Raw genomic sequence first — 144,179 nt, 5'->3', positions numbered from 1 at the left:
TGCGTCTCGCCCTCCCCTTCCTCTGTTCTTGGCGAGTTTGCTAATCCGCGACACACAACCAATCCCATTACGTCTACACAAGACGTAGAGAGAAGGGAAAAAGGCACATTAATTTACTTGAAGAGCACGTGCCTCTCAGCAGCTCATGTAGCCTGGGATCCAGTGCGCCCCTCATACATGCACTCTCCCTATTTTGTTACCAGCCAATGGAAACTTGAAAGCCCCTGCCAGGCGAGCGCAGAGGAAGTCCACCTGCCTTCCCTCCAGACAATGTGAGAACACCACATTTCACTGAGCGAATGCCTGGCCTGGGAAGACCGCCACCGACACACACCCTCCCCAAAGGCATGACCATCTCCATGTAAAGCTACTCTCTGGTTGACAGGGAGAGGCACTGTGTGGATGGGTGATTGCTTGTTCTAGCCTGCCTGGTCTGGGAAGGGGGTTGTACAGAGAACGCCTCCAGTCAGCACCAGTAGTCTGTTTTGAAGCAAATGTAGGCTAACAAAAAAAGTAGTCTACAAAAAAGGTCACTGTTCAAAAGAATACCTAAACTGAAACCAGGCAAAATGTGGATGCAAATAATAGCCTATGTAGGCTGCACAATATTAAATTCATAGAATTGAATCATACTGTGCACATTTCCAAAGGTATATTTCCACATTTTGGACAATAAATTCTCGATCCTAACCCTTCAGTAGCCAATCAGAGCATTTATACACACTAGCTTCAAATCTAGACAATGCAAATCCTTCTAGGATGTTCTTATAGGCAATTTAGTATTGCCAGTGTAACAGTATAGCTTCCGTCCCTTTCCTCGCTCCTACCTGGGCTCAAACCAGGAACACATCGACAACAGCCACCCTCGAAGCAGCGTTACACATGCAGAGCAAGGGGAACAACTACTCCAAGTCTCAGAGCGAGTGACATTTGAAACGCTATTAGCGCGCACCCGGCTAACTAGCTAGCCATTTCACATCGGTTACACCAGCCTAATCTTAGGAGTTGATAGGCTTGAAGTCATAAACAGCACAATGCTTGAAGAATTGCGAAGGGCTGCTGGCAAAACGCACGAAAGTGCTGTTTGAATGAATGCTTACGAACCTGCTGGTGCCTACCACTGCTCAGTCAGACTGCTCTATCAAATATCAAATCATAGACTTAATTATAATATAATAAAACACACAGAAATACGAGCCTTAGGTCGTTAATACGGTCGAATCCGGAAACTATCATCTCGAAAACAAAACGTTTATTTTTTCAGTGAAATACGGAACCGTTCCGTATTTTATCTAACGGGTGGCATCCCTAAGTCTAAATATTCCTGTTACATTGCACAACCTTCAATGTTATGTCATAATTACGTAAAATTCTGCCAAATTAGTTCGCAACGAGCCAGGAGGCCCAAACTGTTTCATATACCCTGACTCGGCATGCAATGAACGCAAGAGAACTGACACAATTTCACCTGGTTAATATTGCCTGCTAACCTGGATTTCTTTTAGCTAAATATGCAGGTGTAAAAATATATACTTCTGTGTATTGATTTTAAGAAAGGCATCGAGTGCTTTTTTCGCAAATGCGCTTTTGTTAAATCATCCCCCGTTTGGCGAAGTTGGCTGTCTTTGTTAGGAAGAAATAGTATTCACACAGTTCGCAACGAGCCAGGCGGCCCAAACTGCTGCATATACCCTGACTCTGTTGCAGAGGTGACACATTTTCCCTAGTTGAAAGAAATTCATATTAGCAGGCAATATTAACTAAATATGCAGGTTTAAAAATATATACTTCTGTATTGATTTTAAGAAAGACATTGATGTTTATGGTTAAGTACACGTTGGAGCAACGACAGTCCTTTTTCACGAATGCGTACCGCATCGATTATATGCAATGCAGGACAGGCTAGATAAACTAGTAATATCATCAACCATGTGTAGTTAACTAGTGATTATGATTGATTGATTGTTTTTTATAAGATAAGTTTAATGCTAGCCAGCAACTTACCTTGGCTTCTTACTGCATTTGCGTAACAGCAATGTAAAGCAGGTGGTTAGAGCATTGGACTAGTTAACTGTAAGGTTGCAAGATTGAATCCCCAAGCTGACAAGGTAAAAATCTGTCGTTCTGCCCCTGAACAAGGCAGTTAACCCACCGTTCCTAGGCCGTCATTGAAAATAAGAATGTGTTCTTAACTGACTTGCATAGTTAAAAAATATTATATAGAAAAAATAAAATAGAAAAAAAATTATAACAAATAATAATACAAATTTTAAAAAAGGCAAAATCGGTGGCAAAAAATTTTACGATTATCGATTGTTATGAAAGCTTGAAAAAAAAAATAATAAAAAAATCGGCCCTAATTAAATCGGCCATTCCGATTAAATCGGTCGACCTCTACTAGGAACCAAACAAAAGCCAATCGGACTAAATTGGGAGGGCCTCACCTGAATTTGTACCAAAAGGTTTTCTACGGTTTGCACTAATGAATACACCGCTGATGTGTTTTTAGCACAGGAAAGCAATGTTAACATTTGCATGTACCTAGTCTCGCGTTGCCATACCTCCAATATCATGTCACTGTCACGCCTCCCTTGAAAGTCTGGAGAATTTTGTATTATACCGTTTTCCGACAGGGTAGGACAAATTTGTATAAACTTGTTCCCGTATGCTAACTAAACTCAGCAAAAAAAGAAATGTCCTCTCACTTTCAACTGCGCTTATTTTCAGCAAAGTTAACATGTGTAAATATGTGTATGAACATAAGATTCAACAGACATGTGACTAACAGAAATTGAATTATGTGTCCCTGAACAAAAGGGGAGGAGGGGTCAAAATCAAAAGTAGCAGTCAGTATCTGGTATGGCCACCAACTGCATTAAGTACTGCAGTGCATCTCCTCCTCATGGACTGCGCCAGATTTGCTGTGAGATGTTACCCCACTCTTCCACCAAGGCACCTGCAAGTTCCCAGACATTTCTGGGGGAATGGCCCTAGCCCTCACCCTCCGATCCAACAGGTCCCAGACGTGCTCAATGGGATTGAGCTCCAGGCTAGTCGCTGGCCATGGCAGAACACTGACATTCCTGTCTTGCAGGAAATCACGCACAGAACGAGCAGTATGGCTGGTGGCATTGTCATGCTGAAGGGTCATGTCAGGATGAGCCTGCAGGAAGGGTACCACATGAGGGAGGGGATCTTCGCTGTAACGCACAGTGTTGAGATTGCAGGCAATGACAACAAGCTCAGTCCGATGATGCTGTGACACACCGCCCCAGACCATGACGGACCCTCCACCTCCAAATCGATCCCGCTCCAGAGTACAGGCCTCGGTGTAACGCTCATTCCTTCGACGATAAACACGTCGAAGGAATGAGACAAAACCGCGAGTCGTCAGAGAACAGCATTTTTTGCCAGTCCTGTCTGGTCCAGTGACGGTGGGTTTGTGCCCATAGGCGACGTTGTTGCCGGTGATGTCTGGTGAGGGCCTGCCTTACAACAGGCCTATAAGCCCTCAGTCCAGCCTCCCTCAGCCTTTTGCGGACAGTCCGAGCACTGATGAAGGGATTGTGCGTTCCTGGTGTAACTCGGGAAGTTGTTGCCATCCTGTAGCTGTCCCGCAGGTGTGATGTTCGGATGTACCGATCCTGTGCAGGGGTTGTTACACGTGGTCTGCCACTGCGAGGACGATCAGCTGTCCGTCCTGTCTCCCTGTAGCGCTGTCTTAGGCGTCTCACAGTACGGACATTGCAATTTATTGCCCTGGCCACATTTGCAGTCCTCATGCGTCCTTGCAGCATGCCAAAGGCATGTTCACGCAGATGAGCAGGGACACTGGGCATCTTTCTTTTGGTGTTTTTCAGAGTCAGTAGAAAGGCCTATTTAGTGTCTTAAGTTTTCATAACTGTAACCTTAATTGTCTACCTTCTTGTAAGCTGTTAGTGTCTAACAACCGTTCCACAGGTGCATGTTCATTAATTGTTTATGGTTCATTGAACAAGCACGGAAAACAGTGTTTAAACCCTTTACAATGAAGATCTGTGAAGTTATTTGGAGTTTTATCGAAATATCTTTGAAAGACAGGGTCCTGACGTTTCTTTTTTTGCTGAGAAATCTAATATATATACACATACACACATATATATATATATATATCCCATATATACACATATACACACACATATATATACACATATATACATATATATACATATACATATACATATACACATACATATACATATATACATATATACATACATACACACAGTGGGGGAAAAAAGTATTTGATCCCCTGCTGATTTTGTATGTTTGCCCACTGACAAAGAAATGATCAGTCTATAATTTTAATGTTAGGTTTATTTGAACAGTGAGAGACAGAACAACAAAAATATAGAGAAAAAGGCATGTCAAAAATGTTATAAATTGATTTCCATTTTAATGAGGGGAAAAAGTATTTGACCCCCTCTCAATCAGAAAGATTTCTGGCTCCCAGGTGTATTTTATACAGGAAACGAGCTGAGATCAGCTTGTTACCTGTATAAAAGACACCTGTCCACAGAAGCAATCAGATTACAAACTCTCCACCATGGCCAAGACCAAAGAGCTCTCCAAGGATGTCAGTGACAAGATTGTAGACCTACACAAGGCCGGAATGTGCTACAAGACCATCGCCAAGCAGCTTGGTGAGAAGGTGACAACATTTGGTGCGATTATTCGCAAATGGAAGAAACAAAAGAACTGTCAATATCCCTCGGCCTGGGGCTCCATGCAAGATCTCACCTCGTGGAGTTGCAATGATCATGAGAACGGTGAGGAATCAGCCCAGAACTACACGGGAGGACCTTGTCAATGATCTCAAGGCAGCTGGGACCATAGTCACCAAGAAAACAATTGGTAACACACTACGCCGTGAAGGACTGAAATCCTGCAGTGCCCGCAAGGTCCCCCTGCTCAAGAAAGCACATGTACATGCCCGTCTGAAGTTTGCCAATGAACATCTGAACGATTCAGAGGACAACTGGTGAAAGTGTTGTGGTCAGATGAGACCAAAATAGAGCTCTTTGGCATCAACTCAACTCACCGTGTTTGATGCTGCCTATGACCCCAAGAACACCATCCCCACCGTCAAACATGGAGGTGGAAACATTATGCTTTGGGGGTGTTTTTCTGCTAAACTGACAGGACAACTTCACCACATCATTTGACAGGGCCATGTACTGTCAAATCTTGGGTGAGAACCTCCTTCCCTCAGCCAGGGCATTGAACATGGGTAGTGGATGGGTATTCCAGCATGACAATGACCCAAAACATACGGCCAAGGCACCAAAGGAGTGGCTCAAGAAGAAGCACATTAAGGTCCTGGAGTGGCCTAGCCAGTCTCCAGACCTTAATCCCATAGAAAATCTGTGGAGGGAGCTGAAGGTTCAAGTTGCCAAACATCAGCCTCGAAACCTTAATGACTTGGAGAAGATCTGCAAAGATGAGTGGGACAAAATCCATCCTGAGATGTGTGCAAACCTGGTGGCCAACTGCAAGAAACATCTGACCTCTGATTGACAACAAGGGTTTTGCCACCAAGTACTAAGTCATGTTTTGCAGAGGGGTCAAATACTTATTTCCCTCATTAAAATGCAAATCAATTTATAAAAATATTTTACGTGCTTTTTTCTGGATTTTTTGTTGTTGTTATTCAGTCTCTCACTGTTCAAATAAACCTACCATTAAAATTATAGACTGATAATTTCTTTGTAAGTGGGCAAACCTACAAAAATCAGCAGGGGATCAAACACTTTTTCCCCCCACTGTATATGAGGTCGACCGATTAATCGGCATGGCTGATTTAATTAGGGCCGATTTCACGTTTTCATAACAATCAGTAATCAGCATTTTTGGACACCGAAAATGCAATTACATTGCACTCCACGAGGAGACTGCATGGCAGACCGACTAACTTTTACACGAGTGCAGCAAGAGCCAAGGTAAGTTGCTAGCTAGCATTAATCTTATAAAAAAAACATCAATCTTAACATAATCACTAGTTAACTACACATGGTTGATGATATTACTAGTTTATCTAGCTTGTCCTGCGTTGCATATAATCGATGCGGTGCCTGTTAATTTATCATCGAATCACAGCCTACTTCGCCAAACGGGTGATGATTTAACCTGTTATGGCTAGGGGGCAGTATTTTCACAGCCGGATAAAAAACGTACCCAATTTAATCTGATTATTACTCCTGCCCAGAAACTAGAATATGCATATAATTATTGGCTTTGGATAGAAAACTCTCCAAAGTTTCTAAAACTGTTTGAATGGTGTCTGTGAGTATAACAGAACTCATTTGGCAGGCCAAAACCTGAGAAGATTCTGTACAGGAAGAACCCTGTCTGACCATTTCTTGGCCTTCTTGATTATCTCTATCCAATACAGGGGATCTCTGCTGTTACGTGACACTTCCTATGGCTCCCATGGGCTCCCAGAAGGCGGCAAAAAGCTGAATGATATCGAGGCAGCCCCTGGCTGAAAAACATTGGCGCGTTTGGATAGTGGCCAGTCACAGTACTATGAGACTCAGGCTCGTGCACGAGGGGATCCCATTCTTTTATTTTCTCTCTCTTTTGTACGTAAACACGTTTCCCGGTCGGAATATTATCGCTTTTTTACGAGAAAAATTGCATAAAAATTGATTTTAAACAGCGGTTGACATGCTTCGAAGTACAGTAATGGAATATTTAGAATTTTTTGGTCACAAAATGCGTCGTGCGCGTGACCCTTATTTACACTTCGGATAGTGTCTTGAACGCACGAACAAAATGCCTCTATTTGGATATAACAATGGATTATTTTGAACCAAACCAACATTTGTTATTGAAGTAGCAGTCCTGGGAGTGCATTCTGACGAAGAACACCAAAGGTAATCAAACTTTTGTAATAGTAAATCGGAGTTTGGTCAGGGCTAAACTTGGTGGGTGTCTAAATAGCTAGCCGTGATGGCTGGGCTATCTACTCAGAATATTGCAAAATGTGCTTCCACCGAAAAGCTATTTTAAAATCGGACACCTCGATTGCACAAAGGAGTTCTGTATCAGGTGGCGTGGCGAGAATCTGTCTCCGCACCATGCGCTCTCACCACTGGTGTCCCCCAGGGCTCTGTTCTAGGCCCTCTCCTATTCTCGCTATACACCAAGTCACTTGGCTCTGTCATATCTTCACATGGTCTCTCCTATCATTGCTATGCAGACGACACACAATTAATCTTCTCCTTTCCCCCTTCTGATAACCAGGCGGCGAATCGCATCTCTGCATGTCTGTCAGACATATCAGTGTGGATGACAGATCACCAGCTCAAGCTAAACCTCGGCAAGACGAAGCTGCTCTTCCTCCCGGGGAAGGACTGCCCGTTCCATGATCTCGCCATCACGGTTGACAACTCCCTTGTGTCCTCCTCCCAGAGTGCTAAGAACCTTGGCGTGATCCTGGACAACACCCTGTCATTCTCCACTAACATCAAGGCGGTGACCCGATCCTGTAGGTTCATGCTCTACAACATTCGCAGAGTACGACCCTGCCTCACACAGGAAGCGGCGCAGGTCCTAATCCAGGCACTTGTCATCTCCCGTCTGGATTACTGCAACTCGCTGTTGGCTGGGCTCCCTGCCTGTGCCATTAAACCCCTACAACTCATCCAGAACGCCGCAGCCCGTCTGGTGTTCAACCTTCCCAAGTTCTCTCACGTCACCCCGCTCCTCCGCTTTCTCCACTGGCTTCCAGTTGAAGATCGCATCCGCTACAAGACCATGGTGATTGCCTACGGAGCTGTGAAGGGAACGGCACCTCCATACCTTCAGGCTCTGATCAGGCCCTACACCTAAACAAGGGCACTGCGTTCATCCACCTCTGGCCTGCTGGCCCCCCTACCTCTGAGGAAGCACAGTTCCCGCTCAGCCCAGTCAAAACTGTTCGCTGCTCTGGCACCCCAATGGTGGAACAAGCTCCCTCACGACGCCAGGACAGCGGAGTCAGTCACCACCTTCCGGAGACACCTGAAACCCCACCTCTTTAAGGAATACCTAGGATAGGATAAAGTAATCCTTCTAACCCCCCCCTTAAAAGATTTAGATGCACTATTGTAAAGTGGTTGTTCCACTGGATATCATAAGGTGAATGCACCAATTTGTAAGTCGCTCTGGATAAGAGCGTCTGCTAAATGACTTAAATGTAATGTAATGTAAATGTATCTATAATTCTTAAAATAATTGTTATGTTTTTTGTGAACGTTTATCGTGAGTAATTTAGTAAATTCACCGGAAGTTTGCTGGCGGTATGCTGGTTCTGAACGTCACATGCTAATGTAAAAAGCTGGTTTTTGATATAAATATGAACTTGATTGAACAAAACATGCATGTATTGTATAACATAATGTCCTAGGTGTGTCATCTGATGAAGATCATCAAAGGTTAGTGCTGCATTTAGCTGTGGTTTTGTTTTTTGTGACATTATATGCTAGGACAGTGTGGTTAGATTAACGAGAGTCTTGTCTTTAAAATGCTGTAAAATAGTCATATGTTTGAAAAATGTACGTTTTTGTATTTTTGAGGAATTTGTAATTCGTGCCACGCCTATCATTGGATATTGGAGCAGGTGTTCCGCTAGCGGAACGTCTAGATGTAAGAGGTTTTAACCTGTTAGGGCTAGGGGGCAGTATTGACACGGCTGGATAAAAAACGTACCAGATTTAATCTGGTTACTACTCCTGCCCAGTAACTAGAATATGCATATAATTATTGGCTTTGGATAGAAAACACCCTAAAGTTTCTAAAATTGTTTGAATGGTGTCTGTGAGTATAACAGAACTCATATGGCAGTCAAAACCCTGAGACAAATCCTGACAGGAAACTGAAATCTGATGTGTGGATATCACTTCAAACATTCGCCATTGAAACACACAGGGGCTTGCGATTCATGTAGCACTTCCTAAAGCTTCCACTAGATGTCCCCGGTGTTTACAAAGTGTTTTGAGCTCCCTACCATCAAAATTGACTCAAAGAGAGGATGTTTACCTTGGTCACAGGAAATGGGCCATTACCATTGTGACGTCGGCGCCCATGGGTACTCTCCCTTTTCAAAACGTTTTGAAAGACAATGCAACCGTCCCAATGGAATATTATTGAAGCCCTGGTTGAAAAGCCCCTAAAGATTTATGTTATACAACGTTTGACATGTTTGAACGAACTTAAATATATATTTTTTTGCTCATTCCTGACGACAAGTCAGACGCACACGGTACATGTTGATCGTTCCAAGATGGCTCAAAACATGTATAGCCTAGACTATTTTTCTGGGCATACCACGTCGTTTATTGCAAAGTGTGATTTCCCAGTAAAGTTATTTTTAAATCTGGCAAAGAGATGGCATTCAAGACATGTTAATCTATAAGTCTTTCAATGACAATATTACATTTTAACAATGTTTTCGAATAGTAATTTTGTAAATTGCAGCGCTAATAAACCGGAAGCATTTGAGGCAAAAGATTTTCTGAACGTCATGCGCCGATGTAAAATGCTGTTTTTATATATAAATATGAACTTTATCGAACAAAAAATGCATGTGTTGTGTAACATGATGTTCTAGGAGTGTCATCTGATGAAGGTTGTCAAAGGTTAGTGCTGCATTTAGCTGTGTTTTGGGTATTTGTGATGCATGCTAGTTGCTTTGAAAATGGCTGTGTGATTATTTCTGGCTGGGTACTCTGCTGACATAATCTAATGTTTTACTTTTGCTGTAAAGCCTTTTTGAAATCGGACAACGTGGTTCGATTTAGGAGAGGTGTATCTATAAAACGGTGTAAAATAGTCATATGTTTGAGAAATTGAAGTTATAGCATTTATGAGGTTTTGCATTTAGCATGACGCGATTCCACTGGCTGTTGATTAGGGTGCAAGCGTCCCACTGGCCCAGAGAGGTTAACAAGCACATTCGCGAAAAAAAAGCACTGTCGTTGCACCAATGTGTACCTAACCATAAACAATGCCTTTCTTAAAATCAATACACATGTATATACTTTTAAACCTGCATATTTAGTTAATATTGCCTGCTAACATGAATTTCTTTTAACTCGGGAAATTGTGTAATTTCTCTTGCGTTCTGTGCAAGCAGAGTCAGGGTATATGCAGCAGTTTGGGCTGCCTGGCTCGTAGCGAACTGTGTGAAGACCAGTTCTTCCTAACAAAGACCGTCATTAATTTTCCGGAATTGTACATAATTATGACGTAACGTTGAAGGTTGTGCAATGTAACAGCAATATTTAGACTTAGGGATGCCACCCGTTAGATAAAATACAGAACGGTTCCGTATTTCACTGAAAGAATAAAAATAAAAATAAAAATCTTCAAAATGATAGTTTCCGGATTTGACCATATTAATGACCTAAGGCTCATATTTCTGTGTGTTATATTATAATTAAGTCTATGATTTGATATTTGATAGAGCAGTCTGACTGAGCGGTTGTAGACAGCAGCAGGCTCGTAAGCATTCATTTAAACATCACTTTACTACATTTGCCAGCAGCTCTTCGCTGTGCTTCAAGCATTGTGCTGTTTATGACTTCAAGCCTATCAACTACCGAGATTAGGCTGGCAATACTATAGTGCCCATAAGAACATCCAATAGTCAAAAGTATATGAAATACAAATGGTAGAGAGAGAAAGTCCTATAATAACTACAACATATAACTTCTCACCTGGGAATATTGAAGACTCATGTTAAAAGGAAGCACCAGCTTTCACATGTTCTCATGTTCTGAGTAAGGAACTTAAACGTTAGCTTTTTTTTACATGGCAAATATTGCACTTTTACTTTCTTCTCCAACACTTTGTTTTTGCATTATTTAAACCAAATTGAATATATTTCATTATTTGAGACTAAATAGATTTTATTGATGTATTAAGTTAAAATAAAAAAAAGTGTTAATTCAGTATTGTTGCAATTGTCATTATTACAAATATATATAAAAAATAAAATAAAAAATATATATAAAAAATAAAAATCAGCATCGTTTTTTTGGGGTCCTCCAATAAATCGCTATCGGCGTTGAAAAATCATACATCGGTCGACCTCATATATATCATCCATCATTCCCCTGAATGTCCCAAAAGTGTGTGGACTTCTGCTCCACACAAGTATAGTTAAACACACACACACACACACACACACACACACACACACACACACACACACACACACACACACACACCCCAGTAGTTTCACACCCTTCTGTGCATTAACATTTGCTTCTGTGGAGTTTAACAACATTGGAGGATTTGGGTCAGTTGGATTCAGATGTGTTGCATCTAACCTAGTTTCAGCAGTACTGACGGTATTGAAAAACCATCCCGTGGCCATTTCCAAATACCCTGGTATAAGGCCTAGTATTTTTTCAAAGAGCTCATGTAGTAAACGTAAGCTTTCATGACGTGACGATACGCTGTTGTGCAGTGCAAGAGGTGATCAACTTAGACTTGAAATTCACTACTGTTTGCCAGCTAAATATCTTATAAGTAAAAAAATGTAAGATGTGCCAAATAAATTCTTCCCATCACATGGCTCCAGCTAAACATTTGGTCCCTGTTATCTAAAATTTGATTTGTGCATGCAGCAAACATTGAGTTGTACAACTTTGAGCTGGGCTGCCTGTGCTTGCAATTAGTTTGTTCGCTTGTGCTTCTTAGCATTCAGCTAGCATCCACTAAGGCAATTCCCAAGCACTTTGTTAGCATTTGTTAGCCTTTTGTTTTTTTACATTTGGAAAGAAAGTGGCCCCGTGTGCAATGCCAGTAATACCGTATACCCCAGTATGGTACAGGAACGGGAGTGCCTCAGCCTTTGTGGTCAAAGCTTGTTGAGGACCCCGGGAGGCTCAAAGAAGCGAACAGCTGGTGAGCCTAGAAGGGCCGGAGAGGCAGAGGGAGGTTCCATTCAAAGGATCAATGGCAGATAGGAGGTGCCGCCCACATCCCTGCCAAACAATAGCTCCCCCGTGGGCCCCAGGCGGCACTCCACATAATGGGCTTTTGTCCAACATGAACAGAACCTATAGAGGAACCAGAGAAGCTCCAAAGTGGCTGGAGGTCTCTCTCACTTTCTCTCCATCTCTCTCTCTCTCTCCCACCTCTCCCTCTGATGAGATAATGGAAACATTACATGTTTGCAACATCGGGCATTAAAGTGTAAGTGTGTTTAAACACCTGGTAACGTGTCTGTACATGATCAAAACATAAAATAACACCACTTTTCTAGATGAGATCATAAAAACAAAACCACACTTGATACCATCTGGTGGCCCATCTTTGTAATTACCACACCGGAAATCGTCTGTAAGTGGCACGCACCCGCAGCATGTCAACACAGCAGTTCTGCTCTTCCGAAACGGTCTCGTATGATTTCAAAAAGGTGCATTTCCGAAATTCAATGGATGCAAAATTCTCAGATGTCCAGAGAAGCCGCAGTATAGAAAAATTGTTATTTTTATACCATTTTTCTTTGCCACTTGAAAAAAAATCACGTTGAATATACAGTATTTAACATTGGGTGTTAAGTGATGCAAACCACATATTTTATGTTGCTTTATATACAATGACATTGTTTCTTTTTCACGTCAAATAAAACTTATATTCAGAGTCTGGATCTCTATTAAACATATATTTGAATGTTAACTGCCTATGGGCCCCAATTTGCATGTGCAAAAAAAGTTAGCAAACTTCCCATCTTAACTGTAATATATCTAATATACACCAATGAGAGTCTGGTGTTTTGAATATTGCAACTTGCGTTTGAATGATATGCAATGCATTTTCAGACTGAATGACCATTTTCTCAAAAGTATTGTTTGTGTGTTAATATTTTCATGGAGTGAGCACTGTGTGAAACCTCTGGCGGGCTGTATTTCATACATGGAACACATGTAATTTTGGAAAATCAGAAATAAAATGACACATTGAAGATAACTTTTGCAATATATACAGTGCCTTCGGAAAGTATTCAGGCCCCTTTACCTTTTCAACATAGTTACGTTACAGCCTTAGTCTAAAATTGATTAAATATTTTTTTCCAATATAAATCTAAAGCGAAAACAGGTTTAGACATTTTAGCAAAAAAATAAAAAATAAAAAATAAAAACATATTTACATAAGTATTCAGACCCCTTGCTATGAGACTAGAAATTGAGCTCAGGTGGTTCCTGTTTCCATTGATCATCCATGAGATGTTCCTAGAACTCATTGGAGTCCAACTGTGGTAAATTCAAATTGATTGGACATGATTTGGAAAGGCACACTATCTATGTAAGGTCCCACAGTTAGCCTGTCAGAGCAAAAACCAAGCAATGAGGTCGAAGGAATTGTCCATAGAGCTCAAAGACAGGATTGTGTCGATGTAAAGATCTGGGGAAAGGTACCAAAAAACTTTGCAGCATTGTAGGTCCCCAAGAACACAGTGGCCTCCATCATTCTTAAATGGAAGAAGTTTGGAACCACCAAGACTCTTCCTATAGCTGGCCGCCCAGCCAAACTGAGCAATCGGGGGAGAAGGGCCTTGGTCAAGGAGGTAACCAAGAACCCAATGGTCACTGACAGAGCTCTAGAAATTCTCTGTGGAGATGGGAGAACCTTCCAGAAGTACAACCATCTCTGCAGCACCACCAATCAGGCCTTTATGGTAGAATGGCCAGACAGAAGCCATTCCTGAGTAAAAAGGCACAACAGCCCGTTTGCAGTTTGCCAAAAGACACCTACAGGACTCTCAGACCATGAGAAACAAGATTCTCTGGTCTGATGAAACCAAGATTGAACTCTTTGGCCTGAATGTCAACTGTCACATTTGGAAGAAACTGGGAGATTAGTCAGGATCAAGGGAAAGATGAATGGAGCAAAGTACAGAGAGATCATTGATGAAGTCCTGAGTGCTCTGGAGCAGGTTCTCAGACTGGGGTGGAAGTTCACCTTCCAACAAGACAATGGCCCTAAGCACACAGCCAAGACAATGAATGAGTGGTTTTGGGACAAGTCTCTGAATGTCCTTGAGTGGCCCTGCCAGAGCCCGGACTTGAACCCGATCGAGCATCTCTGGAGAGACCTGACAATAGCTGTCCAGCGACGCTCCCTATCCAACCTGACAGAGCTTGAGAGAATCTGCAGAGAAGAACTCTCCAAATACAAGTGCCAAACTTGTAACGTTATACCTAAGAAGACCTGAGGATGTAATCGCACCAAAGGTAAAAGGTCTGAATACTTATGTAAATGTAATATTTGCATTTTATTTTTTTACAAATATCCTACCAAAATGTCCCAAATTATAAGCAGAAACATATCTAAATCAGGCAAAGAAAATCCTGCATCCCCTGTCCAAAAAAAATCTTCCGCCATATCTGGCTGTAGCCTACAGCACATGGTCTCTATTAGCGGGTTAGGGTCGGGTGCGGGCCTCAGATTTTCACAGCGTTTGCAGATGGGTCATTAGCAATTGCGGGTGGGTGCGCCCTCAGTTTTAAGTCCAGTCACATGGAAAGAACCATAACCGAATAAAGGCCTAAAATGTATTTGAATAACAAAGCAAGCTAAACAGTCAAATGAGCACCAAGCTTCAGTCTGTAACGAGAGAACAAGTCTGGTGACAAAGAAGTATAAACACACTCAGAAATTCATATAGCACAGTAGTAAACGCAGACAAACAGGACTACACAAAGACCTGAATATCAAAGGCGATACCTGTCCCACATGCTAAGACCTTACAGGCGATAGTCGCCTATCCCCCTCCCCTCTGCTACAAGATGAAATGTCCAGGCTGCTTGTGCAGGAACAGATGTCACACTGAAATCTGAACGCTTGTCACTTCAATCTCAGTACAGTAGGCCCAGGCTAACAAAACCACAACGTTTCTGTCCAACTAGCCCCTCTGACATAATTAAACAACTGTTTTTCGTGAACGGTTATTTTGACTTCACGTGAATGTACGTCAACTTCTTCATGACTACCAAATGAACATGATTCATTGGTTTGTATAAGTGTGCAGGCTAACCAACGTGTGTGTGTGTGTGTGTGTGTGTGTGTGTGTGTGTGTGTGTGTGTGTGTGTGTGTGTGTGTGTGTGTGTGTATATATATATATATATAGCATATAATATATATTTTGCATATAATTTTGCATATAATATATAATTTGCATATAATTAGTAGATTTGGATAGAAAACACCCTAAAGTTTTTAAAACTGTTTGAATGGTGTCTGTGAGTATAACAGAACTCATATGGCAGGCCAAAACCTGAGAAGATTCTATACAGGAAGTGCCCTGTCTGACCACTTCTTGGCCTTCTGTAGCCTCTTTATCGAAAATACAGGATCTCTGCTGTAACGTGACATTTTCTAAGGCTTTCATTGGCTCTCAGAAGGCGCCAGAACGTGGAATGATAACTCTGCAGTCCCTGGGCGAAAAACAGTAGGGGTTTTGGAGAGTGGTCCTTCTGAAAACAATGACACTGGCGCACGCGTGCATGTGACGACTCCATTTTTCTTCTTTCAGTGTCTGAACGGATACAACGTCTCCCGGTTGGAATATTATCGCTATTTTACGAGAAAAAGCGCATAAAAATTGATTTTAAACAGCGTTTGACATGATTCAAAGTACGGTAATGGAATATTTTAAAAAAATTTGTCACGAAACGCACCGGTGAGTCACCCTTCGGATAGTGATTTGAACGCACGAACAAAACTGAGCTATTTGGATATAACTATGGATTATTTGGAACCAAAACAACATTGGGTGTTGAAGTAGAAGTCCTGGGAGTGCATTCTGACGAAGAACAGCAAAGGTAATCACATTTTTCTTACAGTAAATCTGAGTTTGGCGAGTGCCAAACTTGGTGGGTGTCAAAATAGCTAGCCGTGATGGCAAGCTATCTACTCAGAATATTGCAAAATGTGCTTTCACCGAAAAGCTATTTTAAAATCTGACACCGCGATTGCATAAAGGAGTTCTGTATCTATAATTCTTAAAATAATTGTTATGTTTTTTGTGAACGTTTATCGTGAGTAATTTAGTAAATTTAGTAGCTGTGGTTTTGGTTTTTGTGACATTATATGCTAGCTTGAAAAATGGGTGTGTGATTATTTCTGGCTGGGAACTCTCCTGACACAATCTAATGTTTTGCTTTCGTTGTAAAGCCTTTTTGAAATCGGACAATGTGGTTAGATAAGGGAGAGTCTTGTCTTTAAAATGGTGTAAAATAGTCATATTTTTTAAAAATGGGAGTTTTTGCATTTGAGGTATTTGTAATTCGCGCCACCCTATACCATTGGATATTGGTGAGGCGTTCAGGGTTTAAATGTATTTGGCTAAGGTGTATGTAAACTTCCGACTTCAACTGTATGTATGCATGCATATAATTTATAGGCGTGTATATATACACACATACTCACCATTCAAAAGTTTGGGGTCACTTAGAAATGACCTTTTTGAAAGAAAATCACTTTTTTTTGTCTATTACAATAATGTCAAATTGATCAGAAATACATTATAAATGTTGTAAATGACTATTGTAGCTGAAAACAGCTGATTTTTTAATGGAATACCTATATAGGTGTACAGAGGCCCATTATAAGAAACCATCACCCCTGTGTTCCAATGGCACGTTGTTAGCTGATTCAAGTTGATATTTTAAAAGGATAATTGATCATTAGAAAACCCTTTTGCAATTATGTTAGCACAGCTGAAAACTGTTGTTCTGATTAAAGAAGCAATAACACTGGCCTTCTTTAGACTAGTTGAGTATCTGGAGCATCAGCATTAGTGGGTTTGATTGCAGGCTCAAAAGGGCCAGAAGCAAAGAACTTTCTTCTGAAACTCATCAGTCTATTCTTGTTCTGAGAAATAAAGAATTTTCCATGCGAGAAATTGCCAAGAAACTGAAGATCTCGCCTCACAAGTCCTCGCCTCACAAGTCCTCAACTGGCAGCTTCACTGAATAGTAGCTGCAAAACACCAGTCTCAACGTCAACAGTGAAGAGGTGACCTCGGTATGCTGGACTAGGCAGAGTTGCAAAGAAAAAGCCATATCTCAGACTGGCCAATAAAAAGATTAAGATGGGCAAAAGAACACAGACACTGGACAGAGGAATCCTGCCTAGAACGCCAGCATTCCAGAGTCGCCTCTTCACTGTTGACGTTGAGACTGGTGTTTTGCGGGTACACTTTAATGAAACTGCCACTTGAGGACTTGTGAGGCATCTGTTTCTCAAACTTGACACTAATGTACTTGTCCTCTTGCTCAGTTGTGCACCGGGGCCTCTCACTCGTTCTATTCTGGTTAGAGCCAGTTTGCGCTGTTCTGTGAAGGGAGTAGTACACAGCCTTGTACGAGGTCTTCAGTTTCTCGCATGGAATAGCCTTCATTTCTCATAACAAGAATAGACTGATGAGTTTCAGAGGAAAGTTATTTTGTTTCTGGCCATTTGAGCCTGTAATCTAACCCACAAATGCTGAGGCTCCAGATACTCAACTAGTCTGGAGGCGGCCAGTTTTATTGCTTCTTTAAATCAGAACAACAGTTTTCAGCTGTGCTAACAATTTCAAAAGGGTTTTCTAATGATCAATTAGCCTTTTAAAATTATCAACTTGGATTAGCTAACACAACGTGCCATTGGAACACAGGAGTGATGGTCGGTGATAATGGGCCTCAACGCCTATGTAGATATAACATTAAAAAAAATCTACCGTTTCCAGCTACAATAGTCATTTACAACTAGAGGGCGATTAATCAGCATGGCCGATTTTTAATTAGGGCCGATTTCAAGTTTTCATAACAATCGGTATTTTTGGACGCCAATTATGGCCAATTACATTGCACTCCACGAGGAGACTGCGTCGCAGGCTGACCACCTGTTACGCGAGTGCAGCAAGGAGCCAAGGTAAGTTGCTAGCTAGCATTAAACTTACCTTATAAAAAAAACAATCAATCTTAACATAACCACCAGTTAACTACAAATGGTTGATGATATTACTAGTTTAACTAGCTTGTCCTGCGTTGCAAATAATCAATGTGGTGCCTGTTAATTTCTCATCGAATCACAGCCTACTTCGCCACGGGTGATGATTTAACAAGCGCAGTCGCAAAAAAAAATACTGTCGTTGCACCAATGTACCTAACCATAATCAATGCCTTTAAAAGTACAAGTATATATTTTTAAACCTGCATATTTAGCTAAAATAAATTCATGTTAGCAGGCAATATTAACTAGGGAAATTGTGTCACTTCTCTTGCGTTCTGTGCAAGCAGAGTCAGGGTATATGCTGCTGTTTGGGCTGCCTGGCTCGTAGCGAACTGTGTGAAAGTCTTTGTTAGGAAGAAATGGTTAAGTAATTTGCCAGAATTTTACATAATTATGACATAACATTGAAGGTTGTGCAATGTAACAGCAATATTTCTTAGGGATGCCACCCGTTAGATAAAATACAGAACGGTTCCATATTTCACTGAAAGAATATACTTTTTTTCGAAATGATAGTTTCCGTATTTGACCATATTAATGACCTAAGGTTCGTATTTCTGTGTTTATTATATAATTAAGTCTATGATTTGATACAGCAGTCTGACTGCGTGGTGGAAGGCTCGTAAGCATTCATTCAAACAGCACTTTACTGCATTTAGCCAGTAGCTCTTAGCAATGCTTGAAGCACAGTGCTGTTTATGACTTCAAGCCTATCAACTCCCGAGATTAGCCTGGCAATACTAAAGTGCCTATAAGAACATCCAATAGTCAAAGGTATATGAAATACAAATGATATAGAAAGAAATAGTCGACGCGTCATGATTCCAATAATAACTACAACCTAAAACTTCTTAACTGGGAATATTGAAGAACTGGGAATATTGAACCACCAGCTCTCATATGTTCTGAGCAAGAAACTTAAATGTTAGCTTTTTTTTATATGGCACATATTGCACTTTTACTTTCTTCGCCAACACTATTTTTGCATTACTTAAACCAAATTGAACATGTTTAATGATTTATTTGAGACTAAATACATTTTATGTATAATAAGTTAATTCAGTATTGTATAATTATTACACACACACAAATGTAAAGAAATATATCAAATTGGCCGATTAATCAGTATCGGCTTTTTTTTGGTCCTCCAATAATCGGTATTGGTCGACCTCTAGTGTGGACACCCCTTCAAATTACTGGATTGGCTATTTCAGCCACACCAGTTGCTGACAGGTGTATAAAAATCGAGCACACAGACATGCAATCGACCATAGACAAACATTGGCAGTAGAATGGCCTTACTGAAGAGCTCAGTGACTTTCAACGTGGCACCATCATAGGATGGCACCCTTCCAACAAGTCAGTTCAAATTTCTGCCCTGCTAGAGCTGCCCGGGTCAAGTGCTGTTATTGTAAAGTGGAAATGTCTAGGAGCAACAAAGGCTCAGCCGCGAAGTGGTAGGCCACACGAGCTCACAGATTGGGACTGGAGATTCATGAAATGGGTTTCCATGGCCGAGCAGCCACACATATGCGCAATGCCAAGCGTCAGCTGGAGTGATGTAAAGCTAGTCGCTAGTGGACTCTGGAGCAGTGGTGAATCATGTTTCACCATCTGGAAGTCTGACGGAAAAATCTGGGTTTGGCGGATGCCAGGAGAAAACTACCTGCCCAGATGCATAGTGCCAACTGTAAAGCTTGGTCTGGGGCTGTTTGGTCTGGGGCTGTTTTTCATGGTTCAGGCTAGGCCCCTTAGTTCCAGTGAAGGGAAATCTTAACGGTACAGCATACAATGACATTCCAGATGATGCTGTGATTCCAAGTTTGTGGCTACAGTTTGGGGAAGGCCCTTTCACTTTTAAGCATGACAATGCCCCCATGCACAAAGTGAGATCCATACAGATATGGTTTGTCGAGATCAATGTGGAAGAACTTGACTGGCCTGCACAGAGCCCTGACCTCAACCCCATCGAACACCTTTGGGATGAATTGGAATGCCTAATCGCCTGACCTCACTAATGCTCGTGGCTGAATGGAAGCAGGTCCCTGTAGCAATGTTCCAACATCTAGTGAAAAGCCTTCCCAAAAGAGTGGAGGCTATTATCAAAATCAAATAAAATGATATTTGTCACATGCACGAATACAACAGGTCTAGACCTTACAGTGAAATGCTTACTCACAAGCCCTTAACCAACAATGCAGTTAAGAAAAATGTGTTAAATAAAAAAAAGTTAAGAAATAAAAGTAACAATTAAAGAGCAGCAGTAAATTAACAATAGCGGGGTTATCGGTATAGCAGCAAAGGGTGGACCAATTCCATATTAATGCACATGATTTTGGAATTTGATGTTCGACGAGCAGGTGTCCACATAACGTTACACCACATGACCAAAAGTATCATTTATATACAAAATAGTAGATTGAGTTCATGCTAAACATTTGTTTGCCTCGAAGGCAATGTCTAATTTCGTTATTCGCAACGCAAATTGTACATGGCTATTGAGCTAAGATATTACGTAGTGTTGTAGATTCATACATTTATCATAAATTACAGTATAATTATCGTAAACACTGGCTAAAGAAAACAAGTGTTAGCTAGAAAGTAACGTTAGGCTAATTGCTAGGCTACCTAACGTTAGCTTACTAGCTAGTTGCTGACTGGCTACCATTACATTAGCTAGCTAACTAAATAGAAAGTACACGATGTCTTATCTATAGTAGCTCATTTCGTTAGGCAAATGTGTAAAACAAAATATGTATTTACCTTTTACATGTACTTCCGGAGAACAAAAAGTTTAAAAAAGATAACCAGGGCCAGGCGAAAATCGCTCTACTTTCTGTCAATGGAAGCGACAGAACTAGTCGGACCCCTTTTCGCAGTACACAAGCTTGGCGGCGGCTGCCAGCTATCGTCTCTGATTGGTTACACCCGCTTGTGATGCGAGACACCAGATGGAAACAGATTGGATGCCCCCCGACCGATGTAAACAGCAAACACAAGCCACTAAAAAAAACTAGTCTACAATGAAAACTGTATTTGGGAGGAATCATATATTTTCTTATTATGCGCTACTTAAAGTCTAGCACAGCCCATCGAATTCATTAGCCAGTAACCATGCACACTCCAGCAATGATGTACAGTGCACTGCCCTCAAAGTATTCATACCCTTTGACTTTTTACACATTTTGTTGTGTTACAGCCTGAATTCAAAATGGATTCGATTTTTTTTTCTTACCCATCTACACACAATACCCCATGACTGGTGCACATTTATTGAAAATGAAATACAGAAATATCTCATTTACATAAGTATTCACACCCCTGAGTCAATAGTTTTCAATAAAACGTCACAATAAGGTGTAGAGCGTTCGATTTTCCTGCTGGGGAGCAAGGAGACCCACAGCTCCACTAAAACCATTGACAACTGGGTGCCATCTGTGATTGTTGAATTTTTTGTACCCCTTTTTCTCCCCAGTTTCGTGGTATCCAATTGGTAGTTACAGTCTTGTCTCATCGCTGCAACTCTCGTACAGACTCGGGAGAGGCGAAGGTTGAAAGCCGTGCGTCCTCTGAAACACAACCCAACCAAGCCGGACTGCTTCTTGACACAATGCCCACTTAACCAGGAAGCCAGCTGCACCAATGTGTCGGAGGAAACACCACACCTGGCGACGATGTCAGCGTGCACTGCGCCCGACCTGCCACAGGAGTCACTAGTGCACGATGGGAGAAGGACATCCCTGCCAACGAAACCCTCCCCTAACCCGGACGAAGCTGGGCCAATTGTGCACCGCCCCATGGGTCTCACGGTCGCAAATCCTTTTTAATCCTTGTCATATGTAGAGAAATAATGAAGAGAAATTATAGACAAAACATATCGGTGCTCATCGACCATTGGACATAAACATTACACAACAAGTTGAAATCACAAATTCAACAATGAGTGGTTTGGAAGGAATCAGTGACAGTTGCTAACTGCAAGCATTGCAAAGCAATCACTGGCCTGCTATTCAGTGGAGTGGCTGTGTGGTCGCAAATCTGGGATTAAGTGTCTCTTTTCCCAGTTTAAAATGATAAACATTCAACATTGGCCATGCTGTCAATGAAGCATGATTTGTGCTGCACTCAAAACAACTGTTAACTCTGAACTGTGAAAACTTGACTTCAGTGAGTTCACGACAACTGGGAATTCCGGAAAAACGAGCTCTGATTGGGAAATACGTTTTGACCGGTCATCAAACTCAGGAACTCGGGCCTCTTTCTAGAGCTACGACCTGAAGATCAATGACGTCATCTTGACTTGAACTTGTTTTTTTCAGAGTTCCCAGTTGTCTTGAAAGCACCATAAATCCAGAGAATGCTACTTTGATGGCAAAATTTGCCCATGAAAGACCGCCGTGCCACCTTCCTGTTCAAGTGAGCACAACACAACAAGATGAGTCCAAACATTTCTTGTATGCTGCTGCATAAAAATTTTTACAATGCCAGGTAGATATGTATACTGTAGCTAAGAAATGTATACTAAGTGTATGTTGTCTAGAAAGCTGTTAGTAGCCCATGTGCCTCACACTAATAATTTGGTCTATTTTCCCTTCTTAATTTCGCCCAATGTTCTGACTTGGTGGTGCACATGTAGTTTATAACCTGTTTTAGAGAAATGTAATCATCCAATTTTGTAAGAGCTTTCATTGTCTGCTTATTTGCCCCCACTATTTATCCTACGGTTCTGACTTGGTGTACAGGGAGAACACTATAAGAATGGCCCATGTTATGAATTCTGTCTCTGTACATTTCAAAAGTGCTAAACAAATAGTTATATTGACTACGTTCATCCTAGCTTGCCCATTAACCTGTTGGGGCTAGGGGGCAGTATTTGCACTGCCAGATAAAAAACGTACCCGATTTATACTGGTTACTACTCTTGCCCAGAAATGAGAATATGCATATAAGTAGTAGATTTGGATATAAAACACTCTAAAGTTTCTAAAACTGTTTGAATGGTGTCTGTGAGTATAACAGAACTCATATGGCAGGCCAAAACCTGAGAAGATTCCATAAAGGAAGTGCCCTGTCTGAACATTTGTTCTCCTTCTGTGGCATCTCTATCAAAAATACAGCATCTCTGCTGTAACGTGACATTTTCTAAGGCTTCCATTGGCTCTCAGAAGGCGCCAGAAAGTGGAATGACGTCTCTGCCGTCTCTGGGCGAAAAACAGCAGGAGTTTTTGTGAGTGGTCAGGCAGGGAAGAGAGGACTCCATATTTTTCTTTCAATCTTTGAACGAATACAACGTCGCCCAGTTGGAATATTATCACTATTTTACGAGAAAAATCGCATAAAAATTGATTTTAAACAGCGTTTGACATGCTTCGAAGTACAGTAATGGAATATTTTGATTTTTTTTGTTAGGAAATGTGCTCGCGCGTCACCCTTCGGATAGTTATCTGAACGCACGAACAAAACGGAGGTATTTGGATATAACTATGGATTATTTGGAACCAAAACAACATTTGTTGTTGAAGGAGAAGTCCTGGGAGTACATTCTGACGAAGAACAGCAAAGGTAATAACATTTTTCTTATAGTAAATCTGAGTTTGGTGAGGGACAAACTTGGTGGGTGTCAAATTAGCTAGCCGTGATATCTACTCAGAATATTGCAAAATGTGCTTTCGCCGAAAAGCTATTTTAAAATCTGACACCGCGATTGCATAAAGGAGTTCTATCTATAATTCTTAAAATAATTGTTATGTATTTTGTGAACGTTAATCGTGAGTAATTAAGTAAATTCACCAGAAGTTTGTGGTGGGTATGCTAGTTCTGAACATCACATGCTAATGTAAAAAGCTGTTTTTTGATATAAATATGAACTTGATTGAACAAAACATGCATGTATTGTATAACATAATGTCCTAGGAGAGTCATCTGATGAAGATCAAAGGTTAGTGCTGCATTTAGCTGTGGTTTTGTTTTTTGTGACATTATATGCATGCTTTGAAAATGGCTGTGTGATTATTTTTGGCAGGGTACTCTCCTGACATAATCTAATGTTTTGCTTTCGCTGTAAAGCCTTTTTGAAATCGGACAGTGTGGTTAGATTAACGAGAGTCTTGTCTTTAAAATGGTGTAAAATAGTCATATGTTTGAGCGTCCCACCTTGCCCAGGGAGGTTAAAGTCTTAATAGAAATTACGGATTGCCTCTCATCTGCTTGTCGTCCCCTTGTTCCATAGTTTGTACATCTCCATTATCATTAGAAACCACATTTGTTTAAGCATGTCAGCCATATCAGCTATGTTTTTTTAAAAGGCAGTAAATTATGCTGAATGAACTTTTGATGCCAGACAAGGCTCCACTGATTGCCAAATCAAATCAAGTAACCAGAGGTGGGGCAAAGGTACAGGTCGGCAGGCAGGCTCAGGGTCAGGCAGAGTGGTCATGCAGGTGGGCTCAGAGTCAGGACAGGCAAGGGTCAAAACCAGGAGGCGAGAAAAAGGGAGCCTGGGAAAAGCAGGATGTCACGAATGTCGTAAGGAGTGGACCAAAACGCAGTGGGAAAATGTATACTCATCTTTTTATTATTTGAAGAAGGAAAAATCAAAATAGACACGTATACAAAACAAACGACTCCAAACAGTCCCGTCAGGTGCAACAAACACTAAACCAGGAAATATCTATCCACAACCCCCCATAGAACAAACACCCCTATAAATAGGACCTTCAATCAGAGGTAACGAGAAGCAGCTGCCTCCAATTGAAGGTCAACCCAATAAACACCACATAGAAATAGACCAACTAGAAATAACATAGAAATACACTAACATAGAACATAACCCAAACAACCCCAAAACACCCTAAACAAACACCCCCTGCCACGCCCTGACCAAACTACAATAACAAACAGCCCCTTTACTGGTCAGGACGTGACACAGGAGCTGATAACAAAAACGCTGGTTGACTTGAAAAACAAGACGAACTGGTAATGGACAAACATAACACAGGTATAAATGCACAGAGGATAATGGGGAAGATGGGCGACACCTGATGATGATGCCAGGGTCCGATGGTGATTCACATGTCGTCGATCCCTGGAGGGGTTCTTGAGGAAGGCCGACCGGGCTCTCCTCCAGGTACGATGACAGCAACGGACAAACATCTGGGATATCATAACTCAAGGCGAGACCCAGATGCAGACACAGGAGGCAGATGGTTGGAGTCTTAGATGTTTAATAATCCAAAAAGGAGTAGGCAAGAGAATGGTCATGGACAGGCAAAAGGTCAAAACCAGATCAGAGTCCAGGAGGTACAGAGTGGCAGGCAGGCTCGATGTCAAGGCAGGCAGAATGGTCAGGCAGGCGCGTACAGAGTCCAGAAACAGGCAAGGGTCAAATCTGGGAGGACTAGAAAAAGGAAAAATAGCAAAAGCAGGAGAACGGGAAAAACGGCTGGTTGACTTGGACATACAAAAGGAACTGGCACAGAGACAGGAAACACAGGGATAAATACACTGGGGAAAACAAGTGACACCTGGATGGGGTGGAGACAATAACAAGGACAGGTGAAACAGATCAGGGTGTGACATGGGAAGAAGGTACGCCGACCTCTTCCTCCTGCTCAGGGAAGTGCGGGGGTTGATACCCCAGGGAACACTCAGACAGAGAATGGCCCGTGGCAGAGCAGGGAAGGATGTTGCGGGCGTACTCGACCCACACCAGCTGCTGGCTCCAGGAGGTGGGGTTGGCGGAGACCAGGCTGCGCAGAGTAGTCTCAAGATCCTGGTTCGCTCGCTCCAACTGGCCATTGGACTGGGGGTGGAACCCAGAGGACAGGCTGGCCGACGAACCAATGAGGGCGCAGAACGCCTTCCAGAACTGGGACGAGAACTGAGCCCCCCGGTCGGAGACCATGTCCACGGGCAGTCCATGGATCCAGGAAATGTGCAACACCATGAGCTGGGCCATCTCCTTGGCTGAGGGTAGTTTAGGGAGAGGAATGAAGTGAGTGGCCTTGGAAAATCGGTTGACCACAGTCAGGATGGCAGCGTTGCCCTCAGATGGGGAAAGACCCATGACGGAATCCAGAGATATGTGGGACCAGGAACGGTGAGGGACAGGCAGTGGATGCAGAAGACCGGCTGGAGCTTGCCGAGGAGTCTTACTCTGAGCACAGACCATGCAGGCGGAGACAAACACGGGAACCATCGTAGGCCACCAAAAGCGTTGTCGCATGAAGGCCAGGGTATGACGGGAGCCCGGGTGGCACGAAAGCCTGGAGGAATGGACCCACTCCAGGACCGCAGAGTGGACAGTGTCAGGCACAAGCATCCGATTATCATTCCCCCCCACAGGTTTGGCTGGGACCTCTGCACCACCCGGACCTGTTTCCCTATACCCCAGTAGAGTGCTGTCACCAGTGTCACAGGCCGGCTCATAGCCTGTGGCAAAAATGACGGGACATCAACAACAGGTATAGGCCAATTCAAAAAGTTCTTTATTATAAAACAAAACTATTAATTCTACACAAAGAAAAAGGAATGAGGTGTGGAAATGTCATAATGTAAGGTGCATGGAATGCGTGAATGTGTGTGTGAACATGACTGAGTGGAAACTAAATAAACCAACAAAGGAACAAACAAAACAGGATCATACCTGGAGGAGCAGGGAGAGAGAGAGCAAGCGAAGTGAGGAGACAAAAAAGAGGTTAGTGGAGCAGTTTGTTAAATACCCTGAGCCCAGGTGGCTCCAATCAACACCAGCTCCAATCACTAACGACCCTCCTCTGCCTGCAGGAGGAACCGCCCCTGCACTGCAGAGGAGGAGCCGTGACACCCCCCTCCTTAAAATCAGGGTCCCACCCTCAATTCAAATTACGACCCAACATTTTTAACATAATCCAAATTCCCCCCTCCAAAAAACAAAACAAAACAGATACCAGTCCCAGCTCCTAGTGGTAGCCCCGTGTCCCCTAGCTGACTGTCTGTCCTCAAGCTCAGCAGCCCTGGTACCTGGGGAGCAAATTAAGAGGAAAGAGGCGCAGACAGCCTGCAGGGTTCAGCAGAGAGAAAATACAAACTAGGTTAAAGGAGCACGAGACAGTATCAGCAATTACATTATCCTTACCCCTAATGTGTCTAATATCCAGGTTGAACTGTTGCAAGAACAAAGCCCAACGCATCAGGCGTTGGTTGGGATTTTGCAAGGACTTCAGAAAAGTAAGTGGGTTGTGGTCCGTGAGCACAGTTAAACAGGTTAAACAAGAACCAACATAGACCTCGAAGTGCTGTAAAGCCCAAATGAGACCTAAAGCCTCCTTTTCAATTACAGAATAGTTTTTCTGATACTTCTTAAATTTCCGGGAAAAGAAACTGACTGGACACTCAATATTTTCATCATTTCCTGGAGAAGCACAGCCCCAGCACCGATTTGACTGGCGTCTACCTGCAATTTGAAAGGTTTCCCAAAATTTGGTGCTACCAACATGGGTGCCAAACACAAAAGAGCCTTAACTGCATCAAATGCCTCTTGACACTGGGTGGACCAGATAAACTCAGCCTTGGCCTTCAACAGATTGGTCAGGGGGGACACTGCTACCGAAAAGTTTACAAAAAGCACGGTAGTACCCCGCCATTCCCAGGAAGCGCATCAGTTATTTCTTTGTGGAGGGCTGTGGGAACTGCTTCACAGCCTGAACCTTGACTTCCACGGGACAGACAACACCCTGACCAACAACCTTGCCTAGGTATGTGACTGTAGCTTTGGCAAACTCACACTTGGCCAAATTGATAGTCAACCTTGCTCACACCAGTCTTTCGAACAGGGCTTGCACTCTACAGACATGCTCCTCTCAAGAGTCTGAGTAGACCACCACGTCGTCCAAGTACACGGCACACCCTTCCAGACCTGAGACCACCCGATTCAACAGCCTCTGGAAAGTGTCTTGTAACATTGTTAACTTTTCTATAATCAGTGCAAGGTCTGAATGTGGAATCAGACTTTTTGACCAGAAGACAGGGTGAAGCCCAATTTGAATAACATGGCTCCGCAATACCATTGTCCAACATATGCTGCACCTCTGTTTCCAATTGCACCCTCTTCTCCTGAGATACACGATAAAATCTCTGTTTGATAGGCTTAGCATCTCCGATGTCTATGTCATGCTCAATTAAATGGGTTTTCGATAGAGTGTCAGAAAACAAAACAGGGTAGCTTCTAATAAGAGCTACCAATTCATCACGTTTCTCAGAGTCTAAATGATCTACCAAAACCCCAAGGTTTTGCAAAGTCTGGGAGTTTTTCAACCGACCTTGTAAGACCTCATCCGAAACCCTAACTACCTCCTCTTCTCCCCCCTCCACAAAGTTAAAGCCACAAGATGCAGTGACTGGAGCAGCAGTCAACACACTGACCTCACCGCTGGCGTGCCTTCCACTTTGCTTAGATCACGGGAGTGATAACATTTTAACAGGTTCACATGGCATAATTTAGAGGACTTCCTATGACCAGGGGTTTCAATAAGATAGTTCAAATCTGACACTTTGCGCAACAGGGAAGGGACCACAGTATTTTGCCTGAAAAGGTGAACTTACAAGAGGCAAAAGAGCAAGTACACGATCACCGGGACTAAACTCACGCAGCTCAGCCTGTCCGTCATATTTCAGTTTCATTTTCTTTTGCTCAGCTATCAATGAATCTCTAGAACTAGTCAACTGTTCTGTCTGGAGTTTGACTGGCAGCTCAAGACTTTCTGGCTTACCCTCAACCTTATTACGAGAGGCAGCACGGGTAACAGCACAAACTGGAATATCTCAGGAGATACACAGTTGCGATCTGGAGATACCCTTGCTGGGGACACTGAAGGTTGCTTTGTAAAGATGTTTACTTTTCCATCTGCCCACACCTTACTACCTGCCAAATTATTCCCCCAAATCATGTGGACTCCCTCTACTGGCAACTGGGGTCTAACCCCAACATCTACATCACCCTCTACCAGACCACATTTTAAGGTAACTTCATGTAAAGGAGAAGAGAATGGAACTAAACCCATACCACGTACCATTACACATCTGCCAGTATCAGACTCCTTAGAGAATGGCAAAACAGATTCCAGAATAAAATAATCTAAAGCTCCAGTGTCTCTTAAGATCTTGATTGAAACATTTTGGTTGCCATCTTTCAGGGACACTACACCATCTGAAATAAAGGCTGAAAAATCACAGTGGGAAGACTGAGAATCAAACTCAACTAGTGGCTGAAAAAACTCACCCTGGTGGTCAGAGGCTGAAACAGGAGCTGTCATCACAGCAGGTTTAACTTGACCTGACTTTTTTGATTTAAGTAGAGGACAATCTTTCTTCCAATGTCCTTCAACTAAACAGTAGCGACAGGTATTAGCATTCACCGGTGCTTTAAGTCCTCCAGAACCAAATTTCTGTTCAGGCCTTTGGAAAGAAGCTCCAAAAATATTTGACCTACTATTCCTGGAAGTAAAGTTATTTTTATGGTACATGTCACTGTTTGACTCAAAATGGCTTTTATGTGTTAGCCTGTACTCATCTGCAAGGACTGCTGCATCACTTGGAGACTTAACTTTACGTTCATTCATGTATGTAGCAACCTGGTCAGACACAGAATTTTTGAACTGTTCTAACACAATCAAATTAGACAGATCCTCAAAAGTACTAACTTCTGAAGCTGTACACCAACGATTAAATGCAGAAGTCAAATCACGAACAAACTCAGAATAGGTTTGTGAATCTAGCTTTTTCCTGTAACGAAAACGTTGATGATATGCCTCCGGCACAAGTTCGTAAACCTTCAGAACTTCTGATTTAACTTTAGCATATACTTTACTGTCAGCTACACTCAGTGCTGCAAAAGCCTCACGTGCTTTACCTGTAAGTACACATTGCAACAACAGTCAAATCCAAATCTGACCAAGCTCTAGCTTCCACAATACACTCAAATAAAACAAAGTATGTGTCTGGATCTGACTCATCAAATTAGACAACAAACGAAGATTCTGTGAAACAAACTGTGGTAGTCCTTCTGGTCTATTAGCATTTCTCAATCGCTCTATCTCCAACTGCATTTGCAACAGCTCCCGCTGCTGCTTAAAAGTTAATGAAGGACTAGACTGAAAACTTGAGCCCTCACTACTAGCAGACTGACCCCAAAAAACACCTATTTCCCTCAGACCCTGCTTTAATATAGTTTTAACAGTCTTTCATTTTTTTATCAACAATCTCAATCTGATAATGTTCAGCAATTTCAATTAACTGCTCCTTAGTACACAACTCTAAGGCTACCTCTGAAGGAGCTTGAACAAAACTACTCAGAATGGAAGACATTTTCCTCAACCAATACAACTATTACCAATGCTAAAAAAAAATACACAACTCACCTGCTGTTAGTCTTGGTTCAAGGACAGGAGCCACACCCCACTATCCTCCAAAAACAACTACCTAACTGGCCCTGGTCTTCGTGCAGTCACATGTGGTGGGGTTTTATGCACACAAAACCAGTGGAGTGGAAAAGACAACCAGAAACTGGCGGCCCCCCCATAACCACGGAGGTGCTCCCGAGCCGATGTAGGGGAAAAGGTAAAGGGAAGCTCTACCCACGTTCACTGCCACCTAAAACAAAAACACCACGAGCCTCCTATTGACACTCGCTGATAAGCCTGAACAGGAGAGGACTCCCACTTGAACAAAAACCCAGAGAAACCCAACGTGAATTGCTAACCAAATTTAGCTACCAAGCTAACTGAACCAAAAGAACACATGGCTCTCAATGCTCTCTCCAACAATATTGGCCAAACCAAAACATCCCCTCAAACAAAAACATTTGGCAATCTGAACTAAACTAACCTAAGTTAACTTTAAAACAATAGTCAAATAAGCCAAATGACAAATAAACAAACGTATCAATAAAGCAAAGACAATCTAGACAAAACCTTAACCAACTATGACTATCTATAACTACAATTAACTTTAGCTTATGGATGAGCCCCCACTTGTCACAGGCCGGCTCATAGCCTGTGGCAAAAATGAGGGGACATCAACAACAGGTATAGGCCAATTCAAAAAGTTCTTTATTATAAAACAAAACTATTAATTCTACACAAAGAAAAAGGATTGAGGTGTGGAAATGTCATAATGTAAGGTGAATGTAAGGTGCATGGATGCGTGAATGTGTGTGTGAACACGACTGAGTGGAAACTAAATAAACCAACATAGGAACAAACAAAATAGTTATGTTTGAGACCCCGGTAGTCGATGCACGGGCATCTCGCCATTCTTCTCCACAAAGAAGAACCCTGGGAGAAGAAGGACGACTGAATCCTGCAGCAAGGGAGTCCAAAATGTAGGTCTCCATCGCCTTGGTCTCTGGTCCCTACAGAGAGTCGTCCTCGGGGCGGAATCGTGCTAGGGAGAAGGTCAATCCCGCAGTCATAAGGTAGGTGCGGCGGGAGCAAAGTGGCCCAGGCCTTGCTGAACACCTCCCTAGTACTCCGTGGGAATGGCGAAGAGGTCTGGGGTACCTTCCGAGCCCCCAGGAAGACGTCCCGGGGCAGGTTGTGCTGACTTCTGGCAATGGGTGTGGCAGAACGGGCTCCAGCCCATGATGGCACCAGTAGGCCAGTTAATGAGGGGATTGTGTCACTGGAGTCCTTGGTTCTCTCCAGACCTGACTGCCCTTGACCAGCACAAAAACATCCTGTGGTGTTCTGCATTAGCATCGAATAGCCCCCGTGATATGCAAATCTTCAGGGAAGTTAGGAACAAATATACACAGACAGTTAGGAAAGCTAAGGCCAGCTTTTTCAAGCAGAAATTTGCATCCTGTAGCACAAACTCAAAAATGTTCTGGGACACTGTAAAGTCCATGGAGAATAAGAGCACCTCCTCCCAGCTGCCCACTGCACTGAGGATAGGAAACACTGTCACCACCAATAAATCCACTATAATTGAGAATTTCAATAAGCATTTTTCTACGGCTGGCCTGGCTTTCCATCTGGCTACCTCTACCCCGATCAACAGCCCTCCACCCCCCACAGCAACTCGCCCAAGCCTGCCCTATTTCTCCTTCACCCAAATCCAGATAGCTGATGTTCTGAAAGAGCTGCAAAATCTGGATCCCTCCAAATCAGCAGGGCTAGACAATCTGGACCCTCTCTTTCTAAAATTATCAGCAGACATTCTTGCAACCCCTATTACTAGCCTGTTCAACCTCTCTTTTGTATCGTCTGAGATTCCCATAGATTGGAAAGCTGCCGCGATCATCCACCACTCCCCTGGCCGGTCCTGGCAATAAGACCTCAGAAACCTACCTACATCCTGGTTTACTCTCTCCACCTGCCCGTTACTCTTGGGGTGAAAACCCGAGGTAAGGCTTATTGAGGCCCCCAGACATTCCATGAACGCCCTCCAGACCCTCGACGTGAGGACCCCGATCAGACACTGGGGACCCCGATCAGACACTATGTCCTCAGGCACCCCGTAGTACCGGAAGACGTGCGTAAACAAGGCCTCCACAGTCTGTAGGGCCGTAGGGAGACCAGGCAGAGGGAGGAGACGGAAGGACTTAGCTAAACTGTCCACAACGACCAGGGTGTTACCCTGTGAGGGAGGAAAATCCGCAATGAAATCCACCGACATGTGCGACCAAAGCCGTTGTGGAAAGGGTAAGGGGTTTAACTTACCTCTGGGCAGGTGCCTAGGAGCCTTACACTGGGCTCACACCGAGCAGGAGGAAACATAAACCCTAACATCCTTAGCCAAAGTGGGCCACCAGTACTTCCCACTCAGACAGCGCACCGTCCGACCGATGCCTGGATGACCAGAGGAGGGTGACGTGTGGGCCCCATAGATCAGCCGGTCACGGACAGCAAACGGAACGTACAGATGCCCAGCGGGACACTGGAAGGGGTGGGCTCTGCACGTAGCGCCTGCTCAATGTCCACGTCCAGCTCCCACACTACCGGCACCACCAGGCAGGAGGCCGGGAGTATGGGGGTGGGATCCATAGGCCGCTCCTCTGTGTCATACAGTGCGTCTGCCTTCACGTTCTGGGAACTTGGTCTGTAAGAAAGGGTGGAAAAAAAACGGGTGAAAAACATGGCCCACCTTGCCTGGCGAGGGTTCAGTCTCCTCGTCGCCCGGATGTACTCCAGATTGCGGTGGTCAGTCCAGAGAAAAGGGTGTTTAGCCCCCACAAGCCAATGCCTCCACGCCTTCAAGGCCCTGACAACAGCCAACAGCTCCCGGTCCCCCACGTCATAGTTTCGCTCCGCCGGGCTAAGCTTCCTCAAGAAGAAGGCACAGGGGCGGAGCTTCGGTGGTGTACCCGAGCGCTGAGAGAGCACGGCTCCTATCCCAGCCTCGGACGCGTCCACCTCCACTATGAATGCCAAAGAGGGATCCGGATGGGCCAGCACGGGAGCTGAGGTAAACAGAGCCCTCAGATGACCAAAAGCCCTGTCCGCCTCAGCCGACCACTGCAACCGTACTAGTCCCCCCTTCAGCAGTGAGGTAATGGGAGCTGCTACCTGACCAAAACCCCGGATAAACTTCCGGTAGTAATTGGCAAACCCTAGAAACTTCTGCACCTCCTTTACCGTGGTGGGAGTCGGCCAATTACGCACGGCTGAAATGCGGTCACTCTCCATCTCCACCCCTGAGGTGGAAATGCGGTACCCTAGGAAGGAGATGGACTGCTGGAAGAACAGGCATTTCTCAGCCTTGACGTACAGGTCAGGCTCCAACAGTCGACCAAGCATCCTGCGTACCAGGGACACATGCTCGGCGCTGTGTAGCGGAGTATCTCAGAATGTCATCAATATACACCACTACACCCTGCCCGTGCAGGTACCTGAAAATCTTGTCTACAAAGGCTTGGAAGACTGATGGAGCATTCATCAACCCGTACGGCATGACGAGGTACTAATAATGCCCTGAGGTCGTACTGAACGCCGTCTTCCACTCGTCCCCCTCCCGGATACGCACCAGGTTGTAAGCGCTCCTGAAATCTAGTTTAGTGAAGAAGCGTGCCCCATGCATTGGCTCAATCGCAATGTCGAAAAGAGGTAGCGAGTAACTACCTCACAGTGATCTGATTTAGGCCTCGATAGTCAATACACGGGCGCAGACCTCCCTCCTTCACAAAAAATAAACTTGAGTAGGCGGGTGAAGTGGAGGACCGAATGTACCCCTGACGCAGGGATTCAGAGACATATGTTTCCATAGCCACCGTCTCTGCCTGTGACAGGGGATAGACGTGACTCCTGGGAAGTGCGGCGTCTACCAGGAGATTTATTGCACAATCCCCCCGTCAATGGGGTGGTAATTGAGTTGCCTTCTTTTTGGAGAAGGTCAAGAGCCAAATCGGCATATTCGGGGGGAATGCGGACGGTGGAGACCTGGTCTGGACTTTCCACCATAGTAGCACCAACGGAAACCCCTAAACACCTCTCCAAGCACTCTCGCGACCACCCCGTGAGAGCCCTCCGTTGCCATGAAGCAGTGGGGTCATGACAAGCTAACCAGGATAGGCCTAGCACCACGGGAAATGCAGGAGAGTCAATGAGGAAGAGACTAATTCTCTCCGTGTGACCCCCCCTGCGTCACATTTACATTTACATTTAAGTCATTTAGCAGACGCTCTTATCCAGAGCGACTTACAAATTGGTGCATTCACCTTATGATATCCAGTGGAACAACCACATGCCCACATGCCCAGAGGAGCGGAGACCTCCTTAATCAACCCCGACCCTAATGGTCAACTGTCTAAGCCGTGAACTGGGAAGGGCATAGCCACTGGAACAATGGGGATCCCTAAACTATGGGCAAATGATCTGTCTATAACATTCCCAGCCGCGCCTGAATCGACGAGCGCCTTATGCTGGGAATGCGAGGAAAACTCAGGAAAAGTAACAAACAAAAACATGTGTGCAACAGAGGGCTCTGGGTGAGAATGGTGCCTTCTCACCTGGGGTGACGCCAGTGCCCTGCCTGCTGCCTCGACCCCTAGAGGAACCAACCCGACACCAACCGGCAGTGTGACCTCTGCGGCCACAGATGGTGCACGAGACGGTACCTCCTCCGGTCTGCCTGAGCGCAGTTACAGCTGGACCTTTACCTGGCAACCGTCCACCCATGCACCTCCCAGCTGCATGGGCATCGGAGCAGTGGTGCTGGGGGATGGAACCGACAGACCCCTGTCTGGACGTCCACGGGTGGCCAGCAGGTTATCTAGCCCATAATGGACAGGTCCACCAGCTGGTCGAAGGTGAGGGTGGTGTCCCTGCAGGCCAACTCACGACGGACATCCTCGCGCAAACTGCAGCGATAGTGGTCTATCATGGCCCTGTCGTTCCATCCCGCGCCGGCGGCCAGGGTCCGAAATTCCAAAATGTCCTTGAAGGATTAATACTACCAAGGACACCATCCAACCTGGAACTGAGACAGACCAGACAGACCAGATACAACATCAATTAGCACTGACTTGTGAAGTGAGAGGTGTCGAAGCCTTTGAGCTCAACAAATGGCAGGCTACCTCACCCAAATCCAGAGGCCTTGAAGCCCCCTTCTGCTGTTCAGAGACATTCTACTCTACAAGAAATCTGCCTCCAGAAAAAAGCTTCTCCCAAGTGAGTGTGACACCTACTCCTGTTGCCTGCTGCACTGCTGCTTGGATTCCACCTGGCGATCAGTTCACCATCTTTATTTAATTTAATTTAATTTCACCTTTATTTAACCAGGTAGGCCAGTTGAGAACAAGTTCTCATTTACAACTGCGACCTGGCCAAGATAAAGCAAAGCAGTGTGATAAAACCAACAACACAGAGTTACACATATACAAACGCTCTGTACAGTCAATAACACAGAATAAAATAAAAATAGAAAAATCTATGTACAGTGTGTGCAAGTGTAGAATAGTAAGGAGGTAGGCAATAAATAGGCCATAGAGGCGAAATAATTACAATTTAGCATTAATACTGGAGTGATAGATGTGCAGATGATGATGTGCAAGTAGAGATACTGGGGTACAAAAGAGCAAGAGGGTAAGTAATAATATGAGGATGAGCTATTTACAGATTGGCTGTGTACAGGTACAGTGATCGGTAAGCTGCTCTGACAGCTGATGCTTAAAATCAGAGAGGTGAGAAATAAGACTCCAGCTTCAGAGATTTTTGGAATTCGTTCCAGTCATTGGCAGCAAAAAACTGGAAGGAAAGGTGGCCAAAGCAAGTGTTAGTTTTGGGGATGACCAGTACTATATACCTGCTGGAGAACGTGCTACAGGTGGGTGTTGCTATGGTACTCAGTGAGCTGAGATAAGGCTGGGCTTTACCTAGCAAAGACTTATAGATGACCTGGAGCCAGTGGGTTTCGCGACGGATATGTAGTGAGGGCCATCCAACGATAGCATACAGGTCGCAGTGGTGGGTAGTATATGGGGCTTTGGTGACAAAACGGATGGCACTGTGATAGACTACACCCAGTTTGCTGAGTAGAGTGTTGGGGGGCTATTTTGTAAATGACATCGCCGAAGTGAAGGATCGGTAGGATACTCAATTTTACGAGCGTATGTTTGGCAGCATGAGTGAAGGAGGCTTTGTTGCGAAATAGGAAGCCAATTCTAGATTTAATTTTGGATTGGAGATGCTTAATGTGAGTTTGGAAGGAGAGTTTACAGTCTAACCAGACACCTAGGTATTTGTAGTTGTCCACATATTCTAGGTCGGAACCGTCCAGAGTAGTGATGCTAGAGAGTGCGGGCAGCCATTGGTTGAAGAGCATGCATTTAGTTTTACTAGCATTTAAAAGCAGTTAGAGGCCACGGAAGGAGTGTTGTATGGCGTTGAAGCTCGTTTGGAGGTTTGTTAGCACAGTGTCCAAAGAAGGGCCAGATGTACAGTGAGGGAAAAAAGTATTTGATCCCCTGCTGATTTTGTACGTTTGCCCACTGACAAAGAAATTATCAGTCTATAATTTTAATGGTAGGTTTATTTGAACAGTGAGAGACAAAATAACCACCAAAAAATCCTGAAAAGCGCATGTCAAAAATGTTATAAATTGATTTGCATTTAAATGAGGGAAATAAGTATTTGACCCCTCTGCAAAACATGACTTTGTGATTGCCAACAAGGGTTTTGCCACCAAGTACTGAGGTCAGACGTTTCTTGTAGTTAGCCACCAGGTTTGCCCACATCTCAGGAGGGATTTTGTCCCACTCCTCTTTGCAGATCTTCTCCAAGTCATTAACCTCTCTAGGGTAGGGGGCAGTATTTGCACGGCCGGATAAAAAATGTACCCGATTTAATCTGGTTATTACTACTGCCCAGAAACTAGAATATGCATATAATTGTTTGATTTGGATAGAAATCACCCTAAATTTTCTAAAACTGTTTGAATATTGTCAGTGTGTATAATAGAACTCTTATTGCAGGCTAAAACCTGAGAAGATTCCTTACAGGAAGTGCCTTCTCTGAGCATTTCTTGGCCTTCTACACTCTCTTTATTGAAAACTGAGGATCTCTGCTGTAACGTGACACTTCCTACGGCTCCCATAGGCTCTCAGAAGGCGGCAAAACATTGAATGATGACTTTGGAGCCCCTGGCTGAAAAACAGTAGCGCATTTGGATAGTGGTCGATCAGAGAACAATGAGACTGGGGGCGCGTGCACGAGCCGACACCATGTTTTTATTTTTTCGTCTTTGAACGAAAACAGGGTTTCCCAGTCGGAATATTATCGCTTTTTTTACGAGAAAAATCGCATAAAAGTTGATTTTAAACAGAGGTTGACATGCTTCGAAGTACGGTAATGGAATATTTTGAAAATTTTGTCACGAAACGCGTCGTGCGCGTCACCCTTTGTCACCCTTTGGATAGTGTCTTGAACGCACGAACAAATCAGAGGATAATTGAACATAACAATGGATTATTTTGAACCAAACCAACATTTGTTATTGAAGTAGAAGTCCTGGGAGTGCATTCTGACGAAGAACAGCAAAGGTAATCCAATTTTTCTTATAGTAAATCTGAGTTTGGTGAGTACCACACTTGGTGGGTGTCAAAATAGCTAACCCGTGATGGCGAGCTATCTACTCAGAATTTTTCAAAATGTGCTTTTGCCGAAAAGCTATTTTAAAATCGGACATAGCGATTGCATAAAGGAGTTCTGTATCTATAATTCTTAAAATAATTGTTATGTTTTTTGTGAACGTTTATCGTGAGTAAATTTCGGTGAAAGCACATTTTGCAATATTCTCAGTAGATAGCCCAGCCATCACGGCTAGCCATTTAAACACCGACCAAGTTTAGCCCTGACCAAACTCCGATTTACTATTACAAAAGTTTGATTACCTTTGTTGTCTTCGTCAGAATGCACTCCCAGGACTGCTACTTCAATAACAAATGTTGGTTTGGTCCAAAATAATCCATCGTTATATCCAAATAGCGGCGTTTTGTTCGTGCGTTCTAGACACTATCCGAAGTGTAAATAAGGGTTACGAGCATGGCGCAATTCGTGACAAAAGATTTCTAAATATTCCATTACCGTACTTCGAAGCATGTCAACCGCTGTTTAAAATCAATTTTTATGCCATTTTTCTCGTAAAAAAGCGATAATATTCCGACCGGGAATCTGCGTTTAGGTAAACCTCTCTAGGGTCGGCGGGACGATTTCGTCCCGCCGACCCTAGAGAGGTTAAATACTTTTTTCTTTACATAGTTGAATGTGCTGACAACAAAATCACACAAAAATAATCAATGGAAATCCAATTTATCAACCCATGGAGGTCTGGATTTGGAGTCACACTCAAAATTAAAGTGGAAAATCACACTACAGGCTGATCCAAGTCTGATGTAATGTCCTTAAAACAAGTCAAAATGAGGCTCAGTAGTGTGTGTGGCCTCCACGTGCCTGTATGACCTCCCTACAATGCCTGGGCATGCTCCTGATGAGGTGGCGGATGGCCTCCTGAGGGATCTCCTCCCAGACCTGGACTAAAGCATCCGCCAACTCCTGGACAGTCTGTGGTGCAACGTGGCGTTGGTGGATGGAGCGAGACATGATGTCCCAGATGTGCTCAATTGGATTCAGGTCTGGGGAACAGGCGGGTCAGTCCATAGCATCAATGCCTTCCTCTTGCTGGAACTGCTGACTCACTCCAGCCACATGAGGTCTAGCATTGTCTTGCATTAGGAGGAACCCAGGGCCAACCGCACCAGCATATGGTCTCACAAGGGGTCTGAGGATCTCATCTCGGTACCTAATGGCAGTCAGGCTACCTCTGGCGAGCACATGGAGGGCTGTGTGGCCCCCCAAAGAAATGCCACCCCACACCATGACTGACCCACCGCCAAACCGGTCATGCTGGAGGATGTTGCAGGCAGCAGAACGTTCTCCACGGCGTCTCCAGACTCTGTCACATCTGTCACGTGCTCAGTGTGAACCTGCTTTCATCTGTGAAGAGCACAGGGCGCCAGTGGCGAATTTGCCAATCTTGGTGTTCTCTGGCAAATGCCAAACGTCCTGCACGGTGTTGGGCTGTAAGCACAACCCCCACCTGTGGACGTCAGGCCCTCATACCACCCTCATGGAGTCTGTTTCTGACCGTTTGAGCAGACACATGCACATTTGTGGCCTGCTGGAGGTCATTTTGCAGGGCTCTGGCAGTGCTCCTCCTGCTCCTCCTTGCACAAAGGCGGAGGTAGCGGCCCTGCTGCTGGGTTGTTGCCCTCCTACGGCCTCCTCCACGTCTCCTGATGTACTGGCCTGTCTCCTGGTAGCGCCTCCATGCTCTGGACACTACGCTGACAGACAGAGCAAACCTTCTTGCCACAGCTCGCATTGATGTGCCATCCTGGATGAGCTGCACTTCCTGAGCAACTTGTGTGGGTTTTAGACTCATTCTCATGCTACCACTAGAGTGAAAGCACCGCCAGCATTCAAAAGTGACCAAAACATCAGCCAGGAAGCATAGGAACTGAGAAGTGGTCTGTGGTCCCCACCTGCAGAACCACTCCTTTATTGGGGGTGTCTTGCTAATTGCCTATAATTTCCACCTGTTGTCTATTCCATTTGCACAACAGCATGTGAAATTTATTGTCAATCAGTGTTGCTTCCTAAGTGGACAGTTTGATTTCACAGAAGTGTGATTGACTTGGAGTTACATTATGTTGTTTAAGTGTTCCCTTTATTTTTTTGAGCAGTATATATGGGATTGATTTTAAGAAATGTAGCTTAATTAATTTGATTAATATTGTGGTGTTTCTATTACAAGAAAAACAAAAAATGAAACCCTCAGGGTTTCCGTTAGGAAAATATGATGCTGTACAACGTGACCGGTCGCGAGTAGACTACAGTACTAAGAGCAAAATAATCCCAACATTTACACACCCTAATTGTAGTTTAACCAATACCCAAACGGAGATTTTGTGAAAATAAAATCTCATTGATTTATCAAGACCAGTCCTGTACTACGCGGCCGGTCACGTTGTACAGCATCATATTTTCCTAACGGAAACCCTGAGGGTTTCGTTTTTCATTTGTCTCAGAGCAGTGCGAAATGGTGCTCAAATAGTTGACCACACACGGGTAGGCTATTGCTTCAAACCTTATTATAACAATTGTATGACTTTGGGAGTTTTAGTAAGCAACAGTTAGTTGCCTTCATTAGCCTAGTTTATTCCAATATTTAGGACATGGTAACCATTCAGATCACATTAAGCATCCCGTTGTTACACACATAGAGAGAACAATAGAGAGGCTGATGTCATAGAGCCCCTATTCATCATAATGGCAGAATTCGTCAGCCATAAAATAAATGAGTAAAAGAAAAAGAAGGAAAAATAAAGCTTGCAACATGCATCTTATTATTCAATATGAACTACAACCATTTTCTACGGTTGTATGTGTTCCCATTCTTGTAGTGTATCTTATCTTAAAAAAAATGTTACCTCCTCAGAAAATCTGTCAAGTTTTTAGGCCATATCGTCCCGGCAGAGGGCATTGCAACCGACCCAGGAAAAGTGTCTGCAATCAACGACATCACAGCAGCTGACCTGATGGAAAATGATGGGAAAACACCTTCACCCACCAAGGTCAGATCATTTCTTGGTATGGCAAACTATTATTCCCACTTTATTGCGAGTTTCTCAGGTTTAGCCAAACCACTGTTTCGTCTGACTGCAGGACAGAAAAGTAAGCGGAAAGGAGAAAAAGGAAAACCTCATGGCATGGCCTATAAACGTCTGAAACCTGAAGACTGGACTTCTGAATGTGGGGAGGCGCTGGAAAAGCTAAAAGCTGCTGTCTCCCAAACAGCCGTGCTGGCTCACCCAGACTTTAACAGACCATTTCTCCTATCAACAGATGCATCAATGGATGGCTTAGGTGCAGTGCTTAGCCAGACATTTGAGGGTGAGAGTAGGCCCAGACCAATAGCTTTTGCAAGCAAGACTCTGTCGAGGTCCCAGTCCCGTTACCCAGCACACAGATTAGAGTTCTTCGCTCTTAAGTGGGCTGTGTGTGATAAGTTCACCCATTGGCTGAAGGGGAATAGATTCACAGTCCTAACAGATAACAACCCCCTGACATTTATAATGACGAAACCAAAGCTAGATGCCTGTGAGCAGCGGTGGGTCTCTAAACTGGCCCCCTTCGACTTTGACTTGAAGTACATCCCCGGGCCCCAGAATGTCCCAGCAGACCTGCTTAGTCGACAGCCGTTCGTTGGAGCTAGGAAGGCAAGTGAGTTCCCAGAGTATGTGACTTCAGAGTCCATCCAGGACGCATTCAAACTGTCAGTCAATATCCAAGGTGGTGAGATCCTGGCTCAAGTCTCTTCTGAAGGAGTGAAAGCAGTTTTGGAATTCTGTCTGGAGTGGGATGCGAGTGTGCCAGTGCGCAAATTCCAATTAGCCCAGTATTCTGCCAGCATCCTTCAGCATGAAGGGGGAGTGGCTACTCTTCCAGTCCTTTCTCCTGATGTGATACGGAGAAAACAGAAGGCGGATCAGGTGCTGGCCTGAGTGGCGTACTTTGTTGAGAGGAGGAGGAGACCTTCGCGGAGAGAGAGGGCTCATGAGACTGCCCAAGTGTTGAGAATACTGAAGTATTGGGAAAAACTCAAAATCAAGGATGAGATCCTCTACCGAAGATCTAAGGACAGAGTTGTCAAGAAGAGGTACCAGCTGGTGGTGCCAGACTCCCTTAAAGCCATCGTTCTGAGGGGAACCCATGATGAAGCCGGCCACCAAGGCCAGACTAGAACACTCCATTTGGTACGTCAAAGGTTCTTCTGGAATGGAATGGAAGGGGAAGTGAAGAAGTATGTCTCCTACTGTAAGCGCTGTGTGGTTGGCAAGACAATGGAGCCAGAGGCTAGGGCACCGTTGGAATCTATTCAGACCAGCACAGCGTTGGAACTGGTGTGCATAGACTTCTGGTCAGCAGAAGGAAGGGATGGAGAGAGCGTTGATGTACTCGTCATCACCGATCATTTTACGAAGCTGGCACATGCGTTTCCTTGCTCGAACCAGACAGCAAAGGTGGTTGCCCAGAAGTTATGGAACCAGTTCTTCTGTGTCTATGGGTTTCCCCAGCGGATACACTCTGACAAAGGAGCAAACTTTGAGAGTCACTTAATCGCAGAATTGCTACAAGTCTCAGGAGTCAAAAAGTCCCATACCACTCCATATCATCCTATGGGCAACGGTCAGACGGAAAGATTCAACCGCACGCTCGGAAACATGGTCCGATCGTTGCCAGCGAGAGCAAAAGAAAGATGGCCCCAGATGATACAGACGCTCAACCTTCTCGTACAACTGTACCACACACGAAACGACAGGATTCGCACCATTCTTCCTGATGTTCGGCCGAATTCCACGGCTGCCAGTGGACATCATGTTTGGAAGTACCTTGAAAAACGAAGACATGTTGACTCATGACGAGTATGTTGACTCGTTCCAAAAGGTCCTGCGAGAGGCTGTCAGGATCGCTCAGGCCAACACCACTGAAGCTCAGAAAAAGCAAGCAAGGCAGTATAACAAGAGAGTGAAGGGTACTGCCCTGGAGATTGGGGACCAAGTTCTCTTGGCAAACCGAAAGGAAAGAGGAAAAGGTAACTTGCCGACTTGTGGGATTCAACGGTCTATGTGATCACATGGAAAGACCCGTCTGTGCACATCTACAGAGTTGAAGATCCTACTACCAAGAAGAGTAAAGTAGTTCATCGAAACTTCATACTGCCAGTGAACTTCCTGCCGGTGGGACAGACAGACGAGATGTCCACAGTAGCCTCTACTGCTTCAGAGGAGGACATAAACGCAGACAGCGGTGACGAAAGACCGGTATTCGATGTGGATGAGGATTCAGAGGATCGAAGGACTGCTGTCTGGATTCTCGAGGGCCAGAACCCTGAGGGGCCCACGGAAGCTGAAGGTCAAAAATCTTCGGGACCGGAAGATGGCGTGAACATGAGAGAAGCTGCTCCTCAAAGCCCAGCGAAGGACATGATCTCAGGACAAGCAGCTAAATCAAGCACATCAAGCTCTTCAATGATGCCTGGTGATGATTCAAGTGATCCTTCTGAAGATGACACAAGTAGAAAAGCAACGTCAGTGAGCAGTCTAGATGGCATCCGCAGTAGAAGTTCATCAGTCAGCGGCTCTGTATGCATAAGACCTACTAAGAAGAGAATGAGTAACCAGAGAGAGGTAGAGCGCAGAAACAGCCAGACGTCTGAGCTCACTGATACAGTCCTGAGACCAAGTAAAGGCACTTTGAGAACTCGAACTGGAAGAGTTGTGAAGTCTGTCAGAAGACTTTTATAGTCAATGAGTCAAGTGATTGCTGAGCCGGACAAAAGAGAGCATCTAGCCGCCCTGATTCAAGCCTTATCAACTTTTGTTGAAGTGACAGTACCCCAGTAACACAGAAGCCAGAGGATAGATTAAGGAAATGAGAAATACTTTATTAGGGGGTCATAGGTTGTAGTATATGGGCATATTTCTACCTGGCAAAGTCTCTTTGCTGTCCTTCTGGACGACTCTTGGTCAAGGTTACACCTGTGGAGGAAGAACTCTTACCTTATGTCTTAAAGTTTGCTAAAATCAAGAAGGGGTGAGTGTAGTAGAGTTAACTTCTCTAGGGCCAGTGGGACGATTTCGTCCCACCTACGTAACAGCCAGTGGAATCCCGTGGCGCATTATTCAAATACCTTAGAAATGCTATTACTTCAATTTCTCAAACATATGACTATTTTACACCATTTTAAAGACAAGACTCTCGTTAACCTCTATGGGCTAGGCGGGACGTAATCGTCCCACCTACGTAACAGCCAGTGTAATCCAGTGGCGTGATTTTCAAATACCTTAAAAATCCTATTACTTCAATTTCTCAAACATATGACTATTTTACAGCTATTTAAAGACAAGACTCTCGTTAATCTAACCACACTGTCCGATTTCAAAAAGGCTTTACAACGAAAGCAAAACATTAGATTATGTCAGCAGAGTACCCAGCCAGAAATAATCAGACACCCATTTTTCAAGCTAGCATATAATGTCACAAAAACCCAGAAGACAGCTAAATGCATCACTAAAATTTGATGATCTTCATCAGATGACAACCCTAGGACATTATGTTATACAATACATGCATGTTTTGTTCAATCAAGTTCATATTTATATCAAAAACCAGCTTTTTACATTAGCATGTGACGTTCAGAACTAGCATACCCCCCGCAAACTTCCGGTGAATTTACTAACAATTTACTAAATTACTCACGATAAACGTTCACAAAAAGCATAACAATTATTTTAAGAAATATAGACACAGACCTCCTCTATGCACTCGATATGTCCGATTTTAAAATAGCTTTTTGGTGAAAGCACATTTTGCAATATTCTAAGTACATAGCCCAGCCATCACGGGCTAGCTATTTAGACACCCGGCAAGTTTAGCCTTCACCAAAATCAGATTTACTATAACAAAAATGTTATTACCTTTGTTGTCTTCGTCAGAATGCACTCCCAGGACTTCTACTTCAATAACAAATGTTGGTTTGGTCCCAAATAATCCATTGTTATATCCGAATAGCGGCGTTTTGTTCGTGCGTTCCAGAAACTATCCGAAATGGTAAATCAGGGTCACGCGCATGGCGCAATTCGTGACAAAAAAATTCTAAATATTCCATTACCGTACTTCGAATGCATGTCAACCGCTGTTTAAAATCAATTTTTATGCAATTTATCTCGTAAAAAAGCGATAACATTCCGACCGGGAATCTCCTTTTCGGTAAACAGAGGAAAAATCACAAAGACGGGGGCGGCCAGTGCACGCGCCTAAGCCCACAGTCCCTTGATCGGCCACTTGAGAAAGGCGATAATGTGTTTCAGCCTGGGGCTGGAATGACGACATTCAGGTTTTTCCCGGGCTCTGAGAGCCTATTGGAGCCGTGGGAAGTGTCACGTTACCGCAGAGATCCTTTGTAATGGAATGAGATGTCAAAGAAAGACAATAAATGGTCAGACAGGCCACTTCCTGTAAAGGAATCTCTCAGGTTTTGACCTGCCATTTGAGTTCTGTTATACTCACAGACACCATTCAAACAGTTTTAGAAACTTTGGGGTGTTTTCTATCCAAAGCCAATAATTATATGCATATTCTAGTTACTGGGCAGGAGTAGTAACCAGATTAAATCGGGTACGTTTTTTATCCAGCCGTGTCAATACTGCCCCCTAGCCCTAACAGGTTAATCTAACCACACTGTCCGATTTCAAAAAGGCTTTACAACGAAAGCAAAACATTAGATTACGTCAGCAGAGTACCCAGCCAGAAATAATCAGACACCCATTTTTCAAGCTAGCATATAATGTCACATAAACCCAAACCACAGCTAAATGCAGCACTAACCTTTGATGATCTTCATCAGATGACAATCTTAGGACATTATGTTATACAATGCATGCATGTTTTGTTCAATCAAGTTCATATTTATATCAAAAACCAGCTTTTTACATTAGCATGTGATGTTCAGAACTAGCATACCCCCCGCAAACTTCCGGTGAATTTACTAAATTACTCACGGTGAAAGCACATTTTGCAATATTCTAAGTAGATAGCCCGTCATCACAGGGCTAGCTATTTAAACACCCACCAAGTTTAGCCCTAACCAAAGTCAGATTTACTATAAGAAAAATGTTATTACCTTTGCTGTTCTTCGTCAGAATGCACTCCCAGGACTTCTACTTCAATAACAAATGTTGGTTTGGTTCAAAATAATCCATAGTTATATCCAAATAGCGGCGTTTTGTTCATGCGTTCAAGACACTATCCGAAAGGGTAAAGAAGGGTGACGCGCCCGACGCGTTTCGTGACAAAAAAATTCTAAATATTCCATTACCGTACTTCGAAGCATGTCAACCGCTGTTTAAAATCAATTTTTTTTGCCATTTTTCTCGTAAAAAAGCGATAATATTCCGACCGGGAATCTGTGTTTTAGTACAAAGAGAGAGAAAATAAAAACATGGGGTCTCCTCGTGCACGCACCTCAGTCTCATTGTCCTCTGATAGACCACTTACCAAAGGCGCTAATGTTTTTCAGCCAGGGGCTGGAATTACATCATTCAGCTTTTTCCTGGGTTCTGAGAGCCTATGGGAGCCGTAGGAAGTGTCACGTTACAGCAAAGATCCTCAGTTTTCAATAAAGAGAATCAAGAAGAACAAGAACTTGTCAGACAGGCCACTTCTTGTAAGGAATCTTCTCAGGTTTTTGCCTGCCATATGAGTTCTGTTACACTCACAGACACCATTCAAACAGTTTTAGAAACTTTAGGGTGTTTTCTATCGAAAGCCAATAATTATATGCATATTCTAGTTTCTGGGCAGTAGTAATAACCAGATTAAATCGGGTACGTTTTTTATCCGGCCGTGTAAATACTGCCCCCTCGCCCTAACAGGTTAAAATGGTTATTCCAGCAAACTTCAAATTATTAGAATAGTACACAACGCAGAACAGAACAATCAGGTTGAGGGTCAGTGGCCAAAGCCCGCGAACAGGAATATTCCAAGTTCAGACAGAAGGGGGGAGTCAGATCGCTATGATCGCCAGGAACTTTACTTTTGGTTTCTAATTTTAATTGTTGCGCTACTGGTGATGCCTGTTGATGTTAGGTAGGCAGCTACAGTAGCTGAATGATGTTAACATCTTCGGGTTTTGTTTCATTAAATGCATATTATTTTATCTGGGTGCTTACGTCACCTACTAACACCCTGGTACTACCCATAGCTCCCGCTCTCCTCAGTCTGAGAAAACACTGAGAGAGAAAGGTATGGGTTGCAGATTACTCCTTTGTAGAAGTCCGTAACGTGAAATAAATAAAACGTCCCAAGGTTAATGCTGTAGATATTGTTATAAGGGGGTGTGAGACTATCGAAACACGTAACTTTCAGAGTTTTATTGTTGTTATTAATATAGTTACAGAGTGCTAAAAGTGTTGCTAGCTAGCATGCCTTTCTTTCTGTGATGCAGACGGCTAGCTGAGCTGCCAACTAGTGGTGGTGTTGCATTATGGGGGATGTAGTTTTTGCCCTCTAGGGCGATTTTACGTTGTAACTTGTTTGTGTTGCAGTGGTTTTGTACATGAGTTGTTGTATTTTGCTACTATCAACACTGAAAGCACCTAGCAATGTATTGGGGATGTGAGACAGGATATGTGTTTTACCTTTCTTCATGCTCCTGTGTAGAACAACTTGTCAGGTGGTGCATTGGAGACTGATGTGTTCCAGTCCTGTCTTTTCACAATACTATTGCAGGTATGGTTCTATTGTCTAAGAATTAAGATTATACATTCTTTGTATTAAGGACTGGTTATTATTTTATACTATACATTATGGCTTTATGTATGAGTGTGATTGTGAGAGTCTGAGAAAACACTGAGAGAGAAAGAACAACTTGTCAGGTGGTGCATTGGAGACTGATGTGTTCCTGTCCTGTCTTTTCACAATACTATTGCAGCAGATCAACATAAAAGCCTTACAGACAGCCGTGGTGTCGCTCTTCATTTCTTGGTTCTCCTGTGGTGCATAAGATACCAGCTACACACACACACACCTCTGATATATTGTAGCCTACACTAATTGGAGATGTGCAAGTAGGCCGACTTGAGCCCCACTAACTTTTTCTACAGGATGTGTAATCAGGTGCATTTCTGTAAGTATTTAAAATATTAGGGTGAAGTCAGTATTTCTTATCTTGGCACACAGCTGTTGCCCTTCCCCGTGTAGCTTATCTCACCACAGTTCTCTTTCCTAGAATTACCCCTCAGCACCCCAACCCGATGCCTAGCCTACAATAAATGTTTTTGTCTTGGCAACGGAAGGCATGTGTGTGTGAGAGAGAGCGATTTATTGTTTATTTCACTTTTGTTTATTATCTATTTCACTTGCTTTGGCAATGTAAACATATGTTTCCCATGCCAGTAAAGCTCTTCAATTGAAATTTAATTGAGAGAGCGCAAGAGAGAGGAAGGGGTAGAGGGAGGGCGGGGTGTAGTCTGCAGCGTGATTGCGATCTTCCTTCTCGTTCATCCCTGGGTTAGCCGACTGCACGCGTGAAAGGGCTTTTTCTCCCGACGATGGAACATTTTGCTGTAGGCCTATTCTGCTTGCTTTCGAGAGGCACTAGGTAATGTTATGCTCTGGCGGGCACAGTCCATTGCGGTCCTAGAGCAACACGGATAGATATGTGTGAGAAAGGTTTAGTATATGTCCTTTTGTTGTTCCGCAGGATTTGAGAGAGCGGGGGAGAGATGGCTTCGCGATCCAGCCACTGGAATCGTCTACAGCAGTGGTAGAGAGTCTGTCGCGCTCGCCCCGCCGTCGATGTTGCTGTCTGTTGCACGATGAGCGTAGCTCTGCAAGATTTGCGGAACAACGTAAGTCTGGTAATGATCATATTTGATCATCTTCTGAAACATTATGTTACTCTTCTCATAATTTATTAGGAGAGAGAGCCGCGAACTCGCGTACTGTATGTGATCGAAACCCATTGCAATCAATCACCATATTTATTTTATCGGGTTTCTTACAGCTAAAACAATTTAGCAGTCATGATTCGAATATGCCTTGTTTATATTCTGCACATGTTGTAGGCTATGCGGACAATAATGCTCGAGCAGATTCCCAGGTAGGCTTTGGTCCTCATCATATCCATCATAAAATACGGTGTTCGGTGCTCACAGCACATGATGGAATTAGTGCGCTTGCTCTTTCCATACAAACGTCGGTATTTTTTCATAACTTATCAAAATGATTTCATAAGAGAAGGTGCAGCCTCAGACACTCATGCTTTTTTCCAGCATAGGACTGCATGTTATTACATTTAATAATTTGATTGTATTTATTTGAAGTTGTTAGAGAGACATTGCATAGTCCATGGCCCATGGGCTGACACTACCAGTAAATAGTCATAGAACGGTTGAGGTTTTATTCAGTGTCATCTTGGTGTGGGGCCCTAGGCTTGATCAAACATTGATGGTGTTGGCTACCTCTGGCTACTTTATTTAGCCTAGATGAATTGTATTGTGGGCTATTGTAACAGAGGTGTTTCAGAACCACACTTGCATGGGCTTTAGTTCTGCAGGCTCACACAGTTGTGGAGCTTAGGAGACCCTCGGTCGGTTGCACTAGCTTATAACTAACCTAGGCCTGACTTGTTTATTTTGAACTTCTCCATTTTGCTTTTTCATTTGTGCTTGGTTTTGAATATAATGTATAGCCTTTTTGTCTCGCTACTGGGTCTTCCTTCAGGGCTTGTATTTTGTTGACTGGGTGTGCCTTGCCCAGACACTGTTGCCTATGTAGGCGTAAGGACATGATATGGAACTAGAGTAAAGCCATGTAGGCCGTCATTGTAAATAAGAATTTGTTCTTAACTGACTTGCCTAGTTAAATAAATAATATGTATTCTACCATGATAACCAACACACAGCTGTTGACCGGTAACACAGGATAGGGTATGTAGAGATTCCAGTCTGACAGGCTGTACCTGTTGTTGGTGATGTTGCATTGTGTCGTCACCTAAATATTATCGATGTAAAAATGCAAAAAATTAGCATCTGTTCAGTATTGAAACAGTATTATGATAACAAAGTGAACCGTGAAATGTGTGTTGTGATCCAACAGATAAGGCTATCTACAGTGAGGGGAAAAAAGTATTTGATCCCCTGCTGATTTTGTACATTTGCCCACTGAAAAAGAAATGATCAGTCTATAATTTTAATGGTAGGTTTATTTGAACAGTGAGAGACAGAATAACCACAAAAAAAATCCTGAAAACGCATGTCAAAGATGTTATAAATTGATTTGCATTTTAATGAGGGAAATAAGTATATTACCCCCTCTCAATCAGAAAGATTTCTGGCTCCCAGGTGTCTTTTATACAGGTAATGAGCTGAGATTAGGAGCACACTCTTAAAGAGAGTGCTCCTAACCGCAGCTTGTTACCTGTAAAAAAGACACCTGTCCATAGAAGCAATCAATCAATCAGATTCCAAACTCTCCACCAAGACCAAAGAGCTCTCCAAGGATGTCAGGGACAAGATTGTAGACCTACACAAGGCTGGAATGGGCTACAATACCATCGCCAAGTAGCTTGACAACAGTTGGTGCGATTATTCGCAAATGGAAGAAACACAAAAGAACTGTCAATCTCCCTCGGCCTGTGGCTCCATGCAAGATCTCACCTCGTGGAGTTGCAATGATCATGAGAACGGTGAGGAATCAGCCCAGAACTACACGGGAGGATCTTGTCAATGATCTCAAGGCAGCTGGGACCATAGTCACCAAGAAAACAATTGGTAACACACTACGCCGTGAAGGACTGAAATCCTGCAGCGCCCGCAAGGTCCCCCTGCTCAAGAAAGCACATATCCATGCCCGTCTGAAGTTTGCCAATGAACATCTGAATGATTCAGAGGACAACTGGGTGAAAGTGTTGTGGCCAGATGAGACCAAAATGGAGCTCTTTGGCATCAACTCAACTCGCCGTGTTTGGAGGAGGAGTAATGCTGCCTATGACCCCAAGAACACCATCCCCACCGTCAAACATGGAGGTGGAAACATTATGCTTTGGGGGTGTTTTTCTGCTAAGGGGACAGGACAACTTCACCGCATCAAAGGGACGATGGACGGGTCCATGTACCGTCAAATCTTGGGTGAGAACCTCCTTCCCTCAGCCAGGGCATTGAAAATGGGTAGTGGATGGGTATTCCAGCATGACAATGACCCAAAACACACGGCCAAGGCAACAAAGGAGTGGCTCAAGAAGAAGCACATTAAGGTCCTGGAGTGGCCTAGCCAGTCTCCAGACCTTAATCCCATAGAAAATCTGTGGAGGGAGCTGAAGGTTTGAGTTGCCAAACGTCTGCCTCAACCTTAACGACTTGGAGAAGATCTGCAAAGAGGAGTGTGACAAAATCCGTCCTGAGATGTGTGCAAACCTGGTGGCCTACTACAAGAAACGTCTGACCTCTGTGATTGCCAACAACGGTTTTGCCACCAAGTACTAAGTCATGTTTTGCAGAGGGGTCAAATACTTATTTCCCTCATTAAAATGCAAATCAATTTATAAAATTCTTGACATGCGTTTTTCTGGATTTTTTTCTTATTCTGTCTCTCACTGTTCAAATACACCTACCGTTAAAATTATAGAGTGATAATTTCTTTGTAAGTGGGCAAACGTTCAAAATCAGCAGGGGATCAAATAGTTTTTTCCCTCACTGTAGGTAAAATATGGGCTGGATAGGGCATGTGTGTGTGTTTGTTTGTTTGTTTGTCTGTCTGTCTGTTTACCATCAAACTGAGAACAGGTAAAGTAGGCCTACTCTATGGGCTCGGTATGGAGGCATATGGCTCTTTATAGGCCTGTCTGTAATGTAGGCCTAAGGAGCTGGAAGAGCGGTCCACGACCACTGTCCAATATGCTGTGAATCAATTAGTGCCCTGTAGTCCCCGGGGGCATTTCTGAATATCTTCATTATCTCTCTAATGAACATCATTAATAACACAATCTGTGCACTGGGTCACAGTCGAGCAGGCTGTCACTCGCTAGACACAGCGTGCACTAACTCAAAATTAGCTGAAAACTGTTACGAGGACTCTACTGTTCCCAGTACCTGTGTTAAGAAGACCAATGGTATTTACACTGCCTCAAAGGGCTGATCTTATCACACTTTAGAATGTAGGACATCAAAGCACCTCAGGTCTGTCCCGCATAGTAACATGCAGAGACATGCACACGTGTGTGTATGTCATGATATGCTTACTCGCACAGGAGTGAGTAACATACGTTAACATACACTGAACAAAAATATAAACACAACATATAAAGTATTTCATGAGCTGAAATAAAAGATCCCAGAAGTTTTCCATAAACACATAAAGCTTATTTCTCTAAAACAATGTGCACAAATTTGTTTACATCCTTGTTAGTGAGCATTTCCCCTTTGCCAAGATAATGCATCCACCTGACAGGTGTGGCATATCAATAAGCTGATTAAACATGATCATTACACAGGTGCATCTTGTGCTGTGGACAATAAAAGGCCGCCCATAATGTGCAGTTTTGTCAGACAACGCAATACCACAGATGTCTCAAGTTTTGAGGGAGTGTGCAATTGGCATTCTGACTGCAGGAATGTACTCCAGAGCTGTTGCTAGAGAATTTAATGTTAATTTCTCTACCGTAAATTGGCTACAACGTTGTTTTAGAAAATTTGGCAGTACGTCCAACAGGCCTCACAACCACAGAACACGTATAACCACCTCCACATCCGGCTTCTTCACCTGCGGGATTGTCTGAGACCAGCCACCCAGACAGCTGATGAGACTGTCTCAGGGAAGCTCATCTGCGTCCTCACAAGGGTCTTGACCTGATTGCAGTTCGGCGTCATAACCGACTTCAGTGGGCAAATGCTCACCTTCGATGGCCACTGGCAGGCTGGAGAAGTGTGCTCTTTGCGGATGAATAACGGTTTTAGCTGTACTGGGCAGATTGCTGATATCAATGTTGTGAACAGAGTGCCCCATGGTGGGGTTATGGTATGGGCAGGCATAAGCTACGGACAATGACTACAATTGCATTTTATTGATGGCAATTTGAATGCACAGAGATACTGTGACAAGATCCTGAAACCCATTGTAGTGACATTCATCTGCCGCCATCACCTTATGTTTCAGCATGATAATGCACAGCCCCATGTTGTAAGGATCTGTACCCAATTCCTGGAAGCTGAAATTGTCCCAATTCTTCCATGACCTGCATTCTCACCAGACATTGAGCATGTTTGGAATGCTCTGAATTGACGTGTACAATAGTGTTCCAGTTCCCGCCAATGTCCAGCAGTTTCGCACAGCCGTTGAAGAGGAGAGGACAACATTCCACAGCCCACAATCAACAGCCTTATCAACTCTATGTCAAGGAGATGTGTCGCGCTGCATGAGGCAAATGGTGATCACACCAGATACTGACTGATTTTGTAATCCACACCCCTACCTTTTTTGTTAACGTATTTGTGACCAACAGATGCATATCTGTATTTCCAGTCGTGTGAAATCCCTAGATTAGGTCCTAATTTATTTATTTAAATTGACTGATTTCTTTATGAACTGTAACTCAGTAAATTCTTTGAAATTGTTGCATTTATATAACTTATTATAAGGCTTATGATAATATCTCTGTCTAGCAAATTTTCAACTGATTTAATTTAGGATCATTATGATGATGATGATGCTATACTATACATGCTTACAATGTGGAAGAAATGCACCCCAAAAGCATTAAAGGGGACAATCCAAGATTCGAAAAGCAACAAAGCCGGCACCCAAACACTTGTTTTCTTAAACAGCTGAGGGGGCTGGAGAAATGTTAGCACTCTGAAATTCATAGACAGAGGTATAGATGCAAGGACTGACCATCCCTGTCATGAGATCGAGATCAAAATTATAGTTTTTTTTTAACCATGTTTTTGAAGCAAAACGCGTATACATTGTCATACGTTTCTGTGTGGCCTCAGCCTCAAGTAAAGTGTGAGCATTTGCTTTGCTGTGGCCAGTTGAGGGCGTGATGGGGAAAGGCCAAGACTGAGTGATGGCTGGAGAAGGAGGCCCTTGAGTGACCTGAACCCGGGGTTTATCAGGGCTGGGTATCCTGTGTGTGCGTGTGTGTCCTGCCTTAGGGCGGTGGGGTGAGCTCCTTCCTGTCTGAAGCGAGACTCCATCTGTCCTGGCTCCATCGGTAGGGCTGGGGAGGTCAATTCCCTTGTCCTAAATAGCACCCTATTTCCTACAAAGGGCTGGCCAAACGTAGTGCACGATCTAGAGAAAAGGGTGCCATAATTTGAGATTTTACAAAATAATGTAATAACCCTATGCAAGCTCATCATCAAGACTTGCAAAACACTCCCCATTTGTCGCTGACTGTCATCCACTTTAGCATGTATCCTAAAGTGGGTTGGGGTCTGTTTTCTTTTCCTCTGTTTACTGCTTTTTATGTACTCTGACATATTTTAAGGCCTCTTCCTTCTACTTCCCTCTCTTCCTCCATAACATCTCTCCTGGCAAATCTTACTCCTTCCTTGTCATCTGACAACATTTCTCTCTCTCTCTCTCTCTGTCTCTCTGTGTTTTCCTGATCTGGTTGTTTAACATTCTGCCAACTCTGCACTGTAGCACCTGAGATGGACAAGAGAGGAGGGGTGAATAGGCATGAGGGGGTAGTTGTAGGTATGAGCAGGGCCCAAAGTTTTTTTTTATTGACCACATGACCTGACCAGAAACAACTCTGGGCCTCAGTTATACACTATAACCTTAGGCCCCTGTAAGGTCACATGCTCAGGGAAAACTCAGGGCCCCATAGAAATGAGGTTAAGAAGTAAATTTTTTGTGGCCTGCGGTTTGTCTAGGCTAGTGGATAACACCATCGCCTTTTAGCACTTATCTGCTGGTCTACATGGGATGGAATCCTCATCCCACCACAACTTTGTCTCACAAATGTCTCCTCACTTCTTTGTCTATCTACACTATCCTGCCTGTGCAATATAATACCTAAAACATACCTAGGGGGAACACCACTTTTCGCCTATGTGTGTTGTCGTCCAATTTGTATTGTACATGCTACTAAGTATTTCATGTAAGTATATGTTCATACACTACCGTTCAAAAGTTTGGGGTCACCTAGAAATGTCCTTGTTTTTAAAAGAAAATCACTTTTTTTTGTCCATTAAAATGACATCAAATTGATCAGAAATACATTGTAGACATTGTTAATCTTGAAAATGACTATTATAGCTGGAAACGATGATTTTTAATGGAATATCTACATAGGCGTACAGAGGCCCATTATCAGCAACCATCACTCCTGTGTTCCAATGGCACGTTGTGTTAGTTAATCCAAGTTTATAATTTTAAAAGGCTAATTGAGCATTAGAAAATCCTTTTGCAATTATGTTAGCACAGCTGAAAACTGTTGTTTTGATTAAAGAAGCAATAAAACTGGCCTTTAGACAAGTTGAGTATCTGGAGCTTCAGCATTGCTGGCCTTCTAGGCAGAGTTGCAAAGAAAAAGCCATACCTCAGACTGGCCAATAAAAGATTATAAGATGGGCAAAAGAACACAGATAATGGACAGAGGAACTCTGCCAAGAAGGCCAGCATCCCGGAGTCGCCTCTTCACTGTTGACGTTGAGACTGGTGTTTTGCGGGTACTATTTAATGAAGCTGCCAGTTGAGGACTTGTAAGACATCTGTTTCTCAAACTTGACCTCTAATGTACTTGTCCTCTTGCTCAGTTGTGCACCGGGGCCTCCCACTCCTCTTTCTATTCTGGTTAGAGCCAGTTTGCGCTGTATTTCTGATCAATTTGATGTTATTTTAATGGACAACAAAATGTGCTTTTCAAAAACAAGGACATTTCTAAGTGACCCCAAACTTTGAACGGTGGTGTATATACAAAAGTATACCCCTTCAAATTAGTGGATTCCGCTATTTCAGCTATACCAGTTGCTGACAGGTGTATAACATCAAGCACACAGCCATGCAATCTCCATAGACAAACATTGGCAGGAGAATGGCCTTACTGAAGAGCTCAGAAGAGCTCAGCACCATCATATGATGCCACCTTTCCAACTAGTCAGTTAATCAAATTTCTGCCCTGCTAGAGCTGTCCCGGTCAACTGTAAGTGCTGTTATTGTGAAGTGGAAATGTTTAGGCGCAACAATGGCTCAGCCGCAAAGTGATAGGCCACACAAGCTCACAGAATGGGACCGCCGAGTGCTGAAGCGCAAAAAAATTGTCTGTCCTCAATTGCAACACTCACTACTGAGTTCCAAACTGTCTCTGGAATCAACGTCAGCATAATAACTGTTCGTCGGGAGCTTCATGAAATGGGTTTCCATGGATGAGCAGCCGCACACAAGCCTAAGATCACCATGCGCAATGTCAAGCGTTGGCTGGAGTGGTGTAAAGTTTGCCGCCATTCGACTCTGGAGCAGTGGAAACACTTTCTCTGGAGTGATGAATCATGCTTCACCATCTGGCAGTCCGACGGCCGAATCTGGGTTTGGCGGATGCCAAGAGAACCCTACCTGCCCAATGCATAATACCAACTGTAAAGTTTGGTGGAATGGAATAATGATCTGGGGCTGTTTTTCATGGTTCAAGCTAGGCCCCTTAGTTCCAGTGAAGGGAAATCTTAATGCTACAACATGCAATGATGTTCTAGATTATTCTGTGCTTCCAATTTTGTGGCAACAGTTTGGGGAAGGCCCTTTCCTGTTGACAAAGCATGACAATGCCCCCGTGCACAAAGCGAGGTCCATACAGAAATGGTTTGTCTATCGGTGTGGAAGAACTTGACTGGCCTGCACAGAGCCCTGACCTCAACCCCATCAAACACCTTTTGGATGAATTGGAATGCCGACTGAAAGCCAGGCCTAATCGCCCATTATCAGTGCCCGACCTCACTGATGCTCTTGTGGCTGAATGGAAGCACGTCCTCGCAGCAATGTTCCAACATCTAGTGGAAAACCTTCCCAGAAGAGTGGAAGCTGTTATTGCAGCAAAGGGCAGAACAATTCCATATTGATGCCCATGATTTTGTAATGAGATGTTCAACGAGCAGGTGTCCACATACTTTTTGTCATGTAGTGTATCTGCGTAGTTCCCATGAAATCTTGTAGACTTGCGGACTGTGTACAGTGTGTTTGTACAAGACACTTGGAGAATTGAACACGGTCATTGCACTCACACAGTGGTGGAAAAAGTATTCAATTGTCATATTGAGTAAAAGTAAAGATACCTTAACAGAAAATGACTCACGTAAAATACTATTTGAGTAAAAACCTTAAAAGTATCTGGTTTTAAATGTACTTAAATGCAGTGGTGGAAAAAGTACTCAATTGTCATACTTGAGTAAAAGTAAATGCTATACATCAAATTCCTTATATTAAGCAAACCAGACAGCACCATTTTTTTTTATTTCATATGTTTTACGGACAGACGGGCACCCTCCAACACTCAGACATAATTTGCGAACACAGTACCCCCCCCCCCACCCCCCCACCAAAACTACTTAAGTAGTATTTTTATGAAGTACTTTACACCACTGTAAAGGGGCACGAGGGCCACATGTCCTATTAAAGGAGCCAAACAACGGGGGAAATCCTTGACATTTTCTTTTTCTTATCCGGAATATTCTTCTGATGTCCTCCACTTTCTGTCTTTCTTTCGCTCTTTCCTCCAGCCTTCTCTCCTTCCTCCCTGTCATCTTCCCTCCTTCCTCTCTGTAGAGGATAGAGAGGCAAGAGAAAGAGGAGTAACCTTGATGCCTAGATCAGTGACGTCATCCTCTCTCCATTCGGAGGACTCTACTGTCTCCCTCCCTCTCCCCGTCTGCCCCTCCCTCTCTTAAACTCTCTCACTCTGCTGTTCTCTTTAATTGATGACGCACTGAAGGGGACACGTAGGGGTCAGGGGAGGAGAGAAACAGGAGAGAGAGATTAACAGAGAGAGCGTGTATTTTTTCAGTGTACACACTAACAAACAGAGGAATGACATCTGTAATGTGTGTTTGTTGGACTGAGACGGAAAGAGGGAAATGTGTACGTTTGTTTGAGCTTGTGTCTCTGTGTGTGCATGCGTGCATCCATGTGTGCATACGCACAAAATTCGTCAGCCTTTTACAGATGCACATCAATTAAAGCATGATAAGCTTAGTGTTTCAACAATACTGGAGTAGTGTTGCTTATTTAAGATTTACATAAGAGTTATGGCAGCCTCCCTGGTTTTGTTTGTTGTGCTTGTTCATTTACAGCGCTCGTAGTGTGCTCAAGTGGCTAGCTTAATTAGGGCAGCATTTTGTTCTCAGCAGAGAAGAGAATATCCTTTCTGTGCGCGAACAACAACAGTCATGCAGGCTCTGGCTAAAAGTAGTGCATTATATATGGAATAGCGTTCCATTTGGAATGCAACCTCTCTGTGGTGGCTGACTGTAACCAGCGAGGGGAGGGGGCGGAGGACGCCCTCTATTGGTAGAGGTATGGAAATGCAAGATGACTGGCCACTGAATAGATGAATGACTTGGTACACTCTTAGAAAAAAGGGTTCCTAAAGGGTTCTTCGGCTGTTCACATAGGAAAACCCTTTTTGGTTCCAGGCAGAACCCTTATGGGTTCCATGTAGAACCAAAGAAATGGGATCTACATGGAACCAAAAATAGTTTTTCTATGTGGATAGTCGAAGAACCGTTTTAGGTTCTAAATAGCACTGTTTTTTTCTAAGAGTGTTGTGCTCCATGAATGAATGGGCGTGTTATTATTGTCAGTACAGATACCAAATCTAGGTTTAATATACTCCACAATTTGTAAAATGATTGCAAGAACAGGAAAACTCTGACGAAAAGATGAAATAGCCTTTCTCTTGCCAGGCTTGTATGTATGTGTCTGTGTTTTGCTCTCTCTACCTGTCTCTCTCTCACTCTTGGAACTTTCTGTTATTTTTTTGTATAATAATGCACACAGAAGCAAGCTTTCCAAAGAAAATGGACCCCCTCCCTTTCCCCTCTATGGGCTAAAATGACCCATCCAGCTTTCTCTACTTCACTTCTCTATCTCATCGTCAATGCTTGTTATGTGTAATTCCCCTTTTCTTACACTTTTTCCTCTCCTTTTCTAAGAAGTATATCAATCCAGTTATATTCATCTCACACTGTCAATCCCTATCCCTTCTTTCTTTCTTTGTTTGTCCTCCCCACCCCCATCTCCTTAGCAGAATCCCACCTCTCCTCCTTCATTTTCTCCCTCTCTGTTTTTAATTCGCTCTGTCTCGCTCTTGCGGTCTGTCTGCTTTCTCTTACGCTGTAACTCGCCCTCTTTCACTCCCACTATCTTCCTCCTACCCTCCCTCACTCTTCAATTGCTTTGTGCTCAGTGTTTATAGTCATTCACTAACTCTGCATAGAGAGTGAGAGAGAAAGAGAGGGGGAGAGAGAGAACAAGTGTAAGGACTAACTCTTGAATACTTTATTAAAGGTAAGTAAAGCGGAAATGTTCTCATTTATCCCTCCATCTCTTTCTTTTTCTCTCTCCTTCTATCTCCCTACTTCTTTCGTATGATTGTTCTAACCTGAGAGAATAAGCTTATTGCCCTTAAACCAGCTGTTGACAGCTGTGCTGCGCCATGCCGGGGTGTGTGTTAGGCTGTTGCTAGGGGCAATAAAAAGTGTGTGTTTGTGTGGGAGGGAGTTGTTGTGACTCTTTGGCTTGGACTCATTTTCAGAGAGAAGAGAGAAAGGTCACGAATTGAAGAAAAGAGGAAAGGGAGATTGCTGAACCCTGACTTCCGTTTCTGTGTCGCTAGTGAGCAGCATTCGGTGTGTGTGTGTGTGTGTGAGCAGCGCTCTGCCCTCCAGTCCAGGACGCAGTGGGCTGATAGATAAAGGGGTTTGAAAAGGTACAGGACATAGATCCTCACACACGCACGCACACACATGCACGTGCACACACACATGCATATATGCACATCTACACAGAAAAACACACTACCATTTGAGGGTCCAGTGTGAGTGTCTGTGAAGGTCAAAGACTGAAGTGGTGAGAGAGGGACAGGGAGTGTGTTAGCTCTGAGATGTAAGCAAAGAGAGGGACATTATTTACTTAGTGCTTCTAAGGACAAAATCGGCCCACATCTGGCTGCACTCATTAGTGTGTGTATATATATATATATTTATGCTGGTGATGCAAGGGACAGATGTGTTATAGGTGAAATTGTTTCGTGCTTATGTTTGTTGCAATATAACTGTTTACACTAAAATATTGACATAACCATCAACTTGAAGTTGGGGCAAGAAATAATCGATCCTAAAGTTTAAGACAGATCCTAAAGCATTGGTGTTTATTTATGTTAGAGAGTTCCTCTTTTGTGCGGCTTTGTTTCTGACTGATGTCTTTGCCGTTCTCACTATTGACTTTAAACGTCATTTTTAGATAAGCTGAAAGAGACATTTTTGGCATTTTGTCATTGTTACAGATCCTATATCAGAGGTAAAAGGTCAGTTTCCTGACAGTGTTTCTAATTCAATGACCCTGCCTGTTTCCCCTAGGTAAAGATCAGCAACCGTTCAGATGTTCCCAGGGTGCAGTGTGTGTTTGGTTTGTTATCTCACTGTAGCAGAGGCTAGTGTGTGTGTTTACCTATACTTGTGGAGACCAGAAGTCCCCACAAGAATAGTGACAAAAATACTAATTGGACCAGCTGTGGACATTTTGTTAGTCACCACAAGGTCAAATGCTATTTATTAGGGTTAAGTTTAGAATTACAGTACCAGTCAAACGTTTGGACACACCTACACGTTGGGCTCCTGAGTGGCGCAGCGGTCTAAGGCACTATATTTATAGTGCTTGAGACGTCACTACAGAAACCCTGGTTTGATTCTAGGCTGTATCACAACTGGCCGTGATTAGAAGTCCCATATGGCGGCACACGATTGGCCCAGCGTCATCTGGGTTTGGATGGTGTAGGCTGTCATTGTAAATAAGAATTTGTTCTTAACTGACTTGCCTAGTTAAATAAAGGTTACAATTTAAAAATAAATAAATAGTGAAGACATCAAAACTATGAAATAACACATATGGAATAATGTAGTAACAAAAATGTGTTAAACATAAAAATCTATTTTATATTTGTCACGTCCTGGCCAGTATATAAGGTTAATTGTTTTGTAGTTTGGTCAGGGCGTGGCAGGGGGTATTTGTTTTCTGTGGTTCGGGGTGGTGTGTTTTGTGTAAAGGGTGTTTTATTTAGTAATTCCGGGTTTTGGTTTATGTTTAGTAATTCTACGGTTAGTCTAGGTTGTGTGTTTCTATGTTTGGTTGATTGGGGTTGGGACTCTCAGTTGAAGGCAGGTGTTGTCTATCTGCCTTTGATTGAGAGTTCCATATATTAGGGTGTGTTTGTATGTGTGATTTGTGGGTGATTATTCTGTGTATAGCCTTGTGCCTTACCAGACTGTTTATTTGTCGAGTGTTCGTTTTTTGTGTTTTGTATGTTCGGTTTTGAAGATAATTAAAAATCAAGATGAGCATTCACGTACCTGCTGCGTTTTGGTCCCCATTTCTACCGACAACAACTGTGACAGAATCACCCACCACCAAAGGACCAAGCAGCAGAGGAAGGAGCAGACGGAGTTCGAGTTGGACTGGCGGGAGAAGTGGACTTGGGAGGAAGTTCTGGACGGGGCCGGACCCTGGCATCAGGCTGGGGATTATCGACGCCCGCAGTGGGAAATTGAGGCAGACAAGGCAGAGAGGCGGTGGTACGAGGCAAAGTACGCGCTGAAGGAGAAGCACGAGAGGCACCCCAAGAAAATTTTTGGGGGGGCACACGGGTAGTTTGGCTAGGCGTAAGAAGAGCCGGAAGCCAGCTACTCGTGGTTATATGGAGGAGCGTATGGGGTGGAGAGCGCTATGTTTCGCTGAGGAGCGCACTATCTCACCCATACGCACGCACAGTCCGGTGCGCGTTATTCCAGCCCCTCGCAGGTGCCGTGCTAGAGCGGGCATCCAGCCTGGTAGGAGGATGCCTGCGCAGCGCATCTGGTCGCCGGTGCGCCTCCGAGGACCAGGCTACCCAACTCCCGCTCTACGCACGGCTACCAGCAGGCCCCTGCACAGCCCAGTCTGCCCTGTACGAGCACCCCGCTCGTACAGGGCTACTAGTTCCATCCAGCCAAGGCGGGTTGTGCAGGAGGTAAGATCTAGACCGGCTGTGCGCCTCCATAGCCCTGGGTTTCCAGCTCCTGTCTCTCGTGCGGACCCGGAAGTGCGTCAACCCAGTCCGACTCGTCCTGTTCCCGCTCCCCGCACTAGCCTGGAGGTGCGTGTACATAATCTGGTAAGCCCAGTACCAGCACCACGCACCAGGCTACAAGTGCGTCAACCCAGCCTCGCCAGTCAACAGTCTTCATCAGAGCTGCCCGCCAGTCAACAGTCTTCATCAGAGCTGCCCGCCAGTCAACAGTCTTCATCAGAGCTGCCCGCCAGTCAACAGTCATCGTCAGAGCTGCCCGCCAGTCAACAGTCATCGTCAGAGCTGCCCGCCAGTCAACAGTCATCGTCAGAGCTGCCCGCCAGTCAACAGTCATCGTCAGAGCTGCCCGCCAGTCAACAGTCATCGTCAGAGCTGCCCGCCAGTCAACAGTCATCGTCAGAGCTGCCCGCCAGTCAACAGTCATCGTCAGAGCTGCCCGCCAGTCAACAGTCATCGTCAGAGCTGCCCGCCAGTCAACAGTCGTCAGAGCTGCCCGCCAGTCAACAGTCGTCAGAGCTACCCGCCAGTCAACAGTCGTCAGAGCTGCCCGCCAGTCAACAGTCGTCAGACTGCGCTGAACTGCCGGAGTGGCCAGACTGCGCTGAACTGCCGGAGTGGCCAGACTGCGCTGAACTGCCGGAGTGGCCAGACTGCGCTGAACTGCCGGAGTGGCCAGACTGCGCTGAACTGCCGGAGTGGCCAGACTGCGCTGAACTGCCGGAGTGGCCAGACTGCGCTGAACTGCCGGAGTGGCCAGACTGCGCTGAACTGCCGGAGTGGCCAGACTGCGCTGAACTGCCGGAGTGGCCAGACTGCGCTGAACTGCCGGAGTGGCCAGACTGCGCTGAACTGCCGGAGTGGCCAGACTGCGCTGAACTGCCGGAGTGGCCAGACTGCGCTGAACTGCCGGAGTGGCCAGACTGCGCTGAACTGCCGGAGTGGCCAGACTGCGCTGAACTGCCGGAGTGGCCAGACTGCGCTGAACTGCCGGAGTGGCCAGACTGCGCTGAACTGCCGGAGTGGCCAGACTGCGCTGAACTGCCGGAGTGGCCAGACTGCGCTGAACTGCCGGAGTGGCCAGACTGCGCTGAACTGCCGGAGTGGCCAGACTGCGCTGAACTGCCGGAGTGGCCAGACTGCGCTGAACTGCCGGAGTGGCCAGACTGCGCTGAACTGCCGGAGTGGCCAGACTGCGCTGAACTGCCGGAGTGGCCAGACTGCGCTGAACTGCCGGAGTGGCCAGACTGCGCTGAACTGCCGGAGTGGCCAGACTGCGCTGAACTGCCGGAGTGGCCAGACTGCGCTGAACTGCCGGAGTGGCCAGACTCCGCTGAACTGCCGGAGTGGCCAGACTCCGCTGAACTGCCGGAGTGGCCAGACTGCGCTGAACTGCCGGAGTGGCCAGACTGCGCTGAACTGCCGGAGTGGCCAGACTGCGCTGAACTGCCGGAGTGGCCAGACTGCGCTGAACTGCCGGAGTGGCCAGACTGCCCTGAACTGCCGGAGTGGCCAGACTGCCCTGAACTGCCGGAGTGGCCAGACTGCCCTGAACTGCCGGAGTGGCCAGACTGCCCTGAACTGCCGGAGTGGCCAGACTGCCCTGAACTGCCGGAGTGGCCAGACTGCCCTGAACTGCCGGAGTGGCCAGACTGCCCTGAACTGCCGGAGTGGCCAGACTGCCCTGAACTGCCGGAGTGGCCAGACTGCCCTGAACTGCCGGAGTGGCCAGACTGCCCAGACTGTCCCGAATTGCCAGACTGCCCAGACTGTCCCGAATTGCCAGACTGCCCAGACTGTCCCGAATTGCCAGACTGCCCCGACTGCCCCCCGGCGAAGCCAGAGTGGCCCGACTGCCCCCCGGCGAAGCCAGAGTGGCCCGACAGCCTGGAACGGCCGGAGCCAGAGCCACCTCCAGAAATAGGTGGGTTGGGGAGGGGGGGTGTAGCACAGTGCCGTCGTTGACGGCAGCCACCCTCCCTTCCCTCCCTTTAGAAAAGGGGACTTTTGTTGGTGTTGCTTGGGGTTATTTTTTGTTAAGGTGCTTCTGGGGTAGCACCTTTAAGGGGGGGGTACTGTCACGTCCTGGCCAGTATATAAGGTTAATTGTTTTGTAGTTTGGTCAGGGCGTGGCAGGGGGTATTTGTTTTCTGTGGTTCGGGGTGGTGTGTTTTGTGTAAAGGGTGTTTTATTTAGTAATTCCGGGTTTTGGTTTATGTTTAGTAATTCTACGGTTAGTCTAGGTTGTGTGTTTCTATGTTTGGTTGATTGGGGTTGGGACTCTCAGTTGAAGGCAGGTGTTGTCTATCTGCCTTTGATTGAGAGTTCCATATATTAGGGTGTGTTTGTATGTGTGATTTGTGGGTGATTATTCTGTGTATAGCCTTGTGCCTTACCAGACTGTTTATTTGTCGAGTGTTCGTTTTTTGTGTTTTGTATGTTCGGTTTTGAAGATAATTAAAAATCAAGATGAGCATTCACGTACCTGCTGCGTTTTGGTCCTCATTCACCGACAACAGCCGTGACAATATTTGAGATTCTTCGAAGTAGCCAACCTTTGCCTTGATGACAGCTTTGCACACTCTTATTCGACATAGTAGAAAAACCCTTGAATTAGTAGGTGTGTCCAAACTTTTGACTGGTACTGTAGGGTTAGGAGCTAGGGTTAATTTTAGGGTTAGGTTTAGGATTAGGATTAAGGTTAGGTTTTCAGGTTAACGTTAAGGTTAGGACAAGGGTACGGGTTAGGGTTATGGAAAAATAGGTTTTTGAATAGGGCTGAATTGTGTGTCCCCACAAGGTTAGTTGGTCAAGACTTTGTGTGTGTGTGCATGCGCTGTGACCCCAGAGACCTAGGGTTGCATCCTAAATTACTCCCTAGTAGTGTGCGTCAAAAGTAGTGTACTATATAGGGGATAGGGTGCCATTTGGGACGCATTCCCGGTCTCTGGTGATTAAGGAAGATCACCTGACCTCTGATCTCAGCTTTCAAGACGCCTCGAGGGACAGTGAAGAATTCCTGTCACCAGGGTGTGTATCTGTGGACTTCTTTAACTATTCCTGTGGGGACCAGAAGTAAACAAACAAAAATTTGACCAGCTCAAGGTCAAATTCTATTTCTAGAGGGTTTAGGGTTCAAGTTAGAATTAGTGTTAGAACTACATTAAGGTTTAGGAGCTAGGTTAGTGTTAAGGTTAGGTTTTTGGGTTAAGGCTAGGGTTAGGGGTTAGGAAAAATAGGATTTTGAATGGGATTGAATTGTGTGTCCCCCACAAGGTTAGCTGTACAAGACCTGTGTGTGTGGGCGCTGAGTAATCCCCAGATGCAGCACTGACCCTCTCCATTCACAGCTGACAGGGATGAGCATCTGGAAAATGTCACTCACAACTTCCTGAGCAAACTGTGTCAATGTGGATCTGTGTGTGACTATTTTATCATTGTGTGGATGTGTGTGGGACTATATATCCTCTTAGATTTAAAGTCCCCTGTTTTGCAGACCATCAAGGTTCTGGTACCGGTTCAGACTTACATTTTCGCTTATAAACTGGTATTTGGATACCATAGATCGAAATGGCTTGCATTGAGCGATAGCCCTGATTTCTCACGGACACAGGAGTATGTATATTCTGCCTGTGTGAAGCAGGATGTGAAATCTGACACCATTTTAAGCTGGGATGTCCCTCCTAGCATTTCATTCGCTATTCTGACTGTCCATCAACTCCTGTCTGATCCATACATCACACCAACTAACAACGCATATGCCTGGAATCCTTACATCGTAACGCAGCAGGATAGAGTAGTTTCGACACTGTAGCACATTCAGAGATCGATTTGTAGCCAGTAATCAAAAATAATTAATAGATTTTTAACAAATAGAAAGTGCTATGTTTCATAGATGGACAATATTAATATGAGATGAAAGGTGAGTTCCTAACGAGTTCAGGGATCCAAGCTACAGCTCTGTGACATTCACAGCAATGGGGACAGATGTTTTGATCAAGAGGGACCTTTAGAAAATATGCCCGTTTTCTCTAATGCAAAATATATAAATATGTATTTTACAGTTATAAGGCAGGTGAAATCTTATAGTTAGTCATTTAGAAAACAATATAAGTAATTTCAACCCGTATTCAAGCCGTATTTCATATTTGTACTGTGTTCTTGAGCTTGTGTCAAAAGTGACTATACAACAGCAGTTTAATGATTTTTACCAGAAAAGTTAGATTTTCACCTTAGAGTATGCAACATTACTAGTTGTTGTTTATGGCCCTCTCATGATAAATCATTACTTTTGGGGAATACATAGATTACATTTAGTTAAATTTAAGACTTTTGTGACTTCTATTTGTTCCATTTCCCCAGGCAACTTGGCAAGTCACAGTGAAACACAGCTTTAGTATTTGTTTGTGTGTGCGTGTGTGTCTTTACTGTGTGTGTGCTTGAGAGTGATGCTGGTGATTATTTGTGTTTAGTGAGTTGGACCTCGCCCATGTCTCATGGCGTCTGTGTGTCTGAGCACCTACACTCAGGGGAGATCAGGGTCCTGGAGTAAACTGCCCCCTCCCTCCCCTTCTCCCTTTCTTTCTCTCTGTCCCTCTCTATTTCCCCCCTTTCTGTCTGTCTGTCTCTCTCCCTTTTCTCTTTCTTTACTTCTCCCTCTCTCTCCCTTTCTCTCTTTCTGTCTGTCCCTCTCTCTTTCTATACTTCTCTCTTTGTGTCACCCTCTCTCCTCTCTCCCATAGTCCTCCTTATCGCTCTCTCACGCAGTCCCGCAGTCATTTTCTCTTGCTTAGTATTCTAGTCAGCGAGTCCTCATCTCACCCAATCAAAGAAGGTTTTGTTTCTGTGAGAGTATGTGTATAACATGATAACTGTATATGTGTTTATACAACAGAATGTGTATTATCTCTATGCGTGTGTATGTGCCTGCGTGCATGTATGCGTGCCTGCATATGTGTGTGGGGGACTGTGGTGACCTCTGTGGCGATACAGTGGTGAAGTGAGATGGGGGGGGTGTGACTGTATTTCCAGCTCTTGGGGGCAGAAGGCTGAGCTGTGCCAGGGTGAACTCCACCAATGTCGCTTTCCTTCAAAAACACTCCTCAGGAAACCACTTCAAACAATCACATTCCGCACAGTGAAAGTCCCGCACCACTCCTGCAGCTCGGGAAAACCTCTCCCTTCCCTTCACCTCCCTCAGCATGGGTACTCCCTCTCTCTCTCTCTCTCTCTCTCTTCTTCTCCCTCTCTCTGTCGCTCACACACACACACACACACACACACATAAGCAGGCAAGCACGCATGCAGATTCACTCTTACCCATTTATGTACATAGACACACACACACACACACGTGCAGATATACACACAAATACGGAAACCTATACTCTCTGGATCCCGTTTAGGTATAGGTGGAAGAACACCCCGTGGATTTAGCCCCAAGGAGTAGGTGTGTGTGTGTGTGTGTTACACAGTACACGTTTGGACACACCTACTCATTGCAGGGTTTTTATTTACATTGTAGAATAATAGTGAAGACATCATAACTATGAAATAACACATGGAATCATGTAGTAACCAAAAAAGTGTTAAACAAATCAAAATATTTTTAGATTCTTCAAAGTAGCCACCCTTTGCCTTGATGACAGCTTTGCACACTCTTGACCTTCTCTCTTAACAGCTTCATGAGGTAGTCACCTGGAATGCATTTCAATTAACAGGTGTGCCTTGTTAAAAGTTAATTTGTGGAATTTCACATCAAATCACATTTTATTTGTCACATGCGCCGAATACAACAGTGAAGTGCTTACTTACAAGCCCTTAACCAACAATGCAGTTTTAAGAAAAACACAAAAAAGTAAAAGTAACAAATAATTAAAGAGCAGCAGTAAAATAATAATAGCGAGGCTATATACAGGGGGTACAGGTACAGAGTCAATGTGCGGGGGCAGCGGTTAGTCGAGGTAATTGAGGTAATATGTACATGTAGGTAGAGTTATTAAAGTGACTATGCATAGATACTAACAGAGAGTAGCAGCGGCGTAAGGGGGGGGGGCTATGCAAATAGTCTGGGTAGCCATTTGATTAGATGTTCAGGACCTAGACTTGGAACTCCGGTAATGCTTGCTGTGCGGTAGCAGAGAGAACAGTCTATGACTAGGGTGGCTGGAGTCTTTGACAATTTTTAGGGCCTTCCTCTGACACCGCCTGATATAGAGGTCCTGGATGGCAGCAAGCTTGGCCCCAGTGATGTACTGGGCCGTTCACCCTACCTTGCCGTTGGAGGCTGAGCAGTTGCCATACCAGGCAGTGATGCAACCCGTCAGGATGCTCTCGTTGGTGCAGCTGTAGAACCTTTTGAGGATCTGAGGACCCATGCCAAATCTTTTGAGTCTACTGAGGGGGAATAGGTTTTGTCGTGCCCTCTTCACGACTGTCTTGGTGTGCTTGGACCATTTTAGTTTGTTGGTGATGTGGACGCCAAAAGACTTGAAGCTCTCAACCTGTGCCACTACAGCCCCGTCGATGAGAATGAGGTCGTGCTCAGACCTCCTTTTCCTGTAGTCCACAATCATCTCCTTTGTCAGTGATCACGTTGAGGGATAGGTTGTTGTCCTTGCACCACACGGTCAGGTCTCTGACTTCCTCCCTATAGGCTGTCTCGTTGTTGTCAATGATCAGGTTCTACCACTGTTGTCATCGGGAAACTTAATGATGGTGTTGGAGTCGTGCCTGTCCGTGCAGTCATGAGTGAGTAGGGAGTACAGGAGGGGACTGAGCACGCACCCATGAGGGGTTTTCTTTCCTTCTTAATGTGTTGGAGACAATCTGTTGTGTTGTGACAAGGTAGGGGTGGTATACAGACGATTGCCCTATTTGGTAAAAGACCAAAGAGAAACGACAGTCCATTACTTTAAGACATGAAGTTTAGTCAATCCTGAACATTTCGAGAACTTTGAAAGTTTCTTCAAGTGCAGTCGCAAAAACCATCAAATGCTGTGATGAAACTGGCTCTCATGATGACCGCCACAGGAAAGGAAGACCCAGAGTTACCTCTGCTTCAGAGGATAAGTTCATTGGAGTTACCAGCCTCAGAAATTGCAGCCCAAATAAATGCTTTACAGAGTTCAAGTAACAGGCAAATCTCAACATCAACTGTTAAGAGGAGACTGCGTGAATCAGGCCTTCATGGTCGAATTGCTGCAAAGAAACCACTACTAAAGAACACCAATAATAAGAAGAGACTTGCTTGGGTGAAGAGACACGAGCAATGGACATTAGACCAGTGGAAATCTGTCCTTTTGGTCTGATGAGTCCCAATTTGAGATTTTTGGTTCCAACGCATTATCTCTGCATGTGTGGTTCCCACCGTGAAGCATGGAGGAGGAGGTGTGGGGGTGCTTTGCTGGTGACACTGTCAATGATTTATTTAGAATTCAAAGTTCACTTAAACAGCAAGGCTACCACAGCATTCTGTAGCGATATGCCATCCCATCTGGTTTGCGCTTAGTGGGATTATCAATTGTTTTTCAACAAGACAATGACCCAAAACATACATCCAGGCTGTGTAAGAGCTATTTGACCAATAAGGAGAGTGATGGAGTGCTGCATCAGATGACCTGGCCTCCACAATCAACCGACCTCAACCCAATTGAGATGGTTTGGTTTGAGTTGGACCACAGAGTGAAGGAAAAGTAGTGCTCAGCATATGTGGGAACTATTTCAAGACTGGTGGAAAAGCATTCCAGGTGTAGTTGTTTCAGAGAATGCCAAGAGTGTGCAAAGCTGTCATCAAGGCAAAGGGTGGCTACATTGAAGAATCTAAAATATATTTTGATTTGTTTAACACTTTTTTTTGGTTACTACATGATTCCCTATGTGTTATTTCATAGTTTTGATGTCTTCACTACTATTCTACAATGTAGAAAATAATAAAAATTAAGCTAAACCCTTGAATGAGTAGGTGTCCATTTTTGACTGGTACTGAATGTATGTGTGTGAACATTGCAACTCCTAAACGTAACTCTAACCTTTTACCATAGTAATTTGTTGCACATACTCTAACCAATGGAGGCTGCTGATGGGAGGATGGACATTCACTCCATTCCAGCCATTATTATGATCAGTTCTCCCCTCAGCAACTTCCACTGACTCCAATTGTTACCCAGCCCTGCAGTGCAGGCCTCTCTGTGTTGTTCAGCCTAACTTCACTTCACTGAGTTTCGGTTCTGTGTACTGGTTACTCCTCATACACTAGATTAGAATGTTAGTAAGTAAGCCTTGTCCGAGCCAGAATTGCCGTAGGGCATTATATACAACATTCATCTCAGGGAAATTGTCATCAACATTTTACTGCAATAACAAAATATAATAACAATAATTGGCTTTTACAACTTACATTTCTTCTGTATATACTGTACATTCGACTAGTAAGGATCCTGCCTGGCTATCTCCTGTTTCTGCAGCGTGAGGTAGCTTGATATACAAGTATCCCCCACCCCGGACAGGATGCTGGTCTATTACGTAGTTCGGGAAATGTTTAGAAACTGTTTACTTCTCATACAGAGTTCTGGGGATTGTTTCTCAGGTGCTGTCCTACTGGCATCGTTGCGTTCTAATTTCCAGTAAAGCAGCCCCACATGTTCAGCGTCATCCCCGTTCCTCTGACCCCACCTGAACCCTCCAGCTGTTCCCGCAACAGCCTATGCGATTGGCCGCTCCACATTCATGATTCCTATTATAGCCTTGGTGAAAAGACTGCTTGTCTTCCCCGGCCATGGACCCATCCAGAAATAAATGATAATGGTGGTAAAAGTAATCACAAAACAGGATCACTCTTCACTACAAATGGCTGTGGGGATTTACTGCATTTCTTTGTTTGTGTTACTTCCAAAATGCTACCCGACTGTATATCCTACATAGTGTTTTGACCAGACTAGAGGTCGACCGATTAATCAGCATGGCCGATTTTTAATTAGGGCCGATTTCAAGTTTTCATAACAATCGGTAATCGGCATTTTTGGACGCCGATTATGGCCGATTACATTGCACTCCACGAGGAGACTGTGTGGCAGGCTGACCACCTGTTATGTGAGTGCAGCAAGGGGCCAAGGTAAGTTGCTAGCTAGCATTAAACTTATCTTATAAAAAACAATCTTAACATAATCACTAGTTAACTACACATGGTTGATGATATTACTAGTTTAACTAGCTTGTCCTGCGTTGCAAATAATCAATGCGGTGCCTGTTAATTTATCATCGAATCACAGCCTACTTCGCCAAACGGGTGATGATTTAACAAGCGCATTCGCAAAAAAAACACTGTCGTTGCACCGATGTGTACCTAACCATAAACATCAATGCCTTAATTAAAATCAATACACAAGTATATTTTTTTAAACCTGCATATTTAGATAAAATAAATTCATGTTAGCAGGCAATATTAACTAGGGAAATTGTGTCACTTCTCTTGCGTTCTGTGCAAGCAGAGTCAGGGTATATGCAGCAGTTTGGGCTGCCTGGCTCGTTACGAACTGTGTGAAGACCATTTCTTCCTAACAAAGACTGTAATTAATTTTACATAATGATGACATAACATTGAAGGTTGTGCAATGTAACAGCAATATTTAGACTTATGGATGCCACCTGTTCGATAAAATACGGAACGGTTCCGTATTTCACTGAAAGAATAAACATTTTGTTTTCGAAATGATAGTTTCCGGATTTGACCATATTAATGACCTAATGCTCGTTTTTCTGTGTGTTTATTATATTATAATTACGTCTATGATTTGATATTTGATAGAGCAGTCTGACTGCGCAAAGGTAGGCATTCAAACCACACTTTCCTGCGTTTGCCAGCAGCTCTTCGCAATGCTTGAAGCACAGCGCTTTGCACTTTTACTTTATCGCCAACACTGTGTTTTTCCATTATTTAAACCAAATTGAACATGTTTCATTATTTATTTGAGACTAAATAGATTTTATTTATGTATTATATTAAGTTAAATAAAAGTGTTCATTCAGTATTGTTGTAATTGTCATTATTACAAATATAGAAATAAAAATCGTCCGATTAATCGGTATCGGCTTTTTTGGCCCTCCAATAATCGGTATCGATATTGGTGTTGAAAAATCATAATCGGTCGATCTCTATCTATTTAGTGCACTACTTTGACCAGACCCCTATGGGCTCTGGTCAAAGTAGTGCACTAAATAGATAATAGGGTGTAATTTGGTACATAGCCTGGGTCTTATACCAAGTCACAGTTTAAGATGTGATAACAATACACCCACTAGCTAGGGACATGAAGTGTGCTCAGTATCTATAGTATGGGGTTTTGTTTATGGACTCATAGATGAAGTGGCTGTTGGAAGAGACTAAGGTTTACCAGGCATACATCCTTTTCCTAGCTGGGTCGTGATCAGGAGAACGCAGCGTACTGAATATTGTAGATAGAAATTCCATGAGTAGAGCTCACATGATTCCTAGAAAGATAGTCTATTTTGTGGTGATGGCTTTGGATTGGATAGGAGGAAATTAGTGGTGAGGGGGCGTAAAGGAGAGCGGAACATGGTCAATGGGTGTGATGTGGGCAGATGAAAGGAAGATTTTGAGAGTAGCCTATTAGAAAGGTCATACAGTGAGTACTTTGCGTGTGTGTGTGTGTGTGTCTGTTAGTGTGCGTGCGTGTGTCTCAGGGGATTTTCATAAAAGTAATCTACAAGGAACCATTTCTTGATTCAGTTGTACTCTTTTGAGGATGCGAGTGTTGTCAGAGAGAAAGAGGGAGCCAGAGTAAATATCAGTCACCTACTGTGTGTGTGTGTGTGTGTGTGTGTAGAGCCATTCACTGTAGAAAAGGGATGTTAGTCTCTCTGTCAGTGATTATTTTTTTAATTATTATTTTTTTTTTTTACAGATGTCTATCCACAAAGCTAACATCAGTGCCACACTATTACATTTACATCAGGTCAATCAATAGTCGATAGCAGTTGGCTTTAATGGGCTGTCATTGTTGTCTCCTCTGTATTGTAGCCATTGCCTTGGTGCGCATACACACACATACCGTTATCAATAGGCCATCATCGTCACTTTGGAAACCATTGGTTTCCTTAGTAGCCTGAGCCGTTATCAGTTATCAGTTTCCAACAAGAATACTAACCCAGTCTTATCTACAACTCAGTCTCTGTGTCTTATCTACAGCATACACACACCCTCTCGGTGTCTCACACACATGCACATACTCAAATGCAGACATGCACGCATGCACAGAGAGACACATTGTTAGACTTCAGTGCGGCCTTATCAATCATAGTCTGCTGCTGGTAAAACTTATGTGTTATGGCTTTACACCCCCTGCTATATTGTGGATAAAGAGTTACCTGTCTAACAGAACACAGAGGGTGTTCTTTAATGGAAGCCTCTCCAACATAATCCAGGTAGAATCAGGAATTCCCCAAGGCAGCTGTCTAGGCCCTTTGAAAAAAGTAATCTTAACTAATGAATTGTCACTGGCTTTGAGGAAAGCCAGAGTGTGAATGTATGCGGATGACTCAACGCTATGCATGTCAGCTGTATATAGATTTTTCTATTGTGTTATTGACTGTGCTTTTGTTTATCCCATGTAACTCTTTGTTGTTTTTGTGGAACTGCTTTGCTTTTTCTTGGTCAGGTCGCAGTTGTAAATGAGAACTTATTCTCAACTGGCCTACCTGGTTAAATAAATGTGAAAAAATATAAATAATAATAAATAAAAAAAATACCCCACAAGACATGCCACACGAGGTCTCTTCACAGTCCCCAAGTCCAGAACAGACCATGGAAGGCGCACAGTACTAAATAGAGCCATGACTACATGGAACTCTATTCCACATCAAGTAACTCATGCAAGCAGTAAAATTAGATTTAAAAAAAAAAAAAGGATGAAAAAAACCTTATGGAACAGTGGGGACTGTGAAGCAACACAAACATAGGCACAGACACATGCATACACACAGGCACAGACACATGCATACACACAGGCACAGACACATGCATACACACAGGCACAGACACACGCGCACACACACACAATAGCATACGCAGTATACACACACATTAATTTTGTACTGTATATATGTGGTAGTGCTGGAGTATTGGCCGGAGGGCACACGGTCTGTGAATGTATTGTAATGTTTTTTTACATTTAATAAACTGCCTTAATTTTGCTGGACCCCAGGAAGAGTAGCTGGGGGATCCATAATAGACAGACAGACAGACAGACAGACGCACCACTAGTACACTCTGTATTGCGGTTCCCCCTATGTTAGTCATGTATTGGTTCCCTTCAGCCACCCACCACACCAGCATCATACAATTAATTCCTCCCTCCCTGACAGCCTTCTGCTTTATGATTCGAACTTATCTTCCTGTCGCATTCCTTGTTAAACTGGTGAGAAGGGTCTGCTGGGAGGCAGACTGTGGGAAGGGGAGCAAGGGAGGAACATCATCAGGTGGGGACCATTGTGAGAATATCTACAGACAGTGTGTGTGTGTGTGTGTGTGTGTGTGTGACTGGTTCTGGTGAGGAACTATTGTTGTTTTATGTCTCTTTAAGCTAGTGTGCTCCCCTTAGTTTGTTTTGTCTTGTTATACACGGGTTTGGGATTTGTTGTTTTTGTTTACGTGTTGTTTTTAGAGGAGATTATTTAGAGGTGATGGGGTTCACTAGCTGGGGACATCCAGAACAATGTTAGGCAGAGGAAGATGTTCTGTGTGTGTGTGTGTGTGTGTGTGTGTGTGTGAGAGAGAGAGAGGGGGGGAGCATGTCTAAGGAAAAACTTACTAAGCAGAAGGTTCTCGTGTTGATTCATCGTCATGTGACAGTACAGTATGATTACGGTGTGAAACTAACAGACATAGATGATCAGATGCCTAGGAATAGCTCTTCTCGGAAAAGTAGAAATGTCCCCTAGAAAAACCGACACAGGTGAGAGGGAGAGAAAGAAAAAAGAGGATATGGGGCGTAACATGTCTGGTGAATCAGTGTAATATCCCAGGGGGCAAAACCAGTTGCAGTGACATTTTTTATGACGTCATCTGTTGGATTGGATACTAGTTGTATAAGAACATTTTGTTAACATCTTTTTCTGGTTTTATGACCTGATAGCAACCATAATGTCTTTCCCATCCCATGTTGTTTATACGGTTTCTTTTCAACCAGAAAATGTTGTCATAAAGACGTCGCGTTCCAAATTCTGCCAGCTGGACTGGTTCTTACAGGGAAGTGTTTTCAAACTGCCTTCTGAAGGGACACGTTGTGCTTATGTCAGTGTGCTCTTTCTGAGCCTTGTCGATGAGTAATGTTCTCATGGAGACATTGGCCCATTACGACCCTCCCCACTGTAGGATCTAAAAGGGTTGGAAGTTGGAACAGGTCACAGATGGAACCTAACATTTACCTTTAGAGAGATAGATGAGTCGGGAAGTTCATTGTTTGGAATGTCATCCCCGAGCTCGTCTTCCATACAAGCCAGTGTAGCATGAGGGCATTCTTAGACTTGGTTTCATACAGAGACTGTTATGGAGTTATCTGTGTGATGAGGAGAGTGCTTTTAACTGGCTGAGGTATGTGGTATGTTAAGGACTTTGGTGTGGAGCGCGCTGGTGTTTCTATGCAACTATGTTTCTATTCACAGAAGACAGTTAATGTATTTGAGGGAAGGTAGAAGCACTGATTCTAATGAAGGTTAACGCAACATAATAATTCCATGCTGAGCATTCGAAAATAAACACATTCATTAGACCAGCGCATTAGACCATTCTACACATTTAAATAAATAGAATGGCAGTAAAACAGTTATGCTATGTGTTTGCTGAGTAGTTAGCTGAAATACACTACGATTATGTTTTATTTTCTACTTTGATGGCGAACTTTCTGTATGGCTACCATTCACTCCGTCATTTTCGCTCTGGCGCTGGTCCAATGAATTTGTTTCATTTTGAACACTTCTGCTTTGAATTATTACGTTGTCTTAACTTTTGTTGTTTTTAACCTAACCATGCATTTTTTAATTTTAATTAAGCAGGTAGGCTAGTTGAGAACAAGTTCTCATTTGCAACTGCGACCTGCCCAAGATAAAGCATAGCAATTCGACACATACAACAACACAGAGTTACACATGGAATTAACAAAACATAGTCAATAATACAGTAGAAAAAAGAAAACAAAAAAAGTCTATATACAGTGAGTGCAAATGAGGTAAGATAAGGGAGTTAAGGCAATAAATAGGCCATGGTGGCAAGTAATAACAATATAGCAATTAAACACTGGAATGGTAGATGTGCAGAAGATGAATGTGCAAGTAGAGATACTGGGGTGCAAAGGAGCAAAATAAATAAATAAATAAATAAATAAATACAGTATGGGGATGAGGTAGATAGATGGGCTGTTTACAGATGTGCTATGAACAGGTGCAGTGACCTGTGAGCTGCTCTGACAGCTGGTGCTTAAAGCTAGTGAGGGAGATATGAGTCTCCAGTGATTTTTGCAGTTCGTTCCAGTCATTGACAGCAGAGAACTGAAAGGAAAGGCGACCAAAGGAGGAATTGGCTTTGGGGGTGACCAATGAGATATACCTGCTGGAGCGCGTGCTACGAGTGGGTGCTGCTATGGTGACCAGTGAGCTGAGATAAGGCGGGGCTTTACCTAGCAGAGACTTGTAGATAACCTGTAGCCAGTGGGTTTGGCGACGAGTATGAAGCGAAAGCCAACCAACGAGAGTGTACAGGTCGCAGTGGTGGGTAATATATGGGGCTTTGGTGTTGGAGGCTATTTTATAGATGACATTGCCGAAGTCGAGGATCGGTAGGATGGTCAGTTTGACGAGGGTATGTTTGGCAGCATGAGTGAAGGATGCTTTGTTGCGATATAGGAAGCCGATTCTAGATTTCATTTTGGATTGGAGATACTTAATGTGAGTCTGGAAGGAGAGTTTACAGTCTAACCATACACCCAGGTATTTGTAGTTGTCCACATATTCTAAGTCAGAGCCGTCCAGAGTAGTGATGCTGGACGGGCGGGTAGGTGCGGGCAGTGATCGGTTTGTTAGCATGCATTTAGTTTTACTTGCTTTTAAGAGCAGTTGGAGGCCACGGAAGGAGAGTTGTATGGCATTGAAGCTCGTCTGGAGGTTAATTAGGACATTGTCCAAAGAGGGGCCAGAAGTATACAGAATGGTGTCGTCTGTGTAAAGGTGGATCAGAGAATCACCAGCAGAAAGAGCGACATCATTGATGTTTACAGAGAAGAGAGTCGGCCTGAGATATGAACCCTGTGGTACCCCCATAGACACTGGCAGAGGTCCGGACAACAGGCCCTCCAATTTGACACACGGAACTCTATCAGAGAAGTAGTTGGTAAACCAGGCGAGGCAATCATTTGAGAAACCAAGGCTGTCGAGGACGTTATTTAGATTTGCCTATGTAAATCAAACATTACTGTAGTTATCCATTGTTAAATGAACACTGTGTGTGTGTCAGTGCTTGTGCGTGTGGTATGTTATAACCTGAGAAGGCACAAGGATTGGGATCCATCCCCTGACGCTCCTGTATTTAGTCTGCTGCTCTGTTCTGAGTGGGGGGTGTCTGGCTCAGCTTAGGGGCCACTCATAAGAGGGCCATGTTACAAAGAACCGGGAAGTCACTAGATGACCATGCTACAGAGGATGTAGTAGTCACATGATGATCATTTTCCAAAGACAGAAATGGCTATCATCAGAAAGTTTCACCAAACACATCAAGATCAGGACATACAAACACATACTCTTGTGTTCTGTTTTCCATCACTAAACACACACACACACACACACACCTTAGTGTGCGAAGAGGGGGTAATGCAGTGTGACGGAATGGCAGGGATGAGAAACCGCAGGGGGATCTCTCTCCTTTTTCCATTCTTCTCCCTCTCTCTCATGGGTGGCCTGGTTGTTTTCACTAATACATTCCTTCATTCCAAGTTGGTACTGATATGAAGTCCTGTCACTTCACTGCTTCACTGCACTGCTTTCTCTCTGCACTGCTTACTCTCTTTCTCTTGTTTTTTTTATTTCTCTCCTATTATTTCTGATGCTAACTCTCTTTTCTTCTTTTCTTCCCCATGCAGATGTCCAGCTACAAGCGCGCAACGTTTGAGGAGGAGGAGGTGGCAGACAACCCAGCCGATGGGGGCATGTCTCCGGACAGTGTGGAGGTCAGTCTGAGCTCATTGGTTGATGTGTGGGGGTCAGAGGTGATGAAATGAAAATGGAGAAGCCACACAATGTCAGTGTGTTATTATAGGACTAGGGTGAATTTGACTTGTACGCCGATCATGGGTCAGTTTTTCATTTTCCCCACTAATGGTTAAGGTACCTAGGGGAAACTTCACCCGGAGCATTATTACACAGAATCTGGGCTTAAACTCCTGTTAGATTAGCCCAACAATGAGAAACAGAAAATACTTAATGAAAGTATGATGTTATGTGGGAAACCATAAAAAAGGAAGACTAGAAAAGGGAAAATAGTTGGAAAATATCGTTTTTTTGTGTGGACAATGGATTTGTCATGTCCGTCTCTTGCTTTCTCTTGAATGTGGTCCTTGAAATGTCATTGTAAACAGTCAGAACTAAGTGTCATCATATATACACCCAGTGACACATAGATGTACAGTACTGATTTTAAAGAGGACATTATTGTCTGAGGAAAAGTGTGTAGAAGGTTCAGTTGATTATCACTGCAGATAAACAGTAGTAGCACCTTTAGACATGTAATGTGTGCAGAGCCTGTGGTCCAGCGGTAACGCTCCTGGCTAGTAACAGAGATTGACATTAAGGGTTGCCTTATTGCCTGTAGCAATTGAACTGAGCAAGTTGAGCCTGCTCTGTGGTTGCCCCATTGGGCAGGTAATAAAACAAGTTAAAACCAAACGGCAAAGAATTCCAATAGCCTAAAACTGACATTTCTGGTTCCTCCTCATTGTTTAATTGAAACAATTTATAGCATCTATGGAAGTTGGGAAAGTTGAGTCTGCTCTGAGAATTGTTTTACTGATAACAACCAAAATACAAATAATTCCAAAACATTAAGAACACCTGCTCTTTCCATGACATAGACTGACCAGGTGAATCAAGGTGAAAGCTATGATCCCTTATTTATGTCGCTTGTTAAATCCTCTTCAATCCGTGTAGATAAAGGGGAGGAGACAGGTTAAAGAAGGATTTTTAAGCCTTCAGACAATTGAGACATGGATTGTGTAACCCAATATTAGGAATGCGGTGTTAATGTTTGGTATATTCAGTGTATATGTCACTCCTGGGCGTAAATAGCTCATTTACATTTTCAGGCAAGTGATCATAATGTTCGTGCAACCAAAAAATACTCCTGGCTTATCCGATTAGGAAGTGTCTTTCAGACTTTAATGTCAGTCTCTGAGTCACATACTGTATACTACTCCCATTTTAAATTGACATTTTAGTAATTTAGTAGACGCTCTTATCCAGAGCAGCTTACAGTTAGTGCATTCATCTTAAGACGGCTAGGTTATCAGAACTCGGGATAAGACCCAGATGCAGACAGCTAGAATCACAGATGGTTATTGACCCAAACAGGGGCAGGCAAAAGACAGGTCAAGGGCAGGCAGAGGTCCGTAATCCAGGGCAGAGTCAGTAAGGTACAGAACGGCAGGCAGGCTTGGGGTCAGGGCAGGCAGAATAGTCAGAACCGGGGAAACTAGTAAACAGAAATTTGAGAAAACAGGAAAATGGGAAACACGCTGGTAAGACCTGACAAGACAAGACGAACTAGCAACAGACAAACCGAGAACACAGATATAAATGCAAAGGATATAATGGGGAAGATGGGGAAACACCTGGGGGGGTGGAGATGAGAACAAAGACAGGTGAAACCGATCAGGGTGTGACATAGGTGGGACAACTACATATCTCAGTTATAGGAAGTTAATTGTTCCTCAATAAAGTAGCTATCAGCAAAGTTAGTGCTAGTAATTTCGTATTTATTTTTAATCCCCACCCGAGACCGGGGTTCAACCCCCACATCCACCCTTACTAAGTGCAAAGCAATGTCATTGTTTACATTTTTTTAAACTACACTAAATTGATACTTCATAGTAGTGCTTCGTGACAGAGTGAATGCCAAATCGAGAGCTGGCCAGTGATCATGCGAAATTGGGTTCTCGGTTCCGAGATTAACTTCATAGTGGTATTTCATTCATTAGAAAGTCACTCGGAAATAGGAATGGAGGCTTAAAATGTATATATATTTTTTTTATATATTCAGGCAGGTGGGAAAAAACTGTAGGAAGGGTGGACACAGGAATCAAACCCCGGTCTCCAATGGGGAGATTTGTATATGTGACATGTGCAGGGAGTGTTAGAACTCCACCACAGCTCTGCATGAATGGAGGCCCTCTTGACTATGTCTGTGGTTCTTGTGATGTCATCCCATCCCATCCTCTCTCCTGTCTCTGACTCATGTATTTCCACAGGTTGGCTTCCGGAAGGGCGGCATCCAGCTCCTCAGTCCCCTGGGCAGGAGGACGCAGATGGAGGTGGTGCTGGCTGGCGTGCTGCTCGCCTCTCTCCTCGCCCTGTTCGGATGTGCCGTCACACTGGGCATACGCTACAACAAAGGTGAGAGGCTTTTGGTTACACGCACTCACGCACACATGCAAATACACACTCACACATAAGCACACACACACAGGGGTTACGTCTTTATAATATGTTATGGTCTCTCTGTGTATCAACATTTCAACTGGCTGGTGTTTAGCAGTATCGTTATGAATGATTATTAAGACATGGTGTCATACATGCTTGTGACAAAAGTCTTGTGACAATGCATTATAATAACATCATGAAGCATTATACCAGCAGGCTTTATAAAGCATTACAGAAATCTGTTTTTCTACCTTGACACCAGACCCAGCGCGGAGCCTGTGTCTGACCGAGGCCTGTATTACGGTGGCCAGTAAGATCGTAGAGGCCCTGGACCGCAGCGCCGACCCCTGCCAAGACTTCTACCAGTATGCCTGCGGGGGCTGGGTCCGCAAGAACCCCCTCCCTGATGGACGCTCTCGCTGGAGCACCTTTAACAGCATCTGGGACCAGAACCAGGCTGTCCTTAAACACCTGCTGGGTGAGTTGGAACCAAACACATGTACACAATACACACATGCACAGACATACTGTATTACCATATCAAAATATGGAAGTCATCTGCTGATTAGGGATACAATTTGGTGACAGTTGAGTGTCTAAATGTGTCTGAACAGCATTGTTGTCTGAAAAGCATCGAAACAATGTTTTGTACTGATGGGAAATGAAGGTGTTGTAATGTAAAAGATAAATGCGAACTTCATCATCTAAACATCTCACAGAAAACATCCACAGCCAAACTCATTTCATAAACCAGTCAAAATAGCAGGTTGTGGACAAAAACCAAAACGTAAGTTAGCGACCTAACAGCTAGACTTGTTTATAATGTACCACATCTCTGGTGAGCACAAGGAAATGTAATATTGTTTCGAAAAGAGGTAAGCTAACAGCAGATATGTTCTTTATGATGGCAACCATGTTTGTTTATGTTTGACAAGCGAAAACTCCCTAATCCCAGAATGCCATTCACTATAAGATGCAAATAAACAAAGTCGAAGTTGAAGAAGGCAGCGCCCATTGCCCGAAAAATATGAACTTAGTTTGGCTACTTTTCAGCACATTACAAATCTTAGATTTACTTGTTACATTGTAGACAAGAACTGGAGCACATGACTTGACAAGTCATTTACAGTTTTTGACAAATCACAAAGCAAATAAAACGTTATTACCTCAAAGATCATCACCCCACATACAAGCCTACTGCATAGCCTAACCATAGCGCGAAAGCTAAACAGGGTTGCCAGATTTGGTGACACTATTTTAGGGGAGTTTGTGGGGGATTTCAAGTCCATGGGGGGAGGTATCGTGGGGGGATATAATGCAGAAAATATTACTATATGTCACGTCCTGACCAGTAAAAGGGGTTATTTGTTATTGTAGTTTGGTCATGGGGTGTTTTTCTGTGTGTTTTGGGGCATTCTATGTCCTTTTTTCTATGTTTTTGTATTTCTTTGTTTTCGCCTGGTATGGCTCTAAATCAGGGACAGCTGTACATCGTTGTCGCTGATTGGGAGTCATACTTAGGTAGCCTGTTTTCCTTTGGGTTTTGTGGGTGGTTAATTTCTGTTTAGTGTGTTAGGATACCTGACAGGACTGTTTGGCTGTCGTTTGTGTTTTCTTTGTGAAGTGCCTTTTTTCATCCAAAATAAAAGATGAACAAATTCCACGCTGCACCTTGGTCCTCTTCTTCCAAAGACAGCCGCTACACTATAATAGAGGATTTATCAATAAATGGGGGGCAAACACAGGAAAAGTTTATAAGCTAAATAAAAATAAAACCCCTGGAAAGGGGGACTGAGCTGTCAACCCTGAGTAACGATAGTTAGAATTTAAGTCAGTTGAGTGAACCATCCCTTCACCTCGTTTTGTTAAAACATATTTGGTCTAATAAATGTTTACATGACAACCAGAATGCATTGTATGACGTCAACAAACATAGCTGGAATTTAGCTTAGCGAACCATCAAACAGGCAAAGTGTCAACACAGGACTAAGATCCGGCTCCGCCGCTCATCGGATGTGGCAGGGCTTGCAAACCATTAGACTACCAAGGGAAGCACAGCCGAGAGCAGCCCAGTGACACGAACCTACCAGACGAGCTAAACCACTTCTATGCTCGCTTCGAGGCAAATAACACTGAGACATGCATGAGAGCTGTTTCGGACGACTGTGTGATCACACTCTCTGCAACCGATGTGAGTAAGACCTTTATACAGGTCAACATTTTACAAGGCCGCAGGGCCAGACGGTTTACCAGGACGTGTACTGCGAGCATGCGCTGACCAACTGGCAAGTGTCTTCACTGACATTTTCAACCTCTCCCTGTCCGAGTCTGTAATACCAACATGTTTTAAGCAGACCACCATAGTCCCTGTGCCCAAGAACACTAAGGTAACCTGTCGCAATAACTACCGACCCATAGCACTTACGTCTGTAGCCATGAAGTGCTTTGAAAAGCTAGTCATGGCACACATCAACACCATTATCCCAGAAACAGATCCACAGATGATGCAATCTCTATTGCACTCCACACTGCCCTTTCCCACCTGGACAAAAGGAACACCTATGTGAGAATGCTATTCATTGACTACAGCTCAGCGTTCAACACCATAGTGCCCTCAAACTCATCAATAAGCTAAGGACCGTGGGACCAAACACCTCCCTCTGCAACTGGATCCTGGACTTCCTGACAGGCTGCCCCCAGGTGGTAAGGGTAAGTAACAACACATCCGCCATGCTGATCCTCAACACAGGGGCCCCTCAGCATTACATGCTCAGTTCTTTCCTGTACTCCCACGACTCCAATACCATCATTAAGTTTGCCGATGACACAACAGTGGTAGGCCTGATCACTGACAATGACAAGACCGCCTGTAGGGAGGAGGTTAGAGACCTGTCCGTGTGGTGCCAGGACAACAACCTCTCCCACAACGTCATCAAGAAAAAGGAGATGATTGTGGACTACAGGAAAATGAGGACCGAGCACGCCCCCATTCTCATCGACGGGGCTGTATTAGAGCAGGTTAAGAGCTTCAAGTTCCTTGGTGTCCACATCACCAACAAACTAACATGGTCCAAGCACACCAAGACAGTTGTGAAGAGGGCACGACCAAACCTATTCCCCCTCAGGAAACTGAAAAGATTTGGCATGGGTCCTTAGATCCTCAAAAGGTTCTACAGCTGCACTGTCGAGAGCATTCTGACTGGTTGCATCAGTGCCTGGTATGGCAACTGCTCGGCCTCCGACCGCAAGGCACTACAGAGGGTAGTGTGTACGGCCGAAGCTTCCTGCCATCCAGGACCTCTATACAAGGCCGTGTCAGAGGAAGGCCCTAAAAAGTGTCAAAGAATCCAGCAACCCAAGTCATAGACTGTTCTCTCTGCTACCACACGGCAAGCGGTACCAGAGCTTGGTACCGTAAGTCTAGGTTCAAGAGGCTTCTAAACAGCTTCTACCCCCAAGCCATAAGACTCCTGAACATCTAATCAAATTGCTACCCAGACTATTTGTATTGCCCCCCCCCCCTCCCCCCTCCCCTTTACGCTTCTGCTACTCTCTGTTATTATCTATACATAGTCACTTTAATAACTCTACATTCATGTACATATTACCTCAATTCATTTGTCAGTATCAGCAGATTAGACCTACCCTGTAATTTTTGTAGTATGCCTATTATTAAGAATTCTGATGATGATTCCATACACGTAATACGTCATAGAATTGCATGAAATGTGATTATAAAAGGCATATTTTTTTCCAGGATCCTCTTAAAGCTGCTACCCCAAACATGGAACTCACGGAACGCCTCTGTTGTGTAGCCTATTTCATTATGTTTTTTTAGTGTTTGTCTCGGACAGTAAAGTTTCAAGTTTTAATGTCACATGCGCAAGTACAGTGAAATGCCTTTCTTTCAAACTCAGAAGGCAACAATGCAATAATCAATAACAATATATTACTTGAAAAAAACACATGAGAAATAAGAAATATGAAATGCACAATAAAGTAAGTAAGCATACCATATACAGGAAATAGTCCTTTCCAATACCATATTTACATGTACAGGGATACTGGAGTGATGGAGGTAGGGGTAAGGGGGACTAGGCAACAGGATATAAGATAAACATAGTAGCAAGAGCTTGCATGTGAGTGGGTGTGCAGGTGTGTAGAGTCAGTATAACTGTATGTGCATATTATGTGTGAGTGAGAAATTTATGGAGTGTGTTTGTGTATGTTGGAGTGACAGTGTATGTGAGTGTGTAGGGCCATGTGAGAGTGCATAGCGAGAGTGCAAATTTAGAAATTAAAGGTCAATAAAGATACAAGGTAATCTCGGTCAGTGTAGCTATTTTGTTAGCTATTTATCAGTCGTATTGCTTGGGGATAGAAGCTGTTCAAGAGCCTGTTGGTGTCAGACTTGATGCACTGGTACCGGTGGTGATTTTAGCATGTAAATGTTGGTGAGACAAACTCCCCCAATTTTTGAGGGGATTAATGCCAGCAAAGTCACTAAACAACACAACACTAAACAATACATTCATTCCACTATAACGGTGACAAACGGTGCCCACAAACTGTTTGGGCCTACATAAAGCTGTCCCAACAGCAGAGCTTTCTATTCAGCACCATGGAGTGAATCCTACACCTCAGCGGAGCCTTGTCTTGCAGTGAAACAGTTCATTCAGCCTCATGTACTGCCTTAAAAAAATATATAGCTGATATGGTTGACTTGCTTAAACAAATGTGGTTTCGACACAATTGAGAAGTACAAATTATGGCATAAGGGAACGGCGAGCGGATAAGAGGCACTCCTTAACCTCTATGGGCGTCCCACCTAATCAACAGCCAGTGTAATCCCGTGGCGCGTTATTCAAATACCTCAAAAATGCAAAAAACTTCCATTTTTCAAACATATGACTATTTTACACCATTTTAAAGACAAGACTCTCGTTAATCTAACCACACTGTCCGATTTCAAAAAGGCTTTACAACGAAAGCAAAACATTAGATTATGTCAGCAGAGTACCCAGCCAGAAATAATCAGACACCCATTTTTCAAGCTAGCATATAGTGTCACATAAACCCAAACCACAGCTAAATGTAGCACTAACCTTTGATGATCTTCATCAGATGACAACCCTAGGACATTATGTTATACAATACATGCATGTTTTGTTCAATCAAGTTCATATTTATATCAAAAACCAGCTTTTCACATTAGCATGTGACTAGCATGTGACTAGCATTCCCACCGAACACTGCCGGTGAATTTACTAAATTACTCACGATAAACGTTCACAAAAAGCATAACAATTATTTTAAGAATTATAGATACAGAACTCCTCTATGCACTCGATATGTCCGATTTTTAAAATAGCTTTTCGGTGAAAGCACATTTTGCAATATTCTCAGTAGATAGCCCGGCATCACAGGGCTAGCTATTTAGACACCCAGCAAGTTTAGCACTCACCAAAGTCAGATTTACTATAAGAAAAATGTTATTACCTTTGCTGTCTTCATCAGAATGCACTCCCAGGACTTCTACTTCAATAACAAATGTTGGTTTGGTCCCAAATAATCCATTGTTATATCCAAATAGCGGCGTTTTGTTTGTGCGTTCAAGACACTATCCGAAAGGGTAAATAAGGGTGACGAGCATGGCGCAATTCGTGACAAAAAATTCGAAGCATGTCAACCGCTGTTTAAAATCAATTTTTATGCCATTTTTCTCATAAAAAAGCGATAATATTCCGACCGGGAATCTGCGTTTAGGTAAACAGACGAAAGAAAATAAAGCATGGGGTCGACTCGGGCACGCGCCTAAGCCCATAGTACTCTGATCGGCCACTTGCCAAAAGCGATAATGTGTTTCAGCCAGAGGCTGCCTCGATATCGTTCAGCTTTTTCCCGGGCTCTGAGAGCCTATGGGAGCCGTAGGAAGTGTCACGTTATAGGAAAGATCCTCAGTGGAATCGCGTGACGCGAAATACAAATACCTCAAAAATGCTATAACTTAAATTTCCCAAACATATGACTATTTTACACCATTTGAAAGATAAGACTCTCGTTAATCCAACCACGTTGTCCGATATCAAAAAGGCTTTACAGCGAAAGCAAAACATTAGATTATGTCAGGAGAGTACCCTGCCAAAAATAATCACACGCTATTTTCAAAAGAAAGCATATAATCACAAAAACCAAAACCACAGCTAAATGCAGCACTAACCTTTGATGATCTTCATCAGATGACACTCCTAGGACATTATGTTAGGACATTATACATGCATGTTTTGTTCAATCAAGTTCATATTTATATCAAAAACCAGCTTTTTACGTTAGCATGTGATGTTCAGAACAAGCATACCCACCGCAAACTTCCGGTGAATTTACTAAATTACTCATGATAAACGTTGACAAAATACATAATTATTTAAAGAATTATAGATACAGAACTCCTTTACGCAATCGCGGTGTCAGATTTTAAAATAGCTTTTCAGCGAAAGCACATTTTGCAATATTCTGAGTACATAGCTCGGCCATCACGGCTAGCTATTTTGACACCCACCAAGTTTGGGGCTCACCAAACTCAGAATTACTATTAGAAAAATTGGATTACCTTTTCTGTTCTTTGTCAGAATGCACTCCCAGGACTTCTACTTCAACAACAAATGTTGTTTTGGTTCCAAATAATCCATAGTTATATTCAAATAGCTCCGTTTTGTTCGTGCGTTCAGGTCACTATCCGAAGGGTGACGTGCATTTCGTGACCAAAAATGTAAAAATATTCCATTACCGTACTTCGAAGCATGTCAAACGCTGTTTAAAATAAATGTTTATGCTATTTTTCTCATAAAATAGAGATAATATTCCAACCAGGCGACGTTGTATTCATTCAAAGGCTGAAAGAAAAAAATTGAGAATTCTCGTGAACGCGCCTCTCAGTCTCACAGTCCCCAGGCTGACCACTCACAAATTCTCCTGCTGTTCTTCGCCCAGAGACTGCAGACACCCCATTCCACTTTCTGGCGCCTTCTGAGAGCCAATGGAAGCCTTAGAAAATGTCACGTTACAGCAGAGATGCTGTATTTTCGATAGAGATGCAACAGAAGGACAACAAATTGTCAGACAGGGCACTTCCTGTATGGAATCTTCTCAGGTTTTGGCCTGCCATATGAGTTCTGTTATACTCACAGACACCATTCAAACTGTTTTGGACACTATATAGTGTTTTCTATCCAAATCTACTAATTATATGCATATTCTCGTTTCTGGGCAAGAGTAGTAACCAGTTTAAATCGGGTACGTTTTTTATCCGGCCGTGCAAACACTGTCCCCTAGCCCCAACAGGTTAATGTTTATGATTTCCAGCCACTCAAAGCACTTCAGATTACAGGAGTGCTACAGGGCGGTAATCATTGTGGCATGAAGCCTTAGAGTTCTTAGGAACAGGGATGATTGTGGTCATTTTAAAACATGTGGCGATTACAGACTGGGACAAGGAGAGGTTGAAAACCATGAATATGCCTGCCAGCTGATCTGCTCATGCTCTGAGAGTGCACCCTGGACTACCGTCGGGGCCCGTGGCCTTGCGGGTGTTGACCTGATTTTAAAGACCCTTCTCACATCGGCCTCGGAGAGCGAGATCACCCAGTCCTCTGGGTCGGTAACGGCCCTCACACCCGGCTGTTGTCAAAGCGTGCATGGAGGTTGTCTGGTAGAGAGACATTGTTGGGCAGATCACGGTTGTGTCACAACGTCCACAGAAGGTGGCGTCTCTCCCCGTTCGGGAGAGGAGACATTTTTGTTCATTAAAATAACATCAAATTGATCAGAAATACAGTGTAGACATCGTTAACCTCTATGGGCTAGGTGGGACGTCCCACCTACGTAACAGCCACTGCCAGCCTGTGGCGCGATTTTCAAAACCTTAAAAATCCTATTACTTCAATTTCTCAAACATATGACTATTTTACAGCCATTTAAAGACAAGACTCTCGTTAATCTAACCACACTGTCCGATTTCAAAAAGGCTTTACAACGAAAGCAAAACATTACATTATGTCAGCAGAGTACCAAGCCAGAAATAATCAGACACCCATTTTTCAAGCCAGCATATAATGTCACCAAAACCCAGAAGACAGCTAAATGCAGCACTCACCTTTGATGATCTTCATCAGATGACAACCCTAGGACATTATGTTATACAATACATGCATGTTTTGTTCAATCAAGTTCATATTTATATCAAAAACCAGCTTTTTACATTAGCATGTGACGTTCAGAACTAGCATACCCCCGCAAACTTCCGGGGAATTCGCTAACATTTTACTAAATTACTCACGATAAACGTTCACAAAAAGCATAACAATTATTTTAAGAATTATAGATACAGACCTCCTCTATGCACTCGATATGTCCGATTTTAAAATAGCTTTTTGGTGAAAGCACATTTTGCAATATTCTAAGTACATAGCCCAGGCATCACGGGCTCGCTATTTAGACACCCGGCAAGTTTAGCACTCACCATAATCATATTTACTATTATAAAAGTTTGATTACCTTTTGTTGTCTTCGTCAGAATGCACACCCAGGACTGCTACTTCAATAACAAATGTTGGTTTGGTCCAAAATAATCCATCGTTATATCCGAATAGCGGCGTTTTGTTCGTGCGTTCCAGACACTATCCGAAATAGTAAAGAAGTGTCACGCGCATGGCGCAATTCGTGACAATAAAATTCTAAATATTCCATTACCGTACTTCGAAGCATGTCAACCGCTGTTTAAAATCAATTTTTACGACATTTTTCTCGTAGAAAAGTGATAATATTCCGACAGGGAATCTCCTTTTCGGCAAACAGAGGAAAAAATCCCAAAGGCGGGGGCGGTCAGGGTCACGCGCATAAGCCCAGTGTCACGTTAGAGCAGAGATCCTTAGTAAATGATAGAGATGGAAAAGAAGTTCAAGAAATGGTCAGACAGGCCACTTCCTGTAAAGGAATCTCTCAGGTTTTGACCTGCCATTTGAGTTCTGTTATACTCACAGACACCATTCAAACAGTTTTAGAAAATTTAGGGTGTTTTCTATCCATATGTAGTAAGTATATGCATATTCTAGTTACTGGGTAGGAGTGGTAACCAGATTAAATCGGGTATGTTTTTTATCCAGCCGTGTCAATACTGCCCCCTAGCCCTAACAGGTTAATGTTGTAAATGACTATTGTAGCTGGAAATGGCAGTTTTTTTTTCTGGAATATCTACATAGGTATACAGAGGCCCATTATCAGGAACCATCACTCCTGTGTTCCAATGGCACGTTGTGTTAGCTAATCCAGGTTTATAATTTTATAAGGCTAATTGATCATCAGAAACCCCTTTTGCAATTCTATTAGCACAGCTGAAACTGTTGTGCTGATTAAAGAAGCAATGAAACTGTCTTTCTTTAGACTGGTTGAGTGTCTGGAGCATCGGCATCAAGCTAGACTCTCTAATGTATTTGTCCTCTTGCTCAGTTAGTTGTGCACCGGGGCCTCCCACTCTTTCTATTCTGGTTAGAGCCAGTTTGCTCTGTTCTGTGAAGGGAGTAGTACACAGCGTTGTACGAGATCTTCAATTTCTTGGCAATTTCTCGCATGGAATAGACTCCCTTCAAAGAACAGTGCAAACTGGATGGACAAAGAATGTGCTTTTCTTTCAAAAACAAGGACATTTCTAAGTGACGCCAAACTTTTAAACGGTAGTGTGGCTCCAATAAGTGTTTGGTGTGCTGTTTGTTGTCATACGCTGTGTATGAAATAATTCGGCCCCTTAGAAAGGCATTTAACGACTACCACACAGTAGAGTGAGACACGTCAGGGGTGCAGTTGATCTGATATGTATTTTTTAAAGGCACTACAGGATAGTAGTGGGTCAAGTCGCCACGTGCATTGTGACACAGTTCTGTCCGGAAAGCGAATATCTAGCTGGACAGGGCTATGGTCTGAGATAACGATGCTGTGATATTGGTTATTAGTAACAAAAGGAATTATTGTCCCGGGTGTCGTAGGGTGTAGACCAAAATGCAGCGGAAAAAATTGATACTCATCTTCTTTTTATTAGTGAAGAAGGGAAACACAAACAACGTATACAAAAACAAACGAACTAGACAGTCTTGTCAGGCACACAGCAAAACAAGAAACAATCTCCCACAAAATCCCATGACAAACACATACCTATATATAGGACCTTCAGAGGAAACGATAGACAGCTGCCTCCAACTGAAGGCCCCAACACCAATTAGCTAAACATAGAAATACAAAGGACTAGACTGAACATAGAAATAAACTAACATAGAACAATAACCAAAACCCTGGACTAATAAATCAAATACCCCTCTACATACACAACCACCCCGAACCATATAAACCAAATACCCCCTCTACATGAACACATAAAACAAACACCCCCTGCCACGTCCTGACCAAACTATAAGAACAAATAACCTCTTTACTGGTCAGGATGTGACAATTATTCTATTGTCCAGCAGGAAAAAGTCAATCCTGGAGTATGAGTGGTGTACTGGAGAGAAAAAGGAGTACTCTTTAGCAGTGGGATTGCTGCTCCTGCATTGATCAGAAAAATTATAGGATTCTAGAAATGAGTTGATTACTGCGCCTGATTTTGAAATCATATTGTTGGGCTTCAGTCTGGATCTGTCTAGACTTGGAAGGGATTCTGGAGGGAACCACCTCAGTTATCTAAGATAACTTATGCATATTAAAAGTATAGTAAAACAATATATAAAAAGGTAGCATATGTCGTCCCCCCTAGTGGTATATGTCGTCGTCCCCCTTAGGTAGCGACTAGGCTAATTATTACCCTGCCACCTAGCACCGTGGCTGTACAGCCACAGCTAGTTGGTAAAAGATAATTGTGCCATTGTCATGACTTTGGCCTGTGGGTAAGGTTTATGACCCCCCATAAATAACTTTCTCCCTTCCCCTCTCTCTCTGACCCTACTGAAGGACTGTTGAATAGCCTTTGTTAAATATAGAGAGTCTGGGAACATCAAACAAGTTGGGGGAAAGGAACCATATTTCAGTAATAGAACCAGTTGGAAATATGCGTTGGAACTTAATGAGTATGGATGTCAGTTCGGTTGTCATCTGAGACATTATGACTGATGACAGGACGACATAAACTGTACCTGGGAAAGTCTACACACTTTAGTTATCAGATTCACATGGAATTGTTGTGCAATTTAAATGTTTGATATTGAAACTGTTTGTTAGAAGATTAAATGTAATTTTAGCTTCCAAATGAGAGAATTGGGTTTCCATAAGGAAAGTGCCCTGCTTAATCAGTGGCCCGCCCCTGTGAAGAGACAGGGGTTATAAACGATGAAACATACCCTTCTCCCCTCGCCACTATATAAGTCAGTGAAGAAAATGTAACCCCGAGTTCCGGTACGTGAGGTCTGCAGCCTCTGCGTTAAAAGGACACACATGTCAAGTACAGAACTGGCCTTCCCTGTAGCTCAGTTGGTAGAGCATGGTGTTTGCAACGCATGGTGTTTGCAATGCCAGGGTTGTGGGTTCAATTCCCACGGGGGGCCAGCACAGGAAAAAAAATGTATTTAGAATGCATAAGATATTGTATTTACGATAGCATAGCTGTTTCTTTTGTTCCTCAGTCTTCCCGCTCTTTCATTCAAGACCAACCCCCTCTCTTTGTGTAACCAGCCATCATACAGGTTCCGTTCACCAGGGACGTTTCCTGTATGACATAATTCGTATTCTGTGTCTATGTAATTCTGTGTGATTAGTTTAGGTATTTAGTAAATAAATAATTAAACCCAATTTTGTCTTGCTGATTCAACTTAACCAAGAATTTACAACTTTCATTATGAGACTGAAAATAAGGTGACAATTAATATTGACGGCTATCGATGTAAAATATTACTAAGTCTTTAAGAGTTTATCTGGAAGATAACGGCTCTATAAACACTCTTCCGTAGTGTCCCGACTTTCTAGTTAATTACATTTACATGATTAGCTAATCAGGTGATATTAATTACAGAGGATTTTATAGGATAGCATGTCATATAACTTAATCCGGCATAGCCAAAGACACGACACCATGTATTGTAAATAAAATGCTATTCAAACTATATTGTCCTTGTGAGAATATGTCACCCATCCTTGTTCGTAACGTTAAGTTACTGGATGACATTTTTTGGGGGGCAGCAGGGTGGAGGCACCTTTCTAATCAAGATAAGAATTCACTAGTTGGTCCTTGTTCGCGTTAGCATGGCTAGAGCAGGGTCACAGTATGTGCCCACAATGGCTAGTTAGTATTATGTTGCCTGTCCTCCTGTGGATGTAGGTGCGTGACAATGTATTCTTTGGCCTTGGTTGGGTTTAAGAAGGGATTAGTGATCTTCAGTACAGCTGGGTAAGGAATGCCGAACTTGGTGTCCAGACAGCGGTGTAGGAGCCCCCTCACCGCGTTGACTGAACTCTTCTTCATGACTGCCGCCATGTAGTCAGGGTAAATGTGAATATTCTGGCCCGTCGCACTGCCTTACGGAAGACATCCTATTTCTCCTGAAGGTAATGGAATTTAACTACTATGGGTCTGGGCGGATACCCATTCTTCGGTGCAGACTGTATGCTTCTGTGCGCATGGTCAAGTCTGGGGGTGTAATCGAGGCCTAGAATTTCCTGTAGCAGTTTAGCTATGGACAGGGTAGGCCACATTCTGCCTACGGTCTCGAGTCCATCTCTCACGCCGAAAATGCAACCGTTCCACCGGCGCTGTCTGTTCTCAAGGTCCTCAACCTTCCTCTTCCAGTGTCACCACTTTGTCTGAGCAAATATTTGCGCCAACTACCAGGCTATTCAGACGGGTGTCAAGTCGCGCCAAGTCTTCGTTAACGAAGTCGAACTTTATGTTGACCTCGGTGGCAAGGATAGGTCAGTGGATAATGACTCCACCTTAGCCAGCACAGCCTGTTCAGATTTAATGATAGCCGCATTACCATGGCTAGTTCGGGGGATCAGAGTCCGTGTCAGCTGAGCCCGAGGCTTCAGCAGAGGCCTGCTCCTTTGTGGCCCACGGCCGTTGTTGTCTCGACATTTTACGATTAGAAGGCCAAAAATGTCAGGAAAGTAAATTGGGTTTGATTCCAAATTGTTACTAAATTAATATGGTGGGGAGGTATTAATAGTAAATTGTTCGCCCTGGATCGGAGCACCGAGAAAACGTGTCTTTACATGTTGCTGCTCACCAGCGCCCCACGGTTTACCGTTTTATCTGTGGATTAATTGTTGGAGTAGAGGACATTGTGCATTTCAGGTAAAATAACAACCCAATGTTTATATTCCAGGACAAATTAGCTGGCAACAGCAAGCTAGCTAGCTAAATTGCAATAAATGTTTAATGCTTTTCAACCTGTCCCCAAATTAATATAATTGGTTCAGAGTTTATTTTGATATTTCAACCTGCGTGTCCTGATCGTGTCTGGTGTGGGGTACAACATCAACATGCATGCGTGCGGTTTGGTGAGCATGTCACACAATCACATTAGCCTCTGTTCTCCTCCTCATCCATCTTTTCATCTTCTTCCCTCCCCCTCTTTTTCTGTACTTCTTTAGAGAATGGCACGTTCAACTCCAGCAGTGACGCCGAGAGGAAGACCCAGTTCTACTACCTGTCCTGTCTCAACGAGCAGCACATCGAGGAGCTGGGAGCCACGCCCCTCATTGACCTCATCGCAAAGGTCAGCTTTGCTTCAGACCCCGCCACCTTACACACACACACACACACACACACACACACACACACACACACACACACACACACACAGGTTGCATCCCAATAATCTCTCATTTCTCCAAAAGTGTGTATCCTTCAAGGATTTGAAAGGGAATGGCTTGTATATGGAAACTCCCTCTAGGCCAGTGGACACCAACCTTTTGAGTCAAGATCCCTTTCTGAGTCAAAATGCAAGCCTATGCAACATTAATAAATGAAAAGCAGTTCTGTAGCAATGAGGTTTGTGCAGTAGGCTATAGACACAGTACATTATCACTGCATATTGGCTATGCTTGAATTGCACTGCCTATATTGATCTTCTCAGACCACTGTATATGATCACACTGGTAATAGATAATTTGTTGTACTACTTGTGAGGCACACCTAAGTGTGCATTATTTATTTTTATATATATATATATATACATATACATACATACATACATACATACATACATACATACATACATACATACATACACACAGTTGAAGTCGGAAGTTTACAAACACCTTAGCCAAATACATTTAATCTCAGTTTTTCACAATTCCAGACATTTAATCCGAGTAAATCCTAATAAAAATTCTCTGTCTTAGGTCAGTTAGGATCACCACTTTATTTTAAGAATGTGAAATGTCAGAATAATAGTAGAGAGAATGATTTATTTCAGGTTTTATTTCTTTCATCACATTCCCAATGGGTCAGAAGTTTACATACACTCAATTAATATTTGGTAGCATTGCCTTTAAATTGTTTAACTTGGGTCAAACATTTTGGGTAGCCTTCCGCAAGCTTCCCACATTAAGTTGGGTACATTTTGGCCCATTCCTCCTGACAGAGCTGGTGTAACGGAGTCAGGTTTGTAGACCTCCTTGCTCGTACATGCTTTTTCAGTTCTGTCCATCAATTTTCTATAGGGTTGAGGTCAGGGCTTTGTGATGGCCATTCCAATATCTTGACTTTGTTGTCCTTAAGCCATTTTGCCACAACTTTGGAAGTGTGCTTGGGGTCATTGTCCATTTGGAAGTCCCATTTGCGACCAAGCTTTAACTTCCTGACTGATGTCTTGAGATGTTGTTTCAATATATCCACATAATTTTACTCCCTCATGATGCCATCTATTTTGTGAAGTGCACCAGTCCGTCCTGCAGCAAAGCAACCCCCACAACATGATGCTGCCACCCCCATGCTTCACGGTTGGGATGGTGTTCTTCGGCTTGCAAGCGTCCCCCTTTTTCCTCCAAACATAACGATGGTCATTATGGCCAAACAGTTCTATTTTTGTTTCATCAGACCAGAGGACATTTCTCCAAAAAGTACAATCTTTGTCCCCATGTGCAGTTGCAAACCGTAGTCTGGCTTTTTTTATGGTGGTTTTGGAGCCGTGGCTTCTTCCTTGCTGAGCAGCCTTTCAGGTTATGTCGATATATGACTCATTTTCCTGTGGATGTAGATGCTTTTGTACCTGTTTCCTTCAGCATCTTCAGAAGGTCCTTTGATGTTGTTCTGGGATTGATTTGCACTTTTCACACCAAAGTACGTTCATCTCTAGGAGACAGAACGCGTCTCCTTCCTGAGCGGTTTGACGGCTGCGTGGTCCCATGGTGTTTATACTTGCGTACTATTGTTTGTACAGATGAACGTGGTACCTTCAGGCGTTTGGAAATTGCTCCCAAGGATGAACCAGACTTGTGGAGGTCTACAATTTGTTTTCTGAGGTCTTGGCTGATTTTCTTTTGATTTTTCCCATGATGTCAAACAGAGACACAGAGTTTGAAGGTAGACCTTGGAATTCATCCACAGGTACACCTCCAATGGACTCAAATGATGTCAATTATCCTATCAGAAGCTTCTAAAGCCATGACAGAATTTTCTGGCATTTTCCATGCTGTTTAAAGGCACAGTCAACTTAGTGTATGTAAACTTCTGACCCACTGGAATTGAGATACAGTGAAATAATCTGTCTGTAAACAATTGTTGGAAAAATGACTTGTCATGCAAAAAGTAGATGTCCTAACTGACTTGCCAAAACTATAGTTTGTTAAGAAGAAATTTGTGGAGTTGTTGAAAAATGAGAGAAACGAGTCTCCAACATAAGTGTGTGTAAACTTCCGACTTCAACTGTATATATATATATATATATATATATATATAATTTTGTTTTATTGGACTGATGGCCTGCATCTGATGGTCAGTCTGAGAGGAGGGAGGGAGCAGCGGTGAGGCTGCCTCTCACCCCGACTTACAGTCCCTTCGCTCTCCCTCTGTCCGCTGAGAAAAGAGGACACAGTCTTCCAGCTGATGGCGGAACTCAAGTACCACTCATGCACCAATTTATATTGTTACTCCTATGACCATAGAAAGTGAAATATTCCTTTATTAAAAAAGACACAATCCGCTAATAATAACAACGCAAGTTTATCGGAAACACTTTGCAATACTCATTCATTGCAGCTGCAGTGCTGGTTGTAGTGTGAGTGGAAGTAAGAACACACATTTTTTTGGCTTATAAAGGTGTTGAACAAAGTGTTACCATAAAAATAGCAGCTCTTTTCTGTATTCGTTGAGTCTCTCTAGTGTGTGTGTCTGTGTGTGTTTGCAGACAGGGGGCTGGAACATCACAGGGCCCTGGGAGAAGGACAACTTCATGGAGGTTCTGAAGACAGTATCGGGCCCCTACCGTGCCCAGCCCTTCTTCACCATCGGAGTCAGCGTGGACCCCAAGAACTCCAACAGCAATGTCATCCAGGTCAGCTGCTCTGGCTCTGGGTCTATTTAAATGAAAATACATGTACTAGCATTCACAAACAAACACATAGGCATTCATGCATAGACACAGACAGACACACGCGGGCACACGTAGACAGACATACACATGCACGTGCACATACACACACATTTTAAGCTTTTATATAATAACAGGTGCCGAATATGATAGTGAATGGACTCCGCACACTGCAATTCATTATCCCTTATGAGTAGTGTGTTTGCTCACCTGTTGATGCATTTCTGCCAGGTGGATCAATCGGGGCTGTTCCTCCCCTCGCGGGACTATTACCTCAACAAGACAGCCAATGAGAAGGTGAGTAATGTTCAGGTGGGTGGGGGCCAGCCAGTAGATGTGTGGTCTTTTCCTACCTATGGCTGTCAACATGAGGTACCATAATAAATTAAAATACAGTAAATTACTGTCACAGGAGGCTGCTGAGTGGAGGATGGCTCATAATAATGGCTGGAATATAGTAAATGGAATTGCATCAAACTAATGGAAACAATGTGTTTGATTTGTTGGATACCATTCAATTGATTCTGTTCCAGCTATTACTATGAGCCTGTCTTCCCCAGTTTATTTATTATCCAAAGCTTAGGAATTTTGTTCAGCATTTCAAGCTTCACAACATCATTAAAACACAAAATATCATCATGTCACCATACATGTACTGTCTGCAGAAGATGGCGGTTTCCCCTCCATATGTATCTGCAAAAGATTCTGTGGAGGGGGTCATTCATTATCTGTTTATCTAAACGTTGACGTGTATCTTGTTGTTCCATTCTAATTTACCCTCCCTATAGCCTGTCACAAATCTCTGACACAACCCAGCCTATTTTAGCAAGGTGGTGGTCACTTTACAACAAACTAGAAAGACTGAAACCTTCCACTGAAAATGAAGCCAGCAGCAAGTGTTACATTTTGATTGCTCTCATTCTCTTGTGACTATACCACACCAGAGTAGAGTCGGGAATTTTGACTAATAAATTGTGTTTCACCTGGAAAAACTCTGAGCCTTAGTTATAGTCACTGTAGCCAGAGTTTTTTTTTTTTCTGATCAGGTCATGTTGTCAACAAAAACTCCTGGCCCTACTATAGTCTGCAGACTATCCCGGGGGTGGCCAACCCTCCTCCTGGAGACCAACTAGATGTGCAGCCTTACTATGACACACCTGATTCAGCTAATTAAGGTCCTAAGGAGCAGCTGATTAGAATCAAGTGTGTTAACACTAGTAGTGGTCGGTGCCGTTTAAGATGAGGGAGTATGATTTTTTTTAATGAACATATTATTTCTATTACAGCATTTTGGATGACTGTCATTCGTATTCCCTTCACCCAGCTCAATGTAACATCGATAGGTTTAGGCTACTACGTGATACTCACATTTTCCCTGTACCCATCACGAGGTTGCTACAACCTAGCCTATGAATGAAAGTTTACAATGTAGCTGCAGAGGTCGAGAGAATTTTGAGTAATCAAGGTGACTGACAGTGGCACATTCAATACCACCTTGCACACTCTTGCCTGCATCTAGCTGATCTAGGGTGTCATCATTAGTCCAACAGTTGAAAACGAGAGTTTCTATTGGACAAATTCAGGTATGTTTATCCCTGTTTCGTTTGCTTCCGTTTAAGAAATGTTTTTAAACAGAATTTGCTGAATGAATACACCCCAGATCACACACAAACACAGTTCACTTTCATACCAGACACATACAAACAGCTCATTGTGTATATATAATACATTTTTGCATCCATCTACGGGCTCTCCTCCTTTCACTTTTTCCCTTCGTTTGTGGACTTCAGTGCACAACGCTGTCTGTGACCAGGTAAAACAAACGTTCCAAGCCAAACCTTCATATCATGACTGCTAACCGCTACACACAGCCTACATCATTGTCAATTCATGTTCAACATAGCTACTAGAATTAACGCGTTAGTAAACCCGCTACAATCATGCAGTACAGTGTAGTCTGCAGCAATCAGTTTAGCAGTTACATCAGCGAGCCCGGTGGCAATACATTAATACAACCAAAAGCTTACCTTGACAGTGTTGGATAGCCATAGCCAGCTAGCTAACATAGCATCACTCTCTGTTTGAGCCAGGTGTTTAAGTAGGCTAAACTAGCTAGCTACATTTGACACTAGCTAAGTAAATGAAAATGAAAAAATAATAATACTATGAAATATAGATAACTCTCACTCTTTGTTCAAAACTGTTCAACTATTGTCTTTCTCTCTTTTTGAGCTAACTACTCACCACATGTTATGCATTCCAGTGCTAGCTAGCTGTAGCTTATGCTTTCAGTACTAGATGCATTCTCTGATCCTTTTATTGGGTGGACAACATGTCAGCTCATGCTGCAAGAGCTCAGAGGTTGGAGGAAGTCCTCCGGAAGATTTCATAATTACTGTGTAAGTTTATGGAAGGGGGTGAGAACCATGAGCCTCCTTGGTTTTGTATTGAAGTCAATGTACCCAGAGGAGGACATAAGCTAGCTGTCTGGCTACACCATGGTACTACCCTACAGAGTGCTGCTGAGGCTACTGTAGACCTTCATTGGAAATCAGTTTGTTTTAATCAATTATTTGGTGACGTGAACATATTTAGTATAGTTTTATCTAAAAAGGATAACTTTTTTAAATGTTTCAATATTAGTTTTTTTCTTAAATTCAATGAGGATGGTCATCCACTGGTTAACATTAACTATAGCTGGCCTAAAACAAAATTTAGGTGGAGGGTTTGCAATGAAAAATGAATACGGGCGTTTCTCATTGAACAAATTCAGATTGTACCTCCCCGTTTCCCTCCGCTTCGCACCGTTGTCTTCCATTTGGTGGCAAGTGAACACGACCCTGAGCTTATCCTGTGTCCCCTCCCAGGTGTTGAAGGCATATCTGGACTACATGGTGGAGCTGAGCCTGCTATTGGGGGGGGATAAGAACTCCACACAAAGCCAGATGCAGCAGATCCTAGACTTTGAAACGGAGCTCGCCAACATCACCGTACCGCCGGACGAACTTCGCGATGAGGAGAAGATCTACCACAAGATCACCATCGCCGAACTGCAGGTGTGTATGCGTCTGTTGGGTGGGGGATTACAGAGAGAACGTGCACTTCCATGTGCAAGCAGTTGCTTGGATGTGAGTTTGTATGAGAGAGGGAGGGGGCGAGAGAGAGGTACATATGTGATGTGGATTTTTTGTGAGGTGGATTTTGAGTGGATCAGAACCCCATGCCATCAGATCAGGCTGTAAAGTTTGTTATTAATCAATTACAGTCTGTTCCCACATTTTCTTCTGTCTCCATTACAGTGTCAAAACATGCATGGCTTTTTCTCGCAGCCTCTCCCACACCAACTCACCACCACCTTCTGAAAGCCTCTTCACACCTTTGTCTGTGTTTTATCCATCCTCTGAGGACTATTCTACTCTGCCTCTCCTGCAGTCCTCTTTTTTGTTTTTGAATGTTTCCCTGGTTGCCAAGGTGACTGTTGCCAAGAGCTGTTGCTAAGCCCTTCTATCACCAAGGCAGCAGCAGAACTGCAGAGAGATGGTGAAGGGAATGCTAGTGGTTGGAGGACATGGAGGAGCCTTTCATCAACAAACAGAGATTGAATGAATGAATGAATGAATGAATGAATGAATGAAGAGACAGTTGAGATGGTTCTCTGTTTCATAAGAATTGAATGTCATCATTTGTAGGATGGGTTGAATCAGTGAAATGGGTGGTAATGGGTAGATTGTGTATACCTCTGAAATTTGAATGTAATAACTCTAGAAAACGGTGACTAGGGCCTCCGTATTCCACCCACTCTTGGCTGCGAGGGTGCGGAACTTGATGGCAAAGTCAACCACTGGTCTGGCCACTTGGCGGATGTTGAACAGTCAGCAGGCCGCTTCTCGTCCGCCAACTGGGTGGTCGAAGACTCGTCACAGCTCAGCAGTGAAAGCTAATAGGCAGTTGCAGGATGGTGGCTTCTGTTCCCACACCGCCATTGCCCACGCCAGGGCCTTGCCCGAGAGTAGAGAGATGATCATGGCCCGATCGGTGTGGAACGAAGAGGACTATAGCTCAAATACTCAAAGAACACTGAGTGAGGAACCCCTTGAACCCCTGGCCGTTCTACCGCTCGGGGGCTGGGATCTTGGGTTCCCTGTGCAGGTTCCCTGGAGGAACTATGGCGATGCCTGTAGCACTGGGCGATGAGACATGGGCATTGACTCCTCCTGGGTTGAGGTTAGACTGTCGTTGGAGGGAGTCGGTAAGTGCCCGGAGAGTCTCTGACATTTGGGAGAGTTGTTCTTGCTGCCGCACCAGCAGTGCTCCAGGTGCAGAAAAGAGACCAGACGAGGAATCAGTGGTTAAGGATAAACATAAATACTTTACTGAGAAACGGTAGCCAAAGGATCACAGTACACTAGAAAAACACCAAACACTAGGTCTCAAACTCACTCAGGAAACAAACGCACACAGGAAAAAAATTCAAGCTTCTGCAAAGGACAACAGAAAACACACCTCTTTCAACAGGGAAATCATAATGAGTAAATAGGACACACCTGAGTTTCATTAATGCCACTAGGACAGTCTCTGCTGCACTATAGTGACAGGTGGAACCATGGCAGTGGGAACTCCTTCAAGGCTGTTGGAAAAGCATTACCGGTGACTACCTCAAGAAGCTGGTTGAGAGAATGCCAAGAGTGTGCAAAGCTGTCATCAAGGCAAAAGGTGGCTACTTTGAAGAATTTCAAATATAAAATATATTTTGATTTGTTTAACACTTTTTTGGTTACTACATTATTCCATGTGTGTTATTTCATAGTTTTGATGTCTTCACTATTATTCTACAATGTAGAAAATAGTAAAAAAAATAAAGAAAAACCCTTGAATGACTAGGTGTGTCCAAACTTCTGACTGGTACTGTATGTGTAGAATCATTTTTTATTTAGAATGGGCCATAATCATACACCTATCAGAACAGGGGCAGGTGAAAAAAAGACGTCATCCGACAACGCTTTTCCCACTGTTCATTTTCATGCCAGCCAGGTAGGTAACGTGCTTTATTTTAGGAAAGTTGAGAAATAAATATAGTAGGCCTAGGCTATAGAAAACTGGTGGGATCCTCCTATTTTTAATAGAGGCCATCAAAACTCTGTTTTCTCACATAATTGCATAGCATAACCCATAGAAATGTTGGCAACATGGGTTAATAGGAACACTTATTTCATTCCATGCATCAAGCAGCTTTGAGAAGCTGGCTCTCGTTGCGCAACAGGTGATACTATTCCGCTTAAACTCTGAATGCCAGGGCTCTCATAAAGTGTTTGATTTAATTTTCAATTGCATTTGCATTGATGTCAGAGTGATTAGACAATAGAGCGTTGAGTTCCAGGCCATTAGCTACCGGCATCAGAATGCAGTTTTGGAGATGCTTAGTTACGGTCACATGGAATTTGACGGCAGTCATGACTGTTGTGACTGTTGTTGTGGCGGTAATATATATTGTCAAAATTCTGGTGTTGTGACAACACTAATTCTTAAACATGTTACAATGCATCATAAGGATTGTCAGAAAAACAGGTAGTCATACTATATTTCTATTTATTTAATTTTATTTAACCTTTAACTAGGCAAGTTGGTATTTACTGTACTTTTTTTGTGCATTAAAGACCAAACAACTAAACAACAGCCTCCATCCCATCATCTTTCTCCCTCCCTGCTCTGTGCTCGGCTCCCACGTTCTGGATTAAAGCAGTGGTATGTGGGTCTGGGGCTGAGGGCTGAGGATTTTACTGTAATACCCCTACAGACCCTCCAGGATAGGGGCGGCTGTGATTGCGTCTGGGACCTGGAATGCAAATATATGAGGGCTGCAGGGTCCTCTCACTGTTTTGTCTCTCTCTCGCTCTCTGTCTCTCTCTGTCTAAATATTATGGATCATTTGGTTTAGTTTTAAGGAACAGTTTACAAATCAAAGGTTGCGTTCAGATTCTCTACCCTTCTCCAAAAGTGTGCACTTGTTCACTCCAACGAATGCATTTAAAATCATTGGATTAGATCAAGCATGGCTGGAGGGAATTTCCACCATATTCCTTACACCAGTCCATTCCTTTTACACTCCCCCTCATGGATTTATTAGTGCAAACTTCGGGAGAAGTGTAGAGAATTGGAATGTAGCCTAAATCACACAAAAAAAATCGAAGTTTGTCAGACAGTTTCAGACCTAAAATGCAGTCTAATGTTCTTGCCAGATGGTATTGTGGTTAGTTCCCACTGCTTAAAAAAACAAAACAATGTTGAGATCTGTTGTGTGGATCCAACAATATGCCTCATGAATTGAATAGATACAAAATTGTGTCTAAATGAAAAGATGCAGTTATGTGGGACACTTTTGAGTTCTGAAAATATCTAAAAACATTGTTTTTGTGTTGAACTGTTTTTCATAAGGGTGACCCCTGACCTCTAACCTCTCTCGCCCTCAGCTGTTGGCTCCGGCAGTGGACTGGCTGGACTACCTGTCCTCTGCCCTGTCCCCTCTGGACCTGAACGACACTGAGCCTGTGGTGCTATATGCCAAGGAGTACTTGCAGCAGGTGTCTGACCTGATCAACAAGACCGAGCGCAGGTAAGGACCTGGACGGAACTCAACCTGGTCGTCCTTATCCCCCGTCAGCCAAAGGTCAGGTCACGTGGTCAGGAAATACTCCAAGGTCCATCCGTAACACATTGTGACATAGCTGAATGGGCAGCCTTGCACCATATTAAGGGACAGAGGTTTTTCCTGACCGGATGACCTGACAAGGAAAAACTCCTGCACTACCAGTTTTTTGTCATGTCTTGTCCTGGAGGCAGAACTGTGTGATTTTTGCTACACAAGGTTAGGTTTAAAATGTCATTTCTTTGTGGCTGTGCCAGCAACTGACAATTTTGCAGAGCTGCCTCCAGAACGAGATTCATGACAAAAAACACGAACCTGCTATAATACACCCCCCATAGGACAACATTTGGCACGTCTTTATGATGTGATTTTCTGATTGTAAACTGGTTTTCTGATTGACAAGACATCATATAACCAGATTACAATTAAGTGGTCTCTTTTACAACCAAGTAAATCAAATAAAATTTGCGCCGAATACAACAGTGAAATACTTACTTACAAGCCCTTAACCAACAATGCAGTTTAAGACAAATACATACAAAAAAAGAGATAAAAGTAACCAATAATTAAAGAGCAGCAGTAAAATAACAATAGCGAGGCTATATACAGGGGGTACCGGTACAGAGTCAATGTGCGGGGGCACCGGTTAGTTGAGGTAATATGTACATGTACAGTGGTTGCTCAACTAAAAGTTTTGCGATTATGCTGCGGGACTTAGAGGTAATTTGTGGTACTAAACCACAAATTACCTCTAAGTCCCGCAGCATAGTCGCAAAACCTTTAGTTGAGCAACCACTGTACATGTACATATTACCTCAACTACCCTGCATCACTACTTCATTGCTCCAGACCAGCGCAAGGTGGAGTTAGTGCACTGATTATGCTTTTGGGTCTCAAGGCACTACTGTGTCTCTAAAAATACACTTATTTTTTTGTTACTACTCGTCAGTATTACTTACAAAAACTGTTGTTACACTAAGGTTTTTATTCTAAGAGAAACTTAGACTACAATTAGGGCGCCTGAGTGGCGCAGCGGTCTAAGACACTTGCGTTGCTACAGATGCTGGTACAATACCTGTGCCGGCCGCGACCGGGAGACCCATGAGGTGATGGTAGTTTAATCCACCAGAAAAGACAACACGTAATACAACAAATATTGTTTTTAACTCAAATATATACTAATTGATTAAAAAAAGTTTATCATTTGGAACCTTTAACAATTGGAAGGAGGAAAAGTATTATTAACCCTGCATTATAATTATATTAAAACCTCTTTGGTTATTCTATGTTTTTATTTACAGTAGTGATGGACAGCTGGAGGCATTTTGTTTTTCATTTTGTTTTAAATTTTTTTTATTTAGTCCTTTATTCAGATTACAATCACTCACTTTCATTTTTTTTTTGCGAACTATTCTCAAAAATATAGTTATTTATAGCCTACCTTCTGTGGTCAACTATTTCAGCACCGTTTCGTGCTGCTCTGAGACAAGCATGTAGAAACTAAAATGTTAAAAATTTTTCCATGATATTCTTAAGATATATGTTGACTGAATATAAGCAAGTGATGTCTGCTAAATAATCAAGTTGATGGCACAGTCATATAGCCTCAGCACCTACATAAAGCTGAGTTACTCACTAATTTATGGCTTTGCATCAAAATAAGTACCAACATTCTTTCTGATAGTATTTAACCTCTTGGCGTTCCCCTAGGATAGGGGGCGCTAAAGCGATTTTTGAAAGAAATTCGTGCCCATTTTAAACGGCCTCATACTCAAACTCAGAAGCTAGGATATGCATATAATTAATACTTGTGGATAGAAAACACCCTAAAGTTTCTAAAACTGTTTGAATGGTGTCTGTGAGTATAACAGAACTCATATGGCAGTCAAAACCCCCGAGACAGATGGAAACAGGAAGTGGAATTCTGAATTGCGAACTCAACTTCATCACATTGCCTATTAATCACACCGTGAGCTATGGTTCATTGAGCACTTCCTATTGCTTCCACTAGATGCCCCCAGTCTTCACAAATTGGTTTGAGCCTTCTACTGTTAAAATTGAATGAATGAGACGCTGTGGAACGTGGTCACACGGAGAGGGCCATCACCATTATGACGCCGGCGCCCCTGGTTACCCTCCCCTTTCGAAACGTTTTGAAACACAATGCAATCGTCCCCCTCAAATCTTATTGGCTCTCGTTGAAAAACGCCCTGAAGATTTATGTTATACAACATTTGACATGTTTGAACGAACCTAAATGGGGAAAAAATGCATTTTCTCGAAATGGCTGTCCCGTGGCCGACGAAGCATTTGGATCAGCCTTCAGACGCGCTAACAAGAACAAGCTCTTGGAACATAAAGGAGTCATTTTTTCGAACGAAAATACATTTGTTGTGGACCTGGGATTCCTGGAAGTGCTTTCTGATGAAGACAACCAAAGGTAAGGGATTATTGACAATAGTATACAAGACTAGATGTGATATGCGATTGTTCCAAGATGGCTAGCCTATTGCTAGCCTATTGTTCTGAGTATCGCATCCCCTTTTATCGCAAAGTGTGATTACCCAGTAAAGTTATTTTTAAATCTGGCATTACAGGTGCTTTCAAGAGATATTCATCTATAAATCTTAGAATGACAATATTACATTTTAAAAATGTTTTCGAATAGTAATTTAGTAAATTGAAGCTCTGTTTCATCGGATGCATTTGAGGGAAAATAGTTAGTCAATGTTACGCACCGACGTAAAATGCTGTTTTTATATATAAATGTGAACTTTATCGAACAAAAGAATGCATGTATTGTGTAACATGATGTCCTAGGTGTGTCATCTGATGAAGATTGTCAACGGTTAGTGCTGCATTTAGCTGTTTTTTGGTTATTTGTGATGCATGTGGTTGGTCGGAAAATGGTATGTGGCTACTTTTACGATATACTCCTCTAACATAATCTAATGTTTTGCTTTTGCTGTAAAGCCTTTTTGAAATCGGACAACGTGGTTCGATTCAGGAGAGGTGTATCTATAAAACGATAGAATTTGAATATATATATTTTTTTTAATTATAAAACTTTGTTATGCTAATGGCGATATGATTTTTCCCTGGATGCCGCACAGGGGTTAATAAATAAATGTTTTGGTTATCCTGACCTGGACACCATGTACAGTATTATAATAGCCCATTATGGGCTATTAGCAGGATAATATATGCTTACCAACACCTCTCTATGTTGCAAGGCTAATTGATCAGCATTAAAAACTTTGTGGCTGGGGTCTCCCGAGTGGCGCAGCGGTCTAAGACATTGCATCGCAGTGCAAACTGCGTTGCTACTGATGCTTGTTCGATACCCGTGCCGGCTGCCACCGGGATACCCATAAGGTGGCTTTTGGTTTCTCTCCCTCTAAAAACAGAAATAAAACATTCTAAATAACAAACTGGCTCGATGTAAAAATTTGTGAGAATGTCTCACCCCATGCTCATGGATGGCCTTTTTCTCGCTCACTCTAGGTTAAATGAAAACGAAGTCTCCAAAATATAGTTATTTTTTAAACAAAGCGATTATTATTATTAATTCATTTAGAATTATATAAAAGCACCTTAGATATTCTCACAGATCAGATTTGCCCTACCAAAAAATGTCCCTTAGATATTAATTAAGAATCCTCCAATCCTCTTATGCTCTTAGTACTGTAATCTACTCCCGACTGCCACATTGTACAGTGCCATAGGGTTTCGTTTTCCATTTATCTTGGAATAGAAACACCATAATATTAACCAAATTAATGAAGCTACATTTCTTAATCAATCCCATATACTATGTTCTTACGAAAAAGTTTTTAAATTCTCTAGTAATGCCAATATAGAAGACTATCAAATGCTTCTCAAAGATGCCCTCTGGTGGTATAACTAGCACTAACTAGCATTAATAGTAAAAATGTCTGACAATTAAATAACGTGCCTTAGAATTCTGCAGCAACCCGCAAGGTGTGCTGCAGTATGATGCAACTTTTAAAGGAGGAACCACTGTTGGTAGAGTTATTAAAGTGACTATGCATAGATAATAACAGAGTAGCAGCAGCGTAAAGGGGGGGGGGGGGGGCATTACAAATAGTCTTGGTAGCCATTTGATTAGATGTTCAGGAGTCTTATTGCTTGGGGGTAGAAGCTGTTTAGAAGCCACTTGGACCTAGACCTGGCGCTCCTGTACCGCTTGCCGTGTGGTAGCAGAGAGAACAATCCATGACTAGGGTGGCTGGAGTCTTTGACAATTTTTAGGGCCTTCCTCTGACACCACCTGGTATAGAGGTCCTGGATGGCAGGAAACTTCGCCCCAGTGATGTACTGGGCCGTTCACACTACCCTCTGTAATGCCTTGCGGTCGGAGGCCGAGCAGTTGCCATACCAGGCAGTGATGCAACCAGTCAGGATGTAGTCAATGAATAGTATTCTCACATAGGTGTTCCTTTTGTCCAGGTGTGAAAGGGCAGTGTGGAGTGCAATAGAGATTGCATCATCTGTGGATCTGTTAGGGCAGTATGCAAATTGGAGTGGGTCGAGGGTTTCTGGGATAATGGTGTTGATGTGAGCCATGACCAGTCTTTCAATGCACTTCATGGCTACAGATGTGAGTGCTACGGGTCGGTAGTCATTTAGGCAGGTTACCTTTGAAGACGAGCGACCCAGGGATGTGTGTGCTTTGGGGACCTTTAACAGAATGTGACTGGCCGAACGGGGGTTGAATGTGGAGGATGAGGGCTGCAGTAGATATCTCAAATAGGGGGGAGTGAGGCCTAAGACGGTTTTATAAATAAGGATCAACCAGTGGGTCTTGCTACGGGTATACAGAGATGACCAGTTTACAGATGCCTATAGAGTGCAGTGATGTGTCCTATAAGGAGCATTGGTGGCAAATCTGATGTCCGAATGGTAAAGCACATCTAGTCGCTCGAGAGCACCCTTACCTGCCGATCTATAAATTATGTCTCTATAATCTAGCATGGGTAGGATGGTCATCTGAATCAGGGCTAGTTTGGCAGCTGGGGTGAAAGAGGAAACCAAGTCTAGATTTAACTTTAGCCTGCAGCTTTGATATGTGCTAAGAGAAGGACAGTGTACCATCTAACCATACTCCCAAGTACTTGTATGAGGTGACTACCTCAAGCTCTAAACCCTCATAGGTTGTAATCACACCTGTGGGGAGTGGGGCATTCTTCTTACCAAACCACATGACCTATGTTTTGGAGGTGTTTAGAACAATGTTAGGGGCAGAGAAAGCTTGTTGGACACTAAGAAAGCTTTGTTGTAGAGAGTTTAACACAAAATCAGAGGAGGGGCCAGTTGAGTATAAGACTGTATCATCTGCATATAAATGGATGAGAGAGCTTCCTACTGCCTGAGCTATGTTGTTGATGCAAATTGAGAAGAGCGTGGGGCCTAGGATTGAGCTTTGGCGTAGTCCCTTGGTGACAAGCAGTGGCTGAGACAGCAGATGTTCTGACTTTATATACTGCACCCTTTGAGAGAGGTAGTTAGCAAACCAGGCCAAAGACCACTCAGACACCAATACTCCTTAGCCGGCCCACAAGAATGGAATGGTCTATCGTATCAAAAGCTTTGGCCAAGTCAATAAAAATTGCAGCACAATATTGCTTAGAATCAAGGGCAATGGTGACATAGTTGAGGACCTTTAAGGTTGCAGTGACACATCCATAACCTGAGTGGAAACGAGATTGCATACCAGAGAGAATACTATAGACATCAAGAATGCTTGTCAGTTGGTTATTGACAAGTTTTTCCATCACTTTTGATAAACAGGGCAACATAGAAATAGGCCTATAACAGTTAGGATCTGCCTGGTCTCCCTCTTTAAATAAAGGACTAACTGTGGCTGCCTTAAAAGCAATGGGAACCTCAGAGAGGAGAGACAGGTTAAAAAGGTCAGAGATGGGCGTGACGATTATAGGGGCAGCAACCTTAAAGAATAAAGGGTCTAAACCATCTGACCAAGATGTTTTTTTGGCGTGAAGTTTAAGGAGCTCCTTTAGCACCTTGGACTCGGTGACCGCCTGCAGGAAGAAATTTTGTAGCGGGGCAGGGGAAAATGAGGGAGGAGCATCGGGGCTAGTTGCATTAGAAGTGGTGGGAGATGAGGAAATGTTGGATGGGCAAGGAGGCATGGCTGAGTGGAATAGGAATTCTGACTTAATGAAGTGGTGATTAAGGAGCTCAGCCATGTGCTTCTTGTCAGTAACAACCACATCAACATTAAGGGATGTGGGCAGCTGTTAGGAGGGTTTATACTCCAGGTCTTCTAGGGGTTAGACCCACAGAGAGAGAACTGCTCCTTAAGGTACTTACTTTGGCCTTCTGGATAGCCTGAGTGCACTTATTTCTCATTTGCCTGAATGAGAGCCAGTCAGCCTGAGTATGCGTGTGCCAAGCCTTTCGCTAAATGATTTTGGCGATGCTTTTCAGCTGTAGGTACTGGGAGACTTGTCCGGATCAAGGGAAAGATGATGGGAGAAAAGTACAGTGAGATCCTTGATGAAAACCTGCTCTCAGACTGGGGCGAAGGTTCACCTTCCAACAGGCCAACGACCCTAAGCACACAGCCAAGACAACACAGGAGGGGCTTCGGGACAAGTATCTGAATTTTCTTGAATGGCCAAGCCAGTGCCCAGACTTGAGAGGATCTGTAGAGAAGAATGGAAGAAACTCCTCAAATACATGTGTGCCAAGCTTGTAGAGTCATACCCAAGTAGACTCGAGGCTGTAATAACTGCCAAAGGTGTTTTTTTTATACATTTGCTAAAATGTCTAAAAACCTGTTGTTCTTTGTCATTATGGGGTTTTGTGTGTAGATTGATTTTTAAAATTGGCTGTAACGTACAAAGCCAAAGCCCCCTGATGGGAGAGCGTAATATACAAGGAAATTCTCAAAGCTGCTATTGAGAACCTTGAAGACCTTGTACCTAGCCGGTGGGAATTCCAGTGGGGTGCCGCACTCAGGCAGTGACAGTGCTGGCAACACTAGCTGCAGTAACCCATGGGGAGGGGGCCACACTTGGACATTTAGAGAGGGGGCATATTATTGAGGATCTGGTGGCACAAAATCATCAGAGGTCTGACTGCACAGAGATCCTTGGGAATGTGGTCACAACTGGGGATCAGCGTGTGTGTGTGTTTCAGGGGAAGGGGTTGTATCTGATCTCCATCAGCTAGGACTTGACAATGGTTAATCCATTTTTGCCTGTTTTTGCTAAATTATGCATGCCTTCTCATACAGCTGCAACTTTATATGCATTCGTAAATCAAATCCTTTCTTGAGTTCTGGGATGAAACAACTGTTGAGCATCTGAGTGTATGATTGTTTGTGGGGGAAAGGATTTGTGTGTGTGTGTGTGTGTGTGTGTGTGTGTGTGTCCCACAACTGTTACTAGGGAGTAAAGATGTTAGGGACAATATAGGATGAATCACAATACTTGTTTGCTAAAATAATAATTTCTTGCCAAAGTGTAATTTTTGTAATGGCAATCCTGGTAAGAGGTAACAATCCTTTGCATGAACTACCTGCATTATTACGAATATTAATAGTTAATTATGGAAATTAAGATACGCAGGATATTTTTTATATGTATATATGTTTTTTGATAGCTATATATAATGCAAATCCAGGTGAGGGCGATGGAAATGCTTTTGGCGGTTGATCTTCTGCTGTTCTGTGGGTGGCACTGTGTGCTCTTTTCGAGGGATGGGTCCCGGTCTCAAGGCATCCGGGGGGGCGGCGGTGGTCTGCCGGTCACTGGGATGACAACCCAACTTGGAATGGGGAGGGGTTTTAGCGGGTGAATAGTGGAGAACAATTGGAGGTTTAATTAGTAGCAATGCAAATATCATGGTATAGCTATATGGACACTCAATCACTATGGTACTTTTTAATGGTGAGTTTACAAACATATATTATGATAAATAGATTTGAAACTTGTGTCTCAGCTTTTTATTTCTTTCATCATGTTCCCAGTGGGTCAGAAGTGTACATACACGCAATTCGTATTTGGTAGCATTGCCTTTAAACTGTTTAACTTGGGTCAAACGTTTTGGGTAGCCTTCCGGCAAGCTTCCCACAATAAGTTGGGTGAATTTTGGCCCATTCCTCCTGACAGAGCTGATGGAACTGAGTCAGGTTTGTAGGCCTCCTTGCTCACGCATGCTTTTTCAGTTCTGCCCACAAATGTTCTATATGATTGAGGTCAGGGCTTTGTGATGGCCACTCCAATACCTTGACTTTGTTGTCCTTAAGCCATTTTGCCACAACTTTGGAAGTATGCTTGGGGTCATTGTCCATTTGGAAGACCCATTTGCGACCAAGCTTTAACTTCCTGACTGATGTCTTGAGATGTTGCTTCAATATATCCACATAATTTTACTTCCTCATGATGCCATCTATTTTGTGAAGTGCACCAGTCCCTCCTGCAGCACAGCACCCCCACAACATGATGCTGCCACCCCCGTGCTTTACGGTTGGGATGGTGTTCTTCGGCTTGCAAGCCTCCCCCTTTTTCCTCCAAACATAGCAATGGTCATAATGGTCAAAGAGTTATATTTTTGTTTCATCAGACCAGAGAACATTTCTCCAAAAAGTACCCACTTTGTCCCCATGTGCAGTTGCAAACTGTAGTCTGTTTTTTTTTATGGAAGTTTTGGAGCAGTGGCTTCTTCCTTGCTGAGTGGCCTTTCAGGTTATGTGGATATAGGACTCGTTTTATTGTGGATATAGATACTTTTGTACCCGTTTCCTCCAGTATCTTCATAAGGTCCTTTGCTGTTGTTCTGGCGTTGATTTGCACTTTTCGCACCAAAGTACGTTCATCTCTAGGAGACAGAACGTGTCTCCTTCTTGAGCGGTATGACGGCTGCGTGGTCCCATGGTGTTTATACTTGCGTACTATTGTTTGTACACATGAACGTGGTACCTTTCAGGCGTTTGGAAATTGTTCCCAAGGATGAACCAGACTTGTGGAGGTCTAATCTTTTTTTTATTGAGGTCTTGGCTGATTTCTTTTGATTTCCCCATGACGTCAAGCAAAGAGGCACTGAGTTTGAAGGTAGGCCTTGAAATACATCCACATGTACACTTCCAATTGACTCAAATAATGTCAATTAGCCCATCAAAAGCTTCTAAATCCATGACATAATTTTCTGGAATTTTCCAAGCTGTTTAAAGGCACAGTCAACTTAGTGTATGTAAACTTCTGACCCACTGGAATTGTGATACAGTGAATTATAAGTCAAATAATCTGTCTGTAAACAATTGTTGGAAAGATTACTTGTGTCATGCACCAAGTAGATGTCCTAACCGACTTGCCAGAACTATAGTTTGATAAGAAGACATTTGTGGAGTGGTTGAAAAACGAGTTTTAATGACTCCAACCTAAGTGTATGTAAACTTACGACTTCAACTGTAAATGGAGGCTTAAATATCCAGACCTAGTGAGGTATACATGGCGGAGGCTCAATCAAGCTAGTCGTCTTAATTACTTTCTTATGTCATTCTCTCTGGCACCAAAAGTTTAAAAAGTGTTGATGGGGACAGAATGCGGTTGGACCATCACATAATTGGCATATATATTTCTCTTACAGAGTTTCCACGTGGTCGAGGATATTGGAAATTGAATCAAAGCCTATTGGATGACAACTTGTTTTTAAATACGACAGAAGAATTTATAACTGACTTTTTCTGACATAACATAGGTAACAGCAGATCCCCTAATTGTACGATGGTGACTGGTGTGCGGGATAATGAGCAGCCTGAGGACCTAGAGGCCGGAGAGGGAGCACATATGACTTTAAAAAAATGTTTATTTCACCTTTATTTAACCAGGTAGGCTAGTTGAGAACAAGTTCTCATTTACAACTGCGACCTGGCCAAGTTAAAGCAAAGCAGTGCGACACAAACAACAACAGCGTACAGTCAATAACACAATAGAAAGAAAGAAAGAAAGTCTATATACAGTGTGTGCAAATGGCGTGAGGAGGTAAGGCAATAAATAGGCCATAGTAGCGAAGTAATTACAATTTAGCAAATTAACACTGGAGTGATAGCTTAGCAGATGATGATGTGCAAGTAGAAATACTGGTGTGCAAAAGAGCAGAAAAGTAAATAAAAACAATATGGGGATGAGGTAGGTAGATTGGATGTGCTATGTACAGCTGCAGCGATCGGTTGGCTGCTCAGATAGCTGATGTTTAAAGTTAGTGAGGGAAATATAAGTCTCCAGCTTCAGCGATTTTTGCAATTCGTTCCAGTCATTGGCAGCAGAGAACTGGAAGGAAAGGCGGCCAAAGCAGGTGTTGGCTTTGGGGATGACCAGTGACATATACCTGCTGGAGCGCGTGTTACGGGTGGGTGTTGTTATCGTGACCAGTGAGCTGAGATAAGGTGGAGCTTTACCTAGCATAGACTTACAGATGACCTGGAGCCAGTGGGTCTGGCGACGAATATGTAGCGAGGGCCAGCCGACTAGAGCATACAGATCGCAGTGGTGGGTGGTATAAGGGACTTTGGTGACAAAACGGATGGCACTGTGATAGACTGCATCCAGTTTGCTGAGGAGAGTATTGGAAGCTATTTTGTAAATGACATCGCTGAAGTCAAGGATTGGTAGGATAGTCAGTTTTACAATGGTATGTTTGGTGGCTTTGTTGTGAAATAGGAAGCCGATTCGAGATTTAATTTTGGATTGGAGATGTTTAATATGAGTCTGGAAGGAGAGTTTACAGTCTTACCAGACACCTTGGTATTTGTAGTTGTCCACATATTCTAAGTCAGAACCGTCCAGAGTAGTCATGATGGGCGGGTGCGGGCAGCGAACTGTTGAAAAGCATGCATTTGGTTTTACTAGCGTTTAAAAGCAGTTGGAGGCCACGGAAGGAGTGTTGTATGGCATTGAAGCTCTTTTTGAAATTAGTTAACACAGTGTCCAAAGAAGGGCCAGATGTATACAGAATGGTGTCGTCTGCGTAGAGGTGGAAAAGGGAATTACCCGCAGCAAGAGCGACATCATTGATATATACAGAGAAAAGAGTCAGCCCGAGAATTGAACCCTGTGGTACCCCCAGAGGTCCAGACAATAGGCCCTCCAATTTGAAACACTGAACTCTGTCTGAGAAGTAGTTGGTGAACCAGGCGAGGCAGTCATTTGAGAAACCAAAGCTGTTGAGTCTGCCGATAAGAATGCGGTGATTGACAGAGTCGAAAGCCTTGGCCAGGTCGATGAAGACCGCTGCATAGTACTGTCTTTTATTTGGCGGTTATGAGCGTGGTAGAGTATGGTGTTTGCAACGCCAGCATGGTGTGTGCAACGCCAGGGTTGTGGGTTCGATTCCCACGGGGGGCCAGTACAAAAAAAATGTATGTATTCACTACTGTAAGTCGCTCTGGATAAGAGCGTCTGCTAAATGACTAAAAATGTAAATGTTTAGTACCTTGAGTGTGGCTGCGGTGCACCCGTGACCAGCTCGGAAACCGGATTGCACAGCGGAGAAGGTACGGTGGGATTCAAAATGGTCAGTGATCTGTTTATTAACTTGGCTTTCGAAGACTTTAGAAATGCAGGGCAAGATGGATATAGGTCTATAACAGTTTGGGTCTACAGTGTCCCCCGTTTCGAAGAGGGGGATGACCGCGGCAGCTTTCCAATCTTTAGGGATCTCGGATGATACGAAAGAGAGGTTGAACAGACTGGTAATATGGGTTGCAACAATGGCAGCGGATCATTTTAGACAAAGAGGGTCTAGATTGTCTAGCCCAGCTGATTTGTAGGTTCATGCTCTACAACATTCGCAGAGTACGACCCTGCCTCACACAGGAAGCGGCGCAGGTCCTAATCCAGGCACTTGTCATCTCCCGTCTGGATTACTGCAACTCGCTGTTGGCTGGGCTCCCTGCCTGTGCCATTAAACCCCTACAACTCATCCAGAACGCCGCAGCCCGTCTGGTGTTCAACCTTCCCAAGTTCTCTCACGTCACCCCGCTCCTCCGCTCTCTCCACTGGCTTCCAGTTGAAGCTCGCATCCGCTACGAGACCATGGTGATTGCCTACGGAGCTGTGAAGGGAACGGCACCTCCATACCTTCAGGCTCTGATCAGGCCCTACACCCAAACAAGGGCACTGCGTTCATCCACCACTGGCCTGCTGGCCCCCCTACCTCTGAGGAAGCACAGTTCCCGCTCAGCCCAGTCAAAACTGTTCGCTGCTCTGGCACCCCAATGGTGGAACAAGCTCCCTCACGACGCCAGGACAGCGGAGTCAATCACCACCTTCCGGAGACACCTGAAACCCCACCTCTTTAAGGAATACCTAGGATAGGATAAAGTAATCCTTCTAACCCCCCCCTTAAAATATTTAGATGCACTATTGTAAAGTGGTTGTTCCACTGGATATCATAAGGTGAATGCACCATTTTGTAAGTCGCTCTGGATAAGAGCGTCTGCTAAATGACTTAAATGTAATGTAATGTAAATTTGTACAGGTCCAGGTTTTGCAACTCTTTCAGAACATCTGCTGTCTGGATTTGGGTGAAGGAGAAGCTGGGCAGGCTTGGGCAAGTAGCTGTGGGGGGTGCGGAGCTGTTGGCCGGGGTTGGGGTAGCCTGGAGGAAAGCATGGCCAGCCGTAGAGAAATGCTTATTGAAATTCTCGATTATCGTGGATTTATCGGTGGTCACAGTGTTACCTAGCCTCAGTGCAGTGGGCAGCTGGGAGGAGGTGCTTTTATTCTCCATGGACTTCAGTGTCCCAAAACTTTTTGGAGTTAGAGATACAGGATGCAAATTTCTGTTTGAAAATCTAGCCTTCTTGACTGACTGCATGTATTGGTTCCTGACTTCCCTGAAAACGTGCATATCGCGGGGACTATTCGATGCTAGTGCAGTCTGCCACAGGATGTTTTTGTGCTGGTCGAGGGCAGTCAGGTGTGGAGTGAACAAAGGGCTATATCTGTTCTTAGTTCTACATTTTTTGAAAGGGGCATGCTTATTTAAGATGGTAAGGGAAGTTATTTTTAAAGAACGACCAGGCATCCTCGACTGACCGGATGAGGTCAATATCCTTCCAGGATACCCGGGCCAGGTCGATTAGAAGGTTTTAGGGAGCGTTTGACAATGATGAGGGGTGGTCGTTTGACCGCGGACCCATAGCGGATGCAGGCAAGGATACAGTGATCGCTGAGATCCTGATTGAAAACAGCAGAGGTGTATTTGGAGGGCAAGTTGGTCAGGATAATATCTATGATGGTGCCCATATTAATGGATTTAGGGTTGTACCTGTTGGGTTCCTTGATAATTTGTGTGAGATTGAGGGCATCTATCATAGATTGTAGGACTGCCGGGGTGTTAAGCATATCCCAGTTTAGGTCACCTAACAGTACAAACTCTGAAGATAGATGGGGGGGCAATCAATTCACATATGGTGTCCAGGGCACAGCTGGGAGCTGAGGGGGGGTCTATAACAGGGGACAACAGTGAGAGACTTATTTCTGGAGAGATTAATTTTCAAAATTAGAAGCTCGAACTGTTTGAGCATAGACCTGGAAAGTATGATAGAACTTTGCTGGTTATCACTGGAGTAGATTGCAACTCCTCCCCCTTTGGCAGTTCTATCTTGACGGAAAATGTTGTAGTTGGGTATGAAAATCTCAGAATTTTTGGTGGCCTTCCTAAGCCAGGATTCAGACACAGCAAGGACATCAGGGTTGGCGGAGTGTGCTAAAGCAGTGAGTAAGACAAACTTAGGGAGGAGGCTTCTGATGTCAACATGCATGAATCCAAGGCTTTTTCGGTTACAGAAGTCAACAAATGAGAGTGCCTGGGGACACGCAGGGCCTGGGTTAACCTCCACATCACCCGAGGAACAGAGGAGGAGTAGGATGAGGGTACGGCTAAAGGCTATCAAAACTGGTCGTCTAGTGCATTGGGGACAGAGAATAAAAGGAGCAGATTGCTGGGTAGTGGTAGAATAGATTCAGGGCATAATGTACAGACAGGGGTATGTTGGGGTGAGGGTACAGTGGAGGTCAACCCAGGCACTGAGTGATGATGAGAGAGGTTGCATCTCTGGCCACGCTAGTTATGCTGGGTTAGATCACCCAGCATAACTAGTGGGACAAAGGAGGTATCTGAGGCATGTTGAGTGGGACTAGGGGCTCTGCAGTAAACTAAAACAATGATAACTATCCTAAACAACAGTATACAAGCCATATTGATATTTGAGAGAGACATAAAGCGAGGCATAAAGCAATCACAGGTGTTGATTGGGAGAGCTGGCTAAGACAACGGGTAAAACAACAACAGCTAATCAGCTAAGACAACAACAACAGGTAAAATGGCGATGAATGGACAGAGAGGGTCGGTTAACTATACACAGGGCCTGAGTTTGAGGCTGGGGCCGGCAGATAAACCAAAAAATAAACAACAAGATAACAAATTAAAAATATACTGTGTCTGTAAGATGAACACTACCATTCAAAAGATTGGGGTCACTTAGAATTGTCCTTGTTTTTGAAAGAAAAGCACATTTTTTGTCCTTTAAAATAACATCATATTGATCAGAAATACAGTTGTTAATGTTGTAAATGACTATTGTAGTTGGAAACGGCAGATTTTTAATTGAATATCTAGAGTTGAAGTCAGATGTTTACATACACTTAGGTTGGAGTCATTAAATAGTTTGTCAACCACTCCACACATTTCTTGTTAACAAACTATAGTTTTGGCAAGTCGGTTAGGACATAATTTTTCCAACAATTGTTTACAGACAGATTTCTTCACTGTATCACAATTCCAGTGGGTCAGAAGTTGACATACACTAAGTTGACTGTGCCTTTAAACCGCTTGGAAAATTCCAGAAAATGATTTCATGGTTTTAGATGCTTCTGATAGGCTAATTGACATCATTTGAGTCAATTGGAGGAGTACCTGTGGATGTATTTCAAGTCGTACCTTCAAACTCAGTGCCTCTTGGCTTTACATCATGGGAAAATCAATAGAAATCAGCCAAGACCTCAGAAAAAAATTGTAGACCTCCACAAGTCTGGTTCATCCTTGGGAGCAATTTCCAAACGCCTGAAGGAACCACGTTCATCTGTACAAACAATAGTACGCAAGTATAAACACCATGGGACCACGCAGCCGCCATGCCGCTCAGGAAGGAGACTCCTGTCTCCTAGAGATGAATGTACTTTGGTGTGAGAAGTGCAAATCAATCCCAGAACAGCCGCAAAGGACCTTGGGAAGATAATGGAGGAAACAGGTACAAAAGTATCTATATCCACAGTCAAACGAATCCTATATTGACATAACCTGAAAGGCCACTCAGCAAGGAAGAGGCCACTGCTCCCAAACCGCCATAAGAAAGCCAGACTACCGTTTGCAACTGCACATGGGGACAAAGATCGTACTTTTTGGAGAAATGTTCTCTGGTTTGATGAAACAAAAATTGACCTGTCTGGCCATAATGACCATCCCAACCGTGAAGCACGGGGGTGGCAGCATCATGTTGTGGGGGTGCTTTGCTGCAGGAGGGACTGGTGCAATTCACAAAATTGATGACATCACGAGGGAGTAAAATTATGTGGATATATTGAAGCATCACAAAGCTCTGACCTCAATCCTATAGAAAATTTGTGGGCAGAACTGAAAAAGCGTGTGCGTGCAAGGAGGCCTACAAACCTGACTGTTACATCAGCTCTGTCAGGAGGAGTGGGCCAAAAATTCACCCAACTTATTGTGGTAAGCTTGTGGATGGCTAGCCGACGCGTTTGATCTAAGTTAAACAATTTAAAGGCAATGAATGCTACCAAATACTAATAGTGTATGTAAACTTCTGACCCACTGGGAACGTGATGAAAGAATTAAAAAGCTGAAATAAATCACTCTCTACTATTATTCTGACATTTCACATTCTTAAAATAAAGTGGTGATCTGAATTGACCGAAGACGGGGGATATTTACGAGGATTAAATGTCAGGAATTGTGAAAAACTGAGTTTAAAAGTATTTGGCTAAGGTGTATGTAAACTTCTGACTTCAACTGTACATAGGTGTACAGAAGCCCATTATCAACAACCATCACCCCTGTGTTCCAATGTCACGTTGTGTTAGCTAATCCAAGGTTATCTCTTTAAAAGGTTAATTGATCATCAGAAAACCATTTTGCAATTATGTTAGCACAGCTGAAAACATGTTCTGATTTAAAGAAGCAATAAAACTGGCCTTTAGACTAGTTGAGTATCTGGAGCATCAGCATTTGTGGGTTCAATTACAGGCACAAAGTGGCTAGAAACAAAGAACTTACTTCTGAAACTCGTCAGTCTATTCGTATTCTGAGAAATGAAGGCTATTCCATGCAAGAAACTGTCAAGAAACTGAAAATCTCATATAACGCTGTGCACTCTACCCTTCACAGAACAGCACACACTGGCTCTAACCAGAATAGAAAGAGGAGTGGAAGGCCCCGGTGCACAACTGAACAAGGGGACAAGTACATTAGAATGTCTAGTTTGAGAAACAGACGCCTCACAAGTCCTCAACTGACAGCTTCATTAAATAGTACCTGCAAAACACCAGTCTCAATGTCAACAGTGAAGCTGTGACTCCGGGATGCTGGCCTTCGTGGCAGAGTTCCTCTGTCCAGTGTCTGTGTTCTTTTGCCCATCTTAATCTTTTCTTTTTATTGGCCAGTCTTAGATGTGGCTTTTTCTTTGCAACTCTACCTAGAAGGCCAGCATCCCGGAGTTGCCTCTTCACTGTTGCCGTTGAGACTGGTCTTTTGCGGTGTTCTCCTTGGTTAAATAGCCCTTACACAGCCTGGAGAATGCTGTGGTAGCCATGCTGGTTAAGTGTGCCTTGAATTCTAAATAAATCAGATAGTGTCACCAGCGAAGCACCCCCAGACCATCACACCTCCTCCTCCATGCTTCACGGAACCACAAGTGCGGAGATCATTGGTTCACCTACTCTGCGTCTCACAAAGACTCAACAAGCACAACACTTACACAAATTACTGATGATTGTCTGAGAGAAATTGATGATAAAATGATTGTGGGGGCTGTCTTGTTAGACTTCAGTGCAGCTTTTGACATTATCAATCATAGTCTGCTGCTGGAAAAAAGTATGTGTTATTGCTTTACACTCCCTGCTGTAATGTGGATGAAGAGTTACTTGTTTAACAGATCACAGAGGGTGTTCTTTAATCGAAGCCTCTCAAACATAATCCAGGTATAATCAGGAATTCCCCAGGGTAGCTGTTTAGCCCCCTTGCTTTTTTCAATCTTTACTAACGACATGCCACTTGCTTTGAGTAAGGCCAGTGTGTCTATGTATGCGGTTGACTCAACACTATACACGTCAGCTACTACAGTGACTGAAGTGACTGCAACACTTAACAAAGAGCTGCAGTTCATTTTGGAATTCGTCGCAAGGAATAAGTTAGTCCTAAATATTTCCAAAACTAATAGCATTGTTTTTGGGACAAATCATTCATTAAACCTCAACCACATATCGTAATGAATAATGTGGAAATTGAGCAAGTTGAGGGGACTAAACTGCTTGGAGTAACCCTGGATTGTAAACTGTCATGGTTAAAACATATTGATACAACAGTAGCTAAGATGGGGAAAAGTCTGTCCATAATAATGCGCTACTCTGCCTTCTTAACAACACTATCAACAAGGCAGGTCCAACAGGCCCTGGTTTTGTCGCACCTAGACTACTGTTCAGTAATGTGGTCAGGTACTACAAGAGGGACTTGGGAAATTTGCAGTTGGCTCAGAATAGGGTAGCACGGCTGGCCCTTAAAAGTACACAGAGAGCTAACATTATTGAGTGGAAGAGAGATTGACTTCATCATTACTTGTTTTTGTAAGAGGTGTTGACAAGCTGAGTGTACCGAACTGTTTTTAAAATACTAGCACACAGGTCGGACACCCATGCATACCCCACAAGACATGCCACCAAAGGTATCTTCACAGTCCCCAAGTCCAGAACAGACTATGGGAGGCGCACGTGTACTACATAGAGCCTTGACTACAGGGATCTCTATTCCACATCAGGTAACTCATGCAAGCAGTAGAATCATATTGAAAAAGCAAGTAAAAATACACACTTATGGAACTCCAAGAGACACACGCAAAGGTGCAGACACATGCATACGCACACATTGTGATATTGTTGTATGGTGGTATAGAACATTTTGTGTTATGGATATGTGGTGGTGTAGGGATGTTATATGATGTACTGTTTTATCTTTAGCTCATTCAGTACAAACATAGTTCACCGTTTTATCTTTTGTTTTATATGTCATGTGGGTGCTTTGGTGTGTTTGAACCCCAATACAAAAAAGACATGGCGGTTGGAACCAAAAATCTCAAATTTGGACTTATCAGACCAAAGAACAGATTTCCACTGGTCTTATGTCCATTGCTCGTGTTCCTTTGCCCAAGCAAGTCTCTTCTTCTTATTGGTGTCCTTTAATAGTGGTTTCTTTGCAGCAATTCGACCATGAAGGCCTGATTCACACAGTCTCCTCTGAACAGTTGACGTTGAGATGTGTCTGTTACTTGAACTCTGAAGCATTTATTTGGGCTGTAATTTCTGAGGCTGGTAACTTGAATGAACTTATCCTCTGCAGCAGAGGTAACTCTAGGTCTTCCTATCCTGTGGCGGTCTTCATGAGAGCCAGTTTCATCATAGTGCTTGATGGTTTCTGCGACTGCACTTAAAGAAACTTTCAAAGTTCTTGAAATTTTTCCCGAATTGACTGACCTTCATGTCTTAAAGTAATGATGGACTGTCGTTTCTCTTTGCTTACTTGAGCTGTTCTTGCCATAATATGGACTTGGCCTTTTACCAAATAGGGATATCTTCTGTATACCACCCCTACCTTGTCACAACACAACTGATTGGCTCAAACGCATTAAGGAGGAAAGAAATTCCACAAATTTAACAAACACAGCTGTTAATTGAAATGCATTCCAGGTGACTACCTCATGAAGCTGGTTGAGAGAATGCCAAGAGTGTGCAAACTGTCATCAATGCAAAGGGTGGCTACTAAAATATATTTTGATTTGTTTAACACTTTGTTGGTTACTACATGATTCCAAATGTGTTATTTCATAGTTTTGATATCTTCACTATTATTCTGCAATGTAGAAAATAGTAAAAAATAACAAAACCATTGAAAGAGTAGGTGTGTCAACTTTTGACTGGTATTGTATATTGCTGTGTCATTTTTTTATTTCTTTATTTAACCTTTATTTAACTAGGCAAGCAAGTTAAGAACAAATTGTTATTTACAATGACGGCCTACATTATGCATATGGCCTTCATAGAAAGTGTTACCAAAATTCCTTATACAACCTGACCTGACCATAACATCATCAAATACGTCATAATAACGTCCCTGCAACCAGTTTTGCCCATGAGGAAACACAGTCATTGGATTGCCCCAACCATTGACTGTCGTTGTTTTTTCTTTTCTTATCCTTGTCACCAACTTGTCCTCATGTTGCCTCTTCCTCTCATCTCTCCCTGTTTCTCCCTGTCTCTTCTGTCTCTCCCCGCCCTCAGCCTGCTCAACAACTACATGATCTGGAACCTGGTGCAGAAAGGAGCGTCCAGTCTGGACCAGCGCTTTGAGAACGCCCAGGACAAGCTGCTAGAGAGCCTGTATGGAACCAAGAAGGTGTGTTTTTAGGTCCTACTTTTGGCTCCGGTTAAAAGTAGTGCCCTAGGGATAACCCTGCTTCAGGAAATACCTTGTTTGGGCCAGTTTCCCAGACACAGCTAAAGCCTAGTCCCTGACTAAAAAGGAATTTCAATGGAGATTCTCTGTTGAGCAGGCTTTTTAGTCCAGGACTAGGCTTAATCTGTGTCAGGGTAACTAGACCTGGTGATTCTGTTTGGGCTCATAGCAAGGAATTCGTGCTGCCTCAGCACAGTAAACAGCTGGTGAGAAACTTCTCTCGGTTGTGTGTGTGTGTGTGTGTGTGTGTGTGTGTGTGTGTGTGTGTGTGTGTGTGTGTGTGTGTGTGTGTGTTCGCTCAGTCCTGCACACCTCGATGGCAGACCTGCATTGGGAACACAGATGACACGCTCGGCTTCGCCCTGGGAGCACTCTTTGTCAAAGCGACGTTTGATAAACACAGCAAAGAGATTGTGAGTATAATAGGCGCACAACTGCATTTGAGTCTATTCAAGTGTTTTACCATGGTGAACAATCCATGACTGTCCCCTAGTGGTTACCATGTGTAGGCCTAATGAAAGGTAAACATAAGATGATCTTATTTGCTAGTACATTATTATAATTTTCATAAATAATCTATTTTAAATGCTTATAAATGTTTTGTATAATGTTATAAATGCTTCTGAATTGTACAGATTATGTTTATATATTTCCTGTAAATTATTAGAAATGTTTACAATTAATTAAATACTAATTTAGTAATAGTTCCCTGTCCTGCAGAGGGGAGAGACAAATATAGAGAGAGTAGAGACTGGATGAAAGGAGAGAAAAAACATGTTATTAAAATGGAGAGATTGTTATTGGGTAGAGAAAAGAGGGGCAAGTAGAAGAGAGAGACATGGAAGGGGAGAGAGAGAGGAGGCACAGAAGAAGGACTGGTAGTTTTATATAGGTTGGAAATGGACTGTCACGTGCAAGTGTTCTTGGTTTTTATTATAATTCGCCGCGGGTATTTAGTCCATATCTAAGTGTAATTGTAAGAGAAGGATCTACATCATCTTTCCCTCTTTCTTGCTTCTTACATTTAATGTCTGTCTCTCACCCCACAATCAGGCAGAGGGGATGATCAATGAAATCCGTACTGCCTTCAAAGATGCTCTTGATCACCTCAAGTGGATGGACAAACAAACGCGTCAGGCAGCCAAAGACAAGGTCAGAGATGATGTCACCTACTGGATAGGCTATGTATGGGTGCCAGAGGCTATCTATGTCTGTGAAAGAATGTGTTTCTGTTTGTGTGTGTGCGCACGTGCATACCTGTGCACAACTGTGCACATGTGAGAGAGGACAGGGAGGGAGTAATATGGGTTTACAGGTTACAATACAGTAGTTAGCCCTCTTTTTCCAGACCTCCAAATATTGAAACTAGGAAGTTTCTTGTCCCCTTCCTCCATCTTGCCCTCTCTTATCCCTTTTGCTCTCTTGGTCTTCAGGCAGACGCCATCTACGACATGATTGGATTCCCTGACTTCATCCTGGAACCCAAAGAACTGGATGATGTTTATGACGGGGTGAGTTAGTACCTTTTGTTGAGATGTGTCATGATTGAACACCATATATTGAATCCCATTCATTGAACCCTTTGATTTCTTCAAACAAGTTGAAGGTGAAATGACAAGGACATCTTTTAATGTTTCTAATCAGTGAGTAATTCTTTATTGCCCGTCTTTCTGTCTGTATGTCTGTCTCTCTCCACAGTATGACGTCTCGGAAGAAAACTTCTTCCAGAACGCACTCAACTTCTACAATTTCTCCGCCAGGGTGATGGCCGATCAGCTCCGCAAGCCGCCCAACAGAGACCAGTGAGTCTTCATCAGCTGCACTCATTATCATTATCAACATCACCATCGTCATTTGATCAGAAATTGTGCTCTATTCCCTATAAAGTGCACAAATTTGACTCTGGTCAAACACTACATTAATTTGGATGCTTTTTGCTCCAGTGTTGTCTGATGTCACGGAGGACAGGCTCATTGTCTTGGCTTGAACACAATGAATGAAACGGTATCAAACACATACTATTCCATTAAGCCCATTTCAGAATGACAATTAGTTGTCCTACTCTCACCAGCTTTCACAGGTTTGCTTTTTTATACACATCTCTGCCACCTTCCTTCTAGATGGAGTATGACCCCTCCCACAGTCAACGCCTACTACATGCCCACCAAGAATGGCATTGTCTTCCCAGCTGGAATCCTTCAGGCACCCTTTTATGCCCAGGATCACCCCAAGTGAGTGTGTGTGTGTGTGTATGTGCGCGTATGTGTGCTCGCTTGCTTTTCTGACCCCATGTGAATTCTCTGCAGAGCACTGAACTTCGGGGGGATCGGAGTGGTGATGGGACACGAGCTCACTCATGCCTTTGATGACCAAGGTTGGTGTCCACATTTAACAGATTCCACAGAACTCATGGACGCATCCTCACAAAACACCAACTGACAAACACAGACTCGCATGCATGCACAGAAATGATTACTAGGTGTGCATGTTTGTAAAGATTTTGCATTTTTTAAAGATGATTTTTCCTTAATCAGGCAGGGAATACGACAAAGACGGGAACCTTCGACCATGGTGGCAAAATTCCTCTGTGGAAGCATTTAAGAACCACACGGAATGCATGGTGGGGCAGTACAATGGGTTTACAATCAATGGGGAGCATATAAATGGCAAGCAGACGCTGGGAGAGAACATTGCTGACAACGGAGGCCTAAAGGCAGCCTATAAGGTGAGTAGGTCTCCCTACTTGATAATGCATTACATTTAGTTGCTCACATACTGTCTATGTAGTAACTTAGTTATCACTGTAATAATTATTAACTGTAGTAAAGTTCAGTTATTTTGTAACAGTAATGGGGTTGAGCAGTTATAGCTCAACCCATTACTGCCAAATCCATTGCTATGTATTTATAAAGCAATTGCATAGTTACTATGATGTTTTTACTACAGTTATTTCGGTGTTATTTCACATGGTGTCAGTGGTGGGATCCTGGACAGCATGACTGTTATTATACTATACAATAGTCTTACTATACTTCACCTCAGGGCCACCAGAGTGGCGGATAATGTTATTATTATTATTAAAAAAATGTCCTGTTGTGTTCAGGCGTACCAGGCGTGGGTGCAGGAGAATGGTGAGGAGAAGAGGCTGCCAGCGGTCAACCTGACCAATGACCAACTATTCTTTGTGGGATTTGCCCAGGTAGGTGATGGGAGTGTCAACAAGATGCGTTCCACACATCCTGATAAAGTTCATGATTAGGGCTCAGGGTTTGCATGACAATATCATAAGCTATAAAACTAGGGGCCCGAGTTTTTCTAGTCCGGTCACGCTCTCAGGATGAACTCCTGGTCCTACATCATGAAATAAGACAAGGGGGTGAAATGAGAGGGAATTCACATGCATTTGGGGGTGAAAGTAAGAGTGGAATATTACAACTACTGTTGGAGAAGTGGATGGACAGACGTTAGTACAAACAAATAAAACACAATTTTCGAAACAGAATGAGTATAATATGCAACAGTTGGAAAGATAGAGAGGAGAATAATCTAGCTAATGCCTGTTTTATTTATCGGGAGACCCTTTCTTCTCCTCTCAGGTGTGGTGTTCCGTGCGAACCCCGGAGAGTGCCCACGAAGGACTCATGACGGACCCCCACAGCCCCCCAAAATACCGTGTCATCGGCACCCTCTCCAACTCGCCAGACTTTGCTGAGCACTTCCAATGCCCCACTGGCTCCCCTATGAACTCGGGTCACCGCTGCGTGGTGTGGTAGGGCCTTAGAGAACCAGTGGGGGGTGCTGTCTGTGGAAGCTGCTTGGAGAATCAAGAGGAAGAGGAAGAGAACCTCTAACTAATCATCTGACGTTTTTTCTTCTAGTTTTCTTTTCTTTGTACATGATGCTGGATTACTAGTGGTTTGTAGGTAGAGGAGGACAGACTCAGGTGAGCGAGAGGGAGGCACGTGGAGAGAAATGTTGTAATTCCAGTGTTATGGTATTTTTCCTCTTTCTCCATGCCCCAGTCAACCCCCCTCCCACCCCCCACTGGTGGGGCACAAAGGCATGTTTTATTTATTATTTGCTGGACTTGGTAGGGGGCCGGGGAGGAGGAGCCACTATAGACTGTCTATCCCCTCCCCTTTCTCTATGCCACTGTGTTGTCGCTGTACTCGCTGTGTGTCCTGTTTACAATTTAAACCGGAGCCCTCTATTGACTGAGGGCTCTTACTGAAACCACTGTAACATCACAGGATGGGTTCAGCTGCCTTTGTGACCTCGCAGGAAGTGCAGAAACTTGGCTGTGACATCACAGGATGGGTTCAGCTGCCTCTATGACCTCACAGGAAGTGCAGAAACTTCACTGTGATTGAACATTGTATATGGCTTTATCTCAAATGTCATCCCTATATTACTTACTTGCCTTGAGGCACATAAGGCTTCCACAAGAGAGCACCACTGCTTCCGGCCTGCATTCCTTATATAGTATACACATAGTACAATGTGGCTGATGGAGCCATATAGACTCAGCTCTCCCTCTTTCTCTGTTGCTTCACAGGAAGTGCACTGGCTTCTGTGGGTCCTCACAGACACCACTCAGCTCTGTGACATCACAATGAATCCACAGAATGTGCTTCACTGTGACCTCATAGCAGGGGCAAGGATCTTAATATTCAAAATATACAAAATCAAAATCGTCATATACAAAATCAATGGACAGGTGAAGGCAATATTGAAGCCTACTGATAGGCCTTGCCACCATATTGCATATAGCTATCCCATTTCTTAAACATTGGTGGAGAGCAGTTTGAGTACATAGAAAGGATACATAGGAAAGCCACTTAACAATGTTGATCCAACCAGGAGTAGGGTGACATTGCCCCTAGATGCTGATCTTGGTTCAAATTAGCATTTTCCCCAATAATGGTTAAGATTAGGAATAGGGGAGGAAAAGCTGATCGTAGATCTGTATTTAAAGGAAACGTCACACTGAAGCATCCAACCACAAGATGAGCAGAGGTCCATCTGGGACCTACAGACAGTGCTGGACTGGCTGTGACTCCGGTTGTAGGGACACTCACCACTTGCTTACCTGTGTGTTTTAGTAGTTGTTGTTGTTTTTTATTGGCATATTCTGAAGTTGACAAAGTTAAAATGACATTCTCATTTTTAAAACTGCTTTTTGCCAAAGATATTATTATTTTTATTTTTTTCCTAGTGTCCAGTTGATTCTTTGTTTCTCTGTACGCTAAGGGAGTGAAGTTCCGTATGTGTGTATGAACAGCCTTCGAAGCTTGTTTGATGTTTACTGTGTTTAAGCTGTCAGATTCATTGCAAAAGGACAGTTTGTGCATGTGTGTGTGTATGCTTGTGGTTGTGTGGGTGCGTGTGTGTGTGATTGAGCTTGTATGGGTGTGTGCCTGTTCGTGGGTGCATCCGTGCATAGTGTGCATATGTTTGCAGATTGCTTTGAAACTTCATCCCCACTTACGTTGGACTATCAACAATGTCAAGTCAGCTGCAGTGATTTCACCTCACATTCCCAAAAAAACACAAATTTGAAATGATTGGATATGTTGAAGAAGAGTTATGTTCCTAAAGAACTCCTTGTTTGTATATCCTCTACTCCAAAGTGCTGCAGACTGTCTTTTCGTGAGGTAGGGTGGGTACAGGATACCTTTGTTAATCTGGATATTGTTGGACTCTTGTTCAATCAAGCTATGTTGCTGTTTTATCTCTACTTGCTCCTGTCTGCACTTTGCAAAGTTGTTTCACTAGAAGACATGGAGATGTGTCATTACTCATGAGCATACGAGTACTGCACCCCACCACACTATACACCAAATCCTAACCCATACAGGACAATCCCATTGTATCTCTCCTGTTAGGTGAACTGCCCTGGAAAAATCTGCCATTCAATTTCACAACAATAAAGGATGCTGATGATTCATCCTCCCAGTTCATTATAACGGTCAATATCGTACATTTTGTGGAATCAAGTATCTAACACAGAGAGTTAGCTATGTCTATTATGCACTACACATTTAGAATTGAGCGTTGTGTCCTCAAAACTCCATGACGAGGTACACAAGGCCAGGGGTTAGAAGTCTATGCTTACACATAGAGGGTTGGTCGGGGTTAGCCTTAAATATTTACTTCATGAAATACACATGTCTATATTTAAAGTGCAAGCAAAAATTATAACTTGAAAGGGTGTAAAAGCCTTTAATTAGCCAGCTAATGCCATTAAGTGTTCTCTATTTGGTCTAATGTGCTGTGTACCTGTCTGTCTCTGTCAATCCACAATTCTCTTCTTTCTTCAGCCATCTAGTCATATACTTTTCACACTATCTGAACTGTATTAAAGCCTGGTGAAGAGAAAGCCATCATTTTACTTATTTACTTACATAGGCTTTTTTATTCCTATGTGGAACATTATGCTACAAGCTACCGGCCCACATTTATTGGAGATGAGTTGTTGAAATTAAAAACTGAAGTCAAAATAACTTAACTTTAGTGATTTTTAAGGTCAATTTTGAGCTTTGATAGTAGAAACAGGGCTGCCAGGGAGACTAGACTATACCACCAGGGTTGTGTTCATTAGGGCATGCAACGGAAGTGGCCGCGGACACGTGCACCGATGAGATGCCACACCCGACGGGGTAAGAAGAAAAGACTACCAGAGGCAGAGGGGACCATTCACATGGTCCCAGAACCCACGGGACTGTCACGTCCTGACCAGTATAGGGGTTATTTGTTATTGTAGTTTGGTCAGGACGTGGCAGGGGGTGTTTGTTTTATGTGGTTCAGGGTGTGTTTTGTGTATGTTTAGGTAGAGGGGTATTTGATTTATTAGTCCGGGGTTTGTTAGTCATGGTTCTATCTAGTCTTTTGTATTTCTATGTTTAGGTTATTGGGGTTGGACCTTAAATTGGAGGCAGCTGGTTATTGTTGCCTCTGATTGAGGGTCCTATAATTTAGGAGTTTGTTTTTCATGGGTTTTGTGGGAGATTGTTCTTGTTGAGCTGTTTTGCCTGACAAGACTGTCAAGTTCGTTTTGTATACGTTGTATGTGTTTCCCTTCTTCACCATAATAAAAGAAGATGAGTATACATTTTCCCACTGCGTCTTGGTCTCTACCCTACGACACCCGTGACAGAATCTCCCACCAAACCCAGACCAAGCAGCGGAGGACGGAGCAACAGGTGGACTTTGAGGAGCAAGGATCTTGGGCCAGGGAGAGAAGAGAGTGGCGAACATCGTGGACATGGGAGGAGATAATGACAGGGGACAAGACCCTGCCATGGAAACAGGTGGAGACAGCGAGGGAGGAACGTTGAAAGTGGAACGAAGAGAAGAGGAACAGTTTTATATAGGTACGCGGTTGGCAATTAAACCTGAGAGGCAGTCCCAGAATTTCTTTGGGGGGGGGGCACACGGGGTTATTGGCTAGGTCAGGTAGACCGGAGCCAAACCACCGTGCTTATTGTGGGGAACAGCGGATCAGAGGAGCACCGTACTATGCGGAAGTGCGCACGATCTCGCCTATGCGCGCACACAGTCCGGTGAAAATGATTCCAGCCCCTCGCAAGTGCCATGCCAATACCCCCTCTACATGAACACAAACACACCCTGAACCACATAAAACAAATACCCCCTGCCACGTCCTGACCAAACTATAAGAACAAATAACCCCTTTACTGGTCAGGACGTGACAGTACCCCCAGATGCACCTTACAAAAAAACCTACAAAAATAACCCCCTAAACTAAAGGGAGGGAAGGGAGGGTGGCTGCCGTCACCGACGGCTCCCGTGCTACACCCCCCCACCCCCCCTCCCCAAACCTCCTACAGTGGAGGAGGCTTAGGCCTTAGTCCCCTACCTGAGCAGTCCACCCCCACTGAATACCTCGGCCTGAAGCCTGCACTGTAGACCCTGGACTGGACTCTGGGAGCTCCGGGCTGTAGGGCGACTCTGGGAGCGCCGGGCTGTAGGGCGACTCTGGGAGCTCCGGGCTGTGCAGACTGACTGGAAGCCTGATGCGTGGGGCTGGTAGTGGAGGTACCAGACTGGGGACACGCACTTCAAGGCTAGTGCGAGGAGCTGGAACAGGACATACTGGACTGGGCTGATGCACTGGAAGCCTGGTGCGTGGTGCTGGCTTAAGATGTGCCAGACTGGAGACACGCATCTCACGGCTAGTGCGAGGAGCAGGATACACTGGACCGTAGAGGCGCACTGGTGGTCTCGAGCGCAGGACTGGCACCGCCCGTACTGGCTGGGTGCCCACTTCCCCCTGGCAAATGCGGGGCGCTGGCAATGCGCACACCAGCCTGAAGATACTTGGTCTCGCCACAGTACGCATTAACCCGAAGCACGGGACCTGTCCAGTCATAGGTTGCTTAACAAAAGCACGGGGATTTGGCTTGGGGCTTAATCCTCACCCAGCCAAACTACCCGTGTGCCCCCCCCCAATTTTTTTTTATTGGGGCTGCCTCTCTGGTTAGAACGCCAACTGTGTTCCCCTGTAACATTCCCGGTCCTCTTTCGCCTTCCTCCATGGGCCCACTCCGGCTATAATCTCCTCCCAGGTCCATGACTCCCGACAGTCCATCTGTTGCTGCTCCCTCCTCCGCTGCTTGGTCCGTATTTGGTGAGAGATTCTCACGGGTGTCGTAGGGTGTAGACCAAAACGCAGCGGGAAAATGTATACTCATCTTTTTATTTAGTGAAGAAGGAAAAACACAAACAACGTATACAAAAAACAAACGAACTAGACAGTCTCGTCATGCAAACAGCAAAACAAGAAACAATCTCCCACAATTGTCAACCAGCCACTGAACTAATGGCTACAAAATTATTAGGTAACATATTTCATTAAATAACTTAGATTAGAGAGGATAAGTTTAAAATCATGATGGTCAGGGACAGAAGCAGTGGTGGAAAAAGTATTCAATTGTCATACTTGAGTAAAAGTAAAGATACCTTAATTGAAAATGACTCACGTAAAAGTATCTGGTTGTAAATGTACTTAAGTACTGTGGTGGAAAAAGTACTTAATTGTCATTCTCAATTGTCATTCCCTTATATTAAGCAAACCTGACGGCGCAATTTAAAAACCAATCATTTACAAATGCAGTGTTTGTGTTAGGTGAGTCCACCACATCAGAAGCAGTAGGGATGACAACACGTTATATTGATAGGACCGTAATTCTGTTCTGCCTGAGCATTCAAAATCTAACGAGTACTTTTGGATGTCAGGGAAAATATTTGGGAATAAAAAGTACATGTAGTGGAGTAAAAGTAAATATTGTCAAAAATATCAATAGTGAAGTAAAGTACAGATACCCCCCAAAAACGACTTAAGTAGTACTTTAAAGTACTAATTAAATATTTTACACCACTGAATAGAAGAGATTAATCACCCATGTTCCTTTTTAGAGACCATTGTGTTACCTAAATCTTTGTTAACTTGCTGGAAAAACTCAACAAATGACAGAGCAGACCTTTCAACTGAGCATTGCCATACAACAGACTATTTCAGGTGGCAACTATAAAACCAATATGCTACCAGTACCAGATGTGGATCTCTTAGGCTTGTATTATTTCCCAGTTCAACCAATTTCCCTAAAACAAATATGTTCAGTGCTTTCGGAATGTATTCAGACCTTGACTTTTTCCACATTTTGTTACATTACAGCCTTATTCTAAAATAGATGGGGGAAAAAACAATTTCATCAATCTACACACAATACCCCATAACGACAAAGAAAAAACATGAAAAAAATGAAATATCACATTAACATAAGTATTCAGACCCTTTACTCAGTACTTTCTTGAAGCACTTTTGGCAGCGATTACAGCATCGAGTCTTCTTGGGTATGGCGCTACAAGCTTGGCACACCTGTATTTGGGGAGTTTCTCCTCTCAAGCTCTGTCAGGTTGGATGGGGAGCGTTGCTGTACATCTATTTTCAGTCCTCTCCAAAGATGTTATATCAGGTTCAAATCCAGGCTCTGACTGAGACTTGTCCCAAAGCCATTCCTGTGTTGTCTTTTACTTCGGGTCGTTGTACTGTTGGAAGGTGAACCTTCACCCCAGTCTGAGGTCTGAGCGCTCTGGAGCAGGTTTTCATCAAGGATCTCTCTGTACTTTGCTCTGTTCATCTTTGCCTCCATCCTGACTAGTCTCCCAGTCCCTGCCGCTGAAAATCGTCCCCACAGCATGATGCTGCCACCACCAGGCTTCACCGTAAGGATGGTGCCAGGTTTCCTCCAGACATGACGCTTGGCATTCAAAATGAATACTTTCCAAATGCACTGTATATGTGCATATGATTTAATTTCTGTACTCCCACACCCAGGGATCTTCTGATAAACATAACTCAAAATCTCACTAATCTTATGAATCGGACTCTGTAATGTTAAATCTTACATTAATCTGGAAGGGTACTTTGATGACCAAAGTCAATGTCTTTGCATTATTTCTGTATAAAATAAACTGCATAATGTAATTGTATCCTACGAACATCCTTCGGTAACACTGTATTTGAAATGTATGTCATATTGTCAGAAACGGGACATAAATGTTGTGACGTCTCATGTCCCTGAATGTCAAGTCGCAATGTGCATGGCACCTTTGACTCTGACTGTAACCCCAAACCTGAACAGTTAGTCACAGTCTGCCTCTGCGGGGTCCATTTGAGGTCCCAGAGGGGGAGGCGGTGGACTCCCAGTCCTTGAGCATGAGGCAGATCCTCCACCAGTACTGTGCTTGCTGGGCCAGCTGGAAGAACTTCCAGCCTCTGGACCACATCCGAGAGTGCTATGGAGAGAAGATAGCACTGTACTTTGCCTGGCTGGGTAAGCATCGGCACTGGCAGTTGTCTTGTTGGCTTGAAGTAGATTGTCTGGAGTACTCGTTTTAGAAGCAGGTTAGCATTTATTGGGATGACTCATGTACTGGAGGCAGCTCTGCAGAGTGGTCACTAGCTGGCACAGACACAAAGTCATAAAATCACATTTTAAACCAAAACCTAACCTTAACCACACTGCTAACCCTAACTTTAAATTTAGACCAAAAAGCTAGTTTTTGTTTTCATACATTTTTACATCAGTCAATTTTGACTTTGTAGATTCACATTTAGCAGGTAGCCTAGTGAAAATCACTCAGTTCTGCCTCCAGGACAAGACTCATCCCAATAAACTTCAACCCACATCTTAGAATAGTAAGCTTAAATATGCATAAAGAGAAACGTGCAAATTTGCTTGACAACAAAAAACGGGCTCCTTGGCAAACATATGACTTGCATCACATGAAATAACATGCATTACATAACACACATCACAAGACATAATGAAATGACTCTTCCTTTGCTTACTCTCGATCTTTCTTCCTTGTACGGTTCTACACAGGCTGGCTGTGGTCGGAACCCTGGTCGTTCTGTTCGGGATCTAGCTGATGGTCACTTACACGCCAGCGTGAGTATGACAGAGGACGACTTCAACCAAGCGTGTCCCTCCTCTTCTTAAGCCTCGCCCACCATAACACATTTTTCCATGTTGAGGGTTCAACCAGAGTTGTGAACATTTTAACTGTGTTTGTTTCCACACCTAAACACGTGTAAGAACTAATAGTTCAGTTGTCGGTTCAAACAGGGTTTCACTGTAACCAACTGTATTACCGAAGGTTCTAGTAATGCACTCAGTCATTTTCTGAATGTCTATCCTCTGTCCCATAGGCAGGAGATCTGTGACAGCAGGGATGAGTTTGTGTCCTCTGTGCAAAATCAGCTCCTACTGAAACCTATCCAGCATCTGCACCACCTTCAAGGTGTGTGTGTATGTGCACATGCATGTGTGATGGCATGATTGATTGTGCTTACTGTATATGTTCCTATACCTGTGTGATTACACATGTTCGTATGTGTTTTAGTGTACACTGTCTTAAGAAATTATTGACATTAACTTTTTCCACATTTATGTGTTACAGCCTGAATTTAAAACTGATTCAATTGAGATGTTTTGGTCACTGACCTTCACATATTACCCCATAATGTCAGTGGAATTATGTTTAAAACATTTTCTTAAATAAATTAATAGCAAATGAAATACTGAAATGTCTTGAATACTTATCTTGAGTCAATAAGTATTCAACCCCTTTGTTATGGCAAGCCGAAATAAGTTCAGGAGTAAACATTTGCTTAACAAGTCACATAATTGCAGTTGCATTGGCTCACTGTATGCAATAATAGTGTTTTACATTATTTTTGAATGTCTATCTCATCTCTGTACCCCACACAGACAATCATCTGTAAGGTCCCTCAGTCGAGCAGTGAATTACAAACACAGATTCAACCACAAAGACCAGGGAGGTTTTCCAATGCCTTTCAAAGAAGGGCACCTATTGGTAGATGGGTAAATACAAAGAAAGCAGACATTGAAAATCCCTTTGAGCATGGTGAAGTTATTAATTATACTTTGGATTCTGTATCAATACATCCAGTCACTACATAGATACAGGTGTCCTTCCTACAGTGGTTGCACAACTAAAAGTTTTGAGATTATGTTGCAGGATTTAGAGGTAATTTGTGGTTTAGTACGGTACCCTGCGTCACTGCTTCACTGCTCCAGACCAGCGCAAGGGGGAGTTAGAGCACGATTATGTTTACTGGAAAATATTCATTCAAAATTAATGGAAGAAAAAAGGTCACCTCCCTCTGCTGGTGTCTTGACCCAGTTTATGCCCTCATTTGCAATGCAAACCATAACTAATTAATATGTGAATAAATGGAAGAGGCAAGTGGAAGGGGGGAAAAGTAAGTACCTTCTCTGTCGGCCCACAAGGGCTATTAGCAGGACAATAGACACGATGTGGTCCCAAAAACACCTCTCTGACATAGGGTCCAGCATATCTCTTGATGATCATCGGGCTCAGGCCGACACGGGCTGCTTTATATATTTAACATTTCATTATTTATTTATTTTTCAATATTTTCTCATTGTTTCTGTGATCAAAAAATTAAATGTACATTTAAATACAATTCTTTAAGAGTCCTGTTTAAGTAGTATTTTCATATTTTGATACTTTGTGCAAGGCAATTGATCAGCATTAAAAACGTTGTGGATGGGGCCTCCCGAGTGGCTCAGTGGTCTAAGACCGGGAGACCCATGAGGTGATGCACAATTGGCCCAGTGTCGTCAGGGTTAGGGGAGGATTTGGTTGCTCTCCCTCTAAAAACAGGGAGAGAAAACAAGCGTTGCAGGCTGTGAATTCTGCAAACGTTTCTAGGATGGGCTATTAGAGGGACTTTTCCCTTTTATTCAGATTACAACCACTCACTTTCAGTTATTTGAAAACAAAATCTCCAAAATTTCGTTATTTTTTTAAACAAGGACTTGAAAACAACGTTTCCAGTCCGAGAATGAGAATAGTAAATTAATGTAATTAATTAATTTGTTTAATACATTGGAATACAAAATAAGCCATCCATCCACCCATTATGGGCTATTAGCAGGACAATAGACTCTTGCCAAGAAGGAGGGTAGGGGGAGAATTGTATCACTACGGATGAATGTTTTCAGTTGATGCCAAACGAGTTCGATCTGATTTAATTCAGGAGACCTACAGTGGTTACTCCTTTAACTTCTTTGGGATAGGGGGCAGTATTTTCACGGCCGGATAAAAAACGTACCCGATTTAATCTGGTTACTACTCCTGCCCAGAAACTAGAATATGCATATAATTAGTAGATTTGGATAGAAAACACTCAAGTTTCTAAAACTGTTTGAATGGTGTCTGTGAGTATAACAGAACTCATATGGCAGGCCAAAACCTGAGAAGATTCCATACAGGAAGTACATCTCTATCGAAAATACAGCATCTGTGCTGTAACGTGACATTTTCTAAGGCTTCCATTGGCTCTCTAAAGCCTCCAGAAAGTGTAATGGGGTGTCTGCTGTCTCTTGGCGAAGAACAGCAGGAGAATTTGTAAGTGGTCAGCCTGGGGACAGTGAGACTGGAGACGCGCAGTCACAAGACTACTCCATTTTTTTCTTTCAGCCTTTGAATGAATACAACGTTGCCCGGTTGGAATATTATCGCTATTTTACGAGAAAAATAGCATAAAAATTGATTTAAACAGCGTTTGACATGCTTCTAAGTACGGTAATGGAATATTTTGAAATATTTTGTCACGAAATGCGCTCGCGCGTCACCCTTCGGATAGTGACCTGAACGCATGAACAAAACAGAGCTATTTGAATATAACTATGGATTATTTGGAACCAAAACATTTGTTGTTGAAGTAGAAGTCCTGGGAGTGCATGCTGATGAAGAACAGCAAAGGTAATCCAATTTTTCTAATAGTAATTCTGAGTTTAGTGAGCCCCAAACTTGGTGGGTGTCAAAATAGCTAGCCGTGATGGCCGAGCTATGTACTCAGAATATTGCAAAATGTGCTTTAGCCGAAAAGCTATTTTAAAATCTGACACCGCGATTGCATAAAGGAGTTCTGTATCTATAATTCTTAAAATAATTTATGTATTTTGTGAAAGTTTATCATGAGTAATTTAGTAAATTCACCGGAAGTTTTCGGTGGGTATGTAAGTTCTGAACATCACATGCTAATGTAAAAAGCTGTTTTTTGATATAAATATGAGCTTCATTGAACAAAACATGCATGTATTGTATAACATAATGTCCTAGGAGTGTCATCTGATGAAGGTCATCAAAGGTTAGTGCTGCATTTAGCTGTGGTTTTGGTTTTTGTGACATATATGCTTGCTTTGAAAATGGCTGTGTGATTATTTTTGGCAGGGTACTCTCCTGACATAATCTAATGTTTTGCTTTCGCTGTAAAGCCTTTTTGAAATCGGACAATGTGGTTAGATTAACGAGAGTCTTATCTTTAAAATGGTGTAAAATAGTTGATTGTTTGAGAAAATTGAATTGTGGTATTTTAGTTGGTTTTGTATTTCGCGCCGTGCGATGCCATTGGCTGTTGGCTAGGGGTTCCGCAGTCGGAACGGGGTTCCGCTAGCGGAACGTCTGTCCTCAACAGGTTAACAAAGGCTATTCAAAAGTCCCTCAGTAGGGTCAGAGAGAGAGGGGAAGGGAGAAAGGTATTTATGGGGGGGTCATAAACCTTACCCACAGGCCAACGTCATGACACACCCCATGTACAAGAATGCCCTTTTTCTCGCTCACTTTAGGTTATTTGAAATCTCCAAAATATCGTTATTTTTTTAATATAGAGAGTCTGGGAACATCAAACAAGTTGGGGGCAAAGGAACCATATTTCGGTAATAGAACCAGTTGGAAATATACCAGGTACTTAAACAGCGGTTGACATGCTTCGAAGTACGGTAATGGAATATTTAGAATTTTTTTGTCACGAATTGCGCCATGCTCGCCACCCTTATTTACCCTTTCGGATAGTGTCTTGAACGCACGAACAAAACGCCGCTGTTTGGACATAACGATGGATTATTTTGGACCAAACCAACATTTGTTATTTAAGTAGAAGTCCTGGGAGTGCATTCTGACGAAGACAGCAAAGGTAATAACATTTTTCTTATAGTAAATCTGACTTTGATGAGTGCTAAACTTGCTGGGTGTCTAAATAGCTAGCCCTGTGATGCTGGGCTATCTACTGAGAATATTGCAAAATGTGCTTTCACCGAAAAGCTATTTTAAAAATCGGACATATCGAGTGCATAGAGGAGTTCTGTATCTATAATTCTTAAAATAATTATGCTTTTTGTGAACGTTTATCGTGAGTAATTTAGTAAATTCACCGGCAGTGTTCGGTGGGAATGCTAGTCGCATGCTAATGTAAAAAGCTGTTTTTTTATATAAATATGAACTTGATTGAACAAAACATGCATGTATTGTATAACATAATGTCCTAGGGTTGTCATCTGATGAAGATCATCAAAGGTTAGTGCTACATTTAGCTGTGGTTTGGGTTTATGTGACATTATATGCTAGCTTGAAAAATGGGTGTCTGATTATTTCTGGCTGGGTACTCTGCTGACATAATATAATGTTTTGCTTTCGTTGTAAAGCCTTTTTGAAATCGGACAGTGTGGTTAGATTAACGAGAGTCCTATCTTTAAAATGGTGTAAAATAGTCATATTTTTGAAAAATTGAAGGTTTTGCATTTCTAAGGTATTTGAATAACGCGCCACGGGATTACACTGGCTGTTGAGTAGGTCCATAGAGGTTAATGAGTATGGATGTCCGTTCGGTTGTCATCTGAGACATTATGACTGATGACAGGACGACATAAACTGTAGCTGGGAAAGTCTACACATTCTAGTTATCAGATTCACATGGAATTGTTGTGCAATTTAAATGTTTGATATTGAAACTGTTTGTTAGGAGATTAAATGTAATTTTAGCTTCCAAATGAGAGAATTTGGTTTTCATAAGGAAAGAGCCCTGACCAATCTGTGGCCTGCCCCTGTGAAGAGACAGGGGTTATAAACGATGAAACACACCCTTCTCCCCTCGCCACTATATAAGCCAGTGACAAACTGTTCCTCAGCCTGTTCCGGGTACGTGAGGTCTGCAGCCTCTGCGTTAAAAGGACACACATGTCAAGTACAGAACTTAGCCAACCTCGGCGTGAGCTTTGGTTGCGAATGGTATGAACTTTTAACCCTTATTCACTACAGAAGTGATACTTCCTAGCCGTTGAGTTAGCAGCGGTCGCTGTAGACGTGGGCTAGGAAAGGACAGACGACGGATCCAGTCTAACACACAACAAAGATACTACAACGTATCCATTTTACCACCAGTGACATTCTTCCGAGGACAGGAAGATATCTGTTGGCCAACACGGCCAGCATCTATGACCAACCTACCGAAGTGCTGCTCAGAGTAAATATTTATTGCATTTTCTTTTTCCAAATGGGCTGTAATTTAGAATGCATACGATAACGTATTTACGATGGCATTGCTGTTTTCTGGTTCCTCAGTCTTCCCTCTCTTTCATTCAATCCCAACCCCCTTTCTTTGTGTAACAAGCCGCCATGCCGGTTTAGCCCACTAGGGCACATTCTCCTATCATTTCCTTGTAGCCATATCTGTTTGTTATGCATTTCTGTTGAATTATTTAGTTTAGTAAATAAATGATTTTAAGACAATTGATGTATGGATGACTAGTAGTGAAGACTGGGTCCGTGCAGATAACCAACAATTTACAACGTTTGGAATGAGATTGACGTGAGGTAAACTAACACATCATTAAAGGAGGCTAATCGATCAGATATTATAATATCTGAAAGTTATTTTAGGAAAATTATAACTTTGTAATCTGAATATTTTCCTTGGTGCCCCGACCTTCTAGTTAGGAGTTACATGATTAATCAGTTCAATCGCATAATAATAATTAGAGAGGTATTTGATAAACATGTCTTCCGTTTTAATGATGCCAAAGACACGACAGGTGAGACACTGTTACTAATTTGTAAATAAAGCCAGTTTGTTATTTAGAATGATTTATTTCTGTTTTTAGTGGGAGAGAAACCAAAAGCCTCATGGGTCTCCCAGTCACGGCTGGCACAGGTATTGAACCAGCATCTGTAGTAACGCACTGCAATGCAGTGTCTTAGACCGCTGCGCCACTCAGGCACTATACAATGTGATTGGTCGGGAGTGGACTACACTACCACTGTAAGAGCAACATAATCCTAACATTTCCACACCCTAATTGTAGTCTAAGTTTCTCTTAGAATAAAAACCTTAGTGTAACAACAGTTTTAGTGAGTGTAACAACAGTTTTAGTGAGTAATACTGACGAGTAGTAACAAAAAAATAACTGTATTTCTCTTGGTGTGCAGGACAGAGGAATAGCAATTATTATAGTATTGTTCTAAATTCAATCACCTTCTTCATCCTCATCATTCAGTGCATTGAAATTCAATTTTGATGTCGTGCACTATTATCAGTTTCTATTTGGTTTATGTAACCAATTCATCGTCAGTGCCTTGGGATCCAAAAGCATAATCAGTGCTCAAACTCCACCTCTGGAGCAATGAAATAGTGACGCAGGGTACTGTAGGCCTACCGTAGGTTTTGTAAGTCTTTTATTTATTTTGGTGCTACCTGTTCCAAATACATTTTAAACTCAGTCTTTCACAATTCCTGACATTTAATCCAAGTGTCTTAGATCAGTTAGGATCACCACTTTATTTTAAGAATGTGAAAAGTATGAATAAAAGTAGAGAGAATGATTTATTTCAGCTTTATTTCTTTCATCACATTCCCAGTAGGTCAGAAGTTTACATGCACTCAATTAGTATTTGGTAGCATTGACTTTAAATTGTTTCACTTGGGTAAAACGTTTCGGGTAGCCTTCCACAAGATCCCACAATAAGTTGGGTGAATTTTGGCCCATTCCTCCTGACAAAGTTGGTGTAACTGAGTCAGGTTTGTAGGCCTCCTTGCTCACACACGCTTTTTCAGTTCTGCCCACAGATTTTCAATAGGATTGAGGTCAGGGCTTTGTGATGGCTACTCCAATACCTTGATTTGTTGTCCTTAAGCCATTTTTCCACAACTTTGGAAGTATGCTTGGGGTCATTGTCCATTTGGAAGACCCAAGCTTTAACTTTCTGACTGATGTCTTGAGATGTTGCTTCAATATATCCACATAATTTTACTCCCTCATGATGCCATCTATTTTGTGAAGTGCACCAGTCCCTCCTGCAGGAAAGCACCCCCACAACATGATGCTGCCACCCCTGTGCTTCATGGTTGGGATGGTGTTCTTCGGCTTGCAAGCCTCCCCATTTTTCCTCCAAACATAACGATGGTCATTATAGCCAAACAGTTATATTTTTGTTTCATCAGACCAGAGGACATTTCTCCAACAGTGCAGTTGCAAATCGCAGTCTGGCTTTTTTATGGTGTTTTTTGTGCAGTGGCTTCGTCCTTGCTGAGTGGCCTTTCATGTTATTTCAATATAGAACTCGTTTTACTGTTAATATCGATACTTTTGTTCCTGTTTCCTCCAGCATCTTCACAACGTCCTTTGCTGTTGTTCTGGGATTGATTTGGACTTTTCGCACCAAAGCACGTTCATCTCTAGGAGACAGAACGTGTCTACTTCCTGAGCAGTATGATGGCTGCGTGGTACCATGGTGTTTATACTTGCGTACTATTGTTTGTACAGATGAACGTGGTAACTTCAGACCTTCAGGAAATTGCTCCCAAGGATGAACCAGACTTGTGGAGGTCTACAATTTTTTCTGAGGTATTGGCTGATTTCTTTTGATTTTCTTATGAGGGAACATGGGAAAAGGCACTGAGTTTGAAGGTAGGTTTTGAAATACATCTACAGGTACACCTCCAATTGCCTCAAATGATGACAGCTAGCCTATAAGAAGCTTCTAAAGCCATGACATAATTTTCTGGAATTTTCCAATGCTGTTTAAAGGCACAGTCAACTTAGTGTATGCAAACTTCTGACCCACTGGAATTGTGATACAGTGAATTATAATTGAAGTAATCTGTCTGTAAACAATTGTTGGAAAAATGACTTGTGTCATGCACAAAGTAGATATCCTAACCGACTTGCCAAAACTATAGTTTGTTAACAAGAAATTTGTGGAGTGGTTGAAAAAACGAGTTTTATTAACTCCATCCAAAGTGTATGTAAACTTCCGACTTCAACTGTATATAGCCTATCAACGTGTAGGCATACTATGTAATAGAATCGATAATTGTGTACTAAAAACGTGAATGTGATTTTGCAGAGCATACAACCATGCCGACAACCATCCGTGGAGATCAGTGGACAAAGGGCTGGACAACGGGCCGCCCCGAAAAAAACGCATGGTTCCACAGAATACCAACTGGGATGGATCCCGAGTTAAATGTGTCTTCATCTTTATGCGTTCGTTAATACCATAATGATACAAATACTCTCGCCAGTTTTGATCCATGCCTGGGCCTGCAGGACGCAAATTTCTTTGTCAGACGAATCATTGGGTCTAAACTACAGAACTCACATGGTTAATGTTCTGAAAAAAAGTTATATATAAAATGGTCATATTGTTCATGGCTCCCAAA

At 43.3% G+C, this 144,179-nt stretch overlaps 2 protein-coding genes across 7 annotated transcripts in view; one reads left to right on the top strand and one right to left on the bottom strand.

Moving 5' to 3' along the window:
- Positions 1–361, bottom strand: part of LOC106612420 (transcription factor Dp-2) — a 36,936-nt gene extending 36,575 nt beyond the window's left edge. For 2 of the 3 annotated variants that reach the window (XM_045724310.1, XM_014213528.2), the window contains exon 1: positions 1–355. This exon is cut by the window's left edge and continues 200 nt beyond it. The gene's annotated coding sequence lies outside the window, so the exon portion shown is untranslated. The other variant, XM_014213527.2, reaches the window with a different exon arrangement.
- Positions 362–48,424: 48,063 nt separating this feature from the next.
- On the top strand, positions 48,425–130,481 carry LOC106612419 (endothelin-converting enzyme 2). 4 transcript variants are annotated; one of them, XM_014213525.2, is made up of 20 exons: positions 48,425–48,727; positions 48,830–48,977; positions 78,547–78,633; positions 80,926–81,070; positions 81,360–81,575; positions 94,724–94,848; positions 97,483–97,629; positions 97,897–97,962; positions 100,533–100,721; positions 104,133–104,275; positions 123,928–124,042; positions 124,405–124,515; positions 125,156–125,254; positions 125,536–125,613; positions 125,801–125,904; positions 126,223–126,333; positions 126,409–126,476; positions 126,637–126,827; positions 127,206–127,301; positions 127,699–130,481. In XM_014213525.2, the coding sequence occupies exons 2-20, from the start codon at positions 48,945–48,947 to the stop codon at positions 127,873–127,875; spliced, it is 2,301 nt and encodes a 766-aa protein (XP_014069000.1). In that variant the 5' UTR covers positions 48,425–48,727; positions 48,830–48,944; the 3' UTR covers positions 127,876–130,481. The 4 variants fall into 4 exon arrangements, with proteins under 4 accessions (XP_014069000.1, XP_045580264.1, XP_014069001.1 ...); XM_045724308.1 differs by having other exon boundaries at positions 48,830–48,986; XM_014213526.2 differs by lacking the exons at positions 48,425–48,727; positions 48,830–48,977 and adding an exon at positions 59,493–59,628.
- Positions 130,482–144,179: the final 13,698 nt, after the last annotated feature.

Source organism: Salmo salar, chromosome ssa09, assembly GCF_905237065.1.
Source record: "Salmo salar chromosome ssa09, Ssal_v3.1, whole genome shotgun sequence".
In the NCBI taxonomy this organism is placed as follows: domain Eukaryota; kingdom Metazoa; phylum Chordata; class Actinopteri; order Salmoniformes; family Salmonidae; genus Salmo; species Salmo salar.
The sequence above is the reverse complement of the archived record's forward strand: the minus strand, read 5'-3'. Positions and strand labels throughout refer to the sequence as shown.

Bases quoted from the DNA above. Each gene is read 5' to 3' on its own strand.
- LOC106612419 (XM_045724308.1), top strand. From the start codon at position 48,945: ATGAGCGTAGCTCTGCAAGATTTGCGGAACAACGTAAGTCTG. The intron at 126,828-127,205 runs GTGAGTAGGTCT...TGTTGTGTTCAG, and splicing joins GCCTAAAGGCAGCCTATAAG to GCGTACCAGGCGTGGGTGCA. The intron at 127,302-127,698 runs GTAGGTGATGGG...TTCTCCTCTCAG, and splicing joins TCTTTGTGGGATTTGCCCAG to GTGTGGTGTTCCGTGCGAAC.